General features: G+C 34.4%; 7 protein-coding genes, 2 non-coding genes and 6 pseudogenes across 9 annotated transcripts; 5 read left to right on the forward strand and 10 right to left on the reverse strand.

The window, feature by feature from the left end:
- Positions 1-3239: 3239 nt before the first annotated feature.
- Positions 3240-7611, reverse strand: LOC120134639 (tricalbin-3-like). The gene is made up of 8 exons (XM_039151081.1): positions 7103-7611; positions 6618-6859; positions 6112-6130; positions 5276-5484; positions 4919-5028; positions 4687-4785; positions 3704-4154; positions 3240-3615 (listed from the first exon to the last, which is right to left on the reverse strand). Exons 1-8 carry the CDS (start codon positions 7603-7605, stop codon positions 3527-3529), a joined length of 1722 nt encoding a protein of 573 aa, XP_039007012.1. The 5' UTR covers positions 7606-7611; the 3' UTR covers positions 3240-3526.
- Positions 7612-9762: 2151 nt separating this feature from the next.
- LOC120134640 lies at positions 9763-11565 on the forward strand. The gene is made up of 3 exons (XM_039151082.1): positions 9763-10082; positions 10404-10446; positions 11324-11565. The coding sequence occupies exons 1-3, from the start codon at positions 9810-9812 to the stop codon at positions 11476-11478; spliced, it is 471 nt and encodes a 156-aa protein (XP_039007013.1). The 5' UTR covers positions 9763-9809; the 3' UTR covers positions 11479-11565.
- A 6143-nt stretch (positions 11566-17708) lies between these two features.
- Positions 17709-68235, forward strand: LOC120134529 (gibberellin 2-beta-dioxygenase 6-like). The gene is made up of 9 exons (XM_039150955.1): positions 17709-17714; positions 24117-24121; positions 39799-40261; positions 40397-40721; positions 40823-41122; positions 51304-51308; positions 61117-61126; positions 63377-63381; positions 68222-68235. Exons 3-5 carry the CDS (start codon positions 39810-39812, stop codon positions 41105-41107), a joined length of 1062 nt encoding a protein of 353 aa, XP_039006886.1. The 5' UTR covers positions 17709-17714; positions 24117-24121; positions 39799-39809; the 3' UTR covers positions 41108-41122; positions 51304-51308; positions 61117-61126; positions 63377-63381; positions 68222-68235.
- Positions 22470-29597, reverse strand: LOC120134531. The gene is made up of 9 exons (XM_039150956.1): positions 29461-29597; positions 28747-29336; positions 28353-28452; positions 28039-28095; positions 27516-27633; positions 26835-26917; positions 23569-23630; positions 23334-23442; positions 22470-22768 (listed from the first exon to the last, which is right to left on the reverse strand). Exons 2-9 carry the CDS (start codon positions 29010-29012, stop codon positions 22712-22714), a joined length of 852 nt encoding a protein of 283 aa, XP_039006887.1. The 5' UTR covers positions 29013-29336; positions 29461-29597; the 3' UTR covers positions 22470-22711.
- On the reverse strand, positions 41771-43233 carry LOC120134527 (pentatricopeptide repeat-containing protein At1g61870, mitochondrial-like). The gene has a single exon (XM_039150953.1). It carries the CDS (start codon positions 43147-43149, stop codon positions 41962-41964), a length of 1188 nt encoding a protein of 395 aa, XP_039006884.1. The 5' UTR covers positions 43150-43233; the 3' UTR covers positions 41771-41961.
- LOC120134528 (aspartate-semialdehyde dehydrogenase-like) lies at positions 45328-48318 on the forward strand. The gene is made up of 7 exons (XM_039150954.1): positions 45328-46011; positions 46476-46562; positions 46667-46711; positions 46804-46899; positions 47031-47132; positions 47529-47683; positions 47750-48318. The coding sequence occupies exons 1-7, from the start codon at positions 45454-45456 to the stop codon at positions 47829-47831; spliced, it is 1125 nt and encodes a 374-aa protein (XP_039006885.1). The 5' UTR covers positions 45328-45453; the 3' UTR covers positions 47832-48318.
- Positions 49671-54978, forward strand: LOC120134525 (annotated as a pseudogene).
- LOC120134322 lies at positions 56658-76804 on the forward strand (annotated as a pseudogene).
- Positions 76805-83562: 6758 nt separating this feature from the next.
- Positions 83563-87932, reverse strand: LOC120134526 (MACPF domain-containing protein At1g14780-like). The gene is given in 10 exon segments (XM_039150952.1): positions 83563-84263; positions 84365-84429; positions 84594-84763; positions 84851-84901; positions 84904-85033; positions 85283-85357; positions 85465-85544; positions 85547-85656; positions 87155-87396; positions 87480-87932. Coding segments are annotated over 10 exon segments (1788 nt in total). The 5' UTR covers positions 87720-87932; the 3' UTR covers positions 83563-83638.
- Positions 87933-90495: 2563 nt separating this feature from the next.
- LOC120134532 lies at positions 90496-98531 on the reverse strand (annotated as a pseudogene).
- Positions 98532-100588: 2057 nt separating this feature from the next.
- Positions 100589-101823, reverse strand: LOC120134324 (annotated as a pseudogene).
- Positions 101824-104807: 2984 nt separating this feature from the next.
- On the reverse strand, positions 104808-106837 carry LOC120134129 (annotated as a pseudogene).
- Positions 106247-106333, reverse strand: LOC120134791. The gene has a single exon (XR_005517194.1). It is a non-coding gene; the product is annotated as a small nucleolar RNA Z159/U59 (small nucleolar RNA).
- LOC120134789 lies at positions 106461-106546 on the reverse strand. Its single transcript, XR_005517193.1, has one exon. It is a non-coding gene; the product is annotated as a small nucleolar RNA Z159/U59 (small nucleolar RNA).
- LOC120134790 lies at positions 106616-106706 on the reverse strand (annotated as a pseudogene).
- Positions 106838-127836: the final 20999 nt, after the last annotated feature.

Below are 127836 nucleotides of genomic sequence, written 5' to 3' on the forward strand. Positions count from 1 at the left end.
GGCTTTTAGAGAGTTTTTTTACAATTGAAATTTCGAGAGAACATATTGAGAAAATCTTTTGATATGCTCATTTGATTTATTAGAGTCTAAAATCTATTTTCATGTGATAATATTTACGTAGTCTATCAATTTACGAGTAACTATTATGATTTTATGTTTGACATCAATACTATAATAATTATTATAAAATATATTGATCAAAACCGAAAGAACGGATGAAATCATCCATCTCTCATTCATTTATCTTCTTATGAAGATAAAATAATTTAACATATATCAACGATCGTCTTTTCATCGATTACGATTCTTCATCAAAACTAAAAAAATGAATTGTAACTAATGTTTTTATACAAAAAAAATGAATTGTAACTAATGTTTTTATATATTTTTATGCCTCATGTGACTTGATTAATAAGTACAATTTTGTTGACGGAGTTTCTTATGTTACTTTTTATTTTAACTTAAAGTATAGTTATTTAAAAAAAGTAAATATTAGAAGATGAAAGATTGAAATGCACGAGCGGGAAGCCGGGAGTGAGAGATAAAGCAGTTCCATCGCGCAATCGTTATGGGCGAATCTGCGCAAAAAAGTTCACTTGGAATTTAGCGCACGCGTCATTATCTTATTTGGCACTACATACAACTCACCAGTAACACTATCTGCCTTATCTAACCATTTCGATTTTATTTCTCAATTCAAAATATTTAATATAAATGTATACTTTATTAAACTTATTTTTGAACGGTAAATTTGGGATTTTAGGATTCTATTAAATCTCATTATAAATTATAGTCGTGAATCAATGATTCTTCATCCACGTCAAAAGAGTAAACCACTTAACATGCATTGTTTTGTGTAAGGAAATAGAGTTCAGTGGCACTAATGAGTGCTACCAAGTTGTAAAGCAAGTTGGGTTAGTATTTTGTGATAAAAATGGAAGCATTTTTGCCACATGTAATTTATTTAGTTCCTAATTCCTATTATGAACCCACATTGTTTGTTTTGTACTTATTTAATCAAACAAATAAAAATAGATCTTATTGCTGAAAAAACATCTGCAATGTGGACCCTTTGTTATAAAAATTCCAAGTAAGATCGGGTGAATAATGAAGGAAATAATCTATGAATGTGGACCCTTTTTACATTTCCGTGCATAATGTTGGACCAAATACAGGCAAGGTTTATACGAATTTTTTTAGCCACTTTCAAATAAATTCGTATCCTACGAATATGAGAGGACCTAAACTAACCAGCATGACTAGAGATGGCTCGAGCCACTCGGTTCGAGTTGGTAGAGTTTGTTGTTTAAGTCATTTATTGGCATGGATTCCTATGCTACGAGGGGCCAACTAAGTGTACTAGCGAATTTGGAGGTATTTTAAGATGAATAGATATATTAATTATAAAAAGTTTTTATATAGAGGGAACATAAATAAAAATTTAAAACAAATATCATTAATAGAATGAATAATTGAAATAAAATAAATAAATTATATGGTGAACAAGTATCTATCTTGAAACATGCTTACATTCGCAGTTGAGGATGATTAAGTCCTTAACAAACAATACATATATAATTATACTTTACCAGTTAAATATATTTAGAAAATTAAAATTACATATAATTAACATATCTATTATGACAATAATTATGTTCTCGTATAGTTACACGATAATACTCAAAAAACCCTATTTTTTCAAAAATTATTTATTATTTTAAACGAATTTAAAAACTTAGATTATATATTAATTTTCAAAAACATATGCTAAAAACATTATGCTAATAAAATAGAATGAAATAAATAATTATACATGGCAAAGTTTATTCGTACCAAATTACCCGAATCGATTTATCCAATCAGAGACTCAATATAGACCCAAATATAATGATCCAAAATTGATCCGAAACCTGAAATAAACTAAACGAACCAAAACCGACCCAAATTTTAGTTGAACTAAAAAAAAACCCGAACTGAAAGCAACCCAAACTGAAAACAATCCGAATTTAATTTACCTATATCCGATCCGAATTAAACTTCGACCCCAATTTTAACCAAATAATCGAATCTAAGTAAGTGGATAATTTAATTTAATTATTATTATTATTATTATTATTATCTATTTTTAATAATTTTATAAATAGTAAAATGATGCATATTTTATTCTCATTTTGTATTTTACTTCTAGTTAACCATTAGTCTATCACCTTTAGTAATAGTTGAATGATTCAACATAATATTTACTTATTTAAAAAAATTATTTGTATCTAATCCAATAACTTTTAAATTATTTAAAAATTATATCAATATTCATTCAAATATAATTATTATATTATTTTCTAAAATTCAATAAATATTATATTTATAATTAAATATCAAACATATAATTAAAAATATTAATTGAGAATAAAATTTATAATTTAAAATTTAATTATTCATCAAATAGGTTACACCACAAACTTTTTAGGTTATATATGAAATTTAAGTTACAAAATCTAATGTCTTATAGGTTAGGGTCAAATTGTCATCCATATGATAGTGTCATTTGAAACATTAAATGCTAAAAGTTGAACTTGAACCTAAATGATAAGATTGACAAATAAAAATATATATTTTATTATAAGAATATATCAATAATTTTATATATACTTGATTGAACTCATACTTAACCCAAATTGACCCGAAAACCTAAATATTGTCCGACAAAAAAATTGACCGATTCAATATTAACTTGACTCAAAATCAATCAATCTCGTATTGACCTGACCCAAAAATTAACCGATTCGATGTGGATTTGACCCGAAAAACAACCGATCTGATATTGACTCGACCCAACTCATAATTGACATGAATTAAAATCAAACCCGAAATGACCCGACCCGACCCTAACCCGAATCAAGTCTCAAACCGAAATAACCCAACCTGAACCCAATCTGAATGACCCGTTTGTCACCTCTAGAAATAATTTACAAATTCCAATAATTCAAATATTATTTATATACTTAAATTCAACGCTTAATTTAAATAATATAAAGTCGACATTAATTTTTCATCTTAAACATCTAAATGTCCATAAGAGAGCTAGCAACCAAAGCCTAGCTTATACCATATAGCCCATGGAAGCGACGAGCTCTAAATTATCAATATAAATGCATATTTATTTAAGGTGATATGAGCAATTAACAGATATCAAAGGTAAAATAACATCCATTATGAACTGTATAAAATAAAACCAAAAATTTTCCTCCCCCATCTTGGAACACTTCTCTACTAAAAATCAATTTTGAGTGTAACAAAATAATATATATATATATATATATATATATATAGTCATGTGACTGGTTGAACTAATCCAACCGATTGGACTAGTTGAATTAGCAACAAGAAGCCTCGACTCTCACCGGTTTGACCTTTGGGGTTGAACGATGCCTCGTACGAATACGTTTCGAACATGGTTGTTTTAAGAAAAATGAAAATTTTGAGTAACTTGAGTGAGAGAAAAAAAAAAGCATGCAGGCCACTATAATCAAGGATTGAAGAAACTTGAGCCACCCATATTGAGTGCAATTAGCACTAATGTACTTGTAATCACAGCAAACCATAATAAGGTTGTCCCTGCAGAAGGCAAAATATTGAATGCAATCAATTAACACATACATATATTAGAAACAAACTGTTAGATACAAATACTTTTATCTCATACCTCCAGATGGTTCAGATCCTTTATCGGAATCGGATGGTGCAGATTCCGTGTTAACACCATTTATTCTTGTTTTCGAAGATCCTGATCTTGATAAGTCATCGAAATTTTTGCTACCTGGTTCAGAAGACACTATCCCCTGAAATTCCTCACTTACAATTAAAGCTGCTAGAACATCCATAAATGATTCTTTGCTGGTTTCATCTATATCTTGCTTTACACCCTGCTCATATGCCACATTTGGTTCATCGAAATCAGACAACTCGTCATCTGAAAAATCAGCACCAACGGATCCTGGGGCAGTTGTGTCATCTTCTTCATCCTCCACATAAGCTTTATATGTCAATCTAAGCAATATTTCTCCTCGAGATCTCTTTCCAAACAGCCCCCACCCCCCTTGCAAGGTCACAATCTTATCTGTTGGAACAGTGTCCTGGAGAGTCCCCAGATCAACCTGAAAGATTCAACGCGTCAGATAACCACATTCAAACAAGTAGCAGTAGCAACAGCACAATATTGACAATCTAATCCGTAGACTATCTTGGGATGGACCAAGTCTTCATCGCCATATTCATAAAATCTAAAGCTCTATCTAGAATATCATGTAAATTATACAGCACATCAACCCCAAATTGCAAACTATTGCTTCATCACCGCAAGAAATGGATATAGACTGCTACATAAAAGATGGATCATTATGCCAGCCTATCGGTTAATAAGTGACCTGAACAACTCGCTAGCCTTGCCTTATATCACACATACCTGCTCTCAACTCTCTCCTCTCCACCAATTCTTATTTCAGCATGCGTGTGTACATACGTGTGTGGTGTATCTGTGTACTTTCTAATCCTTAAAAACTAAAATGTAAATATTGTAAGCATCAAATCACAAAGTTAAATAAGCATGACCATGCCCGAAGACGATCTCAGCATACGTAAGGAATATTCTACAATGATGTACAATGTTTCACAGGTAAACAAGTTTACCTCTCCTGTACCGATTGTCCAATCAGTGAACCCAAGGGAGTCTTTCACTTGGATGCGTAGTTTTTCTTTTCCAGGGTTCGCCACAAGTAAATAAAAATCCTGGAGAAATGACAAAATTTATCATTTAAATAAACTTTACAGCTTTTTATATAAGAGTTACATACCATTTGGAAAGTTTCATTAGAGATGATAGACTTTAGTATGGGAAGAAACCAATGTTAAGAAGTTGCACCTGATTCCAAATGGGTTCACCCGGTGGTCCAATCACAGTAGTTTGACTGTTCTTTTTACTGCGAATAACTTGATCCCCCAAGGTTAGAACAACATATGGATCAGTTTTGCCTGAAAAAAAAAGGCATTACTGAACATGGTCAATAGATGTGAAGCGAATGCATGCATGCAAAAGACTCTTCTAAGCTATAACCACTAGAAGAACAATTTATTATATCCAAGTTCCAAAAATATAAACAGTAGGCAACATTGATAAGTAATTTACATCTCTGTTACTCTGACTCATCTCTTTGTTCTGCGACACTCATGCTGATAGAGTTCAAGATTGGGACATTGCTTTTGTTGTAAGCGCTCTTACCATAAAATACATAAGAAAGTTTCCTGGCATCTACAAGAGTCACCGATAGTTCTCCAACAAAATCCTTGTTTTTCTCTTCTTGAATTTCCTCGGGTTTCAAATCATTTGGAACAGGGCCAACTGCTTTCCCTTTTTGAAAATCCAAAACAATCTTTTTTGGTCGTACAAATAGTCGAGGCAAGTCCTCAGTGAGAAGTTTTGTCAAAAACCTGAAAACAAATGTATTCGGCACCATATGAGTAAAGAAGAAAAAGGAGTTACAAAGAAGGGAGTTGAATCCAAAAGATAACAAATAACACCTGAAATAAAATGAAAATTTTAATAGAAAGGAGCTAAAAAAAGCTCCTATGATCCACCACTGGTAAAACCTTTACAGAAGCAGAATGATGCATACAAAATTACAGCAACTGTGGCAGCAGCAGCATTAATAACTGGAAGTATTAGTTAATGGTTGCCAAATTCGGCACCCGTTTTAATATCTAGGAAGCAAAGATTATGATAACTTCATAACAGAAAGGTTCTCAAGCATTGACAATGTTGAGGTACAAGTACAACTACACCAAGCGTATGTAAAACTTGAACTGAAAGCAAACAAGGAGGTTCAAATACAAAACAAATCTCTTCCATTTGCCTGTATAAATCTGGTTCTGATGTGTTCTAAAAACCTACATAAAGAAATCTGTAATTTGATGCATCCAATGCTTACTGCTTTGACTTGTAAACATTTTGAACATCTTAACCTTCAGACTGGTATGGAAAAAAATTAGAAAAATGTTTAAAAACCAAATAAGTAAGCTTGCATAGATTACAAGAGCTGGGAAACAAATTGCACTTACATGGAAAGAACTGGAATTGCTAGTATTGCCCAGTACATGCAAAAAAGGAAAAAATAAACATGTATCAGCATCTTCAATGTTAGTTGGCATGTAAATGGTCAACTCCTAATAATCTTTTATTTAAAACTTTCTTGACAAGGGAACTCTCAGCAAGCTCCAAAGAAAATAAGACTACAATGAACAAAGTCACGTAAATGGGTTTGTTTCTCTTGATTCCATAGTTATATAATTAAAATCCAAAAACTGTATACTCTCTACTAGAGATTAGCATGCACTGTTTTCTTCTGGTTTGATCCAGTAATTGTTTCTTCTAACCTTTTAAATCAACGGAAAATGCACAGATTAATAGGTAATGAACAAAGACAAGTCATCGAAGAATAATAAGTAAATCAAGCTATACTAAAATTTTCAAAAATTCTTCCTAGTTTCACTTGATATTTGACCAAACCTTATCTGTTAGCTTAAAGACAAATATGTTTGAGAAGAGGGCTATCACCATTACATACTCATTAAGTTAAACAATCGAAATGGTGATAACTCAAACTTGATCTTTGGAAGAGAAACAAAAGCCCATGAAACAGCTCCAATGAAAGGTTCCGTTGGTATCAATCGCAACTTAACCCAAAGTTCTCCATCAATATCAAAATCTCGAACACCGACTGGCACAACAAATGGTATAATGCCAAATTTTAAAGACAACATCAACAACATGCGAGCGCCACCGGTATATCGAATTCCTATCTGATACCTACACCAAAGTAAATGGAAGTTAGTTAAAATGCACTCTCAGGTTTGCAAATGGAACTTCCAACAATAAGCCTCAAATCATAGCCCATTAAGCACCAAATTTAACATCATACTATAAACTTGGCAACTAGAATATCCATGCATAAATAAACATATGAATCAACAATCATAGACAGTCCGATTGCTATAAAAGAGCAGAGTAACAAGAAATGTTCTAATAGTGTTTAAGTGGTGAAAAACGCACTGCAAATCGTTGTCTCGCCGGGAAGTCTTGCGCTCGACATTCCTAACAGATAAAGGCTCATCCCCTAAAGAAAACTGCTTAATTTCCACTCTCTGGACATAACCAGGCTTCTTAAGATCGTCAATAACAGGCTGCAATAACCCAATGATCCAATTCTCAATCCCACCTCTATAAACTTTCCACAACTTCCCCAACACCATATTAACCCACTCAACCGACTCTTTCCTCTGCAAATCCTTTTCCAAGAACAATGAGAAACTCGTTGGGACTTGTGGCCAAACTCCACTTCCTCCCATTCTAACACCATCCCCATCCGATTTGCCCCTCCTTTTCCTCGCAGTCCAGATTTTATCAAAAGCAACCCCAACAAAAAAGAAGAACACAAACAACCCAACAATGTTTCGGTTAATTGGAGGGGAAGGGATTGGGTGGATAACACCCAGCTGAGTCCTTAACTTGTCAACAATGGGGTCTTGTTGGAAATTAGAGAAATTCAAGCCCATTTTGACAGAAGATTCTTGACTTTCCCCATTAGCAAACTCATCTTTAAACCCTTCGGCTACGAGGTTTTTAGCTACCTTTACATTAAGCTTGTTTGGCTTCGAAGTGGGGATTGCACAAGCAAGGAGACAAAGTTTCCGGTGTGGAATGAAAAGAGTGATGAGCCGAACTTTGGGTGGCGGAGACTTGTTGGTTTTACGAGACCAGAGTGGAGGAAGAAAAGGATAGCTGAAACAGGAAGTAGAAGATTGTGGAAATATCATTTATCAGAGTTAATGATAAGAAGAATTTCAGTGCCCCAGTTGAAAAGTGGGGATAACAGAAACCATAGCTGTTGTTGTTGGTGATTATAAACATGAATAAACCGCAGAATTACATGGAGAAAATAAGCAAAAACAAATCAAAACGAGAGCTTGGTTTTCTTATCTTTTTTGTTGGTTTAAATTGAGCTTCCAAGGTAAGAGAAAATGGGGGGAAATCAGGAAATGGTGTCGAAATGGAAGAAAGGGATGGAACGAGTGGGAATCGAGAAGATGTGATGGACAGCAAAAGAAGCGAACAGACCTGGAAATTGTGTGTGGCGCTGCGATGGCAAACTGGTCACGCAACGTCTATTTCCCCCCCCCCCCCCCCGATATATTTAGTTTAAGATTTTATTTTATAACATTTTTAAAAGCATATAAATATTATATAACTAAAATTATTATATTACAAATATATAAAAATTACTATTATCATATATTTATATATGATGAAATTAAAATTTAAGTACTACTGTTATATGTAATTTATATAGATTACTAAAAGTTCAATGTATGTTTTTCTAAAACCAATATATTAACTTATATAGATATATTATAATTATAATTAATATTAATAATAAATTATGAATTTTTATCATTTAAATTTGATCTCATTTCTATTTAGGTCAATAAAATTTGACCGAATTTTAGATCATAAATGAAAATGTGATAAGGTAATCATATATGTAGATATGAATTGCTTTTGTTAACATGTCATCGCATTATTTTGTATTGTATTTTTTTCCAAATATGAAAATTTTATATTTTCATCATTGTGTCACATAGACATTGAAATCACCATTCTACCACTTGATACATTAATGAAATCGTCTCATCGTCTCTTCTCAAATCAATTTTTATATTAGTGAATTTCAATAAAAAATTTATAAGTTTTGAAATCTCAAACTACTTTAATCTATAATATCTATCGTTCGATCAATATGTAATCAAAATATATAATTTATTCCTTACTTCGTTACCTTATCGACGTTGAGATTTAAAAGAAGATATTTTATTATCGAGAAATTAAAGAGAATTTTAAATCAATGTTTCTCATAGAAAAAGTAAAAAAAAAATTGATACATATTCATAATTTTTAAAAGATAAATTCCAATTATAATGAGTTAATTGTATCACATGTCCTTTAAGTATGATCCTCATTTTAAAGTAGTCCCTGAACTTGTAAATATTTCAATATCATCCCTAAACTATATTATCATTCTAAATTAGTCCTTAAACTTTTGAGTATTTCAACTTCATCCCCAAATTATGACCTTTATTGTAAATTAGCCCCCAAACTTTTAGAACATTCTAATTTTACCCCAAACTATACGCATATATTAATAACATCCTTTGTTAATAAAATCGGTAGGCCAAATTATATTATTATATGTTTGAAAAAACCAAAATTTAGGTTAAACAATGGTAGGAACTAATTACATATTTGGATGAATTTGAGGATGAAATTGGAAGATTCAAAATTTTGGGGAACAATTTAGAAAGAGAGTCATAGTTTAGGGGGTGAAATTAGAATGTTAAAAAGTTTAAGGACTAATTTTGAATGAGTCATAGTTTGGGATGAAATTGGAATATTCAAAAGTTTAAGGACTAATTTGAAATGAAGGTTATAGTTTAGGGACATATGATGAAATTAACCCTTATAATATCATAAAACATTTAACGTTAAAATGATTAAAATCAAAATAAATTGAAATTTTAATGATTAAATTGAAAATTTTAATTTTAATAATCGAAATAACTTTGAGAAAAAGTTGATGAAATTTGTAATTTAACAAATATTAAAAGAGAATTATTATTATATATTAATTTTCCCCCATTCCCCAGTCGCCTTATATAGTTATATTCCATAGTATAGAAGAAGAGTAACCAAAGCAAAACCTAAAATGGCGACAACACTCGCAAATAGAGCTGCCCAAAATCAAAGTGCTGGTCTATTGAGGCTCTCATTCAACTTCTTGAGGGATCTCTCAACTTCCACTTCGACTCAAAAACCCAGCGCTTCCTCCTCCTCAACTTCCAAGAAGCCGAAAAGGAAAAAGAAGAAGAACCTTTTCGAGGTAGCTCAGTTCTTACCCGACTGGGGGCTTGGTTACCACATGGCTAAAACTCATTGGACCGATGTTTCCTATGAAATCACCAAGATCAATCTTTATAAGGTCCTCTTCTACTCACTCTTTTACTCCTCCAATAAAAGAAAAAAAGAAATTTCTGGGTTGGGTTTCTTACGTTCGTGTTCATTTTTAACGGAAAGGAATGATTTTTGAATCATGGGTGTTTTGCTTTAACTGATATATGTGAAGCGCTGATGGAGTTAAATGGTTCTATCCTGTCTTGTTTGCACAGTGTATTGTTTTTTATTATTATTAAATACATTTAGTTTATTTGTTGATGACATAATTTGGGAATTTAGTGGATTATGCAATCCTTATTATTGTTGGTCTGTTGTTAGGGTTTATTTGGTTTGTGTTTGTTTGCAGGATGGAAAGCATGGCAAGGCATGGGGACTGGTTCACAAAGACGGTTAGTAGCACATGGAAATAGTTCATTTTGCTACATGGAGTAGGATATTGGTTAGAATTGTAGGGTTTAAGTTGTTGTTTTGTTATGGTCATTGTTGTCTGTCACTTAATGTTGGTGATATTTGCCATTTCAATCAAATGATGCTTGGCATTTTCTTCCCTATCTCAGTGCTCAAATCTCAATGCATCCTCAACTGTAGTAGTGCATGAGCTTATGATTTTATTTTCTAGTCTTGTTTGTGCTTTATTTTGGCCTTCGCTTATGTAGTACTTTATAATGTTTAGTCCCTTGACACTCTTGTTTTCTTGCTAATTTTGCGCTGAGATTTGCCTGGCGTAGAGAGAAAGAGTGATGAGCAAAATAGTGTTTAGCACATAAAAAATGATTCAAGATTGTTGTAGAAAGTGATAAAAGATTTAATAGGTTGGAAGACAAAGTTGCATTTGTTTCAGTCAGAAAACAAGAAGTTATTGAAACTTAAATGTTGTGCCTCATATTGGCTAGGATCAGAAGAAATCAATGAAGAAAGTGAGAAATGGTATAGTTTGTATAGAAAAGAGTTAAGAGGAGATTAGATACCTAATTGCTGCTTCTGGATTATGGTTAGAAAAGCACACCGATGTTATTTGTACAAATGTGGATTAGGAGATTGAATGGACTATCATATGGTACATTGCTATACTTGATGAGCATTTGCAATGTCCTAGACCCATGTTAGAAAAATGGTAATTCCTGAATTGATGTAACTACTGCAAATATAATTCGGGAAGAGTAGATTTTATTTCTGCATTTAACAGTATTTGCTATTTGATTAGATTTCTCTATCTGCAATTACTGTTACATGTGGTTTAGTTGATATTAGTGATGCCTACTGCAGGTGTTCCGGCTGCAGATGCTCCCAAGAAAATAAGTGGAGTTCACAAGCGCTGTTGGAGATACATTCCACATTTGTCCAAACCCGGAGATACTGCTCCAACCTCGATGAAACCTGCAGAAAATGCTGCCCCAAAGCCTGAAGCTCAACTAGCTTGATGCATTGCCTTGAATTATAGATGCTGGTAACATGCTATTGTATTGTTGACCCATCCTTTGCATTCGGTAGGCATTTAGTTATTTCTGGATCCACTGGAGCTTTCATGCATCAACAACTCTGCTTTAAAACGACCCAACATTTTACTGGCACAATGATAAACCTGTAATCGGACCTAAAAGTTTTTAAAATTTTCCTTTGTTTGACGCAGCATTCTGCTTCGTTTTCTGTTTTAGTTTTTGTGCCTGAAATTGAAGGTAGTAGTATCGTATCGAAAATTTTAGATTAACCAGTTGATTTAGGTTATTACCACAAAATAAGACAGCCTGCTAGTTGAAAGTGAATCGTGCTCGATTACATCACAATTATCTTTAATCAATCTGTATATGCATGGACGATTTTTATATAATTGATATACAGATCTCCTTGAAATGGAGCCCAACAAAGAAAATATCACACTAATAGTTACTCGTTGTCTATAAAGATTGGGTCGAACATCAAATACAAATTATCATTGATCTCAAAAGTTTTATCTTATTTATAGTTTCGATCTCTTGAACCTAACGTCGATTTTCATTTTTTGATCTTCTCCATTTAATATTTAATACTTATATAAATTTAGATTTTTCCCTGATGAATAACAAGTTCTCTATTGAAATTTAATTTTAAATAAAATAATGTTACTAATAAATAATATTTGACCTTTTCAAGTTTTTCTATTTTTTAAAAGAAAAAACTCAAATATCAATTTTGTGGTACTTTCCAAAATTTTCTCGTTATCTATATTTTCTCTCCCATTAAATCTCGTCGTTTTGATCGCTATGGTTCACTTCGTTAAAATCTCATTCCTTCCTTTATACATATATAATAAAGTTATGTCTTCATTTTTCAAACTCCTTCCAGAAAAATGAATCCAATAGATATCCACTCAGAGCAATATAGAGCCGATGACGGTGATCAAGAAACTATACCTGTCGGCGGATACAACGGCGGGGTGTTTCCATCCCGCCGTGGCATACGGTTAACATGGCGTGAAAGAATATTCAAATTCTGAAGTTAATAAATTCCTAGATTCCGACGTAGCTAAGGAGGTTAATGATCAAACAAATGACAATGGAAGTGGCCATAATCAATACATACCACCATCAAAACTCAAACTCATTTCCCGAGACTGGAGCCACCGAAGCCGAAAGTGCAGCGATCGAAGTCGTTATCGATCGTCGAAAGCATGCCTTCGATAGGGAAATTCATTAGGGAACGGAGCACCAGTTTTTCGGCGGCGATCGTGAACAATTTGTCGTCTTTGAAAGAAGACACTGGCGATATCGCGGTGAAAAACAATTCGGTAAACTTGGAGATAACATAGTTCAAAATCCCCAGCGTGAAAGTCGTAGTGCAGCTGAAAAGCGAAGAAGATCAACTCAAAGATCGAATAACGTTGTTCACGAAGTCGAACTGTGAAAACTGCATCGTCGCTCGTAAATTCTTCAAAGAGACAAGGCATCGGTACGTCGAAATAAACATCGACATGTTCACCAAAAAGATCGAGGAGCTGATCGAGAGAACATGAGACGCCGAAGTGTCGAAAATATTCTTTAACGATTGCTTGATAGGCGGATTGGGGACTGTTAGGTATGGCTCATAAATATACCGGTAAAGAGGACAGGGGATGAAGTGGAGTGAGCGAAGTGAACATCAATTGTCCTTACAAAGAAAGTCTCGTAGTAGGGGTTACGATTATGTGGGTTGGGGTGCGGGGGCGCAGCCTCGCGGTACGGTACAGAGTTATATTTGTAAATATGTACCAGGGTTTATTTATTATAAATAGAGATGTAACCTAAACCTATGAGACATTGAATAAAACTTCTAGCGCCGTCTAGGCACCGAGGACGTAATCATATTGTTGAACCTCGTTAAAATTCTTGTGTTCTTTCGTTTTTCTTTACTCGATTCTTCAATAATTGGTATCAGATGTCATAAGCAAAATTCGAAGTTGCGAAATTCAATGGTCAGGGTAACTTCGGATTATGGCAAACAAGGGTGAAGGATTTGTTGGCGCAGCAAGGGATCTTGAAGGCTTTGCGACCTACAAAGCCGACGTCGATGGAGGAGGAAGATTGGGAAGAATTGCAACAGCGAGTGGCAGGAACCATACGATTATGCTTGGCGGACGAGGTCATGTATCACGTCATGCATCTGTCGTCTCCAGATGAAATTTGGAGGAAGTTGGAAAGTCAGTTTATGTCCAAATCCTTAACGACTAAACTGTATCTAAAGCAGCGACTGTATGGGCTGAAGGTGCAGGACGATCAAGATTTGGCGCAACACTTGAATGTCTTCAATCAAATCATTTCTGATTTGTCTCGACTTGATGTGAAAATTGAGGATGAAGACAAAGAGATGATTTTGTTGTGTTCGTTGCCTCCCTCTTATGAACACATGGTGACTACTCTTACATATGGGAAAGAGACTATCAAAGTTGAGGAGATTACTGCAGCCTTGTTGGCTCACAACCAGTGGAAGCAGAATACATGGGAAATCTCTCAAACTGATAGCTTATATGTAAAGGGTAATCGAGACCGTAGATGGAAGCCAGAGAAAGCATGGTCTGGAAAGCAGAATTTCAGATCCAAATCTAGGGATAAGAAGACAATTCATTGTTACAAGTGCAAGAAGGCGGGACATATGAAGCGAGACTGTCCGAAGTTGAAAAAGCAGACTGATGAGAAGCGTGATGACTCATCTAAGTCTGTGAATGTGGTCGAGGATGACAATTTTGATTGCAGTGAGGGTGATATGCTCTCTATTTCAACGACTCAATTAACGGATGTTTGGATTCTCGATTATGGATGTTCTTATCACATCACGCCAAATAGGGAATGGTTTTCGACATACAGATCGGTTAATTCTGGTTTTGTTTATTTGGGTGATGATCGATGTTGCAATATTGTTGGTATTGGTGAGGTCAGAATTAAGATATATGATGGCTCTATTCGGACGTTGAGTGGTGTTCGGTATATCCCATATTTGAAGAAGAATTTGATTTCTTTGGGCACTTTGCACAAGAATGATTTTATCCCTAAGGCTGATGAGGATAGGGAAACCATTCGGATTGTTAAAGGAGCTTTGACTGTGATGAAAGGAAAGATGACTGCAGGGAATATTTACAGATTGTTAGGGAGTGCCGTTGTAGGTAGAGTTTATTCGGTTGAGTCATGTGATGATACTACCAAACTGTGTTATATGCGTCTTGCTCATCTTAGTGAACGTGGTATGGCTTAATTACATAAAAGAAATCTGTTGCATGGTGTTAAAAGTTGTAAGCTCGATTTTTGCAAGTATTGTGTTCTTGGTAAACAGACTAAAGTTCATTTCAAGACTGCGAAGCACACAACTGAAGGGATTCTTGATTATGTGCATTCTGATGTATGGGGGCCTTCCACGACATCATCTTTGGGTGGATATAGGTATTATCTTACTTTTATTGATGATTTTTCACAGAAAGTTTGGGTGTACTTTTTGAAACAGAAGTCTGACGTTTTTGAGAAGTTCAAGCTGTGGAAAGATGAGGTCGAAAACCAAACAGGACAAAAAATCAAGTGTTTGCGGTCTGACAATGGTACGGAGTACACAGATTCACAGTTTCTAAACTTCTGTAAAGAGCATGGTATTAAGAGGCATTTTACAGTGCGCAAGACACCACAACAGAATGGTGTTGCAGAAAGGATGAACAGATCGTTGAATGAAAGAGTAGATGTTTGCGGTTGAATGCGGGGCTTCCCAAACACTTCTGGACTAAGGCTGTTAATATGGCGTGTTATCTTATTAATAGATCGCCAAAGGCATCATTGGCTGGGAAAGTTGTAGAAGAGGTATGGAATGGTCATGATGTTACTTTTGATCACTTACAGATTTTTGGTTGTCCTACTTATGTACATGTACCTGCTGATGAGAGATCTAAACTAGATGCAAAATCGAATGAGTGTATTTTTCTGGGTTACAAGAAAGGTGTCAAAGGATTCAAGTTCTGGGATCTAGTTGCGAAGAAAATTGTGATCAATAGAGATGTTGTTTTTTATGAACATCACATTTGTCAGCAAAAGAAAGACACGACAATGGTGGATTTTGAGCAGTTTCTAGTTGAGAAAACATAAACATCTCAACGGACTTCTGGTGGTTCCGCCAGGGATGATTTACAGGATTATAGTCTCGCCAGAGACAGGGAGAGACGGACGAATATAAAGCCTTCGAACATATTGGGTTTTGAAGACTTGGTCTCTTTTGCACTTACTATTAGCAGTGATGATCTGGTTACTTTTCATGATGCAGTTACTAGTCAGGAAAACGACTAGTGGATGGCTGCCATGGTTGAGGAGATGGAGTCTTTGAATCACAATCGTACATGGGAGTTAGTTCGCCTTCCTGAGGGTAAGAAGCCGTTTGGTTGCAAATGGGTGTATAAGAAGAAACCAACAGTAACAGAAAAAGATGAGGAGAAGTTCAAGTCTCGTTTGGTAGTAAAGGGTTTTTCACAGTAGAAAGGAGTTGATTATGATGAAATTTTTTCTCCTGTGGTCAGGCACACTTCAATCTGAGCAGTACTTGCATTGGTGGCTAGTTGGGATTTGCATTTAGAACAGATGGATGTGAAAACTACTTTTTTGCATGGTGATTTAGAGGAGCAGATCTACATATGGCAGCCTGAAGGTTTCACTCAACCTGGAAACGAGCATTTAGTTTGCAGATTGAAGAAATCTTTGTATGGGTTAAAACAGTCTCCGAGACAATGGTACAAAAGGTTTGACTCCTATATGATCAAGATTGGCTATAAGCAATGTGAGTATGATTGTTGTGTCTATGTTAAGAGCCTTGATGATGATCCTTTTATTTTTCTATTACTGTATGTTGATGATATGTTAATTGCTGCGAAGAACATGGTTGATGTTATCGATTTGAAAACTTTATTGAGTCAGGAATTTGATATGAAAGATTTAGGTGCTGCAAAGAAAATTCTTGGAATGGAAATTTGCAGGGACAGAGACTCAATGAAACTGTGGCTATCTCAACGAGGTTATGTTGAGAAAATGCTAGAAAGGTTTGCGATGAGCAGCGCAAAACCAGTTAGCACTCCATTGGCGAATCACTTTAAGCTCTCATCAGAACAGTGCCCTAAGACAAAGATATGTCAAAGGTTCCGTATTCTAATGATGTTGGTTGCTTGATGTATGCAATGGTATATACTCGTCCTGATTTAGCTCATACTATTAGTCAAGTTTGTAAGTATATGTATAAACCTGGTAAGCAACATTGAGAAGCAGTCAAGTGGATCTTTCGGTACTTAAAGGGTATTGTGGGACATGGAATTGTTTTTGGTGGTCAGCAGGATAATCCTTTGGTTGTAGGATATGTGGATTCAGACTATGTAGGTGACTTGGATAATATAATATCTACGACAGGGTATGTCTTTACTCTTGGTGGAGGGTCTATTTGTTGGAAGTCTACTGTTCAATCTATTGTGGCACTATCTACAACTGAAGATGAATACATGGCAGCGATTGAAGCTGCAAAAGAAGCTTTATAGCTTACTGGTTTAGTGAAGGAGTTGGGTGTTCAACAAGGTGGAATTCAGTTGCTTTGCGACAATCAAAGTACTATTCATTTGGCTAAGAATCAGGTATATCGTGCTAGAACTAAGCATTTTGATGTAAGATTTCACAAGATCAGAGAGTTGGTTGCATCTGGAGAGATTTTGTTTCAGAAGGTACATACTGATGAGAATGTCGTTGATATGTTCACCAAGCTAGTTACGACAAACAAGTTCAAGCATTGCTTGAACTTGTTGAATGTTTCGAGTTATTAAAGAAGTAAGGTAACCTAACCCACATTGAATGTTTCCTAAGGGGCAGTATATTCGCCAAGGTGGAGATTTGTTAGGTATGACTCATAAATATACCGGTAAAGAGGATAGAGGATGGAGTGGAGTGAGTGGAGTGGACATCAACTGTCCTTACAAAGAAAGTCTCGTAGTGGGAGTTACGATTATGTGGGTTGGGGGTACGGGGTCTGCGTCCCCGCGGTATGGTATAGGGTTATATTTGTAAATATGTACCAGGGTTTATTTATTATAAATAGAGATGTAACCTAAACCTATGAGACATTGAATAAAATTTCTAGCGCCGCTTAGCTACCGATGACGTAAGCACATTGCTGAACCTCGTTAAAATTCTTGTGTTCTTTCGTTTTTCTTTACCCGATTCTTCAACAAGGACATTGAAATCATGGAGAGAGAACGGGGAATTGGAAGAGAAAATGATCGAACTGTTGGGTCCGAGATGTCCCGAAGAAGCACCAAAAGCACCAGATTACGGAATCAACTACGAGGAAGACGAAGAAGATGAATTGCTTGAAGTAGTGAATTATCTCAGACGGTGTTTGCAGATTCAGGACCGTTTGATTAAGATGAAAATGGTTAAGAGTTGCTTTGTTGGTGCTGATGTGGTGGAAGCCATTATTAACCACCTTGACTGCGACAGAAGAAAGGTAAATCGAACTCTGAATCTCAGTTCAGTTGATTTCTAAAATAACTAATGTTAATATCAATTAAATCAAAAATCGATAATCTATCGAGATGTTGTAGGGCATTGCAACTGCGAAGATGATGGCTCAGAAGCACTTCATCCACCATGTCTTCGGGTTGGGAACATTCTATTCTAGAGTTTATATATTCTTATATATTTTAACGTTTATAATTCTAAACTTTACAATAATTCTAACTTTTAAATTCTGGGTTTATATCTTATATTCTAAATCTTAAATATTACAAACAATATTAAAATAGATAGAGTTGTACAATTTATGTTTTATACAATTTGTATAGGGATAGACGTGTGTCGGGTCAGGTAGAATTATTGTTCTATCTGAATCTGACTCAAATTTTACATCTCTCACCCTTCATCCAACTCGACTTAAAATATTGACTTGATATAAATAAATATATAATTATTATTTTTTCCGATAAAATAAGGATTTAATTAAAAAAACATAGATAGAGATATTATCTTATATATATATATATATAATGACAATCATATTATTATTCTGAGTCGGTTTGAGTTGAATTTTTTCACTCGTACCCTAAATCTGACCCAACCTTATCTTTTTTTTAATAAAAAAAACAACTCGACAAAAAACTTAATCTTATAATATTATGTTGTGTCATGTTAGAACTTGTTGGGTCTGAACCCTATGCCCATCTTTATATGGATATCAAATAATTTTTCTAATAAATTATAATAATATAATGTTGATTTCCTAACACTCAAAATGAATTAACTAATTTAATTATTTTAATTTTTGTGTAGGGAAAATGATTTCGAAAAAGGGAATCATTATTATCGTTTCCTTGAACATGAGCCATTTATTATGGGATGTTTCAATTTTCGAACACTAACAAATGATAATGAACCAAAGCAAGCATCGTTTATAGCTGATAGACTTTCCAAGCTAATGTTGGCCATTGTGGAAATGGATGGTTATGTATCCAATAACAGACTCCATGTCGATTATCTTGCCATCAGCAAAAGTGAAGAATTCCGCAGGTTTTTTTTTTAATTCATATTGTAGAAATGAACATTTTAACTATACTTATGAAAAGTTAACATTTTGATCTAAAATGTTAAAGTTATTGTTTGTTAATTTAAATATTTTTATGTACGTTTATATTTGAGAGTTAAAAATAATTTGGATCGAGATTCTTAAATTATCTTTCAATAGTAACTGAATAAATCAAATGAATTGAATATGAAATCTCATTGTTGTTATTGTTGAAGCATGTACATTAAGTTGGTTCCTGATGTACAAAAGATCAATCTTTAATTATTCACTCCAAATAAGAGTTTAACCTTCTTCTTGAACTTATACAATGCAATAGTGATCCATGTTGTAATTAGCATCGGACACCCTGAAGGAATACTCGATAATAAAGCCTTTTTCTTAGATTTTCAATATGTAATAGGAGGATACCCTTATTCCCCTGCACCATAGAGAATGGAATATTGAGAAACAATTGGAAGCCTCCTTATTCTCTAACCAAACCCTTTTACAAAGAAGACCGACGTCTACATGTAAATTCTAATTCTACCGATTCAATTGTCTTTCCTAAAAGTTTAGGTCAAATTACTATTTTCGTATCAATATCACACTCAAAATTCCTTGTCATTTAAAGGAGAAAATAGGTTGGGTCAAGCGGTAAGGAATTCTTGATATCACCTAGGGATAGAGTCAGGATCGAACATTAAAAGGGGTCATATTTCTGGATTTTAAAAATATAAAGGTTTATTAAGTATTTAAACTCAAATTTTAGAGGACAAAGCTTAATTTATCTAATACTAAAACTTAAAGGACTTAAATTGCGATTAGATCAAAATATTTGAGATGGGCACGACCCCCTCCCCTCCCCTCCTTTATTTTCATCCATGATGATCTAAAAGAAACAATTTTGAGAACCTAGACTATGTTTAGGGATATGATCTAATTCGATTTTAAATATAATCGGGATCTAATACAATTCTCATACATCAAAAGTCTAATTAAAAATTAGGTTAATTTTTCGTTTTTAAAATTTGCAGCAAGAATGCAAGATTCTTATGTGGCATAAAAGTTTGGTTCGATCCTTAACATCTAATGAGAAATTTTAACCATGTTTGTGATATAGACCGAAACATAACACTAATAAAGTAGAATGACCAAATTATATAACATTAAAATATAGGGACTAAATCAAATTAAATATAGTAGGGATGAAAAAATATAATTTAACCTAAAAATTTTACTTTATAAATCGTGGAAGCTCGACTTGTTTTAATTTCATTTTAAATTTGACAGCAAGTTCCGATGAAACTTAATCCATTGATTCATTTCGGATTATGCAAAGGAACAAGATCGAGCCCGAAGCTAAGGTTTTTCACAGCCCAGAATGTCCAAGAAGAGCTCAAAGCTGCAGCTATGGAGTACTTTCAGAACGAAGGGATAGAGATTGATTGGGAACTAAGAACTGTTTGCTTAACGCGAATAATCAGGTGGTGAGCTTTTTTTCCGTTAAATTGAATCCTTAAATACAATTCAGCGATGAGATTAAAATTGACATTGGCCTTTTGACGAACAGGTTCAGTGCAGATTTTGGAGAAAATTAAAGGGAAATCTTGGAGTGGGTGTTGAATTACCATCATCTATCAGGATTATGACTGGTCTGGTAATTTGTGACTGTCCCTTGTTATCACTTAAATCATCACATGTAATTAATTTTCTTTTAAAAAAAAATTCAATTCACATGCATAAATCCAAAACGGTTTCGTATCGATATGCATTGGTTGGAAGAATTCTTTGTGTATATGGTACCTCAAGGTCGAAGGTATTCAAGTAATTTCCGTACTTTTAGGGGATGTTTGGTTCAAGGATTGTGGGATTCTCATGTTTGGTTGGTTGGGAATCTCATTCCCGGTAATGTTTTATTACCAATAGTAGATTTTTTTGGGTATATTACCAGGAATGTCATTACCTCCCTTCCCTTAGGTATTGTAACATTACCGGCGTTTTGGACTAAAATGCCCTTAAATTTTTATTTTTTTACAAAAATATCCTTCTTCTGTCATTGAATAATAAAAATTCTACGAAGGTTAAATTACAAATTTATCCTTAAATTATTTTAGATTTACAAAAAAAAATCTATAATTAAAATTTTATATAAAGTTCAGGGGTTAAAAAATTTACCCTTTCATTAAACCTTTTTTATATTTTTAATGTTGTAAACAAATATATATAAATATTATGAATTTAATTTTTTAAAGAAAATATATAAATATTTTACAATTTGTAATATTATACAAATATATAATAAGGACAATTTGGTCAAATATACATTCCAATAATCTTTTATTCCTTTAACCAAACACGGTAATCTTACATTTATGCTAAACCAACCAAACACAAAATACAACATTCCCAATAATCATATTCCCTAGTAATCTTTTATTCACACTGTTAATCTTACATTCCGTGAACCAAACGCATCCTTAATGTAAAATGTAAGTTCCATAAGACGAATCGAAAAGTCTAAAATTTAATTTAATGGATCCAGCTCAGTTGGTAGAGCACAAGGTTCTTAACCTTGAGGTCGTGGGATCGAGTCCCACGGAGGGCATTTCATAATTCGGAGGTCTCTTACGGAAGCTGCTCTTAACCTGGTGTTGGGGGTAGCCTACTATCTTACCTCCCCTTACTCCATATATATGGGAAAAAGGGACCGCCATTATATGATTAATTTGTATAATTGATGTTCGATAATTGACATTTAATACATCGACTTTGAGTTTAACCATTTGCAACTAGAAATGACTAAAATATTTACATTTTACGAGTTTAATCTGTTTTTATCATATCAAGTTACTTTTTTCTAATTTAACAAGATTAAATTTATGAAGTAGAGAGTTGAGATCAAAATAAAGTTGAAAAGCGAATAATTATAAAATAATTGCACATATATTTAAAAATAATCATTATAATATCATTCTCTAATATTTTCAATTATTTTTTTCTTTCGAATAAAAAAATGTTTATATCAAGAGTGAAATTTTAGATTATAATTTGATACAAACTAAGATCAAATGAAATTATGAAAGTCTTTAATTTTAGGTCAAGATCCAACCCCTCGTATCCATCCCTATTTGCAACGTTCAATTAATCAAAACGTTAACAATCTACATCATACAGATAAAATTCAAATTTCGACGGTTTTCATCTCCTTTATACAAAAAGAAAAATGTTACAAAAAAGAGAAAATCATCCTAACTCAGTGAGTTGACATTGTTGACCTGATCAAAGTGTTTCAAATTGGTCTAAATACCGAAACAAGAAGATAACAAAATACAAGTAATTACATCAATAAAAAGCACCTTTACAAGATGATAACTAAACCTGTTAGAGATTTTTTCTTCTTCTTATTTTCTGTTTTCCCCCCTCCATGGATCAAGGAGATGATAAGTGGTCTGCAATTCTTATTAGCTGGTGCTTGGATTTTGATATCTTGTGGGTAACCATTTTCAAGCTCCAAAAATGGGGGATCTCTACAAGTTTATCCATGGTGGAATCGTACCAGCTCCCGAAGGCATTTACAGTCAAATTTTCTTTTTCTAATTACACGAACCAGATATATCCAAACTCGATCTTGACAGTTCCATATCAGCACCTTGGTTCCTGCTTGAGATGGATCCCGCTTGACGAGCCAAAAACCATCGTCTGGGTACACAAGGAAAAGCAAAACAAGGTAACACATGTATGCACCATAGCGATTATGTTGATCAAAATAAGAAAACATTGATAAATCCAATCTATTGCCTTGTGGTACTTATTTCCTGCCGTTAAATCGACATTAGAGTATATGGGGTTGACCTCGAGATGTATATTCAATCCTAGCCACAACCCTCTCCATCTCAAGAGCAGCAGGATTCCATGATAAAGTTCATTACTCGGTCTATGTGACCTAACAACATGCAAAGATGACTACATGCAGAGCTGGAATTCATCAACGGTGCAATACAAGAATACTGGAGTCAACAAGTTCTCAAGCAGCTTGTGGTTCCATGATGAAATTTGAAATCTAAATGCACGTTAATGAAGATGGAAAACATGAACAGAGTGTAAGACCAAAAGAGATTGATACTCGGATCAACCCAATTAAATAAATTTAATGACAGGCGCCGTTAATTGGATATATTCTGACTTCTGGTGTTTTATATGTGATTCCACCTTTTGTGCATCAATCTCAGCACATGCAACTAAATCAATTTAAATGCAAACCTACCTGAGGCAAGGCATTAGTAGCTCCAGGCAAGATGATATTTGCTAAATCCTCATTAATAGATATGGGCAATGGTGGCCTATGGCTCATTAAACCTGGTCTACCTCTCATGCTGCAAGAAGTCACAGCTGAAAATTAATAATCCAACACATGGGAGACAGCAAACACAATGAATAATCAAAATGCTTGCCAAAGGGCATTAATCACCACTTGGCAATTATAAAGAAAATCAACGCACTTGTTTAGCATTGCGGTAATATTGTTCCTCGCGTGACAAAAGAGATCGATGTTATCCTGTAACTGTTTATAAAAGCTTTATTCAATAAACCAACCTCGAAATACTGTTAACAAAAATCACACATGATGAGGCAATCACATACAAGATTTAAAGAGCACTTTGGAAAGAATAATAAATAGAATCCATGACACCTCCTTCGAAAGACGAGTCCACTTGTAACAATATGCAATGGCCAGGGTGGATGCAGGAATACATTTCTTATTTCTTGTCAAATAGGGTTAGTACCCATACGAGTGAAGGAGCACGAAATAGTAAAAGTAAAACTAGAGACATACAGGCCAGATTGTTGCTATGTACTACAATGAAAAACCAGATTGGCTGAAATCACTGACATGTTATATGCCACCTTAAATCGGTTATGTATAATTTTCCCACTCCCAATCTAAAGCCATCAACACTAATCAATTAATAAAGGAATCATTATCACCTTAGTTAACCTCTTAAACTTTACAGCAAACACTAACGTAACTTGCAGATTAAAAAAGTAGCATAAACCAAAAGGCATAGAACTCACCGCATTAACAACTATTATTTAATGCATGATTGCATATTTTTTTGATAGAAGTTGGAGGTCTCATTAAAAACTTCCTTCGTATTCGTTCACATACTTAGAAGTAAGTTAACGAACATTGAAAGGAAGAAAAGAGTACCTCATATTTTATTAATGATAATACCCAATACAAAAGACAACACGGAAAATCCTCCTATGGTGATATACACCATTACAACAAACACCTTAAACTCTTAAATCCTCATCCAAAGCCAAAATCGAATCACCTTAAATCTAAATACACCTCCATCAATGGATCAAAAACAACACAAAAGAAATTAGTTGACCCTTATTTCCATATGTAATGGGATAAGGGGGAGGTATGATAGTAGGTTGCCCCAACACCAGGTTGAGAGCAGCTTCCGTAGGAGATCTCCGAATTATGAAATGCCCTTCGTGGGACTCGATCTCACGACCCCAAGGTTAAGCTAAATCAAAGCCAATATAAACTAAATCAAAGCCACAAATGGAGAGACGAGATCTAATGAGATTCGTCTTCTTTAGGAGCCCAAGAGTTTGGTTTGAATGAAGGCTCTATCTCATGCACCATAATCTTGAAGGAGTTGTCACCAACCTTCAATTCCATCGTCGCATCAATTCTCGCCTCAGCATTTGTGAGGACTTGAATTTTTGCACGATGAAAGGATGATGGTGATTGACAACTTTCGTCGATTGCTAGTAAATGACCCCACTTATCAGCAATGTTCTTGAAAGTATCCCAATTCCATGTGTGAAAAGAAACACCCTCGCAAACTAACCATACTCGACGACACTCCATTACCAAACTCTCTGACCAAGCTTTGACTATGGAGAACCACTTTGCGAGAGTCTCTGATTTATCGATCTTCACACTTCTCAATGAAGCAAAATCTTCGAAAACCATTAATACCGCATTTCCAGCAGCTCTCATTAAGAAGAAGCCAGTGAGGCCCTTCGCATGCATTTGTCTAGCGAGATGACCGATTTTGATAAACTCTTTGCACCACCCAACTATACAATTGCTCAACACGTGAAGTTTTTCTTTATCTATAACGCCTTCAACTTCATAAAGATCCTTCCTCGAATCACCTTCCATCTCGGACTTGCGATGAACAACTGTCGATGACTTTCTCCAATAGGAGTGTCGAGGTTTGAATTTAGCAAAATAAACACTAATTTTGCTTCCATCGATATGAGAACCATTCATTTTTGAGATTGTTCTCTTTGCTTCATCGATTATTGCGAAGCGAATGAAATCAAAGCGAACTCCTTTTGAATTTCTTTTATTTGGAATAAAAGCATCAAGAACCCGACTGTGGGAGCGAAATAAAGATCCAAACCTCTTCCAGTGGATGTTCTCTGGTAAATTATCAATAAATAACGTGTAGCATCCAATCTTATCATTACTGCACCCCTTTGAGGTGGACTCCAACAGCATCCTCTCATATTTTTCCCCCGCCGCAGTCCTACACTACTTCTCTTTAGCCTTCTCCACTATCTTCAAAGTCGGCGCTTGCTGCTCCACTCTCTGTTTATGAAGCTCCGATTCCGTAACCTTCGGCACCAAAATCTCCACTCGATTCACCTTCTTATCCGGAATTTTCAAACTTTTTCCAACCTCTTTATCCCCACTATTGGACTGACGGCCAGCCTTAGCCCCGAGAGCTGCGGCTTCAACCCTCATCTCATCTTCTTCCTCGCGTTTCTTGGTCACCTTTTCCTCCAACACATGGACATCAGAACTTGATGGACGAACTTCTTTAGGAACGAAAGTTGAATCTGCTGTCTCCCTCCCAGTTGCAAGCTTGTAATCGACAGATTTCTTTAAGGTTTCTGCATCTTGCACAGCTTCTCTTGCTTCCCTTAGTTTAGCTGAAGACTCTTTAATGAGCTACTCAATATCAAGCCTTGTCTTATGCAATTTGTAAGTGAACCGAGGGAATTAACAAGGCGATCAAATGCCACAATAGCAGTTCGTATCTTGGAAAACCCCGCCTCCACAGACTGCGAAACCGAAGCATGTTCTGCAACTAGCATAGGCTTTTGCCGAGAGGACTTGTAATGGTGAGGGGTAGCAAGACCCACTTCAAGTTTCCGGGAACTCATTTCTTTTGTTTTGCTTTATCGTTGAAGAATAGCAAAGGAAGAAAGGGTGATGAACAGAACTAAAACTGCAGCTAAAGATCATCGGCGAACGTGGCTGACTTGATTGCTTTGTGGAGAGACGACAGACGCAAGGAGATGGAGAAAGTAAAGATAATGACTATACTGCTGTTGTAGTTCGCGCCGTCGTCGGAGAAAAAGAAAGAAGCGTCGCCAACAACTAATAGTCAAAGGGCCATGTCCAAGATCCACTGAGTTGTAGGCTCTCCCTGGTGAAACGAAGCATAGATCCTTGATGCTGGCGTCGAGTCGAAAAAACCTGGAAGTTTTGGTGATCAAAAGCCACCGGACGTGACGGCCGGTGCGTCGTCTGTCGGCGGCGGCGGGTGGCTGATGACGGTGGCAGACAACGGGTGAATGTCGGAGGAGAGAAAAAATTTCAAAAACGCCTGGGGGAATTTGAAATTTGAAAACGCGGGTTAGAGAGAAGCTGGAGCTTCTCTCACTAACACGTGAAGCTTTGCATGATTGCATATTGACGGCCAAAGAAATGTTTGAAGCTAGGGAACGATACCTTGTATGCAGAAAGATTGGACGCGATTTGGCTAAGAGTTTGAGCATTTTGCTTCAAAAGATGCATAGTTGTACCACAGATCCCTAAGAACATACAACAAACAAGCAGATTGAACATTAAAACAATACATTTAACCGCAAGCCAGAACAGTGAAATCAAAATCCTACTGCTTACATTATAGCACAAGCAGGCATAATTTGCTTATTAAACACTAAAACTTCACCACAAACTAAAAAGGGAAGGGAAGAATAACATATAAACAGAAGGAAATAAATAAACAGAATTTGTTAGATAATTTCAAGGAAAATGGACACTAAAGCCCAATTTAGAACAAAATTACTTTAATGATGCAAATTGCAATAGACAAAGTTGGACGTACTTAAGCATCATAATAGAATTTATATACGCAAACTAAAATTGAATAAACTCCTTAGCTTTATAGTTAAATGCCACAGGTGTTTAGGCTGTGCCATTATTTTGCTGATATTCAGAGTATGATCAGCTACTTCTCTGAAGCAAGCTGCTATATCCATTCTTTGACCTCATAAAAGAAAGATCAATCTCTATTCTAGTTATACAAATGGGAGATTCGGATAAATACTGATAGAAAGACACTAAATAAAGTTATCACAACCGAAAGAAGGATATCAATACTGCTATGTGTTAATATAGAATACAAACCTTCAGAAGGCATTCTTTCATTCTGGTCCAGATGGTGCATCATCAGAGGATATGCAGCCATGGTTTGTGGCAGAGATGAAGGCATATTCATCTTAGAAGATGATTCCACCAGCTTATCCTGAAGAAGTATGATCTTTATGGGTTCTTCAATCACATTATATCATAAAAACATTGGCTGTTTTCAGGAAACTAAAACAGGAAACCCTGTCATGGCATTCAACTTAGCAAATTGAGATACATTGAATTTACTTCCTGTTAAATTTTAGCTATCATTAACAACTTTGTTTGTGAAATGACTTGAAAGAAAGAAAGAAAGAACATAGGCAATCAAGAAAAACCTAATTCAACTTGAAAAATGAAAAGTAGGAAATTGCTGTTCCTTGTCAAATTCAAGCCTTAAATTTTATATTCCACCATCCATATTCTATGTGCTTCAAGAAGTTTAAGTATGTTTAAAATCATTTAGAGGGTAAAAGAATCTAAGAAATCAATAACTATTTCACAAAAAAGTTCATCAGCATACCTTTCTATTGTTCGCCTTTTTTCCCAAATTATGTTCTTCAGGCTTCCTTCGCTTTCTCTGTCAATTTCCGAGAAGTATAAGATAATTGGTTAAGCTGACACATTTTGGTCCAAGTTCTCTAGTATAGCTAATCCTGAACATGTTTCATTAATTGCACATTTCCAGTTTCCACCGCCATATAAAAACTAATAGTCTTATAAACCAATTTTCCATATGCAGACTTAGAATGAGAGCATATATCACTTGATACAAGACAATAAAAGTTAATACAAAAGATGTGAGGAAATCATCATTTAAAAAAGAAGGGAGCTTACTTGCATCCACCTACACCTCAAAGCAACATCACGAACGGTTTTATCACGCAAAGTAGCTGCAATCTTTATGTACTTCAAAATATTCGGCTCCTCTTTATATCTATATACATGTACAGTGAAATATTAAAATCAGCACTTAAATCTTAAGCTCAAAAACAAGTTATGCCTGATAAGTACCTCTTTGGAGCAGTTCTATCATAAAAATCAATTGCAAAAACACACAGAAATCCTACTAACACAACAAGGGGATCTGTTATTTTATATTAACTATGAAAAATTCAACTACCTACTTATATTAATGGTTCAGGCTTCTAACACTATCATATACAATAAGCAACCGAATACACCTCTAAAAGCTCTGAATAAAAAAAGCAAGAAGAAATTATAAACATACTTTTCAAGGCCATCCTCCAATATATATTGTTCGTCAGCAGACCACTCGGCGGCCAACCCTGTATCATGCTTGAGCCCTGCAACAGAATCTAGAAGGAAGGAAGATCCGGAAGAGTTTACCGGTTGGATTAAGGCAGGAGGGGTGCTAATGAAACTGGAATTCCCCGGAAAGAACATGGGTGGTGTTGCAAAGTAACCGTCCATCGGAATCATGTCGGAACTACTGCTAAAAGCAGCTGATTGGAACTGTAAAGCATACCGGTTCATAATGGATGCTAAATCTTCTTCATGATGGAGCACATAACTCGATCATCATGTCAATTTTTTCCTAACTTTCCACACAACTCAATAATCCACTTTACCCAGAAATTCAAACTAATTATAATGTGAAAAAAGGAACAAAATGATAGAAAAACTTATTTCCTTTTCCTCATCATCATACACTGTCAACTTCCTTCAAAAGGGTATCAAACTGTTTCTTGTTAATTTCAGCTAAACAGAACCCTACAATTGAAGCACTCGCATAAAAGGACAAATTACCAAAAAGAAAAATGTCATGTCAATCTCGGAAACTCAACCCCAAACCGAATCCTAAAAACAAAAGAAACCCCATCAATTTGAATTGGATACAGAAGAATCTAAGGTCAAAAACGACACGAAGAAAAAAACAATAAAGGACAGATACAGAGAGAGGATGGAGAGGGAGGGAAGTTACCTTTTCGTGGGCAACTTTCCGACGAAACCCTTATTGGTTGTGCCTTTTTCCTTCTCGCTTCAAAATTCAGGGAATGGGGTTCTTTGCTTTAGAGTAGTATCTCCATTTTCGTTGATGGAGTGACAATAGATTAGCTTTAGACACCTCTACCCATAGAAAGTGAAGCTCAAGGCAAAACGATGTAAATTAAGAAAACTAAAAAAAAAAAGTTTGGGCTTTTCTTGGTTTAATTCCACCAAATATCCTCGAGATGTAATATATAGTATTATAAATTAATCATCAAATTTTAAAACATTCTAATCAGATCATCAAAAGTATTATCAGCGTATTAATTAGGTCTTTCAGGTAAATCTAAAAATAAATTTAAACATTATATATAAGACCATATATGATATTAAACATGTTGATTAAAATAATATTTTATTATTTTTTGTGTTGATTTTAAGTTTTTATTTTCTCTTATGACGAACTCCATATCAAGTGTTCTGAGTCTCATTCTGTTTTTACTTATTGACAAGTTAGTTATATCCTAATATTTAATGTCCATTTTTTATATAATGTCTAAAAATTTAAAAAAATTGAGAGTTTAAATATATTCGATCTTACTTATTTATATGTAATATATAATAATCTCGATACACTTTAGTTTAATCGATAACATTTATTATCTTAAGTAATTATTAATCTGAAAGAAATATTTGGTGTGATATTAACAATTTAGTGACTCAATCATAACATCTTCAAATTGAAAGATTAAAAAGGCATAGTTTGAAGATATTGATAAAATTAACCCCTTCTTTTAAATTTTGATAAATATATAATATAAATATGGGGTGTATAATTGAAATTTGCAGATCTTATAAATCAACAACAGTGCGAATCCCCCATAAGAGCATTTGATGCCGATTATTATGGACTCTCCACCTTTCCTTTTTTATTGCCTTTATTATTATTTTTTATACGTTGTCTTCTTTTAACTGGGACTGTGCCTTTCTGTTTCTGTTTCCATGATTTGATTATCAGATTTTCCAGCAAAAAATCAAGCACCTTTCATTGATTTCAAGGGTCTACATGTATTAATAAATAAATAAAAAGGGTCTACTTCATGAAAAAAATATTTTTTGGTTATGAGGATCAATTAAGTTAAAACACATTTTTAATATACTTTATTATTTTAATAAATTTACACTATTTCTTATTTGTTATCATCTTCTTGCTTTCATCAACATCATATTTTTTTAATTTTTTTATAATAATTAAATATTAATTCAAATGGAGTTAATTCCCAGCTTCAAAAAATTTATTGAGGCATGACTTCAGTAATTTGAATGAATATTTGAAGATATATAATTTTAATATGAAATAATTTAATTAAGTTTAATTAAAAAAGCAAAATGTAACAAGTGTAAATTTAGTAAATTTCTATTTATAAAAATGGTTACCATTTTTCAAATAAAATCATTCATAATGGATTAATAATTGATTAAAGGACTTACAAATAATGCTATATTTGGTAAATTCATAAACATTGCTATATGCATATGGTAACAAGTTGTGCTGTGGAATTAGGAAACATAATAATGATTACATAAAAAAAAGTTTTATTGATTTCAATTTGAAACTTTATTTTTGTTTTTTCTTTAAAAAAATTAATTTAATTTTTTTAAAGATAAAAAGATGTTATATCTTTCAAGTAAGAACAAAGATTTAAATTATGAAATTATAAAAGGAACAAGTTGAATTAAGAGATTCATTTAATAATATACTTAACCTTGAGGTCGTGGGATCGAGTCTCACGGATGTCATTTCATAATTCGGAGGTCTTCTACGGAAGTTACTCTCAACCTGGTGTTGGGGGCAGCCTACTATCTTACCTCCCCTACCCCATTACATATGAGAATAAGGGATAACCATTTTTATAATATTTAATATCAAATGTTGATGGTTGTAAAAATACACCTATGGGCATGGATGGGCCTTTCAAAGGTCTAAAATTCATACATTTTAAGCCAACGCCTCGACATAATAATGAAATCATTATCAATGCATTGGGCCTTTTATGAGTTAGGTATAATATAACAACAAGAGTTAATTCATTATATGTCCCCAAACTATTGTTTTATTCTAAATTAATCTCTAAACTTTTGAATATTCTAACTTCATCAATAAATTTTGACCCTTATAAATTGATCCCAAACTTTTAAACATTTCAATCCATATTAAACTATCCATATGCGCTAATCATTCCACTTGTCATATAAACATTGATATGTATTATGTCCCTTGATCTCATTATTTATAATAAAATTAAAAGGTTCTTTAGTTTTTTTCCTTTTTGTTATCTTAATTTTTTTACAATACAATTAACATTTTTAAAGGTTTTATTATCATAGAAGATGTGATTAATATATGCTTATAATTTAAGGATGAAATTATAATGTTTAAAAGTTTAAGGATCAATTAAAATGAAAGATATAATTTAAAGATATTAGACACAATTTAACTTCAATTAAAAATAAAAATTGGATAAATATTAAATATAATTTATATTTAAACTATGATTTTCATTCTAAAATAGTCATCAAACTTTTGAGCATTCCAATTTCATTCTTGAATTATGATCATTTTTCTAAATTAATCATCAAACTTTTAAACCTTTTAATTTCTTATCAAACTATGGGATAATTACAATGTAATATATGTTCAGAATCTTTCTTCGTCATTAATAATGCATACACCTTTCAGATTCAATTGTTCGAACACGAATCCTCTAAAAAACAACATTCTATTTTACCATCGAGTTCACTTAATAGATTTATTTTAATTTCAAATTATTTAGACCAACCGTACAATTAAATATAATTATTTTTATTAAAATATAATTTTGGTTGCAACATGGCTGCCTTTGTCCCAAATGCATGCATGCACCTTGAGGCAAAGAATTGCTTTGTATGATACAAAATAAATATAATATGATTTATTTAGTATATAATATATATATAACACAATTAAATATATATTTAATAAATATTTGCATATAAATTCATTATCACCCTGTCCATAATCATTCGTTGTAAAGGATGACAAAAAATTAATATTTATATTTATATTTTTACATATTTAATAATTTATTATGTCTTCAATCAATGGAACCGACCGACCCCAGGCAAAGATGTATTAAAAAATATACAATACTAATATAATGAAATATGTTATAATATGAGTTTTTGTTAATAAAGGTCAAACATCCCTGCCTTGGGCTTCGATTTACTATAATATAAATTTGATAAATTCCTTTATTAATTATTTTTATGCTCTTCAAGAGCATCTGATACTCTGCTAACAATAATATGCCACCAGAATATTTTATTTTATTTATTAAAATAGAAAATCCTCACGAGTGCCCACAATTTCTTATAAATATATACTATGGTTCGTAATATAATATAACTAATTTTTAACTATTTATTAAAATTCATGTATGATGAATTTGAACAATGAAATATTTTATTATACGTATGATATATAAGTTTATACGCTTTTTTTAGAGTTTCACTTGAATTTTATTGCACTCTGATTTAAATATTTGTGGTATAATTTATTTAGTAAAAAATAATTATTTTTTGAATAGTTTGGGTTGATTATAAGGTAATATTTGTTCAAAATTTTCTTAATTAAATTGACAGTACGCACACACACTGCAAACGTAGTTATTCGAATCCAAAACCTCTAGAAATAACAACATATATTTTCACTACTGAGATCACTTGGTGGGTTCAAGAAATAATTTTTTTAAAAATAACACGATATAATTTAATTAAATTAAGATGTATATGTATATTCCTAGTTATATACCTTCTACGAAATTCTGTTATATTTTTTTTTGACAAAATAAAATTTTCTTTTATATTCATATTTAATATATCGTTCTTCTAATTGTTTATCATAACCAAAAAGTATATATCAATAAACTCTTAAAATTTTAATTAATTATATTTATCCAAAACATCTTGATGGGGAGCGGCTTGATTTCTCCATTATGTCGCATGACGAGCAAACAGAAGTTCGTTTCGATAAAAAAAATACTTAGAAGTTTTTATTATTAAACCAACTTTTAATTAAAAATTATATTTAAATTTAATTTATATAATTTATTATTATTATTAAACTGACAAGGTAGTTATATATCTTTTTGATATAATTATTAGTATTCAATATATTAATCAATTAATCTGAATCGAGTATTGTAAAAAAAATCGAAAGAAAAGTCTCAAAATAGATGAAATAAAACAAAAGTTTAATAAAAAATAAGTGCCTAAATAATGACTCGAAAAACGTTTTGGTGCTTAAATAACTTTTTTGCTAAAAAAAGATGTCTAACATTTTCTCAGTTATACTTTTAGGTGTCTAGCATTATATTTTTTATTTTTATTTTTAAATTTTTAATAATAAAAAATATTATTTTTAAAAAAAATTAAAAAAACTTAATTTATTTGTAAAAAACCCCAAACTTTTAATTTCATTATAAAAATCTAAAAAACTAAAATATATCATTTCAACCCCATTACAAATTGTCTTCAGTCATTTTCAGACACCATCGTCTCTGAACACTTAGGTTTCATTCGAAATTGCACGGTGGTTCGAATGGTGGTGACAATGTGGCTTATGGACGTCGGGATCGGTCGGGATCGAAGAAAAACAACGACAATCCGATGAATCTTTGAACGTTTCTCTACGGAAAACGGTGACACTTTACGACCATTATGTTGTACAGTACAAACACCTAAAAATCTCCAATGAAAACGTTAGACACCTATTTTTAATAAAAGTTTCTTTAACCACTAAAATGTTTCTCAAAAAAAAGTTTGTTAAAGATTAATACAAGAGCTGTGGAAAAATTAATCTTCATTTCTCAACTCACAAATTACAATCTGTTTACATATATATATATGAACCTTTTCAATCTAACTGCCTAACTAACTTAAAACTACTTGTAACAAACTATTAACAGAAAAACAGATTACAAACTCAACACTCCCCCTAAAGTTGGATGTTGAAAAACATTTTCAACTCCTAACTTGGATAGTAGATAACTATGTTGCTGACTTCCCAAGGCCTTGGTCATGATGTCTGCAAGCTGTTCATGTGTTGAAATATGTTCCGTTTGAATCATTCCTTCCTGTATCTTTTCTCTCACAAAATGACAATCAATTTCAATGTGCTTTGTCCTTTCATGATACACTGGATTAGCTGCTATTTGAAGTACAGCTCTATTGTCACAGTAAAGTTTTGCAGGCTTCAAACCCTTTATGCTAAGCTCTGTAAGCAAACCTTGCAACCAAACCAACTCAGAAGTGACCACTGCCATAGCTCTATATTCTGCTTCTGCCGAAGACCTTGCTACAACATTTTGTTTCTTTGATTTCCACGAAACCAATGAATCACCAATCTTAATGCAAAAACCTGTTACAGATTTTCTTGTCATCGGACATGATCCCCAATCTAAATCACAATAGGCTGAAAGTTGGCAAATCGAAGAGGATTTTAACAAGATTCCTTGTCCTGGTTCCTTCTTGACATATTTAACTACTCTTAAAGCTGCCTCCATATGAGACCTCTTAGGTTGCTGCATGAATTGACTAAGAAGATTCACTGCATATGTAATATCAGGTCTTGTATATGTCAAGTAAATCAGCCTCCCAATAAGTCTTTGATAAACTGACTTTTCAACAAGATTATGTTCATCTTCATTATCCTGCTGCACAATCTTATCATAGTCCAAAGTAGTCAACTTCATATTCTGCTCCAGAGGAGTAATAGCAGGCTTTGCTTCCTCCAAACCAGTATCTTTGATTAACTGTAGTGCATACTTTCTTTGATTCAAAAGTATGCCTTCTTTTGACCTCAATACCTCTATTCCTAAGAAATATTTTAACTCCCCCAAATCCTTCATCTTAAAACGACTATTCAACATTTGCTTCAATTCATCAATCAATTCACTATTATCACCTGTGATTACCAAATCATCAACATAGACTAATAACAAGGCCATTTTACCTTGTTGTCTCTTGATGAACAATGAGTAGTCATACTTTCTTTGAACATAACCAGTCGAGACCAATGCCTCTGTTAATTTCAGATTCCACTGCCTGGAAGCTTGCTTGAGACCATACAATGATTTTTGCAGTCTACACACAATCCTCTCCCCCTGACTGCAAAAACCCTCAGGTAGTTGCATATAAATTTCCTCATAAAGATCTCCTTGCAGAAAAGCATTGAATACATCCATTTGCAATAATGGCCAATGAAGAATAGAAGCAAGTGCTAAAATGGTTCGAATAGTTACCATCTTAACCACATGAGAAAATGTGTCAACAAAATCAATTCCCTCCTGTTGATTATAGCCTTTAGCAACCAAGCGAGCTTTATATCTCTCAACCTCACCTGATGCTTTGTACTTAACTCTATAAACCCACTTACATCCAATAGGAATTTTTCCTGGTGGTAATAGAACAATGGACCAAGTTCTATTAGACTCCAATGCATGTATTTCTTCTTTCATAGCTTGAACAGCCTCAGAATAAGATTGAGGCTCATAAATTTGAGATATGGAAGACAAGCATATTTGAGTGTGAATTGGTAAGTGAGAATAAGAAAGAGAACTGAAATTTGAAGAAGAGGATTGACAAGAGCAAACAAAGTTATTTAACCAAGTAGGAGGCTTAGATACTCTAGAGGATTTTTTAGAGGGAATAGGTGCACTTATTGAAGCAGAAGACTGAACTGAAGTCTGAGAGGTGTGTTCATCATTATCGGTACTCAATGCAGTAGGAGTAGTATGAAGAGAGCTAGAATGTTGAGGACTTGGAGTATTTAAAACTAGGAAATCATCATCATGAACAAGGGTAGAAGATGGGAAAAAGGTTGGATCAGAAGTATAAAAGGAAGAAGATTGATGAAATGGAAACTGATTTTCATGAAACTTTACGTCCCTACTGATGAATAGTTTTTTAGAGTCAAGATTAAACAGCAAATAACCTTTTTGGGTTGGAGAGTATCCCAAAAAGACATAAGCAAAGGCTCGAACATCAAACTTATCATGAGGAGCAAGATTTGTTGCAAAACAGAGACACCCAAAAACTCTAAAGTGTTTATAAGAAGGAGGTTTATGATACAATAATTCAAAAGGAGTTTTCCAACATAAGACTGAAGAAGGCAACCTATTGATAATATAGCAAGCAACTAACACACATTCTCCCCAGAATTTAAAAGGGACCCGAGATTGAAAACGAAGAGCCCGAGCAACTTCTAAAAGATGCCTATGTTTACGTTCTGCAACCCCATTCTGTTGAGGAGTGCGCACACAAGTACTTTGATGGATAATTCCCAAAGATACAAACAAGGGAGAACACTCAGAATTGAAAAATTCACGACCATTATCACTACGAACAATTTTAACTGAGAGAGAAAACTGATTCTTAACCATTAAGATAAAGGTTCGAAGATAGGAAACAACATCATTCTTAAGCTTCAATAAGTACACCCAAGACATCCTAGTATAGTCATCTACAATAGTTAAGAAAAACCGTTGACCAGCATGAGTAGAGATTCGATAAGGCCCCCACAAATCAATATGAATCAATGTAAATGGAGTGGTGGTCCTGGAATTGCTAACTGGGAATGGAAGTCTAGATTGTCTAGCTAAAGGACAGATAGAACAATATTGAACCGATTCATGATGCAAATTCTCATTATGAAACATAGGCAATTTTCTTAATTGAGAAGCTGGAACATGTCCTAAACGAGCATGCCAAAGACTTGTTTTATTTGCATCAACAGATTTACAAGTATTGAGAAAAGTTTCAGAAGGTGTACATGCATCAACAAAATGTTATAAGGTAGAAATAGAAAAAACAGAATTTGATGGAAACCTGAGCATGTATAGACCTCTATATTCTTTACCAATCACCCTCATCATGCCATTGCAAAGATCCTGCAATATGCAAAGGTCAGGATAGAACAAAACAACACAGTTTAACTCATGAGCCAGTCTTGAAACAGAAATGAGATTATGAGTAAAGTGAGGCACATGAAGAACATTAGATAATTGAAGACCATTTGGGAGCCTAACAGAACCTATATGTGTGACAACAAAGGATTTGCCAGTAGGCAGCTGAACAAATTTAGGCGTGGATGTACAGGGCACAAGATTGAGCATGCATTTTAAGTCTGACAAAATATGGTCAGTTGCTCCAGAATCCAGAATCCATTCAATTGAATTATAAGTAAGAGAACAGAAGGTACCTGTCAGATTCACAGAGGAATCTGGACTGGAACTTTGAGCTGAATATCGATTTAGAAGCCCCAGAAGCTGTTGATACTGTGCAGTTGTAAAAACTAATGGAGCTGGAGTAGACACCTCACGATCAGAAGGAGTCACCATAGCAGCTTGGGAACCCTTCTTCTTGTTGAATTTAAAATCAGGAGGAAAGCCAATAAGGCGATAGCAATTCTCTTTTTTATGGCCCTTCACCTTACAATGATCACAGATGCCAGTAAAACGTCGACGGTTGCCAGAAGCATTGGAATACAGTGTTGTAGAGTCCAAGAGGGGGACAACGCCAGATAACTGAAGGCGATGAGATTCCTCCTGACTAATCATGGAATAGGCGCTATTGACCGAAGGTAAGGGCTGCATCAACAGGACTTGACTTCGAATGGCAGTGTACGAGTCATTCAGCCCCATGAGAAACTGGAACAATCTCTGTTGAGAAACATGGCGTGAACTGGACTGAGCATTTTCACATGTACAGCTCGAGTAAGGTACCAGTGTATCATACTTGTCCCACAGAAGCTTCAACCGTGAGAAATACGCAGAAATAGAAAGCTCGCCTTGGACCATCGTGGTAATCTCACGATGAAGAAAAAATATGCGGGAACCGTCGACCTTGTCAAAGCGCTCCTTGAGATCGGCCCAAACGAACTCTGCACTGGAGGCAAAAACAATTCCAGCAGACAAATCCTTGCTCACCAAATTGATGAGCCATGACAGCACAAGGGCGTTGCATCTGTCCCACTGTGCTTGAAGAGAGGGATGAAAATCATTACGACAGTAACCTCCATCGATGAACCCTAATTTGTTCTTGGCGAGAAGTGCGATTCGCATTGAGCGACTCCAGACGGTGTAGTTATCTGGTCCAGACAACTGATGCGAGATCAAGATCGTACCCGGAGTGTCCGAGGGATGGAGATATAGCGGGTGATTAAAGTCAAGAAGCGTTGATTCGTTCATCGGGGCTATGGTGTGTGGCATCGTGACAGATGCGGCGATGAAGAAAGAGCAGAAAGGTAACCTACTTCAAGAATGAGGAAAAAGAAATGAAGCAATAGCAGACCCGAGAAGGAGAAAAGGCCCAGTGAAATTGGGCTAGCCTGATACCATGTTAAAGATTAATACAAGAGCTATGAAAAAATTAATCTTCATTTCTCAACTCACAAATTACAATTTGTTTACATATATATATATATATATGAACCTTTTCAATCTAACTGCCTAACTAACTTAAAACTATTTGTAACAAACTATTAACAGAAAAACTGATTACAAACTCAACAAAGTTTATGTATTTAATTTTGTATTAAGACTAAATCAAAAGAAAAAAAATCCAAACTTTTTGTGTGTGTGTGGAAATTGTTATATATCAGCGGTTGGCTTTTGGAAATACCATTATCATATAATATTTCAGTTAAAAATGGTGATTTTACGGAATTAATAATTTTAGATTATATAAGAAGACATTATGGAAACATCAATTTACTTTGAAAAAAATTATTCGATGAAATTCTTACATTATGTGATCCGGTGATAAAGATGAACAACTATCTTGTCATCCGATAAATAGAATATATTACATTGAGGATGAACTTGAATTACCTGTTTGTCGAGAATTATAAAAGACAAATAAATTTGTTCTCTAAAAAGAGTATATTCTTTCACTCACATTCTACTCTTTTAACCTCTTGAGAATATCTTAAATTTATTTTCTTCACAATTATATCTAATGAATTTACATGTTAAAAATGGGGCTTTGCCTATTCAATCAAAGCTTTCAAAAAAGTCGAATTTGAAGGTAGGTTTGCATCTTTTCTTCTTATCATTTTCCCACCTTCCTGCACCAAAGCTCCATGCTTCTTGTCCCAGACAATATAAGAGTGAAACCCTCTCCTTTCGGCATATGTCGACATTTGGTGGCTTCTCGCCTGTCGCCGAACCATATATAAACAGAGTTAACCCTTCAAGTTTCCACCCTGCAATTCACATACAAGAACTTGTGTTTGGTCCATTAGCAATGGTTCATTCAGATTCAGACCCACCTCTGCTCGACCATTATGGAATACTTTTATCATGCCACTCGACTCAATGCGATGAACCCCAAAGCAGAGTCACCATGGAAGAATGCCAGCTTCCATTGATCGACTTGTGTGCTCTAACAAGTGATGACGAAACAGTTTGCCGAGCTTCTGCCGCCGCAATTTGTAAAGCGTCGTCGGAATGGGGTTTTTTCCAAGTGGTGAATCATGGCATTAGCCCTCAACTAGTCAAGAAGATGAGGAGCGAGCAAGTGAAATTGTTCCAAACACCCTTTGAAACGAAAGCTAAAAGTGGACTTTTGAATGATTCTTACAGGTGGGGAAATCCTAGGGCTACTTGTCCTAATCAATTCTCCTGGTCGGAAGCCTTTCATGTCCCTCTCACTAAGGTCTCGGATGAAGCTTGTTATGGAGACTTCACGTCTTTAAGGTAAAAAAAAAAAACTAACAAAATACCATTTGTTTTTTTAATTCCCATGTCAATAATATCGTTCTTAAGTTTCGAACTTAATTTCTCTACTAGGAAAATTGACTTGTTACCATAATCCTCTGTTTTTTTTTACAGGGAAGTAATGACATGTTTCGCAGCAGCCATGTCGGAGCTGTCGAGGGTTCTAGCAAGGATCCTGACAGAGAACTTAGGCCACGGAAAACAAGCTCGGATCGACACTATATGCAACGAAACGACATGTTTCCTTCGCCTGAATCACTACCCAGCATGTCCGATAACTCCGGAGATTACCGGTCTAGTGCCCCACACCGATAGCGATTTCCTAACGATTCTTTGTCAAGACCAAGTCGGAGGGCTTCAACTCATGAAAGACTCCAAATGGGTGACTGTCAAACCTAACAAAGATGCTCTCATCGTCAACATCGGCGACCTTTTCCAGGTTCATCAAACAAAATAAAACAAATCCAAATTTGTTCTTTCACAGGCACAATTTATCAATTTGTCAGAAAATCTAAATCTTCAAAGTGAAAAATTTTACAGGCATGGAGCAATGATGTTTACAAAAGCGTGGAACATAAGGTGGTGACCAATGCAACAATGGAGAGATACTCCATTGCTTATTTCCTTTGCCCTTACTATGATTCTTGGATCGAGAGCATCGTGAAACCTTCCATTTATAGAGGGTTTACTTTCGGAGAATATAGAGACCAAGTTCAAGAAGATGTGAGAAAAACAGGGTACAAGGTTGGCCTTCCGAGGTTTCTACTTAAGGGTTCAGATGATAACACCGGATTATACACACCGAGCATCACGGCCAACAGTTAAATGAGCCTTTTTACATAGAATATTTGGTATCGGATCTAAACCCTACACAATCCTACATTTTCTTCTCTTTAGAAAAATATGTGTTCATTGTATTCTTCATTTGATTAAAAGAAGGGAGATATTGCATTTTTGTGGTTTAATAATGTATATGAAATTATGGCTATACAACACAGCATGACACCATTAGACATGACCAACATAACACGTTCTTTCATGTGTTTTCATGTTATTTTGTAAATGCCTAATATAAAGAAATATGAGTCTAAAATACAATCATTTAATATAAGAATAAAAAATATCATAAATCGATTGTAACCGAAAAACTTTCTTAGAACATAACTCTTTAGAGTAATATGGATAAAATTTAAGTTGAAACTGAAAATATTACATTCTCCATAATAAAACATTTTCGGTTGCACCCGAAATTATTACTAATCGAATAACTTTTTAGTGTATACATGTAATATTTTAGGTTAAAACCCGTCGCATTATCGGTTGTAATCAAAATTATTATCAATTTTATATTTTTTTATGTTGGACATGATAACATTTTAGAGCCGCACAACAAAACTAGCACAACAAAACTAGCGGGGGAAAAAACAACTATAATAAGAAGATTCCAATAATTATTACTACTAAACAATAATTCTTTTCCAAAATATCTTCAATGCAAAAAATCAAGATTAATATGACGCAATAAAATTGTTAAATTCAGAAGCTTAATATCCATTTCACCATATAAAAATGACCATATCTTGTGATAACTCAATGGATGAAGTCCAACTTGCATGGCTTCTGTGGAGGACGACAACCCTTCAAAGCTTTGACCAGACCTCACCAAAGCTTCAGTAGTTTTATAGAGGAAGAGCAGCTTCAACTTTTCCCCATGATTCTAAAGCATCCCCTTTAAGCTTCTTTTTCATTTTCTCGACAACTTGCTTAGCTTCCTCCGACCTCGACCTTTCTACCAACCCTTTAACCAGACCCTCCATGGCCTCAAATGGTGGCACCCATTTCCTCTTTATGATTTCCTTACTCATTTCCAAAGCCGAATCCAGCTCCCCTTCATTCACCATACTCCGAATCAAACTATAATAAGTAAACGAACAAGGCAAAACATACCCATCACTCAACATCTTACCCAAAACCTTCTTAGCCGATTCCGAATCTCCTATCCTACAAAACCCATCAATGATAGTATTATAGCTAGCAGCATTTGGCTTCAACTCTTTTGAAACCATCTCATCTAACAACTTCTTAGCCCTAGCACATTCTTTGCTCTTGCATAGCCTTGAAATTCTATGGTTATAAGTAGTCAAATTGCCTTCAATCCCTTTCTTTAAAACCTCTTTCATAACTCCATCAAATCCATTTTGATCCCCATTCTTCAAGTAAGCTCCTAGCAATATGTTAAAAGTATCAATATTTGGACTCACACCCATTTTCTCAACCCATTCCCGTGCTGATTCTATCTTATTTTCTTTCACAAACGCTTTCAGCACCAAGTTATGTGATACTACCGTTGGCTTAACGCCGATCTTTGCGGGAAGAGTGTTGAAACAATCGTGTAATTGCTCAAACATCCCATTGTTAAGATAAACCGTAAGAATAGCACAAAGAGATTTTTCAGTTACATTGGAATACCTTTTCTGAGACAATTCGTCGAGCATTTGGAGTGCTTGTTCGACCATCCCTGCATTTGAGTAAAGCATAATGAGACGAATCCAAAAGCCTTCGGATTTGAGGGCGGGGGTGTTCTGCGAATTGAGCTTTTGGGTCTCGAGGAGGCGGTCGACGAGGTCGAGGCGGTTGGCTCGAGCTAGCTTGCGGATGGAGAGGTGGTAGATGGGGCGGTGTCGAAGGAAAGTCGGCAAATGGGAACATTGTTGGAAGATTTCTGCTAATTTTTCAGGGTTCTTTTCGGATATAATGGCAGATTTTGCAGCTTTGAAAGAAGGAAATGGTTGGTTTTGTTTAACAGTATGAGTAGAGAAGAAAGATTTGGGGATTGCTAGTTTTGAGTTCCTGAAGATGGAAGCCATGGCTGATGTTAAAAAATGAAGCTTGAAAAAAATGGGAGAGGGATTAGGGTTTTAGTATCTCTCCTAGAAAAGGTCAGAAATTTCTAATATGAGCATTTAACTCAAAGTAATACAAAAACTACACTCTTTTTGGGGCGTATTTTAAGTTTGGCCCATTGGAAGTTTGCATGATTGGGTCGAAATCCGTATAAACACATTAAAATGTAAAAATAAAAATAAGTTAAATACCATTTTGTCACTCATCTATACTTTATCAAATAATATGATCATCTAAAAAAATTATTATCAATTTGATCATTTAACTACACCCTCTCATAGTATCATACAATATGGCAATTTAAGAATTTGTACTACCAATGTGACTATCCAACTTTCTTATTGTCCCTCACATCACTCATTATCATCATAGAATGATGATGAGGCATGAACTAAACAATAGATGTGTAACACATGTTATTTTCAAAAGAAAATAAAAAATAACAATAAAAAGTAAAAAAAAGTTAGGATAATAGATTAATTAAATTAGGCTTAATTATAAAATAATTGCGTAAATTATATTGCTTTTCATGAATAAGTGTCTACATTATTTTTTGAATGATTATGATATTTAACGTTATAAACGTTACCACTTTAGGTGTCTGAGCCGTAAAAACTGTTAATTTTCTCTGTTAAGTGACACATGTCACATTCTAATAATTAAAAAAAATTAATTAAAAATATATTTGAAAAATACACAAAAATTTCAAAATAGCCTCAAAACTTTGAAAACCTTCATTTCAACCTCTAAACCTACGTCGTCCGCCACCCTTGCCATCAACAAAGCTCTACCCGACCTCACCTACTCTCGGCGATCAATACCCATATGAAATCGCGACCTATCAACGATCGATCAACGTTTTGTACCCTGCGAACCCTAGGATGAAAATCGCAATCTCACGCGATTTCGACGATCAATCGATAACAACTATGACTGTATATGACTAGGAGGATGGCAGGGATTACATCAGCGACGGCGGTCGTGGCCGGAAATAGCGGCGAGTTAGGATTTAGGATTTCTATGAATTTGTTTTTTTAAAGAAAGATAAATTAGGTTTTTTAAAAATGTAATAATATTTTTAAATTAAAAAATTTAAAATTATCAAAATATGACACGTGTCACTTAACAGAAATCATTTTAAAAAAAATACTATAGACACCTATTCATGAAAAACGATACGATAGTAACATTGGATCAACTAGATATGATTAGATGCTCAAGCCACCGTCGTATAAGAATGAAGGTTATAAAAGTTTATTGTACGCGCTTTAACATGTCAATGTGTAATGAAAGGTGTATGAGTTATTGGCTACACGTGAGAACCATTCACCCATCTTTTAATCTTTAGAATTGATAGATAGATCCAACATGGGACGATGATCCATCCAAAATGACTGTCAGATTAAATGATACCAAACTAGGAATTTAGAAATAAAAAAGTCGAATATCTATTAAAAGCTCTCAGTTTATATTTTTTTCTTCTATAAATTGTTAATTCAATATTTATTAGGAGTAAAAATTTTCTTCTCTTCTCCTAAATAATAATTGTTAAAAAATATAATAAAACTAAAAAATCACATATATATATATATTTAAATTGACACATTACACGTATATTGATCTATTTATATTACTTTATCATTCAATGACGATAATGGGCAATGGATTTAACTATCACCTTGGATGGATCATCAAACTCTATATTATATATAAGTTATATCTTTAGTCTTTATATTCTAAATTGATCAATTTTGTTAAATATTTTTGAATTTCAAAATTTTAGCCTCAATTTAAAATAATATATAATGTAATTAAACTATATGAATTTAAAATGATAAAATTAAAAAATAAGAAATAAATCTAAAATTTATATATAATTATTTTAATGATTATTATTTATATTAGGATTAAAATTTAAAAAATTTAAAAATATAAGACCAAAATGACTAAATCTGAGTATAAAGACCAAACTACAACTTAGACATCGTATAGGGACTAGTACAAGCGTTTAACCAAAATCCCCGGCCTGCGTGCATACCTACCTACGCCCCTGGTTTTTACACAGTGACAAAAATGAAAAAAAAAATCGTAACTTTCCAAAGTCTTAAAGGCTAACTTTCCCACACTCTTCTAAATCAGCATTTGAATATACGATATGAGCAGTACAGATACCATTCCCGCCGCCGCCTCCACCACCACCACCACCACTTCAATACTATTTTCCCCCCTTTTCTCTGTCTCACCTGAATTCTTCCTTGAACTCGATAATGGCTTCCCTCAGCCACCTCCTCAAACCCCATTTCCTTTCTACCCCAAAACCCAAACTCCAACAAAACAAACTGCCCACCATGGTCCGCATGTCTTTCCAAGAATCGGGCCCATCCGTCGCCGTCGTCGGAGTCACTGGCGCCGTGGGTCAAGAATTCCTCTCCGTCCTCTCCGACCGTGACTTCCCTTACCGTTCCCTCAAGCTCCTCGCTTCCAAACGCTCCGCTGGCAAGTCTATTTCGTTCCAAGACCGTACCTTCACCGTCCAAGAACTCACTTCCGACAGCTTTGACGACGTTGACATCGCTCTCTTCAGTGCTGGTGGGTCGATAAGCAAAGAGTTCGGTCCCATTGCTGTCCAAAAAGGTGCCATCGTGGTCGATAACAGCTCGGCGTTTCGAATGGTCAATGGGGTGCCATTAGTTATTCCTGAAGTGAATCCGGAAGCAATGGGTGGGATTAAAGTTGGGATGAAAAAGGGTGCTTTGATAGCAAACCCGAATTGTTCTACGATTATCTGCTTAATGGCTGCTACCCCACTTCATCGCCATGCTAAGGTATCGTATAAAGTTTCCATTTTTGTTCTACAATCTTTTGCTTAGTGGTTCATAGATATTTATACACTTTGATTGATATAGAATTTGGTTTTGCATTGTTTGATTGTTGCTGCCTTTTGGATTTTTGTTAAATTAGATGGATGATTATTGTGTTTGTAAAAGGACAATATAAGGTACACTAGGCAAGAAATTGAAGGCATATTGAGTTTGAATGAAGTAAGATGACAAAGTGATTGCTTGAAGCTACTAGGTAATGGATAGTTGTAGTTTAAGTTAGTGTGATTTAATGATTTGAGTGGTTTTAATTTTATAGTGGATTGATTTTCATGAGATGTCGAGAAAAAACTTTAGTCTAGGATATCGATTGTTCTTGTTAAGCTTTTGTTGGTTTTCAATGGTTAAATTGTAACTATACTGCATTAAGCAGCTTAAGACATTTGATTCTTGCCTGTGGTGTGTTGCAGGTGACACGAATGGTGGTTAGTACATATCAGGCGGCTAGTGGTGCTGGTGCTGCTGCCATGCACGAGCTCGAGCTACAAGCCCGTGAGGTGGTTTGATTAAGCTTCGTTTTTACCTTTTTTTTTTGGTATTATTGTTTACTTTTTACATGGGATTTCCTTCTAAATCGATTCCTTGCTGTATTTTACTTTAGGTCTTGGAAGGGAAACCACCAACTTGTAATATCTTTAAGCAACAAGTATGTATATTTTTGTTCGACAGTCTCGAGTAGTTTGTGAATATCTTTACATTTCACCAGGTTTCTTTTGATTACTTATTTTACTTTTGCAGTATGCTTTTAATTTGTTCTCACATAATGCCCCTGTTCTCGAGAATGGATATAATGAAGAGGAAATGAAAATGGTGAAAGAGACCAGGAAAATCTGGGTAAGTAATTAAAGTGTTGGATATATAAAGTTATATAATGCCTTTTTCATTTGAATTTTCTATTGAGAAGGAAAAGCCATCTAATATAATCATGTTTTTTCTTGTATGTTCGCCCCTCCCGTTTTTCTCAGAATGACAAAAATGTTAATGTCACTGCTACATGCATACGAGTCCCTGTGATGCGTGCACATGCTGAGAGCGTGAACCTTCAGTTTGAGAAGCCTCTTGATGAGGTAATATTTTATTTATATATAAAGATACGATTTTATCTTCGACATATGAAATAAAAGTGAAGAAAGTTACAAGCATTTGTCGTTTTTTTTATCATTATAGCTATCCGGTGCATTTACATATGCTGCATTTATCGTTAAGTTTATGAGCATTTTTTACGAAAAGTAGCCTAGGACTCTGATTCATAACATCCCTAAATTGCTAATCATAGTGGTCTATGCTGGAGATTAAAAAGCACGCTGCAACACTAATAAGAGCATCAATATTTGAGATCAGAAACCAAAAATGTGAATTTTCGGGGTTTGAGAACAATGCCAATGCTCTAGTTGATATGTTGATAACTTGACATACCTTTTCCAGTCTTGAACTCTTTATTTGGTAAATTCTTTGTTGATCAGGATACAGCAAGAGAAATTTTGAAAAATTCTCCCGGGGTCTTAGTTATTGATGACCGGAGTGCTAACCACTTCCCTACACCGTTGGAAGTATCAAACAAAGACAATGTTGCAGTTGGCAGAATTCGCAAAGATTTGTCTCAAGAAGGAAATCATGGGTAAATCTCCTACTTTTCTTTTGTCATCGTAGAGAATTTTCACGCTAATACAAAGTCCTAAAACAGGTTGGACATCTTTGTTTGCGGTGACCAAGTACGTAAGGGAGCTGCACTAAACGCTGTTCAGATCGCCGAGTTGCTGTTATGATTTTCTTATGGCCTTACATGGGTACATTCGTTCAGGCAATTTGTTTTGAACTTTCTTCAAATGCGGGGTATTTATTATCTTTGTGAGTTGAACAAAATTCCTCTCGGAAGGAAATTTGTTTAAATAATCTTGTTCCTTAGAACTTTATCGATAAAACCGACCGATGCTTGGCTCGGAATGCCTGATTCACATGTCCCAAGCTCGAGAGCCGGTAAGACTAGACGAGAGAAAAAACCCGAACAACTTCATAGATATAGACTATTGATGTGCCTTGTTCTGAGCAGTCTTACCTAATGCAGTAATATAGATCGTCATTAGTGAAATCTGAAAAACAAAATGAGCTATTCTATGGCTGTACTCCATAAATCATTTTTAGGGCTATCTTCTGTGTGATTTGTTTGAATAAAGGAATTGAAACTTGAACTTAGTTTCAAGAATATTTTGGATCCAATGAACTTGTTGTCAAACATGCTCGATTTCGGACGATTCAGCAAGGAAGCTAAATTCGAGCCTTTCTGATCAGGAAACCCCCCCCCCCCCCCCCGAGGCACTTTTAAATATTTCATGGAGATTGTCCTTATGTATGCCACTATGATTCTTTATTTTTCTTGGTATCCATGTCCGATATTCGGCGGAAGTTAAGAATTTTATGTTAGCGGATTCGTCGGCATTGTAAAAGAAAATAAAATATATTCGTATCGAACAAATTCCTTGGTTGACATTTACACTAGGCTTGAGTAAACATAGGTCCCTAGCAAGTTATACTTGTCTTAAAGTTTTCAGCAAGTTATAATGCCTTTGATAACAAATACTATTAAAAATCAATTTTAATGGAAATTTTTAATGAAAGAGATACCGGTTGTTTATTATTTGATAATAGCATATATTTAATTAATAATTAATAAATTGTTATCTTGGCCTTATGCTATCCTTTAAATAACAAATAAAATCACCTTAAAAATCAAATCATAATAATTTGATTTAGCAACAATCATTTTCAAATTATTTTTCGGTTTTCTTTTACGTGTTTAAAAAATGAGATAACGAGAATACTTTTTAGAAGTTCAAGGATAAATTTTCTCAAAAAAATTAGAAAACAACTTGATAAATAAAATATACTTTTAAAGGATAAATATTATTCCTTTAAGCCTTGTTATTGTCATCTTCTTCACCATCATTGGAGATAATACCGGAAATAATTACATGTGACAATTTTAATATACGGTTAAAAAAAGTGTTATTGATTTTATTATTATTTAAATAATAAAATCGGTAAAAAATTACTGAAAATATTATTATTTTTATCAGTTTTATTATTATTAGGCGTTTTAGTTATTTTTTACTGATTTTATTATTATTGAGCACTTTATCGAAAATATTAAAAACTATTAATATTTTAAGTAAAAATAATAATATTTCAGATAATTTTTTATCGATTTTATTATTTAAATAATATAAAAACCGATAACGTCTTTTATTACTCTTATATTAAATTTGACGTACTATAAAATTTCCCCTAAAATGGTGATAGTTATCTTTTAGTAAGATTGAGCACAGCGAATCCCACAAACTACTTCGTCAGCAAGTTTCAGAAAAGCTAGGCCGTAATGGGGATACCAAAATGGTGATAGGTATCTTTTAGTAAGATTGAGCACAGCGAATCCCACAAACTACTTCGTTACCAAGTTTCAGAAAAGCTACGCCGTACTGGCAACGCAAAATCCGCGAAATTATTTCGTGTCGAAGACCCATTGGCTGTTAGCTCCGAGAAAAGCAAAGGAAAATTACAAATATATGACATAATGTTGAAAAATCACGGCTGTCTTCGTCACTTGGTCTTTCTTCCATGGCTGTTTATCACTATACATATATTGACTAAAAGTGTTGACGATCAAAGATTCCAAGTAGGCAAGCAAAGTGAAGTTGGAGTCTTTATTTACTCTCCCAATTATCAACGGAGTTTGGGTTTATTTATGTTGTGATCTATCTTCTTCTTCTCTCTGGTAACGGTTCTTTTTTTGTTTTCTTAATAATTATGTGAAATTGAATGTGGTTAAAAAATGTGAAGTTTGGATAACATAGGCCATTACCAGTAACAAACATAGAATTTTTGTTGCTTCTCTTGCTTTTTCTTATGAAAGTGTGATTGTTTCATTGAACGGCTAGTTAATTTGTCTCCTATGTTAGTGCATTATACAGTCTTTATTTATGTATTGGTATCTGGTTGTTGCAGTTAATTGTATGTTTTGAAGTGGTAAGAACATAGAGTGAATTGAGACTATGGGTAAGAGCAAGACAATTCAAGTTTCTGGGTTTCTTTCAGACGTTTCACTAGAAGAAGTAAGGAAATTTTTAGAGAGATATACAGGCAAAAAAACTGTTTATGCCCTTAAGATAAGGCAGCAAAAGAAGGGTGGAAGAGCTTATGCTATTGTGCAATTTACCAAAAGAGCTGATGCAAAGCTGATCGTAAGGTTGGCTAATCCAAGGCTATACTACGGGCCTTCATATCTTAAGGCTAGGGAAATGGAGACCGATATCGTGCCAAAGCCGAGAACATTTTTGCACTCGATGGAACATGTCAAAGTTCAGTTTGGCTGTCAGGTCTCGAAAGAAAAAAATTATGTTCTCTGGAAAGCGGATGATGTTACCGTGAATTTTGGTCTAGGAATGGGGAAATTGCAATTTCTGCTGTCACATGGTTGCTTACCTTACAAGCTTGAGCTTTTCTATGAGAACATCTGGCAAATTGAGCTTCGTCGCGCGTGCAATCAAAACTCTATTTATCTTTTGATCCAGGTTGCTACTAAACTTTGAATACGAATTCATCATTTGTTTCTATCGTATTATCCTAGCTTCCAAGAGATAGGAGTCATTGCTTGCATATAATAGGTGTCCTCATCTGCATATATCATGATTCTTTTGCTGATTTTAGTCTACTATGAAACCATTGTCATTTCCATTGAAATTTTAGAGTTTTCATTACTGTTGATCTGGGGCAGTAGAACTTTTTGGCAATTGTAAACTTATAAATGGTGCAAATCAATTTATATATGCTTAGAAGAGCTACAGATCAGTTTAGATTATACTTTTAAGTCTGTAACAGGAAGCTCAAAATGAGGATTGATGGATGGATTACTGTTGTCTACTTGCTTATGAAACTTGGCTCATGCAAGGTCCTTGATGGACTATTTAGAGCCAAACCTTTCATTGCAAGAAATTCGAGCTGTTTTATTGATGCTAGAAAATACAATTTCTTAAAGATTTATCTCTTATATATGAAAAAAAGGTTATGATGCTTCGTGGGTTCCTTTTAATTTTCAGTTATTTGGTGCTCCACGGATATATGAGAAAGAAGTGCGCTATTCTGGACGTGTATTTGATGATACCTTCCTTAACTACTTTACGGATGTGCCTGATGATCAATGGGTAAGGACAACTGATTTCACGCCATGGTGCCATATCGGGCAGTCATCTGTATTATGTTTGGAGCTTCCTCGCAACCTCCAACTTCCAAATTTTGAGGAGAACTTCGCTTACTAAAAAGAAAACGAAGGCAGATTGGTTTTCGAAAGTGGTTTTCCTTATTCCTGTTACGGTACTCTAGTCCCAATTGTATGGCCTTTGCAGGGAGTTGAATTGCCATTTGAAATATTGTTCAAGGTTAATTTGTTGGTGCAAAATGGATGCATACCAGGACCAGCTCTTGATGATAATTTTTAACGACTGGTTGATGCTTCTAGAATTGACAAAGTCTACATAGACCATGCACTGGAGAAACTTTATCATCTAAAAGAATGCTGCTATGAACCTTCGAGGTGGCTCTTTAAGGAGTACAAAGTTTACACCAGGTCTAAGAAACATCCAGTCTCACCTGCTATATCCTTAGATGCTGGCTTGGTATATGTAAGAAGGGTTCAGATAACACCTTCTAGAGTCTACTTTTGTGGTCCTGAGATTAATGTTTCTAACCGCGTGCTACGCCAATTCCGTAATGATATTGATAATTTTCTTCGCGTCACTTTCGTTGATGAAGAGTTGGAGACGATCCATTCAACAAATGTGCAAGCAAAGGATAGGAGAACTGATATTTATGAAAGGATTCTTTCTACCCTGCAAAGTGGGATAGTTATTGGGGACAAGATATTTGAATTTCTTGCCTTCTCATCAAGTCAATTACGCGAAAATTCAGCCTGGATGTTTGCTTCGAGAAAGGGGCTCACTGCTGCTGATATAAGGTCATGGATGGGAGATTTTAGTAAAATAAGAAATGTGGCAATATATGCTGCTAGACTGGACCAATCTTTCAGTTCATCAACCGAAACCCTTAGTGTTGCGAAAGATGAAATCAACCGTATTCCAGATATAGAAATCGTGAAGGGTGGAAATAAATATGTCTTTTCTGAAGGAATTGGAAAAATATCAGCTAAATTTGCTAAGAAGGTGGCCACTAAATGCCACTTGAATGGTCACACTCCATCGGCCTTTCAGATTCGGATTGGCGGATTCAAAGGTGTTGTGGCTGTTGACCCCACCTAACACAAAACTCGATGTTTTGGCTTGGAGTAAGTATCAGCCATGTTTTCTGAACCGCCAGTTGATTTCTCTGTTGTCTACTCTTGGAGTTCCAGATCGTGCTTTTGAGAAAAAACAAAGAGAAGTAGTAGATCAACTTAATGCTCTCCTGACAGATCCCTTAAAGGCTCAGGAGGCTTTGGAGTTGATGTCTCCAGGAGAAAATACCGACATTCTCAAGGAAATGCTCCTGTGTGGTTATAAGCCCGATGAAGAACCATTCCTTTCCATGATGTTGCAAACATTTCGGGCGTCAAAGTTATTGGAGTTGCGGACTAAAGCCAGGATATTCCTTCAAAATGGAAGGTCCATGATGGGATGTCTAGACGAAACTAGAACATTGAATTATGGCCAAGTGTTTGTGCAGTTTTCTGGCTCTAGATCCAATAGTAGGCGTTCTATTGTTAAGGGTAAGGTAGTTGTTGCAAGAAACCCCTGTTTGCACCCTGGGGATGTGCTTGTCTTAAGGGATATTGACGTGCCAGATTTGCACCATATGGTAGATTGTGTTGTTTTTCCACAGAAAGGAAGCAGGTATATCAAGGGCATACTCTACGTTCTCGTATACTGTGATAAAGTGGTCTTTCTTTATTATAGTTTGCAGAAACTCTAATTCTAGATGAACTTGTTTTATGTACACCGTAGCCTTGTTTGTCATCAGGTTTTGGCCAAATAACTACATTTTTCTTACATTCAGGATGCTTGTGTGCATTAGGATCTACTGCTGAGTATAGTGTTGGCGGGTCAGAAGGTTAAGTATGGATTTGACCTCAGTTTGGTTCTGAAGCATGCAACTGGGTTATGCTATCAATTTTTTTTAATTCTCAAATCATTATGTTTATCTCCTCTTTAGCAAGCATTATTATGGACTCGAATATTGTCATACGCTAACCGGAAAATGACTTCTATTACAATTACAATTTTGTTCAAATCATTCAGATTTGCTATACCTGTATTCTTTTGTATGTTTTTGTTAAATCCTGCACGATTTATGGAAGCTCTCTGTATTTTTCAATGTATTTGCACATAATAACAAGATGGTTATAGCGATTTACTGACTGAGAATTGAATAAAATTTTTAGACCTCATCCGAATGAAAGCTCTGGAGGTGATCTGGATGGTGATATCTACTTTGTCTGTTGGGACCCGGATTTGATTCCATCTAAGCAAATCTAGCCGATGGATTACTCACCAGCTCCAAGTGCTACATTGGATCATGAAGTAACCATTGAGGTATTATTCTTCTAGGTATTCAAGTATTCAGTTCATGCTGTTAATCATTCTTCAAAATCTTACAAGTTCATGCTGTCAATCGTTTAACTGTTCTATACATGGCACCCGGTATAACAGCTAATGACATTTTCATTAAACGTTGTATGTTGGTTGTGCATAAAAGTTTGACTTTTGCTTACCGAAAGTAAATTCGCATTAGACAATCGGAATCTGAAGTAACAAATTGTTCCAAGGTCCTAAATCTGATAAGTTTGTCGTTTGGTGCAAGTTTCTGTTTTTGTGCCATGTAATCTGTTCTTGTCGGTTGCTTCTGTTTTTGAACTTATACCAATATTTTGGTTTCTTTGTTTGGTTTTGGAGATTTAATTTTGAGATTATTGATAATTGCCGTATAATGTTTCGGTGCAGGAAATCGAAGAATATTTCACAAACTACATAGTCAATGACAGTTTAGGAATCATTTCTCATGCTCATACGGTTTTCGCCGATAGAGAACCTGGCAAAGCAATGAGCCACCCGTGTCTGGATCTTGCAAAGCTGTTCTCGATTGCAGTTGACTTTGCAAAAACGGGTGTACCAGCTGAGATACCACAAGAACTGAGGGTCAAAGAATATCCGGATTTCATGGAGAAGCCCGACAAACCAAGTTATCAATCACACGTGTTATTGGAAAACTTTTCCGAGAGGTGAAAAGCCTTGCACCTAATGAATGTTTGATCAATTCCTTAACTCGGGAGAAAATGGAGAGGTTTTATGATTCCGACATGGAAGTCGATGGCTTCGAGGATTACATTGATGATGCTTTCTTCCACAAAAGTAATTACGATTACAAATTGGGGAATTTGATGGACTATTATGGAATCAAAACTGAGGCCGAAATACTCAGTGGGGGTATCATGAAAATGTCTCGGTCTTTCAAGAAGAAGATAGATGCGGAAGCCATCGGTATGGCCGTGAGGTCATTGAGGAAGGAAGCTAGGTCATGGTTTAACGAAAAGCGAACCGGATCGGATGATGAAATAGATGATGCGTATGCAAAAGCCTCAGCTTGGTACCATGTCACGTATCATCCAAGTTATTGGGGTCAGTATAATGAGGGAATGAATAGGGATCATTTTCTGAGCTTTGCTTGGTGTGTTTATGACAAGCTGATCCAAACCAAGCGAGAAAAAGCGACTAATCGGAGAGCTTTCGAGTCGTCATCTCTGGAACACCGGTTTCGACGCCAATTGCATTTGCATTGAGGTTATTCGGCGAATGTTTCCCGTTTTCTTAAGTATGTAAATCTAGGTAGACCATGTTCCCTAATGAATCTGCATGTTATGCTTTGTAAATATCCAGTAGTAATGATTGAGGTTATTTGGCGAATGTTTCCCGTTTTCTTAAGAATGAAATCTAAGAACATTGCATAATATGTTCCCTAATGAATCTACATGTTCCCTGTAAATAGCTGAAGTCCTTCCCTGTAACATGATTCTAATTCCCGAGAAATCTCTGATAATTTTACGACAAGTTGATCGAACAATTCACCGATGACCTCGCCGGAAAAACGTGTGCTCAACATTCCCTCCATTACAGCCCTTAAATGTTTCACTAATACGGGAATGCCAATGGGACCTTTTAGCCATGGTGCAGGGTTCAATAATTCTATCACTTCAACAGTGAAATATCATACGTGCATGCAAATGTATTGATCATTACTTGAATTATTTTTAAATGTCATGTTAGTTAAATCAACAAAATTAAATGTCATTTAAATCACGGGTGTGACTCTTAAGAGAAGGGACATGATCAGGGACATGTTAATTTAATGCCATTTACGTAAGCTTAACCTTACGTAACGTCCCAACAATAAAACTATAAGCAAACAGTACGAAATAGATTAAAAGTTCACGGGGTTAGATTTCTGAAAATATTTTAAATTCGTACCGACTTAAATTATTACTCAATAAAAAATGCTTTTGTATTTTTATTTATTTATGAAAGTGTATAAAATATTAATATGAATCTTGAAGTAAGGACCACGATATCTATTGATTGAGACATTTTTAACTATGTTTCTACCAAAAATCACTTTATGAAAATTCTTATCCAGATACTTTCAAGAATTACTTTTGATACGTATCATATCGAATTTGAGAATAAAAACAAAATAAAGTATTAAACTTAAAAAAAAGTTAAGCACCTAAAATAATAAAAATAAATATAATTTATATACTTATTTACCATAAAGCCTTCATACTAAGATATAACCTACAGCACTGAAAAATGAATTTTTTATTAATTAGTGCATTACTGGTCCAGCACCATTATATCTAAGGTAGTTCTTCTCTGGGTCCATAATATTCTAGATAGATAAGCTGATATACCTCTCATGTTGGGCAATATGTATTGTAAATCACGATATAATATATTTGAGATTAAAATAAACAAAAAAAATATTTGATGTTCGAGATTTTTCCTTTGAAATAAATTTATCACTACAAGAAAATATATATTTAATGACACACACTAATTTATGACTTGTAAAAAATGTATGTCATAAAAAAATGTCATATTTCTTAAAATCTGAACGATTTATGACTTACAATAATGTGTGTCATATTTAATAGTCATAATCTAAAAAATTTAGCAAAAACACGGAGTACACTTTTCATTGTGTGTCATCTATAAAAGTCGTCTTTTAATTTCCCCCATAATTTAACTTAAGCATGCTTTCCCGCTTCTCCTTTTTCTCAACGCCCCCTCCCCTCTTCCCAAAAAAACCTTAATCCCCAAAACCAACAACAGGGGATAAACAATGGGAATCAAAGGTCTGTTTAGATTCATGAAACCTCTCATAGAACCCGTTCACATAAAGAAATACGCTGGCAAGCGGGTATTTTATTTTCTCCTTTTTTCTTCTCTTTTATTTCCATTTTTTCCTCCCCCAACATATATGCTATTATGCAAGTTTTGCATGTGGGTATTGATGCTTATTCATGGTTACATAAAAGGAGGTATTTTTGTTTCAGTTGTATGTGTATCTTCTCTCCTGAAGGTCGACTTTTCCATGTCGGTATGTGTATTTTAACTTTATTATTCTGGAATCAGGAAGAACATTATTATTGTTATTATTTGTTTTTAAATTTTTATTTTGGAATAAACTGAGCAGAGTATGCGTTTAAGGCAGTGAAAGCATCTGGGATCACATCCTTTAGTGTTCGAGGAAAAGATTTTGTCTGTGTTGTTACCCAGAAGAAATTTCCCGTCCATACTCTCCCATTTACATTTCCTTTACTTCTTTATTTTTGGGATTAAAGTGATTTTAAGGTTTTCTTCGATTTGGGTATTTAATTTTGAATAATGCTATGCAGGACAAGCTATTGGATCAGACTAGTATCACTCATCTTTTCCCTATTACCAAGTTCCTTGGATTATTGGCTACTGGCATGACAGGTTTATTTTTATTTTTTTGCTAAATACCATTTTTTATTTTAGTAAATATTTTTCTTAGATATTATTTGTTCGAATTTCCAAGATCTTTTTTTGTTGACTAGTGAATCAGGGTTTTGGGGATGTAGGGATTCTGGGCTATAATGATATATCTCTTTTCACACTGATGATAATTGGCATTTCCACTTTTCAGCTGATGCAAGGACCTTGGTCCAACAAGCAAGGAATGAAGCAGCTGAGTTTCGGTTCAGATATGGATATGAGATGCATGTGGATGTATTATCCAAATGGTACAATTACTTGTATTATATTCTCTTGAACTTGACAATATTTAGTTGTTTTCGAAAATTTGGATTTTGTATTTTATGTATATCTCATCTGGATAATGTTTGATCAAGCTTAATGACTTGAAGAGATCAGTCATTTGGATACACACTGGATATAAATTTATGCGCTTTTACTTCTGCTAGTAGATATTTCAAAAATATTAAGATCATGCTTATTTTTACATCAAAGTTGAAGCGGCTTTATCATCCTTATTTACTGGTTCATGGGTATAGTCTTGGTTCTAAAATTAATACACACGACCAACCACATTTTAACTGTTATTTTGAATTCCTTATTGAAAATTGATCTATCTTTGATGTTTATGGTTCTCGTCCATTTTGATGATCATACATTTAATTTAGCCTTTCATGCTTTATTGGTATAGGATTGCAGACAAATCACAGGTTTATACTCAGCATGCTTATAAGAGGCCTCTTGGAGTTGGTAAACCTATGATTTCTTCAACATCCTACAACTATAATTTTGTTTTAAAAGTTTTTCTATCTTTATTTTTTCCATGGGAGATTTGCAACTTTTGAGTTGTTAATACACATGCAAGCATATATATGCTTATGTGTAATTGTGTATTCTAGGTAACTTACTCTACTATGTTATGTTTCCTTTTATGTGAAGTTGCCATGGTTTTGGGTATTGATGAAGAAAATGGACCCCAACTCTATAAGTGTGATCCAACAAGTCATTTTTTATGGTCACAAGGTAGTTTGCAAGTTGATTTTATAGCTCATCATGTTTGGATTCTTGATTTTGGTTCTAAATGCCTGGTTCCAGAAGCCATTTATTATTACTATGGTTATGATTCATAATTGTTTCTCTCAACTAGGTATCTTTGACTATATTCTATATGGAAGTTTTGTTTTTGTTGAGAGTGTAGTACAAGATACGACCACAATAATTTGGTTAAATTTAAGTTGATTTAGGGTTTGCATTATGCATCTAGATTGAATTTTTTACTGATGTTCTTGTTGAAAACATTTTGATGTTTCGATATAACAAATTAAATTAAAAGAATTTTAATTTTGAAAATGATTTTTCTAAGCATATTTGATATATTAATCGAATATCAAAATATTACTCAAAGTATTTTAAAGAGTCATTTTTAATCCTTACTCAAGTGTAAAATTAAGTTTTAATCTTAAAACAATTTCAAAATAATTTTACAAAGTATTTCGAACCGTTTCAAAGCCAAAAATTACAGTTTGTTCAGAGGGAACCGATTCCCCCCTTAATTGCTTGGCTCCGAGAATTCCAGTATTCTCGGAGTGTGAAATATTTGAATTTTACACTTAGGGAATCGATTCCCCATAAGGGGTACCGATTCCCCCACGCTCCAAGCTGTTTTATTAATTGATTTCACACTAAAACGGCTATATTATCTTCACTAATCATCCCCAACGTTCAGAAGTGATTCAAGGTGTATTTAAGCAAGCTTAGAAGCCATTGATCAAAAACAAGAAACATCAAGCAACTAGAATCAAGTGAGAATCAAAGAGAAAGCATCAAACCTCAAGTTTGAGCATTTCAAGCCTATTTTTCATTCAATATTCATTTTGATTTCAAGAACACTTCTTGTACTCAATTGTATTCATTTTTTAGTGTTCTTTTCTTTGTTCTAAAATTGTGCAAACAATCTACCTTGTGAGGATTTCCTTGTAAAGTTTGCAAATTTGTATTGTTCTCTTTGGGAGAGAGTGTTCTCAAGAATTTGGGATATAATTCTTGAGGGTTTGTAAGGTTAGTCTTTGTCCTCAAAAGAAAGACAAATTAGTGAATTTTTGGAAAATCCTTAGTGTGGATAGCTAAGGTAGTGGACGTAGACTTTGGTTGATAAAGTCGAACCACTCTAAATCGCTGTGCAATTACTTTCAATTTTCTGCAAAAGCTTCCACCAAAATTTTAATTGCCAATTCACCCCCTCTTGACCGATTCCGTCAATCGATTAACTCAACAATTGGTATCAGAGCCTCACTCATTTGAAGGTTTAACCACCTCTTGAGTCAATTCGGGAAGAGTTAAATCGATAAAGATAGCGTCCACTTCCGGTTCATTCTCTATGGAAGAATCCAGACCAATTGGCGTGCCTCCTTACTTCAATGGAACAAATTATCGTCGTTGGAAGAGGTTCATGATGATATTTATCCAAGCACATGATATGGAAGCTTGGATGATAATCGAGAAAGGATATTCCTCTCTTATGAAGAAGGCAAAGAAGTGGAGTGATCAAGAACGGAATAAAGCTCAACAAAACACAAAGGTCATGCACATGTTGTGTTGTGCAATTGATCCTAATGTATATAAAGGAGTTTCTTCTTGTTCAAATGCCAAGAAAATGTGGGATAAGCTTGAGGAGATCTATGGAGACAAGGAAGAAGAAAAACCAATAAAGGTGATGTCTCTATTAGCTCTCACAAAGCCAAAGGTATCTTCTAACTCAAATAAATTAAATTCAAAATCTTTTAATGAGTTACAAGATGCTTATGATGAATTATTTTCAGAGTTTGAGACCATGAACTCCAAATATAGGAATTTGATTTCTAAATTTATAGCTAAAAATGATCTTCTTTTGAAAGCTAAAACAGACTTGGAAATCAAAATGAAATGTTGAAAAAGTAGTTAGAGGTTTTAAAACTAAAATCTGAAAACTTTGAAAAAGAAATTTTCAAATTAAACAAACTTCTTCTAGAAACAAAAATGGATTTTGAAAATCAAAATGAAATCTTGAAGAAGGATTTAGAGGTTTCAAAAATGAAATTTGAAAGTATTGAAAAAGAAAATTTTGATTTAAAAGTTAAGCTTGAATGTTTAACAAAAGAAAAAGAAATCATTTTAAATAATTCATCTAGTTCAATAATGACAATATGTTCACATTGTCATTATCATGGTCATAAGGAACATACTTGTCCTTTAAAGAAAGGAAAACGATTTAAAATTAGACAAGTATGAGTTCCAAAAGGAACAAGAGACATTGAAACTAATGTTCAAGGATCCAAAGCAATTTGGATACCAAAATCTACTTAAAAGTCTCTTGTAGGTGTGTGGGAGCAATGGTGATGAAGATGATGATATTCAAGATGCTCTAGCCACACATGAAAAAGGAATGGGTAACCTTTAAACTTAATATTTTTATTTTATTTGGTTGCTCATTTAGTTTATGCATGCATGAGGTTTTAAATGTTGAATAAATGATTATGTTTTATCTCATGTATGTTGAAAAATATTGTATGATGAACATAGAAATTTTTGGTAATGTTTTATAAACTCTAGTTCATCAAATTAATTTTTGGTCAAAATTGTTTTTAAAATGTAATTGATATCTCTTTAACAATTGATATCGATTTTTCAAGAACTTTGGTTTTGCAAAATTTTGACCTTAAATTTTTCTTAATGATTATGCATATTTTTTTTATAAAAAAATATATTTTAAAGTTTTAATGCATAACATTTTCAAAAACTTTATGCATGTGCTCTTAATCTCGATAATCAACATTGCATAATGTTTTGTATGTGAATGGATTAAAGCATAATCTGATTAGATGAATTTGACAAAAGATACAATGTCTTATTTTTAAATTAAGTGTTTGCAAAATTGATTGACATTGCATCTACTTTGATTATGCTTGTTGGTCATAGAATAGGAAACATTTACATGGTGCATTTAGACTCTATAGAAATGACTAATTTATGCCTAGTTGCTAAGAATGAGCATGGTAGTTGGTTATGGCATAGGAGACTAGGACATGCTAGTATGAGTGTTTTGCAACGGCTAATTCAAGGTGATTTAGTTTGAGGGTTGCCTAAGCTTAAATTTGATAATGATAAAATCTGTGATGCTTGTGCTAAAGGAAAACAAAAGCGAGTTTCTTTTAAATCCATTAATGACGTATCAACTAGTAGAGTATTACAATTGATCCATATAGATCTTTTTGGGCCAACTAGGACTACTAGCTTGGGTGGAAAACAATATGCATTTGTCTTGGTAGATGACTATTCTAGATATACTTGGGTTCTATTCTTAAGTACTAAAGATGAAGCATTAGAAAAATTCATCACATTTTCAAAAGTAATCCAAAACGATAAAGGTTACTCTATAACTAGTGTTAGGAGTGATCATGGCACTGAATTTGAAAATCTTGGATTTACTGAGTTTTGTAATTCTAATGGTATTAGCCACAATTTTTCAGCACCTAGAACCCCTCAACAAAATGGAGTTGTTGAGAGGAAAAATCGAACTTTAGAAGAAATGGCTAGAACCATTATTTGTGAAAATAATTTGCCAAAATATTTTTGGGTGGAAGCCACAAATACCGCTTGTTATGTTGTAAATCGAGTAATGATTAGGCCAATTTTAAAGAAAACTCCATATGAAATTTTCAAAAATAAAAAGCCTAACATTAGCTATTTTCATCCTTTTGGATGTAAATGTTTTGTTTTAAACAACGGTAAAGAAAACCTTGGCAAATTTGATGCTAAAAGTGATGAAGGAATTTTTTGGTTTATTCCTTAAATTCTAAAGCTTATCGAATATTTAATAAAAGAACTTTAGTTGTAGAAGAATCTATACATGTTGTTTTCGATGATAATCCCCTTCCGAGGAAGGATTCTTGTGTGAATGATGATGTAGGTGTTATAAATACAAATGACGTTAGACATAACGTTGGAGAACCATCATCAAAGGAAGAAACGAAAAATAAGGAAACTCATGATCCTCTTGAGAATCCAACCATTGAAGAAAGGGAAGTATCTTATCCAAGAGAGTACAACTATGTCAAGGATGGTGAGATTATAGGTGATCCATCCAAAGGGGTAACAACTCGATCTTCTCTTAGAAATATTTGTAATTATGTTGCATTTATCTCATGCATAGAGCCTAAGAATATTAAAGAAGCATTAAATGATGAACATTGAATTATGGCTATGCAAGAAGAGTTAACTCAATTTGAGAGAAGTAAAGTATGGACATTAGTTGAAAGGCCTAGTAATAAATCTACTGTAGGTACTAGATGGGTATTTAGGAATAAGCTTGATAAGAGTGGTAATATAGTGAGAAACAAGGCTAGACTTGTTGCTCAAGGGTATACTCAAGAAGAGGGCATAGACTATGATGAAACATACGCTCCCGTAGCTAGGATGGAAGTGATTAGAATGTTATTAGCATTTGCATGTTTTCATGAATTTAAATTATATCAAATGGATGTTAAAAGTGCATTTTTAAATGGTTTTATAAAGGAAGAAATGTATGTGGAACAACCTCCAGGTTTTGAAGATTCAAAATTTTTGGATTATGTTCTTAAATTGACAAAAGCTCTTTATGGTTTAAAACAAGCTCCTAGAGCTTGGTATGAAAGATTGTCAAATTTTTTAATTGAAAAAAGTTTTTCAAAAGGGAAGGTTGATGATATAATATTTGGTTCTACTAATGATGTTCTTTGCCAAGAATTTTCTAAGCTAATGCAAAGTGAGTTTGAGATGAGCATGATGGGGGAGCTCTCATTTTTCTTGGGACTCTAAATCAAGCAAAGAAAATATGGCATCTTCATCAATTAAGCTAAGTACGTCAAAGATATGCTCAAGAAGTTTGGACAGGAAAATGGCAAACCTCATGATACTCCAATGAGCTCTTCAACAAATCTTGACTTAGATGAAGGAGGTAAATGTGTAGATGTTAAATTATATAGGTCAATGATTGACTCTTTGCTTTATCTTACTGCAAGTAGACCGGACATTATGCTTAGTGTTTGCTTATGTGCTAGATTTCAATCATGTCCTAAGAAATCACATTTACTAGCCGTTAAGAGAATCTTTAGCACTTTTTTATTATGGAATTGAAGTAGGTACTATTCCTATCAAGTGTAACAATACTAGTGCTATTTGTATCACTAAAAATCCCATCCAACACTCTAGAACTAAGCACATTGAAATAAGACATCACTTCATTAGAGACCATGTCACTAAGGAAGATGTAGTTCTAGAATTTGTTGATACTTTGCACCAATTAGCGGATATTTTTACAAAACCTTTAGACAAGGAAATATTTTGGACACTTAGGAGAGAATTAGGTTTGACCAACCTATCTTCACTTAGTGTTTAAAATAATTTTAGCACTTTTAAGACTAAATGAAAAATGCTTAGAATAGTAATTTTTGATTGCATTCATTGCTATTAGTTAGGGGGAGTTTATGATTTTTGATGAAAATTAACTTTATGTTCAAATATAGTTTAAAGATTATTTGATTGATTGAACATGATTAATTTTCAATATATGAGTTGCCAATACCACTAGAGAAAGTTATTTTAGCATTTTGTGTGTTTAAAATCAGATTTTAGCATTTTGGTGCAGAGGGAATCTGTAACATCCCAAGATACGGGTTAGTGACTAAATTGTAAAACTTCAAAATATGTTGATTAAAGTAGGATATTTGTATAGTCCAATGATTTGTTTGGAAATATTTCTTGAAAGTTATTAGTAATTATCAAAGGAATTAAAGGGCAAAATTGTCATTTAGCATGAAAGATATTTTTTCCCAATATTATGAATGAATCACGTGGGGGTGGGGGAAAGAGGTATCTGAAAACTCCTTCTTCTTCCTTCCTTCTTCTCCTAACCGTGGAAGCTAGGCAAAGGTAAGGGTTTTCTGATTTGTTGGTTATTTGTTAAATTAAAGGTTAGGTTTTGATCATTAGATGATAACTAAGCTTAAGGAAAGCTTAAGTTGTCTTATAATCAAAAGATGAAGAAGTTATAAGAGATTTAAGAAAATGAGTTTTTATATGAAATCATGGAAAATAGTTGATAAGTTGAATTTGAAGTTAAATTTGACTTGTCATCATGCTAATTAAGGAATATGAAGTGTTAGAATTATATTTAGAACATATTGAAATTTGAGTATGATTCTTGAATTACATATGAAGGATGAGATTTTGAAGTTATAGATGATTTTCATGGATATAAGTTGGTTTAAGTAATGGTAGTTGAGTTTAATGACATGATAGGGGTTCAAAATAGAAGAATTAAGTGAAGAATTGATGATTTTCAGGGTTAAAATATAATTTCTGGGTAGAGGGAACCGATACCCTATGAATGGGAATCGATTCCCCCTCTTGGACGAAAATTACAGTATGTGCAGGGGGAACAGATTCCCCCTGGGGGGTATCGATTCCCCAGGAACAGATTCCCCCTAGGGGGTATCGATTCCCCCCTAGTGGTCCTACGGGACATATATAGCTGTCCTTCGGGACGAATACTGAACAAATGTTCGGTGCCCCATGAGGGAATTTATACGAGCTGTGGTGACAGCATTGGTGCACAACCTCAATGTACTCACATACCTCTATTCTCAATAATATACATGGGCAACAACAACAGCAATTGAAATATAAATTAAAGTGAAAGTGATGCAAAAAGGTAAGTTTCATGTGTGCATGACTTGGTTATATATATGTCATAGGAAATATATCCATGCATATTGAAATATCATGATCAAATGGTAAGAATGCATATTCATGAATCTACTGTTACATGTTTCTTTATTGCCTCACTAAGTCTATGACTTAGTGTGTAAGTGATTTACACGTAGGTACTAAGAAACGTGAAGAGCAAGAATAGAAGTGGCAAGGACAATATTATTACTAGAAGATCAGATCAGAAGTAATCAACAAAGTATGTATTTTGTTGTGTATAGGGTGTTGGCATGTAATAAGTCGTTAATTACGAGCACTCTGATCGATTTTGTAGTCTCTTTTATGTAAATTAAAGTATTTTGTTTAAAATAAAGTTTTAAATTTCCCGGGGTTTTTCTTTAAATGTCAAGGTTTGAAAAGTCAATGTGACACATCAGACTCGTATTCGGGTTGGGTACGAGTTGGGGTGTTACAGTTAATGGCATCAGAGCTAAGGTTTAGTCGATTCTCAGCATAAACCGGAGTCTAGAGTATTTTATAAGGTATACATGCCAACAAAATAGTGAAAACTTCTGATTTGATGGAATAGTAAGTATACTGTTGTGCTAATAGAACTATATGATTGTATTTTTATAGATGTCCGGACAAGGTAGTTCTAGAAATGAAGTGGGAGATGATATACCCGCTGAAAGCAATAATTCACCTTCCCTGGCCAGGCAGAGTGAAGAACAGACACCCTCTGGAGTGCCTGTGAATGATCAAGATGTATTCTTTAGAACTTTAGACGCGGTATTGACGCGTTTTCAACCTACTGTTACTTTAACTCCAAAAATGAATGTTGCAAAAGAGTTGAAGGGTTTAGGAGCCCCAAAGTTTAGAGGTAAAGCTGATGAAGGTCCTGTTACTGCAGACCTTTGGTTTAATGACGTGAAAGTCATGCTTGGGGGACTTCATTGTTCTGATGCTGACAAGCTGGATGGAGTCGTCTCCTTGCTTCGAGGGCAAGCGAGAATTTGGTGGACCAATGTTACATTGAGAATGTCTGATGATCAAGTAACTTGGTCCTTGTTTTTAGAAGAATTCAAACATAAGTACATCGGAGATCAATTTGTTCGACAAATGAAGCAAGAGTTCATGAATCTGAAGCAATGGAATCGCACTGTATATGAGTACGAGTGTGAATTCAATAAGTTGAGCCGCTTTGCTGCCGAGCTTGTTCCTACTGAGAATGATGCTTGTGAGTGGTTCGTAGAGGGGTTACGTCCTCGGTTGAAGGAGATGTTGATTGTATTGAATCTATCCTCATTTCAAGAGGTAGTAAATCATGCCAAAGCTTTGGAAAGAGCTCAGAATGAGAGATTTGAAAATTCAAGGACTCAAACAGCCAAGAGAACGGGTGCTTCTTCGAGTTCCGCACTGTCAAAAAGAGGCAGAGATGCTGGTTCTCGACCTCAAGCTAGATCGGAGTCAGTGGTATCCTCGGCTAGAGGATCAAATCCGATGAGAGGAAGACAAACTCAGTCAACATGATCTGGAAATGAGAGATTTAACCAGAGTCAAGACAGACAATGCCCACATTGTGGAAAGAATCATTCTGGGATATGTAGAAGGATTTCTGGAGCTTGCTTTAGATGTGGGGAGACCAGACATTTTGTTCGGGATTGTCCTAGAGTAGTCGATGAATCTGCACAGCCAGAGAGGTCTATTTCTACAGGCCAAAGGGGAAGAGGTAGAGGCAGAGGAATAAATCAGTCAGAGTCCTCTGCTCAACAAGAGATACGTTCCACTGCTCGAGTGTATAATCTCAGGACCAATGAAGATTTGGATGATCCGGAGATTATAACAGATACCTTTCTGCTGTTTGATAAACATGTTATGGTATTGATTGATACGGGGTCTACATATTCATACATTACTAGTAAGTTAGTGAGAGAATTGAACATTTAATTAGAAGCTACTAACAATGAGGTGATAGTGACAAATCCGTTAGGGCACAGTGCTCATGTAAATATGGTGAGTCGAGGGTGTCCCATACGAATTCAGGGAATTGAATTCCCTGCTAATTTGATGGAATTACCTTTTAAGAATTTGAAGTGATACTGAGAATGGATTGGTTATATCGTTATTATGCTAATGTCGATTGTAGACTGAAAAGAGTAACGTTGAGAAGTCCAAAAGAGGTAGAAATCGTGGTGTTTAGTGAAGGGTGAAATCCATTGGCAAATGTGATCTCAGTGATGACGGTAAAGAAGTTACTGTTACAAGGATGTCAAGGGTTCATTGCTAGTGTGTTGGATGTAAGAGCCAAAGACAAAGAGATTGAAGAAATTCCTATCGTTAGAGAGTTCTCTGATATATTTCCTGCAGAATTACCAGGTTTACCTCCGGACAGAGAGGTAGAATTTCAGATTGAGATAATGCCGGGAACAGTGCCCATTGCAATGACACCATACAGAATGGCTCCAAAAGAGTTGCAAGAGTTAAAGATTCAATTACAAGAATTGTTGGACAAAGGTTTTATTAGACCAAGTGTATCACCTTGGGGAGCTCCAGTTTTGTTTGTTAAGAAGAATGACGGTTCAATGCGTCTCTGCATTGACTATAGACAACTCAATAAAGTGACTATCAAGAATAAATATCTATTTCCTTGAATCGATGACTTATTTGATCAATTAAATGGAGCTTCAGTGTTCTCAAAAATCGATCTACGTTCAGGTTATCATCAATTAAAGATTCAAGAGAAATATGTTCCAAAGACGGCGTTTAGAACAAGATATGGTCACTATGAGTTTATTGTAATGCCGTTTGGAGTTACGAATGCACCAACTACTTTCATGGATTTAATGAACAGAATTTTTCAACCCTATTTGGATCAGTTCGTGGTAGTTTTCATTGATGATATTTTAATATATTCAAAGTCAGAGGAAGAGCATAGTTCTCATTTGAGGATTATCTTGTAGAATTTATGAGACAAGAAGCTTTATGCTAAATTCTCTAAATGTGAATTCTGGTTGAATGAAGTGGCATTTCTTGGACATGTAATTTCTGTAGAAGGAGTTCGAGTAGATCCTCAAAAGATTAAAGCTATTATGGAGTGGGAAGTTCCAAAAAAATGTGTCAGAAGTCTGAAGTTTTCTAGGGTTAGCTGGTTATTATCGAAGGTTCGTTAAAAACTTTTCAATAATAGCATTACCCCTAACTAAGCTGTTGAGAAAGAAAGTAAAATTTATTTGGACTCAAGAATGCCAAGAGAGTTTTGAAAAGTTAAAGAAGATTTTGACAGAAGCTCCAGTGTTAGTTCAACCTGAGTGTGGCAAGGATTTTGTAGTATATAGTGATGCGTCTCATAATGGCTTGGGATGTGTGTTAATGCAAGAAGACAAGGTGGTGGCTTATGCTTCAAGACAATTAAAGCCGCATGAGAAGAATTATCCGACACACGATCTGGAGATGGATGCAGTAGTGTTTGCTCTTAAGATCTGACGTCACTACTTGTATGGTGAAAAATACTACTTGTATGCGGATCATAAAAGTTTAAAGTACTTGATGACTCAGAAAGAGTTAAATTTAAGACAGAGAAGATGGGTGGAATTTCTCAAGGATTATGATGTTGTGATTGATTTCCATCCCGGAAAGACAAATGTGGTAGCGGATGCCTTAAGCCTAAAGACGTTTGCAGCCTTACGAGCTATGGATGCTAAACTATCATTAGGTGGAGATGGTGCAATTTGTGCTGAATTGACTATCAAACCATCATGGTTAGATCGAATTAAAGAATTGCAAGCTAAAGATGAAAATTGTTCAAAGAAGTTGCAGCAAATAAAGAATGGATAATGTACAGATTATGAGATGAAAACTAATGGGAACCTATATTATCAAGGGAGGCTAGTGATTCCAGATGTTAATGAATTAAAGAATGATTTATTAATGGAAGCTCACTGTAGTCCATTGACGATTCATCCAGGAGGAAACAAAATGTATATGGACCTCAAGAGTCGATATTGGTGGCTGGGAATGAAGAAAGACATTACAGAATTTGTATCAAAATGTTTGATTTGTCAGCAAGTTAAGGCTGAGCATCAGGTTCTGTTGGGACTGTTACAATCAATTTCAATTCCTCAATGAAAATGGGAGAATGTAACAATGGATTTTGTGACGGGGTTGCCTTTAACTCCGAATAAAAGAGATTCAATATGGGTGATTGTAGACAGGTTGACTAAGTCAGCTCATTTTATTCCGGTACGAACTGATTTCTCTATGGATAAATATGCTAAGTTGTATATCAGAGAGATTATACGGTTATATGGTGTACCTGTTTCCATAGTTTCTGATCGGGATCCTAGATTCCCGTCACGATTTTGGAAGTCTTTACATGGATCATTGGGCACAAGACTGAATTTTAGCACAGCGTTTCATCCTTAGACAGATGGCCAGTCTGAGTGAACCATCCAAATTCTGGAAGATATGTTAAGAGCTTGTGTTATTGAATTTAAAGGATCGTGGGAAAAATATTTGCCACTTGTTGAATTTGCATACAACAATAGTTACCAGTCAAGCATCAAAATGGCTCCCTATGAAGCTTTATATGGGAGAAGATGTCGTACACCCTTGAATTGGTATGAACTTAAGGATAGAGAAGTTATTAGTCCTGAGTTGATTCAGGAAATGGAAGAGAAAGTCCAAGTATTTCATAATAATCTGAAAGCTGCAGCTGATAGATAGAAATCATATGCTGATTTAAAAAGGAAAGAAATTGAGTTTCAAATCGGAGATAAAGTGTTCTTGAAAGAGTCTCCATGGAAGAAAGTATTGAGATTTGGACGTAAAGGAAAATTGAGTCCCCGGTTTATTGGACCATATGAAATCGTTAAGAGAGTAGGATCAGTGACATATCAATTAGCTTTGCCACCTGAAATGGAGAAAATTCACAACATCTTTCATGTCTTCATGCTTAGGAAATATCGATCCGATCCATCTCATATTGTGACTACCGAAGAGATCGAGGTTCAATCATATTTGATTTATGAGGAAGAACCTGTTCAAATATTGGCTCAAGAAGTCAAGCAATTAAGGAACAAGACCATTCCATTAGTGAAAGTGTTGTGGAGAAATCACAAGGTGGAAGAAGCGACGTGGGAACGTGAAGAGGACATGAAGATTCAATATCCCCATCTCTTTGTATAATGAAAATTCGAGGATGAATTTTCTTAAGGGGGAGAGATTTGTAACATCCCAAGATACGGGTTAGTGACGAAATTGTAAACCTTCAGAATGTGTTGATTAAAGTAGGATATTTGTATAGTCCAATGATTTGTTCGGAAATATTTCCTGAAAGTTATTAGTAATTATCAAAGGAATTAAAGGGCAAAATGGTCATTTAGCATGAAATATATTTTTCCCAATATTATGAATGAATCACGTGGGGGTGGGGGAAAGAGGTATCTGAAAACTCTTTCTTCTTCATTCCTTCTTCTCCTAACCGTGGAAGCTAGGCAAAGGTAAGGGTTTTCTGATTTGTTGGTTATTTGTTAAATTAAAGGTTAGGTTTTGATCATTAGATGATAACTAAGCTTAAGGAAAGCTTAAGTTGTCTTATAATCAAAAGATGAAGAAGTTATAAGAGATTTAAGAAAACGAGTTTTTATATGAAATCATGGAAAATAGTTGATAAGTTGAATTTGAAGTTAAATTTGACTTGTCATCATGCTAATTAAGGAATGTGAAGTGTTAGAATTGTATTTAGAACATATTGAAATTTGAGTATGATTCTTGAATTACATATGAAGGATGGGATTTTGAAGTTATAGATGATTTTCATGGATATAAGTTGGTTTAAGTAATGGTAGTTGAGTTTAATGACATGATAGGGGTTCAAAATAGAAGAATTAAGTGAAGAATTGATGATTTTCGGGGTTAAAATACAATTTCTGGGTAGAGGGAACCGATACCCTATGAATGGGAATCGATTCCCCCTTTTGGACGAAAATTCCAGTATGTGCAGGGGGAACAGATTCCCCCTTGGGGGGGTATCGATTCCCCGGGAATAGATTCCCCCTAAGGGGGTATCGATTCCCCCCTAGTGGTCCTACGGGACATATATAGCTGTCCTTCGGGACGAATACTGAACAAATGTTCGGTGCCCCATGAGGGAATTTATACGAGCTGTGGTGACAGCATTGGTGCACAACCTCAATGTACTCACATACCTCTATTCTCAATAATATACATGGGCAACAACAACAGCAATTGAAATATAAATTAAAGTGAAAGTGATGCAAAAAGGTAAGTTTCATGTGTGCATGACTTGGTTATATATATGTCATAGGAAATATATCCATGCATATTGAAATATCATGATCAAATGGTAAGAATGCATATTCATGAATCTACTGTTCTGGGTAGAGGGAACCGATACATATCCATGCATATTGAAATATATCATTATTCTGGGTAGAGGGAACCGATACCCTATGAATGGGAATCGGTTCCCCCTCTTGGACGAAAATTCCAGTATGTGCAGGGGGAACAGATTCCCCCTAGGGGGTATCGATTCCCCCCTAAATGAAAAAAAATGAAATTTGACTCATTAAACCGGTTTAAGTTATTAACATCAAGTTTAAAGTTTAGGCTTCTGATAATTGTTTTGAAATAATATATTTATGTAGATATTGAGCCTAAACAAGTTCCGGAATAATCAAAGGATTATAATCGAATCAAAGCAAGGCTAAAGTGAGTGCAATTTTAATTGTACTTATATTATTGAACATTGGCTTGCGATGAGCTAGTGATGGAGTTACTATGGTAAGAAGTGACTCTTAAAATGTTATTTGATTTGTGATTCTTATATGTGCATGAATACATGAAATGGGTATAGGTTATTATATATGTTATATGAATATGTGATATATGCTATGAGACATGATCAATGTGAAATGAGATAAGTTATGTGAATAAATTAAATGATATATGAATATGCAATATGTGATACATGTGATATGATATGAAATACATGGTTACACATACATGTAGTATGTGACAGAAAAGAAAGAACAAGTGATGAGAAAAGTATTCATCGTAAATGCCCATAGTATATGATACAAGAGCTATAGGTATAGTTGGCATGCCAAGAGTTGAGGGTATTGTAGTCTTTCGGGATGTAGTCCTTCGGGACGTAGTGGTCTTACGGGACATATATAGCAGTCCTTCGGGACGAATACTGAACAAATGTTCGGTGCCCCATGAGGGAATTTATACGAGCTGTGGTGACAATATTGGTGCACAACCTCAATGTACTCACATACCTCTATTCTCAATAATATACATGGGCAACAATAACAACAATTGAAATATAAATTAAAGTGAAAGTGATGCAAAAAGGTAAGTTTCATGTGTGCATGACTTGGTTATATATATGTCATAGGAAATATATCCATGCATATTGAAATATCATGATCAAATGGTAAGAATGCATATTCATGAATCTACTGTTACATGTTTATTTATTGCCTCACTAAGTCTATGACTTAGCGTGTAAGTGATTTACACGTAGGTACCAAGAAACGTGAAGAGCAAGAATAGAAGTGGCAAGGACATTATTATTACTAGAAGATCAGATCAGAAGTAATCGACAAAGTATGTATTTTGTTGTGTATAGGGTGTTAGCATGTAATAAGTCGTTAATTACGAGCACTCTAATCGAGTTTGTAGTCTCTTTTATGTAAATTAAAGTATTTTTTTTAAACAAAGTTTTAAATTTCCTGGGGTTTTTCTTTAAATGTCAAGGTTTGAAAAGTCAATGTGACACCTCAGACTCGTATTCGGGTCGGGTACGAGTTGGGGTGTTACAGAATCGATACCCTCATGAGGGAACCGATTCCCCCTTTGAAGGGGAACCGATTCCCCCTAGGGGAATCGATACCCCCCTGGGGTACTAGTTTTATCCGGCAGAACCTTTGGTTTTGGCTCAAATTCTCTTCTCTCCTTCTTCACGCCGTTCCCCTCTCCACTATCACCCTATATCTCTATTTTGCCTCAAATCAACAATTTTAATCGAAATTCTCTTCAAATATCATCTTCTAAACCTGATAGCATCATTAAAATCGTGCAAACAACATCAAAATCCACTCAATCTCATCTTTCAAGGTAAATTTTTCTAAACTCTCTATTTCATTGATTTTGAACATATGACTAGTTTTAATTAGTTCTGGATAGAAATAGTGATCGTGCATTGATTGTTTAGTGATTAGAAACTAGATAGTACAACTAATTTCATCAAAAACACAAGAATTTTCTAATTTTTTTTAAAATTTTCGAAATAATTTTTTTTTCAAATTATTGTGTTTTGATTGAATTATATTGTTGTTATGAAAACTATACATATATTGTTTTTCAAAATCTTATTTTTCAATAGTTTTCAAAAACTTTGCCCATTAGGATTGGTTTAGAGAAACTTGAAATATTGAGGACTCAATTGAGTTTTGGGATTGATTGAATTGCAAACATGTGTTTTCTAAATTGCAGGTTATCCATTCTATTTCGATTTCCTAAATCATGTCCAATCCTAAACGTGCTAGGTCATCTTCTAGTCGCTCAAACCGTCAATCCAACCCACATCCAAATCCTCCTCCTATTCCTGAAATTCCAATTCATAATCCTAATCCCATTGATCCTAATATGACTATCCAAAACTCGTGCTTCAATCATCCTGGTCCTAGAAATCATCGTTTTTGGTATTATCAATATTTTGACTCTTACAAAATTAGAGAAGAACGTATCCCTTTTCTTCAAGCTATGTTAGATATCAATTTTAAATATCTTCCTCTTTTACAAGAGTGGAAATTTGATAAACTTTTTGACCTTGAACCTATAGTTTACCATCAACTTGTTCGCATATTCTATTCTAATGTCGTTTGTATTAAAAACCAAGCTCAAACAAAAACCATAGGAGTTCATTCCTACCTTCTAGGACAATTATTACATATTGACTCGGCTTACATAGCCAATGCATTAGGATTAGATAATGATGGTATATCAAATGAAAAATAGGTTTTAGGATCTCGTTATAAAAGAAGGGATAGTACGAGTGTCTTAGACCTTCATGATCGTTTTCTTCATCTAATGATTTCTTGGTGGTTTCGACCATCCGGAAGTCGTTACTCTACTCTTCGTGCTTTAGATCTTTGGTGGTTACATTGTTTCCAAAACAGTATTAAAATAAATCTTCCTGAGATTATTTTTGCTGAAATCGTTGAAACCGTAAACTTAGTGCCAAATAAGAAACTTTGTTCCTCTCTAGTTTATGGTTACATTCTAAGTAATCTATTTTCTAAAGACGGGCTTAGAGTAGGTCTAGATGTCGTCTTTCCTCTAAAGAAACAAATTAATCTTCTTTCTTTAACGAGAGTGGGATGGATAAAGGATAAGGAAACCGGTGAATGGGTTCGTTCTTCTGAAAATACTCTGGGAGCTAGTTCTTCACAAGCTCCACCAGAAGCTGACGACGATCCCGAGCTTGAACAATTAATGCGAGATATCGATGAAGTCGAAGATGAGCTTGAGCAGCCCGAGGAGCAAGCACAACAAACGAATCAAATGCCTCCATATTTTCAATCTTTTATGGAGACATTCGATTTCCGATATACTACCATAGATTCGCGCTTTTCTTCTATAGAGTCCCATTTATCCGCAATGGGAGCTCAACAATTGAAAATTCTCCGGGAGATGCGCACAAACAACGCTTCTATAAATGAACGTATTGATGCACTCTCACATGATATGGCCGCTATGCGTGCTCGTTTTTCTCCTCCCGATCCTCCTACGGATGCGTGATTCTGTGTTTTGCTTTAGTGCTTTGAACTTAAAACTTATTGTTTAAACATTTTGAATGTTTTTGGATTGTTTTCCTTTTGTTGTTGGATATTTGAACTTATTTATTGGATTATGGATGTTTGAACTTATATATTTGGTGTGGTTATATTTATTCATTATTGCATCATTTACATCATGATAGATTTATGACCAATATTACCATGTCACATTGTTTATGAATATTGATTATGAAACTAATGGCTAGCGTTTCTCTTGATTGTGATCTTAGCAGCTTAACCTATATATAATCAATTGGCTAAATGATTTCAAAACCTTGTTTTAAAATCTTTTACGAGTCTTTTTAATTTAACAAAAAGGGGGAGAAATGTTAAAAGCGTTAAATGTTAAAAAGCATTTTTGAAGAGAAGTAGTGTTAGAGTAAGGGGAAGTAGTATTTTTCAAAATCAAAATTCTTTTTCAAATTAGAAAAATCTTAAAATGTTTTGTTATATCAAAAAGGGGGAGATTGTTGAAAACATTTTGATGTTTCGATATAACAAATTAAATTAAAACAATTTTAATTTTGAAAATGATTTTTCTAAGCATATTCGATATATTAATCGAATATCAAAATATTACTCAAAGTATTTTAAAGAGTCATTTGTAATCCTTACTCAAGTGTAAAATTAAGTTTTAATATTAAAACAATTTCAAAATAATTTTACAAAGTATTTCGAACCGTTTCAAAGCAAAAAATTATAGTTTGTTCAGAGGGAACCGATTCCCCCCAAGGGGGTACCGATTCCCCCCTTAATGGCTTGGCTCCGAGAATTCTAGTATTCTCGGAGGGAACCGATTCCCCCCCAGGGGTATCGATTCCCCCCCCTTTGTAACGGTCGAAATATTTGAATTTTACACTTAAGGAACCGATTCCCCCCACGCTCCAAGCTGTTTTATTAATTGATTTCACACTAAAATGGCTATATTATCTTCACTAATCATCCCCAACGTTCAGAAGTGATTCAAGGTGTATTTAAGCAAGCTTAGAAGCCATTGATCAAAAACAAGAAACATCAAGCAACTAGAATCAAGAGAGAATCAAAGAGAAAGCATCAAACCTCAAGTTTGAGCATTTCAAGCATATTTTTCATTCAATATTCATTTTGCTTTCAATAACACTTCTTGTACTCAATTGTATTCATTTTTTTAGTGTTCTTTTCTTTGTTCTAGAATTGTGCAAACAATCTACCTTGTGAGGATTTCCTTGTAAAGTTTGCAAATTTGTATTGTTCTCTTTGGGAGAGAGTGTTCTCAAGAATTTAGGGTATAATTCTTGAGGGTTTGTAAGGTTACTCTTTGTCCTCAAAAGAAAGACAAATTAGTGAATTTGTGGAAATCCTTAGTGTGGATAGCTAAGGTAGTGGACGTAGACTTTGGTTGATAAAGTCGAACCACTCTAAATCGATGTGCAATTACTTTCAATTTTCTGCAAAAGCTTCCACCAAAATTTTAATTACCAATTCACCCCCCTTTTGGCCGATTCCGTCAATCGATTAACTCAACATTTCTGCAGGCAACCAGTGCTGGATCGAAAGAACAAGAGGCAATTAATTTCTTGGAAAAGAATATGAAGAATGACCCTGCTTTTACTTATAAGGAAACAATGCATGTATGCTATTTTATCCTTTATGTATGTTAAAGGAAGTTGTTAAATGTCACAAGTTTAACATTTGCTAACACTATCGTATTTGTCTAATGTTTTATATTCCTATTATTGTACAAACTGCTTTTTCGGCTCTGCAATCTGTTCTTCAAGAGGATTTCAAGGCTACCGAGATAGAGGTATAACGAGTCAGCCTATCATCTTTGTTTGTAGCGATTTTATTGCTATATTGAGTCTGCAACCATATAAATGTGTGAATGGATTATATCTTTCGTGTATTCTCACTCTAATCCAAATGTCGTTGCTTCTCTAATATAATTACATACGTAATTACGTATAACCGTAGTCATTGTGTAAACTAAAATTATTCTTGTTTACCATCTTTTTGAATTATGGTTGACAAGAATCCTTTGATTCTTGGCAGGTGGGAGTGGTGAAAGCTGATAATCCAGTTTTCCAAGTATTGTCAACCGAGGAAATCGATGAACGTTTGACATCAATTAGTGAGCGCGACTAGTAGGCATGGACCATATCGTGCTTTAGTTATTTCTGAAAGGCATTGATAATAAGCTTATTTTTATTAATTTACATATGTTTAATTATTTCTGAAAGGCCTTATATTTTTCTTTTACTGCAGCATGATATCTTTCAGCTCGTAGGAGCGCCTCTTATTGAAAATTGTCTTGTTGTAACAGCTCTGTGTTTACTTATGGCCAGGTACTTATACTATTTGGGTGAGGACTTCGATCTAGCTGGATAAATTTCGTTGATCAGGCTGGCTCAGAGCGACAAAAGTTAACTGGATCTAACAAAAGGGTTAGCCTCAATTGGATCAATGTTTTGGTGAGGAATTCGATCGATCATTCCTTGTTTAAATTATAACTTTTATTTTGACTAATTGTTTATTGTAAACTGTTTGTAGAGTCCCCGTCAGTCGGGAGGTACCAAGTGTGGATATTATGTTTGTAAGTTCATGAAAGAGATAGTCGAGAATGGACGTACTGGTCAATAAGAATGTAAGCAAACTTTTCTGATACACATCTGTCATATCATACATACACATTAGTCATACAACTATCATATGGACTTGAAGTAGGATGCTATTCTAAACAAATTAATGCAAGTACTTGTTAGCAAGACTGAAAACTGTGAATTCGTGTCGTGATAATGTATATAATTTATATGAGAAGTTTTACTAATTAAATGTGTAAAATTTATTTTTACATATGCTTCAAAGAATGCATATGTAAAATTAGTCATTTTAGTACTCTTTGATAGTTATATACTTCACTTTAAATAAGTATAAATTATATATTTATTTCATATTTTTTACTTAGGTTGGCGATGGGAAGGAAGAATACACGGATGATGACATTGATGATATTCGCAAAGAATGAATATCTTATGTGGCAAACTTTATTATGTCGTGATATTTGTATCGACATATAATTACAATATTTTTGATAACTTAATGTTATATATTGTATGCAAATGGATTGCTTATATATAATATGATATATATATTTAGTATTATGAGGCATTAAATGTGATTTAGTTTGATTATTTGTCAATCTACAATATATATATATATAATTTACGACATACAATCACGACACACGAATGTGTGTCATCTTTTTTAATGATGTGTGATTCAATGACACGTAATGTAATTCATAAATGCGTGTCATAAATTTATGACACACAAATGTGTGTCGTCTTTATTTATGACGGGAGCTTCAATGACGCGCAATGAACGTCATAAATGCGCGTCATAAATACGTGTCATAAATGCACGTCATAGATTTATGACACACAATTGCGTGTCATATGAGATTATGTCAGTGGCTTCAATGACGCGCATTTGTGTCATATGCACCCATAGATGACGCGTAATGCGCGTCATTAAAGGGTTTTTTCTAGTAGTGTATAGATTCTCTTTTTATAAGTATATTGTATTTATAGTTTTGATGGACTTCAAATGAATAATTTGACTAGTGAATAAGGTTATTTTAAAATAATTTGATTCATGAATAAGATTATTTTAATATAATTTAATATATATATATATATATATTGCTTTTTGATTCGTTTGTTCTTTGTACTTTCATATAAGATGAAATGCAACCGGAAAAAGGGAAAAGGAAGTAATTAAAGAAGAATTTATACCGTAAAAACCAAGGAATAAATAGCCTTAAAAAGAATAGGAGAAATGGTACATGTCATAACGTCTTCCTCGGGATCCATTAGACTTAAAAAAATTAATTCGTGGAAGGAAATAAAATATAATTTAGAAAATAATTTGATTTTGGAGTCACCACCAACCTTTAAGTTATGTAGGTCGGAAACCAAAAAAATGATATGCGTTTTACCAAAAAATCATTTTTAAAAGTTCGGGAATCAATTACGTGTGGGGAAAGGTGAGCACCCCAGTAAGCCCAAATTTTGGTACCTAAACGATTATATGTTGTTTAAAGATTGAGAATTACAAACTTGAAAACATATTTAAATTATGATCCTTCTATTTATTCAAATTTATTTAAAAAGTGTAATTTCAAAAACAACTAAAATAATAAATGAAGCAAGTCAAAAGATTAAAAAGACCAAAACATATTTTTATAGAATTTTATTATTAAAAAATTATAATTATTTTTATAAGAGAAAATACACCATTTTATACGAACAATCCTTGAAAATGCACTTCTTTTATAGTTAGGGGACTTTTTCATGGATTCACCTCACAAAATAATGTTTCTTTAATTTCATAGTTTTAAATTTTATATATAATATTATATCAAATTATAGAAATATTCGGATAAAGAATGCCTTTTTGTGTGAACAATCCTCGGGAATGCATTTCCTTTGTAGTTAGGAGACTTTTCCATGGATTCCCCTCACAAAAAGACATTATATCACATTTTTCACAAAATTATAAACTAAACTAAAACAAAATGAAAATGAAAATGAAAAGGGGTGTAAATAATCAAAATAAATAAACGTAAAGGTAAAAAAACTATTAAATAAAAATATTTGTGCGAAAAATCCTCGAAAAGATACCTTCCCTTGTAGTTGGGAGATGTCTTCACAGATTTCCCTCACAAAATTTTTCCTATTTTTGTATATTAAAAACAATGGTGATTAAAAAACAAGGTGGAATTAATAATATTAATGTGCACATAAATAAGTGACCAAAATAGCACTAATAATAACTTGACAGGCTAAACAATAATTACCAATAAACCAGAGCCAATATCACATAAATTAAATAATATAGGTGCTAGAAACTAAAATACCCATAAATAACATTTAGGACTGAAATGAAACACACCAGAAACATAAAAGGGCAAATAATAATTATACCTAAATGTATTTATATTAAATGGTGACTAAAACAAAAGAATTAAAAAACACATGGCCAAATTTGAATTAACAAACATTGCATAATAAATATACTAGTGACTTAAATGTAAATGTAAGAAATTAAATGCTTGAAAAATAATAATACAAAACTATGATTAATGGCCAATATAGAGTGATATAAACATCCAGGAGCCTAAAATGCTATTAGCCCATGCGCGAAAATATGTTGAAACCCCCTCCCCCGACGTCGTTTTAGCCCCTACATATATATATCAAAAACACGGCCAAAATGGCCCAACACTCTCATTTGATATGCTTCTCTTAAGCCCAAAGAGAGAGGGAAAAAATTATTCTCTCAACTCTCCTCCCTTTTCTCAATCCTCCGCCGCGAGGAAACCCATAAATAACCACGCCCATCGTGAGGCGACGACGATGGCCTTGAAAACAGACTCGAAACCATCCTTGACCTCACCTCTCTCATTCATTTTCTGAAAACCAACCCCTACCCAAAAACATGAATCACCCTAAAACCCACAAACCTAAGAACGAGAGGGTTTTACCTTCGGTGGCAAACTCTCCTTACTCTGGTGGGCCTTCGATTTGATGAAGGGTAAAATTTCTGGTTTCTTTCTTTTATATGGTTTTTTTGTTCGATCTCTTTTTTTCTTCTCTGGATTTTTCTCACCGAATGCTATTATCTTGAAAATGGTTGCCTTTGGTTTCTTTATTCTTCGTTTAGGTGAGATGGTGATTACCTCTAGGATAGGGAACCATCATATTTTGACTGGGTTGTTAGAAAATCCCAATTTTCGAGATTTAATACCATTTAAAAATGGGTTTTATTTTTTTACTGATTTTTCTGATTTGGTGTTTGATTTGGGTACTGTTCGGAGTACGTTGAAGACGATGACGGCGGTTCACGCGGCTAAGGAGGCTAATGATGGGGTGCACACGCGTCTAGGAGTTGAAACGATGGGCGTGTGCACCACACGTGCCGACGATGGACGGTACACCTTCTGGTCGGTGGCAGCTGGTGATACTTTTAGGGTTTAAAACCCTAAAATAGGATGATCTAGGTCGTTGATCTTTCTCCAGATCTGACGACTAGTGTTGGAGGCGGCTGGGAGATAGGATGAAACCCTAGCTGTGTTGGGTCAGTTGTTTGGGCCTGGTACTGGGTCGGGTTAACCTGAACTTGAGATTATGGGTCATCTGGGTTGGCTTGTAATGTAATATGGGTTCTGTTGTAGTGAGCTTGGGAATTGGGCCTGCAACATATGTAATATGTAAATTAAATAAAAAATAATAATAATAATAATATAATTAATAATAATTTTTAAATCCGGACAAAAACATGTGTCTACAGTACAAAAGATTCTAAATGAAAGCATCCACTTGACAAAAAATAAATAAATCTATAAATTTAGCGTTCAAACTTTTGATGAGGCATGCATTAGTGAAGTCAATTAATTAACATCTTTTGCAATAATTTATGTGGTGACCAATCTCATTAAACTACTGCCATGTTCTTCTAGAATATGGCCAACTGTTCACCAACATTTTAATAAACGATCCTATATATCAACCCTAGCTAGCCACCTCTAAGCTACGTACATAGCTATATATATATATATATTAGGGTCATAACTTTCACAAATATTGATTCTTACTGGTTGCTAAAATCATTTATCAACCCTCGTGGTTATAGATTTATGTTAAGGGAGTTTAAATGATGGTTTTATTAACCACTAATGACTAGTGTTATGAAGGAAGAGGCGAGATGCTTATCTCTCTCTAGTGCCACCCCTTATTGTAGTGGAAAACCCATTTAATAAGGGTATAGGTAATAAACTTTACTATTTTTATTATTTTATCTTATCTCATCTAATACAAAATAATTAAATTCGATTATTTTTTATCTAAAATCATGTGAGGTTCATTAATTACAAAAGTTTTGATTAAGTTTTGAGTTAAATTAGATTGAACTCTATTTCAAAAAACCAATTTCAACTCTTACTATTTTTTCATTTATATTACTCAATTTTGAAATCTTGTTCAAGGAACAATAAGATCCTCGGGATCCTCGTCACTTAACTGAGGAATAAATAGATAGATACGATTAGTAATGATACAGAGACTCTCGATCTGAATATATAATACATAACTATTTCTATTAATTTCTTATTGAAAGTATGAGTTCATATTGAAGAATGCTCTGTCTACATTTTATTTATTTAATTATATTTCATATTTTTATCAATTTAAAATTAAATAAATCAAATCATAATTATCGTTATTCTATTCAAATAAGGTTCAAATCTTTATTAATATTGAAGTTAAACACTTTAGCCTCGGGAGTCATTCTAGTTTCGTCTTTGCATAAGGTTGAACAAATCAATGGCAATGCAACAGTGCAGAGTGCAGAATATCTCTTGAAACATGTTAACATCGTATAAACAAAATATTATTGGTAACAAGAAAAACACAGGCTATATGCCTATAGCCATATGGCCTGTGATAGGAGAAAATGGAGTTGGAGATAATGAGTAGAATATAGAGTAGATGTTGCAGGTATACCCTAACAGCTACATATATATAGACGAGGATAATCAAAAGAAAAAGAATTGCCGACGAAACTGAAATATTAGTGTTAAAAAAGGTGGGAAAGAATGGCGAAAAACGAGGCAACTCAACTGAGCTGGAAACCCTGGGTGGGAAACCATTAGGGTTAGTATTGGAGATCGGGAAATATCCTTCTTTTTGTCTGCTAAAAGTCCCGCTTGATTTCTTAAAGGGAGACACGACAAGGACAGCAATTACCATTAATTAATTGTTTTTAATTTTCTAAATTCTCTCGGGCTTTGTGTTTGAAGGCTATATAGGTACAGTCTTTTAATAAAATCACGTAGGGTTGACCTGGACAACATGCACAACGTGATTCACAGTGTTGATCCGTCTCCGACCCTTCGGGGTTTATTTTGGTCAAATTGTAATATTATCTGCTTTCAAAATCGGGTTTTGGGTTAAGTTTTTAACATGTTCGAGGATCGGATCCAGATTTTGATAGAACATGCATAACATGATATATCTGGCAAAAGCTTTGAATTGTGCCTATATTTGAAATAAAATTGTATTTTAAAAATACATTTTTATGAATTAGATATTATAAAAATTCTATATTAAACAAAAAGATATTGTAGAAAAGAGGATAGACTGTATTTGAAGATTAAGATGACTCGTAAATTTAAAATGCAAGAATTAAGAGCTAGCACACATGTTATAAGGATGATTGTGTGGTCTAAGTCGAAACATGGATGAATGATGAGACAAGAAATACGAGGAAGGGGTTAGCTTCTCCAAGGACAATTCTTCTTGACTCTAATAGTAATTAATTGTTTAGATATGAATGCATGATCGTGTATTGTTCAGGCAGAATTGTGGGATATTTTTTATGGACCGAATAAAGCTAGAGATATGTAGTTTCGTAAGATATATAATTTTGGAGCTTGATAATCTTGTTGTAGTTCGTGCACTTAAAAGGCACAATTTTAAACCAAATTCATTTGAGAGTCCTACGTCTGTTAAAATCATGAATTATCCCTGTACAACATATTTACCAGGAAGGGAATGCGATTGTTGATTGATTAACAGTGTTAAATGTTATTTTTTTTTTGATGAAAACATTAATTTTCAAAATTCTCAACCGATAATTTTTATGTAACTTGTGATAATATAAAGGGATTAGAATCTTCACTTATAAAGATGTAATTCTATTGTGTATATTCTATTTTAAGAAATATACATATATAATTAATAAGTTCAATTAAAATTATTTATACAATTTCATATGTTACATTTTACAAGAAATTACACAAAAACTTTCACGTTTAAACAAAGTGAGGCTTTCCCCCAAAAAAATATAAATGAAAAATAATAAAACTGAAATACAAATTTCTGTATCAAATTTAATCGCCAGTTACTAATTCTATTTTCTTCAACAAATATTAACCAAAGAAAACTTTACATGTAGACTTATTTTTCCTTTCTCCAATTGCAGCCTAGCACCCGTAACCAACCAATACCCCGGACTATCTTGAGGTCCCTTGCACAACTGCGAAGTTTCCACAAACTTCAACAGCTTTGGTGTTTGAACAGGCACCGGCGGTCCGGTCGGGTACACGGCGGAATCCACCACAACAGCCGCCACCTCCTTTTCTTTAACGGGGTTTCCCGTTAAGGACTGACTGATAGCTGAAAGCAAACCAGACGACCTCTGTGAATACCCAGAGGCAGCATGTGCCCATCTTGATTGAACTACGAAACAATCAGAGACCTTAGAAAACAACAGTCTAAGATGAAGAACACTCTTGGAATCGTGCTTTTTAACTTGAAGTTGAGCGCCGGTGACGATGAAGGCAGCATCTTTGCCGTCGGTGCTCCATTGTGGGTTATATTTGATCGGAGCCGTGCATACGTGAGAGAACTTTTTGCGGTGGATGGCTTCGAAGAATCGAATGTTGTTGGATGTATCTTCAGATGCTTGCCAGTATTGTGTGTTGTCCTCCATGTGTTCAAACGATTTCGGTTGAGTCGATAGGTGTTGAAGATGAATAGCCAGCCTGGGATTAAGTTGAAAGTTTTAAAGAAAAACCCAGAATTTTACTAGAAAAAATGAAGTTATTTAATCACTCACCAAAGTAAGTTTCATAAATAGATATACCTATTGCATTTCATGCCTTCAAGAAATAAGCGCATTCCAGTGACTGGTCTCATCCCTACTGTGACCTGATATATCATATGAGCTAACACTTTGTTAGCACTATTATCTAGGGTTTGAAACATGAAAAAAATTTAGATTGAGATTTGTTAGCACACTGGCATATTTGGCATTAATCATCAGCACCAATTAGTGGACTTTGTGAAGTAAGAAAGGTAGAGATTTGATGTACCTGAGAAGTATTTACATAAAGCTTAGGACCCATTAAGTTGAAGTGAAGAGCTGGTGAAGAAGAAGCCCTATTTGTTGAAGGACCTAAAGGGAGGTCATTGTGAATGGGAGCCCAAATCTTTTGTCCTTGGAAGTCAAGAAAGTACGGCAGATCGGCTATAGGAGGCTTGTCTGCAATTATATTAGTTTTGGGTTATATATAGCCATGTTTATGAGTGTTTTCATATGCTTAGATATATATTGCATATTAAAACTTACATCGAAGGTATAAATTGATGGCATGTGACAGGAAACCTTTGCCTGGAACATTTTTAGGAGAGAAGTGATTGGAATGAAGCTAAAATGAATGGCATCTGGCTTTCCTGCAACTGTTGGAAGCCACTCACAATGGCTGTTAGCTTCTGGATCCCCTCCTTTCTTTGAACATATAACAGTGATTCCCTGCAAAAATCCAAAACCTTTAATTCGAAACCTTACTGTAATGCCTTTTTGTAGCATTTAGCAAACCTAATATTAGTATTCAAGCACTCTAATAGCCTACATGATTCTCTACCCTTCATTTCCGGAACAAGTGAAAAGTTTGAGGGGAAAAAAAACCTAAACATGCATGTATCAAACATATACTCTGACACATATTCGATGATAATAACAGGAAAAAAAATTCAAAATAGAAATTCCAAAGAGACCTACATTTTTGGCATTGATGAAGAGGTAGCCATTGAAAGTAACAGGTTGTTGATCAAAGATGCTGAATGCTTCTGGTACCTGAATACAGAGCATAAATAGAAAGGGAACAAACACAGAGAATTGAGAAACCTTTATGTAATTATTATAACATTTATCTAAAGGAATGAATGTATATATATGATAACCTTTTGCTTTTGATCTTTGGTTTTTGGGGTAAAACTGCAGTAGCCTGTAAAGACTTGGTCACCAAGATCGTAGAGATGTTTTTGAGCAATGAGGATTCCAGATTGGAAGATTTGTCTTGCCTGACCAAAATCACATCGTGGCCACCAATGCTTAACCCCAAAATGACGTGAGTCCCGTATTTCTCAATGAATCTGCCAAAAAGTTTACCAGTTTTTGGATTTACATGCATGAGCATTGATCAAGTAATATATTATTGGTCATAGTCTTTCTATACCAACTACCTCCACCAAGAAAACTACTATTATTCAATGCAAGAAACGGTCGAAACATGAAAAATATTGCTGGAAAATTTACTAACGTTATTTAAACCAAATTTTAATAAGTTTAATCAATTTCTTTGACGGTTTCATGATTGAGTTTTTTAATTAATAAAAATATCTGTTGACATTTCTGCCCTTTTGCTAACCTAAATTAAATGGTCTAACTTTCAATTGTGAGCCAAATGCTATCCAATGTATAATTGCAAAGAAAGAAAGGTACTTAACCAGACATCTATGAATTCTTTAGCTTTATCAATGGAAAATGATTAATTTATTTTTGTAATTTGAAATGGCAGAAGATTTTGACATTTTTTCATATTTGTATATGAACGGTTTAATATGATGGGACTTGAATACTGCTGGTTTTGCTGACCATACACAAAAAGCCAACTGTTTTTCTTGCCAGACAAGAAGCTAAAATGCCATCTTTTAACACAAATTCCAATTTGACCGTACAAATAATGGAAATGAACATGAAAGAAAAGGTCAAAAAGACAATAAATCGAAAGAAAAAAAAAAAGAAGAAGCAACACTTCTACTATTTTTTGGGTTGATTGCATATCTCTAAATTATGACTTTCATATTAAATTGATTCTTAATTTTTTGAATATTTTAATTTTATCTTCAAATTATGACTCTCATTCTAAATTGGTCTCCAAATTTTTGAATATTTTGGTGATGCTATTAGAAAGTTCATAAATTTGGGGATGAAATTGAAACATTCAAAAGTTTGTGGACCAATATAAAATGATGATCATAATTTGGGGATGAATTTTGAACGCTTAAAAGTTTAATGACTAATTAAATTGTGAGTCATAGTTTGGGGATGTGTAGCAAATTAACTCTTTATTATGATTGATGTTAACCAATGGAATTCGAGATTAGTGTTAACAAAAAAATTTAATAAGAATTTTTAGGTTAAAGTACACAAAAGGTCATTGAACTATGTTGAAATGATCATTTTAGTCATTACACTTTCAAAAGTTACAAAATGGTCTTTAAATTTATCAAAGTGATACAGAATGATCACTACAATATTATAAAGCCTTTAAAAAGTTAGATAAATTTAATGATAATTTTTAACAGTTCGATGGAATGTACCGATCATTTTGTAATAGTTTGGTAAAATTTAATGATTATTTTACAAGTTCAATAAATTTAATGATCATTATATAACTTCTAAAATTCAATTACCAAAACAATTACATAATCATTATTCAGTGACCTCTAATATAGTAAAATCCTTTTTATTACTCCACTATTCAGTCGACAAAATAAACAGTAATTTGACTACAAATTAACCAATGAGTGACACAGTCAAGAGAATTTTGTTTTAAAATATTTTAATGAAAGAGGAATAAGTACGTACCTTGCTAGGGCATAAGGATCCCAAGTAGAAGGAACATCGTTGAGAACTTCATCAGATAGGAGGAGAGGAGAACGATGAATATGAAGATTGAACAACGTGATATAATATCCATCAAGTCCCAAGCATTTGGTATTCGCCGCATCTTTCGCCCATGAACCGCTTTGAAAACCAAACATCGAATTGAATCGCCCCGACGGAATTTTCCCAGTGATGTTACATTTCTGGTTGAAAATCTCCACCATCTTACATACACACACCCCAATCATATGAATTTTATCGATTTTTGTTCATAAATCAAGATAAAATGGAAATGGGATATTGTTACCTGATTGAAATCGAGAATATCGGATTGGTAACGAGTACGATCGCCTTTATCGCATTTGATATCGATCGGGACGTCTTTGATTGAATCGAATCCGGGTATGGACATCTCTCGTTTCTCGGTTTCATCTAGTAAAATCAACCGTTCCTTTCCCTTGCAGTACTTGAGTCGGAAATTCATTGTTAAATCGAATCCTTTCCCCAAGCTGCTAAGAGCCTTCTCCACTATTCCATGGCTGTTCATCTCGCTTCGTTTCCCACTCTATTTTCTTTCTGAGAAATTTGAAAGGAAAGAAATTTTGGGTTATTTAATAGGATTGCTTAGTAATACTGGGTATAAATTTTTGGGTGAGAAAGGTTTGAAAATCGTATGATTCTAATTGGTGACTAAACGAAGTTTCGTCTTCTTTCTTACGTTTCAATTTCTGGTTTCTGAGCTCAACTTTGACCATATTTTATTATTATTTATTATTATTCTTTTACTTCTCCTTTTCGTAATCTGTTTTTGGATTTTCTTCCTTAAACAATATTGATGTTTTAATATATTATTACCTTTTCACACTAATTACATTTAATATAAAACAATTCTAAAGTATTTGTTATTTTTTTAACCAATAATAACAGTTAATTTTATTAATTAAATAAAAGCTAGCCTAAACTGTAGCTAAAAGATAATTTTAAGTGCTAAAAGAATTTTTTGTTAAAAATATGTGTCTAACGTTTCTATGTTATATTTTTAGTTGTATGCCATTAAATTCGGCCGTTAAGTGACACGTACAAGTTTATAAAAATTTAAAAATTCTATTTAAATTTTTTGAAATTTTATATACCTAATATATGTCACTTAACGGTCGAATTTAACGGTGTTAACGATCTAGGCACCTAAAAGTGCAACATTAGAAATGTAGACACCTCTTTTTAACAAAAAAAATCTTTAGACACCTAAAGTTAACTTTAGATATAGTTTGGGCACTAATTTTCATATTAAGTCTTAAATAAAAATAGAGTAAAGTACATCAACGGTCCCCGACTATAGGATAATACTTTATTGAGTCATTTGTCTATTAAAAGTTATAAAATGATCCTCCGACTATAAGGTGTTACTTTGTTGAGTCCCTCGACTATTAAAAGTTACAAATGATCACTCAACTATTCATTATGTTCCAAACTCGTCCTTTTCTGTTAAAAAACAATGATTGTCTAAGTTGTATATTAACCTATTGACTGAGACATGATAGTCGTTTGAGATTATGAGATAATATTTTATCACATCTCAATCATTAGGTTAACGTCCAACTCAGATAATCGTTAATTTTTTTATGGAAAAGGACGAGTTTGAAACATATGAATAGTGAGATGACCATTTTATAACTTTTAATAATTGAGGGACTCAACAAAGTAACACCTTATATATAGTCAGTCTCAGAGGTTCATTTTATAACTTTTAATTGTTGATGAACTCAACAAGATAACGCTCTATAATCAGGGAATCATTTGTGTACTCTTCCCATAAAGATATAATATAATAAAAATTAAAATAGAATAAACTATTTACTTTAAAACTATCAAAGAGCACAAATTAATAAATAATTAAAATAATACCATATAAAGTAGTTAAAAAAATAAGTAAACAGTTCATAAAAAATAATAGAGACAATAAACGAAGGATAAATATCATCCATATGAGCGAACTAATTAAAATGTCCAAACTAAAGATAGTTCAATAAGATAATTAAATAAATACCAATTAAATAACTATGTCAGATTCAATCTGAAAAAAAAAAAACAAAGATGTATTATAAGAACATACAAAGAATGTCGTACAATAATATATAAAAAAGTAATTATTTTTTGCGAAAAGGTGGACTAAATAAACAAAAAAATATATAAATCAAATATGAATAAAAACACAAAAAATATATATGGTAAAATCTAGGGAAAGAACGAATGAAAAATGATAAGAGCAAAGTTAAGATCAAATATTAAAAGGGTAAATTATCTTAACTCAAAATAATATATTTATTAAGTATTTAATTTTAAATTATGGAGGATAAAATTTTAATTTGATTTTAATTTAAATTGATAAAGACATAAGATATCATTAAAGTACGGAATTTAAATTATATGAAAAATTAATAATCACAATATATTTAAGTTTAAATTAAAATAATTTTAAAAAATTAAATTAAAATAAATACTAAATGAGAACACATATAACAGTCGTGCCTATTACAACCCAAACCTAATATTCAAGACAAACGAAAAAAATACAAATTTTTACATTTATTATTTTAAAAAGTATTTATTCATTTTAATCATATCCAAAGTATTTAACAAATGTTTATATAAAAAAATGTATTTCAAATGTAAAATTTTTAGTATACCTACCGTATCAATCTTTTAAAATCTTGTGATTAATTTTAAAATAATATTAAATGTTAATTTATTAATTTAAATCTCATTTATTCTTTATATCACTAGAGTGAATGAATTAGAATGTGCACGCCTTGTATAAATTATATAAATTCACACTACCTAACCAATCCTCGAGTATGAAAACTATATTTATTAGATTTTAAAATACCAACTTCGTATATATATATTATAAATATTTTTATTGAAATTAATAAATCTTTGATTGGAAATTAATATAATATATAAAATATTTTGTGATGTTCACATTGGAACTGTTTGATGTGACTTTTCAGACACGTTCTGAACGGTGAATTTCAACGACTCAGTTGCCGACGTCCTTTATGAAAACCCCTCCACATGCATGGGAAGAACAATCAATGGCGGCTCCACATGTAATAATTCCAACAAAAACACGTTTACGCTACGCACTAAATATTGTCAAACCGATGGGAAATAGACTTCAGTTCAGAACTACAATAACGTTAGGGAACAACGGCAAAAAAATAGCGGCGACAGCTTAACGGAGCTTTCTCTGGAATCAACAATGGTGTTCGATATCCTAAACGCACAAAAAAACACTAAGATCGGCTCAGTAGGACGTGGTGCACATTCATTTGCATTTGCTAAGCCAACGGCGAAAGCAGCATTTGATCGGAAACGGAAGCCAGACCTTGCATCAACCTAACAATTTCAACTGTGTCATCGAGGTAGTACTTCGCCTTGCTGGGTTTTTTATCGACGGTACATGCAAAAACTTCGGCTCTGGGATCGATCGTTGGGCTTGCTATCGAACTGGTTATTACCTCAAACATGTCTTCATCGGATCGGTCATCTCCGATGCACAAAACAAAATCCGGTACCATTCCCTTCTCTTGCATGGTTGAAAGTAGGCGCTTAGCTACCAAACCCTTGCTTACACCCTGCATATAGAGATTGCAAAGAATACAAAAACCGACATCATCGACACGGGATGTTGAATTCGAAACCGGCTTACATGTCTCGATTTAGGATAAGAATATAAAACAGTATTGTACACTTTCATTAGGGAGAAATGATCGAACCTGCGGTTTAACCTCCACAGCATTCTGTCCGCTCTTTACTGTAACAGGTTCATTGGCCAGCACACTTTCGAGATGATTGAGAATTTCTTTAACTTGGCATGATCCGAAATCTGAATCTGCATCCTCGTAACACCAGACAAGGGCGGTTTCCCGATCTTCAATGTTTGACCCGTCCGTAGTCTCCGTGTATTGCTGCATCACAGGTTCTGCAATCTGCTTCCAAGTAGAGTCTATGGCTGGCACACGTCTTCCACTCAGCATCACGCTTAACCCTGAAACAATGAACTTTAACTCTCAAATGGAAACCACAAACTTACGTCAAGGATAAAAGGAGAAATAAGGATAGACGGCGGTCTACTTCACCTAAAAAAGTACCCATGCTCGGCGGCAATTCCTAGTTTCTCACACGCAGAAAACCATTGGGTGAGCGTCTTTCGGCTTCTGGCACTGACGATAAAAACCACGTTGTTTGTATCTCTGCATAAGCTATTTAGGATGTCAATGGATTTAGATGATGGACTCTTGTCGATAGAAGGCTGTGGCATTAAAGTGCCATCATAATCGAGAATGATGGCCCGAGTAGTAGTCCTCTTGTAAGCCGATACTATGTGCTCCGTGGAGAGCTTTTTGAAGTTTGGATCAAGTGCCACAACTCTAAAACTTAGCCCAAAACCAATACCCCAACATCCCCGTCTCGCATGTTCTCGACATGTCCACTCGAGATCTTGAACGAAACTACGAGCCCAGTATCCAACATGATGTGTACTCACATATCTGTAATGCTTTTCATATCTCCCCTGTTTTTCGGCCTCTGCCATAGCAAGGGCACCGTCCATTGCATCCGCCACGGAACCAATGTTCCACGGATTTACTCGAATTGCTCCACTAAGTGATGGGGAGCAGCCAATGAACTCAGACACAACTAACATGCTTTTCTTTGGTGTAGAAGGATCCAACCCTAGAACCATATCCAACCTTTCATTACCCTGCCGACTGATTATATATTCATACGGTATGAGATTCATTCCATCCCTTACCGCCGTTACCAAACAACACTCTGCAACGGTATAATAGGCAATCCTCTCGTAGAACTTAAGAGGTTCATCAATCAATACGACTGGATCATAACCAGGCTTCCCGAAAGTTTTGTTAATTCTCTTCACAGTTGAATATGTCTCCTCTTGCACTTCTTTCACGTCTTTTCCTCGGCCTCTTGCCGGAAGAGCTATTTGAACCAACACCACCTTCCCTTGGCACTCAGGATGCTGCGAAAGAAATTGTTCCATTGCTAGCAGCTTCAAACTAATACCCTTGAAAATGTCCATATCATCCACCCCAAGCAACATTATCCTGCCCTGATCACAATACTGCATACGGAAGCTCTGCAACCTTCGCTTCGGTCTCGGGGAGGCTCAAAACCGACTGCAACTGACCCATGTGTATCCCTACAGGGAGAATTTTGATAGTAACCGTTCTTCCATAATACTCCAGACCTATATACCCTCTCTTGGATTCATAGCTAAGGCCAAGCATTCGACTACAGCACGACAAAAAATGCCTCGCGTAATCGAAAGTATGAAAGCCGATTAAATCCGAGTTTAAAAAGGCACGTAAAAGTTCCTCTCTGATCGGCAATGTTTTATATATCTCGGAGGAAGGGAAGGGGCTGTGAAGAAAGAACCCCAGTTTAACCCTGTTGAACCTCTTCCGCAAGAAAGTTGGTAACAACATGAGGTGATAATCATGAACCCAAACAAAATCATCCTCCGGATTAATCACCTCCATAATCCGATCGGCGAAAATCTTATTGACCGACACATAAGCTTGCCACAAAGACCGGTTAAACCGACCGCCGCGGTCCAGCGACAAAGGCAACATATAATGAAACAAAGGTCATAGTTGCTGCTTACAGAATCCATGATAATAGCGACTATAAATATCAGCCGGCAAAAACGTCGGCACACACTTAAAGGTCTCGAAAAGATCCTGCGAGACTTCGTCTTATTGAGTTACTATCCAATTGAATACAAGTATATTCATCAATACAATCGTGCCTTGAGCTGCACATTATGCAGACTCTTTATACAGCAAGTATAGGCGGTTACAATCACACTAACAGCATAACCAACTCCTAACAGACTCCTAACAACTAACTGTTCTTTACACAGTTTACATCACTCATGTATACATGCATGCTCATACGCACATGCATATACTCCTAATATTCCCCTACATCTTCTCCTTCCTTTCTTCATCGCTGCACAACACATACCTTCTCACGAAACTCTTCAAATGCTTCTTTTGACAAGGGTTTGGTGAACCCATCAGCTACTTGATGTGCAGCTGGTACATAATTGACACAGATATGCCCAGCAGCCACCTTTTCTCTTACAAAATGCACATCCAACTCTACATGCTTGGATTGTGCATGATATATTGGATTGGCACTCATAGCCACTGCACTAGTGTTGTCACACCAAACCACAGATTTTCCTTCTTGTTGTATGCCTAGATCAGTTAACAACGTGCTGATCCATGCGACTTCAGCTGTGGCATCAGCCACACTTTTGTATTCTGCTTCCATGGTGCTCCTTGACACTGAGCGTTGCTTCTTCGAATTCCACGCGACAAGACATTTGTTGATGAACACTCCATAACCTGACACCGATCTTCGATCATCCAGATTAGCACCCCAGTCAGCATCTGCAAAGGCTGAGATTACTCTACTGTCAACTGGAGAAAACTGTAACCCATAGTTTACAGTGCCTGCTAGGTACCGAATTCTTTTCACCGCAGCAAGGTGTGTCACTCGGGGAGCATGCATAAACTGGGCTACTTTACCCACACTCAAGGATAAATCAGGCCGAGTATGAGAAAGGTAAAGAAGTGAGCCCACTATGCTCCTATATTCGCTTGCATCCTCTAACAAATCCCCTTCTTCATGAGATAATTTACACGCCAATGTCATAGGCGTAGAACATGCAGCAGCTGTCTTCATGCCAGCTTTTTCCAGTAACTCTAAAGCGAACTTTCTTTGGCTAAGAACAAGCGAGTTGCTAGTCCTTAGTACTTCAATACCAAGGAAGTAGCTTAACGCACCCAAGTCCTTAAGGGAAAATCTGTTTTGCAACATATCAACAACTGTTTCGATCTCATTTGACGACCCTCCCGTGATCAGTATGTCATACATACACTAACAAATATATTCGATCACTGTTGCTGCCCTTAAAGAACAATGATGAGTCTGCCCGTGACACACGAAACCCTATTTCTAGTAATGCTTCTTAACTTGGAGTGCCAATTGCGAGGTGCCTGCTTCAAACCATACAGCGCCTTCTGCAGTTTGCACACCATGATAGAACCATCATCAGACTCCTGCTCAAAACCAGGTGGCTGTTGCATAAACACGTCCTCCTTAAGATCTCCGTTGAGAAAAGCATTGTTTATATCTATAGTCTCAGCTCCCACGCGTTGGATACTGCCCATAGTGAGAATTACATTCACTGTACTGAATTTAACCACTGGACTGAAGGTATCGTAGAAATCATGCTCAGGAACCTGTGTGAATCCTTAGCCACTAACCGAGCTTTGTATCGAAGAATTGAGCCATCAGGATTATGTTTGAGCTTAAACAACCACTTGCAGCCAATGGCAGTTCGTCCGGGCGGAAGCTTGACCAAGTCCACGTCTCATTCTTTTGTAATGCATCGACTTCAGCTTGAACAGCATTCTTCCATTATGAAGATTCCATTGCTTCCTTTATACTCGTAGGTACTGCATTGTCAAAGTGACTTGAGATGCCTTTGGTTTAAAACACCGCATTTGCTCCTTGTCAACATTGAATGAACATTCTGTAGTTGACGTGTTTCAGATTGTGCACTAGATTCTTGCACTGCTTCTTGACCACTGCTACTTGCATCACCAACCTCTTCGAGGTTCAGCAGTATGTTCTTCATCAGTATGGCCAACCTCATTATTAGATGCCCCGAGTGCTGTTCAACGTGACCACTACTACTGCCCTGTAAGCCAGCATTGTCCTCCATGTGTAGACCAGGCTCCATGCGTATTAGCATTCTCCCCATATGATGATGATGAATTTTCCAGAAATTCATTAACATTTTGATTATTGTCACCTTGCACATTCTGAAGCAATCTGATATTTGAGACAATTTCAAGTTCCTGGGGGCAGTACACATTTTCATCAGTATTGATTGAGGGGCTGCATTTTCCTTTAAAAGGGAATGTCCATTCATCAAACACCACATGCCTCGATATATGTACGACCATCTTGAGCTAAACATTGATACCCTTTATGTTGAGGACTCCCACCTAGGTATGTGCAGGGTTGCGATCGAAAGTCCAGCTTGTGCCTCTGAAATGGTCGAATGTGGGGAAAACATAAGCAACCAAAGACTTTAAGCATGCTGTAATCTGGTTGCTTATCATACAACTTCTCAAAGGGAGAAACTCCTTGAAGAACTTTTGTTGGGTAGCTTATTGATAACACTTACTGCAGTAGTCATAGCATATGACCAAAATTTAATGGGCATGGAGGCTTGAGACAGCAGTACAAGTGCCAGCTCAACTATGTGTCGATGTCTCCTTTCGACCTTGCCATTTGTTCAGACGTATGCGGTCATGTTAACCTGTGAACAACGCCAGACTTGGCTAAAATATCAGTAAAAGATCTAAATTCCCCTCCCCAATCACTTTGGACTGCTTTGATGGACACTCCAAATTGTGTATGTACCATTTTATGAAACAACTGAAATGCTATAACAGCTTGAGATTTTGTGCGAAGTAGGTAGCCATGTATACCGAGTATAAGCATCACAAATGATATGTAGTAGCGAAAACCATTTGAAGAAATATGAGGAGGCCCCCACAAATCAGTATGTACAAGTTGAAAAGGAGAGTTGTATTCAGTAACAAATTGCACAAATGGCAGTTTGTGACTTTTGCCTACATGACAGGCAGCACAAGTTTTATTTACATCAAAAGAGATCTTAACATCAAGAACCTTTGCTATTTTGTTGAGAGTGTCAAACGAGGGATGACCAAGCCTCTTGTGCCACAATTCAGCTACTGGCAGGGACTTTGCAACTACATTGACATTACCTTTGATTGTTGTACATGCTTTCTCAAAGGAGTATAACCCATCTGCCTCTTCACCACTCAACAAAACTTGTCCAGTTTCTTCATCACGAACATAGCATTTCGTTGCATGGAATTCAAGGAAGACTCTATTATCCCTAGCAAGCTTAGAGACCGAGAGAAGATTTTTGGTTATGTGGGACATGTAAGAGTTCATTTAGCATCAATACACGTGAAGTAGAAGATAAAACAGCTTTGCCAACGCTATCAATACCAAGCGCTACTCCATTACCAACAGTAGCTTACCTGGCCCAAGAAATTCAGATTGGCTTATCATATTAGACGCATCCGGAGTAACATGGTGTCGCTCCCGAGTCCACTACCCATCGATCAGCTGCTCCAGTAACCACATTCGCCTGTGGTTGTGTGCTAGAAGATGAGCCATCCACACATCCTTTAGAACAGTGTTCACAGCCTGAACTAGTTTTCCCAGAATTATAGCTCGAACTCGCTGGGCCTTCTTTCATCGAACTATAACCATCGGTTGCTACACACGTGAATTCCTCGTCATATCGATGCCAGCACCGATCGACTAAGTGTCCAAGCTTGCCACAGAGTTGGCATTGTAATCGGGTTCGCCCACGCCCCCTGCCTTGGTTTCTCATACCAGATCCATGAGTAGAGTGATTTGGCCTGTAGTCTTGGATGTTGGAACCGTTGGAATGTCCTCGACTTGTATTGCCTTGTGCTAGATTTGCACTGATTGGCAGTAAATCAGTTTGTTCATCAAAACCTGCTAGTTGTGACTCAGCATCCATTAGCATTGTAAATGCTATCTAAAGACAGCGTTTCTTTCATGGTTGTTATAATGGCCATGAATGGTTGATATTCACGAGGCAGCCCTTTCAAGATTGTAACAATATTTTCAACATGGGAGATAGCATTCCCACAAGAGGCAAGTGCATCGCACTCTTTACGTGTAAGGTAAACACGCATGCTATCCCCGCCCTTCTTCAAGGAGTGAAGCTTGTAATGCAGGTTCATTAAAGCTGTAGTCGACCTATTCGCAAAGAATTGCAGCACTGTTCGCCAAACTGCTGCAGCGGTCTCTGTTCCCACGAACTGAGGAAGGAGGTGAGGGCTGATAGTCGAAAGTAGCCATGAAGCTACAGCACTGTCTTGTGCAATAAACTCTTCATAGTTGTCATGACACGTTCCACACCATCATCATCTACCACAGTTTCTGGTGGAGGCACCATAGCTCCGGTTAGAAGCCGTTCAAGTCGATGACTCTGGATCGTTAACAAAATCTGCTGCTTCCATAACAAGAAGTTGGTCTCATCCAAGACGATACTAACCTTCTTGTTTGAGAAACTCCTCGCACCTCCAATTGCAAGATCCATACTAGGAAGAACTGTGCTAGCAGCGGAGAAACGCTTCAGGAATTACCCAGAACTACCGGCGACTGATACCATATTGAGTTACTATCCAATTGAATACAAGTATATTCATCAATACAATCGTGCCTTGAGCTGCACATTATGCAGACTCTTTATACAGCAAGTATAGGCGGTTACAATCACACTAACAGCATAACCAACTCCTAACAGACTCCTAACAACTAACTGTTCTTTACACAGTTTACATCACTCATATGTATACATGCATGCTCATACGCACATGCATATACTCCTAATACGTCTTGTTCGTTCGGTTGAATTTCTTCCTTTAAACAACCAACATAAATAACCTCAACATCATCTCCTAATCCATCTTTCATTTGGAGGAGAAGAGAATTCTCATCCCAACTGAAAATCCAACCCTTGCTACTCCTAGTATTGCTAATTGCACCGTTCGTATCCGATTTTCGGTGTGCCCTTATAGGCAACTGATAGCTACCATTATAATTCGATCTTTCGAGATCGAAGATGTCAATTCATCGAGCATACACTCTCCCATGAATCATCATCGGAAATTATCCCCGGGACAGTCATAACCCGGGGTATCCTACGGCTTATTCGACCTAAAGACGCCGGACATGACTCACCGGAGGCAAGCTCCAAGAGATTCGAATATGATCTTGATGCCATTTTCTTGAAGCTAATCAAAACCGTTGCTTTTTATTACGCACACATACAAGTAAGAAGCACAGAAATCAAAGAAAATTCAACGAAGAAGATGACGATGGTGAACTTCAGGGTGAAATGCATGCACTTGGATTTAATGCAATCGAATGGGGGAAAATAGTCAAAAGTTCTTATTCCAGACAAAGAACAAAGAAAATGAAATGGAATAGATTCGAACTTACACAGCCAATAAACTATACTTCACTCAAAAGGGACTTCCACTAGAGAGTAAAATACACAACAGCTATTGAAAAAATCTAAAGTTCAAAGAAAAACTGTAGAAAATTAATTTAATCAAGAACAGTCGCAGAAATTACCAGCATTGTTTGTAGATGAAAATTGAAGAAACTAATTCTCTCTCTCTTTTGGGTAAAGAAAATGGGAAATGCATCAAAAATCTTAGAGATTTAACTGAAAGAGTACAACAAAAAATTGAAATAGAGAACTTATTAGCTTTCTTTGAAGTTAGAGCATTGATTGGACTGAGGGAAAACACGCTTACAATATAGTGAGTTTTCTCGGGAAAATTTATTTTGTTTTCGTTGTCCTTTTTTTTCTGGGTTAAATGATTTACGTAATCACTGACACTTGTACGAGATTATGGATTATCCAACGGTACAGGGGAGAAGAAATGTGTACAAGGATGTTCTTATCCTTTGTCCTTTGGATAATCCGATACGAGGCATAAGTTGAGATGGAACCCACAACCTAAGGTCATGTCCGAAAAAGCTGTGAACATGTCTCGGAAATTGCCACGCGGCGTATGACAATATGCTTCGTTGGTCAACATAGGACACGTGGTGATTTTCCATACTTCTTTGACAACGGAAAAATATATTCGAGATTCGTGCTCTGAAATACAAAAATTAATCTACCTTAAAATATCGTGTCCGGTTATATTTAATATCGAACCAAAAATTGGTTTAAAATTTTATTTAAGAAGCATATTATACATCGTAAGCTTAATTTACAGGTTATGATTAAGTAAATAATTACATTGTTTAATTATGAGCGAGAGTTAAATGTAAGAGTATGCATATTATATTCTAATTTTAATCATCGATGATGGTTTAAAATCAATCATCAATTATTCTTTTTTTATTTTTTTTATACTTCTTCATCTCTTCTCAATTATTATTATTTTTAAATAACATTATTAAAAAACTAAACCCCTAAAAGATTAACCTTCTTGCGATATTAGATGTATTAAAAAGAACCCAATTAATTTAAAAGAAAAAACCCCAATTAAAGTGGATAAGTAAATGATAGATTAGTAGTTACGTGGGCTCTCGTACTCTCCACGTGTCCCTCACATTTTCGGTTTTGGTTGAATTTGAAAAGCAACAACTGCGAAACGACAAAACCTTAAGGGTGTTTTGGTTCACTGAATGTAAGTTATTAGTGAGAATAAAAAATTATCAGTAGGAATAAAAAATTATCAGTAGGAATAAAAGATTATCAGAGAATATTATATTTTGTGTTTTGTTAGTTTAAAGAATAAAAGATTATTAGAATATATATTTGACCAAATTATCCTTATTAAATATTTGTTTTTTTAACAAGTTAGAAAATATTTATATATTCTTTAAAAAAATTAAATTTATAATATATATATATATATATTTACAAAATTGAAAATATAAAAAGTTTAATGAAAGGGTAAAATTTTATTTTAACCCCTTAATTTCATATAAATTTTAATTATAGATTTTTTTGTAAATCTAAAATAGTTAAGGATAAATTTGTATTTAACATTCGTAGAATTTTTTTATTATTCAATGATAGAATAAAGATATTTTTTAAAGAAATTTTTTTAAGGGCATTTTAGTCCAAACGTCGGTAATCCAACAATACCTAAAAAAGGAAGGTAATGACATTCCCGGTAATCCCAAAAATTCTACTATTAGTAATAAGATTACTGGGAATGACATTTCCGGCCAACCAACGGGAGAATGTGAATTACATTCTCATGTGAATCACATTCTCCAAACCAAACACACTCCTAATCGCAAACGGATGAAAGATCAGGTGCATGACCCTGATGGCGTGCTTACGTGGAACGGTATTGTCCTTTGATTACTAGAGTACAATTCTAGTGTGTACGGTTACTATAAGTTAAATATCGAAATTATGACGAATTAAAATTAGATTAAAATTAAATCTTAATATTATTAATGAAAAAATTAAATTAGAAGAATCCTATTATAATAAATTCAATAATATTTAATCTAAATAATTAATTAATAAATTCAACATCAATAATAAAATCAACTTAATTCAAAATATATAAAAACGGCAACATTACATGAATTTTTAGTTTCGATACCATAGTTTTTTTTTTCTTATCTCGAAATTAAGAACATGAGATACCATAAACATGGAGAAAATATGGGCTCTGATTAATTATACTAATAAAACTAAATAATCCTTCTACAGAGTGTAACACCATCTCCAATAGGAACGAGGGAAAACCTCCATGGACTTATCGGAGGCCAAGTTGGTATTCCAAAATGGCCTTTCGTGAATCCCTAGCACCCTCGGGCACTTCCTCCTCCTTTTGAGCTACGGAACCGAGCCATAACGTGTTATCGTATGCGATTAACCCGCCGATTCTCACCAGTTGTTTTTGCATGTTCGTGGTATTTCATATAACTGGTTTTGTCCGCGTCGATGAAGATGAGTCGAATTCTCCTTCATGCTTCTTCTGCAACAACAGCAACAACATGGATTTGAAAATCTATAACGAGAAGAATAATAAAAGATTTAAGCTAAGTTGCTACACTGTTAGACATTTCAGTTAGAACTTTGATGGCTTCTGACGGATGAAATTGATTTTGTGCTCCATGCCTGCTTTTTTTATGAAAGGCAATCCTACAAAGTACTCTCTTGTGGTGTCTATTGCTGTTATCTATACCGTTAAAAAAATTAATGAGATAAAAGCAACTTTTAATTACTAGTTTGATAATTGAGATTAAAACAATTTTTCTCAATTTGTCTAATTGAGATTCAGTTGTTAAGTTTTGAAATTAACAGAGACCTAAAAAGTATTTAAATATAAAGTACGGGTTAAAATTTATCAATAAATCGTATTTATCATGTATTAAAATATCGATCATAATTCTATTTATAGTGATCCAAGAACAGTGAAATTTGACACACCTTGCCATCTTCAGGCAATGCGAGGGCAGTTGCAAGGAGGGAGTAGCCAGTGAAAACGCCAATCTCCATTGTTTTCTTGGCATTCATCAGCTTCAAAAGCATAGATAGGAACAGTCCTTCGTCTACCGGTACACCCATCATGCTTCTGAAAACCCCAAAATGTTCATTTTCCTGAATTACTTGTTTGTTTGTTTCCCGAGAAAATTTATAAACGTAAAAGAACGTAAACCAATATCATATGTATTATATAAACTTACAGGCCAGGGAGCTTCTCTGCAGTGGCATCTCTTATTGCTTAAGCTGCTCATGCTCTCTGGGGTACGCAAATGTGTCGAAGATGTACTGCAAAACATGAATGGCATGAAATGTTAAATATCGTATTCGAATATGTTTGGGACACGAGTATCTGAAAAACGGAATAAGAAGATGAGGTGGTAACCTGTTGTAGGGCCTCGCTTTTGATTTCCTTAGGAGGAATGTTGTGTTTGCCATTGAAAAGGAATTAGTTTTGTGGATTTTTTTTAGTCGATCTGCCAACTCGTTTATTTCTTCTTTTAATAAATAGTGTATAGGTAGAAGCATAGTTCGTAAACATCAACCAACTCCTCGTACAATGCGGCTTCAACCAAGCGTATTACTCGCCGTATCAATTTGAATAATTCAACTCCATTTGTTTTAATTTATTAAGCGTGATAATAACTGCGTTTTTACTTATAAACAGATTGAATGAACTGTTGGGAAATTGTAACACTTCCGGTACTGATAACTAGTATAGTTACAGACATTACATTAATTAAAATAATATAATTTTTTAATGACTCTAATAGTTTTATACTGATACTCGATAGGTCATCTAGAATGTACTAATGTGAAACTGCTCATTTTATCACCTACGTGCGTAAGTTAAACACACACTAAATATATAATTTAGTGAGGTATAATTAGACATGTATTTAATCATCAATATAATTTATAACATCAATATACTATAAGCAATATAATTGCCTAAACAATAGGCTGTAAATAAATTGAACATTCAGCGAACCGTTCGTGAACAGTGCGGCGGGAAGTTCGTTTATTTATTAAATGAACGAATATAAACAAGATTCTGTGTTCGTTTAATTAAATGAACGAACATGAACATAGGTCCCGTTCGTTCATTTACGTTCGTGAACGTTCGGTTATGTTCGTTTATGTTCGTTCGGTTATGTTAGTTTATGTTCATTCATTTATGTTTAACTCAATCTTCTTATATCAATTTTCTTAAATCATTTTGGTGACCAATTTGTAAGTATCTTAAAATATTAATTAATCTGATATTCTGATGACCAACTCCATAATTAATCCAATTTTATTTAGAGATTAAATCCAATATGTTTAACCCGTGAGGCACCTCACACCTATATTCATTTCTCCTTTTTTTTCCCCCAAACCCTAGTTCACTGAGAGGAGACAATCGCTGAAAGCTTCAAAACAAGTTATATTATAGTGCAATCTGAAGTTTTAAGATTTGTTTCATCTCTTTCTCTGTTTTATTTGGCTTAATAGTTGATATGTAAAGTTATTGCGGGTATCTTCACATCTAAACTCAAGAAAATATCATACTTCTTTCTAGAAATAGATAGGAAGATAAAGGTAACAATCAGAAGTATATGCATCAGTAAAGAGAAAAATATAGAATTTGCCAGAAAACAAAATAAGGTTTATGCAATTTATGAAAATAGTGTAATAGCGGAAGTAATGAGTTTTCCAGGAAGAATCCATTATAAGTATAAAATACCACTTTGACAATGAATTTTTGTTTTCATAGTTTGTGTGATCTTTAGTTGTGGAGTAGACTTTAGGTACGTTAAAATTTAAATGGTGGTTTAGCAATAATCAGTTATGATATGTACATCGAAGGGATTTCGGATCTATGTTATTGCCTTGTAGTCTAATTGTATTCGAAATATTCATGTTGTTAAATTTTCTACTTGCCAACGGAAATGACCATTATAACAAACCTCACTAAAGTAGACATTGATGTCACAAAACTTTAGCTGATAAATTTATTAGAATAAAGTAGTAGAAAATGATTGTTCATATGTAATCATAGACACTAAGATAAATGTTAGCGTTAAATTAAGTCGTGTGAATCATTTAATATCTTTAAAAGATAGATCAAAATATTTGATATCTTCAAACATTTCATCACTGCTAATAAACGCTTACGCTATTTATCACTGTAGATTTGGTTGATTTGTATTGTCGACTATTTTTCATGAAAGAACAATGGAAGGTAGGGTCTCCATCGTTTATGTTCGTTTATATTTGTGTTCGTTTATGTTCGTGTTCGTTTATTTATTAAATGAACATGAACAAGTATATTCCTTAATAAACGAACATGACAAAAAAATTTATTCTTTATATTCGTTTATTTATTAAATGAACGAACATAAACATACATCCGTTCGTGTGCGTTCGGTTCGTTTACCGTCATACTAAACAACACTAACGGAGCTGGCATGTGTTAAGGGATGTCAATTGACACCCCCCAAAAGTTTGTAAACTTTTTTTTCGTACAAATTATATATATAATATAATATAAAAGAAAAAAATATCCTTTTTAAAAAGGTTCTGACACTCTTTAACAAATAAATGGATCTTATACTTAAAAAAATATTTAACAATAAAAATTTTAAAATTTAATTTTCCCACTTTTATTTCCATATAATTTTTAAATTAACGCCCCAATTTTTTTTTAGCTCTGCCCTACTAAACAACATAACCATAAAGGCCTATTTTTTCATTTCCTGAAACTATAAAATCTGTAACTTGTGAATAATATGTTTATTTCTTTAAATTCTCAAATTAATATAAAAGGAACAAGTTAAACGAATATAGGATGCAATCATCCAGATGAATGAAATACGATACATCACCCCGAAGGATGAAATAGTAATACTGTGCATTATCTCATATAGTAACAAATCCATAAAAATATTATTGGCTGGGCTAATATAAATATAATAAAAAATAATCTAATAGGAGTATAATTCACATATATAATCTTTCAATTTAAATTTAATAACTAAAATAGGTGTAATTAAATGTTCCAAAAAAACTTTAGAATTTATGTAGAAAAAATATATAGTCTGAAATAGAATATTTTCATCAATTAAGATGAATTCTCATTTTCATAGAACCAAATCTATCTATGATCGAGATAAAAAAAATATTTTATAATTATACATACTATATATTTTTTCATATTTTTCATATATAATTTACATATGCCATACAAAATCTTGAGATTAACTCAAACTTGAAAATCAATCTACTAGTTGCTAAAAATTTCAAATAATTCAAGTTGTATTTTACAACTCAAATTGAACTTGAAATTTTTTCAAATCGAGTTGAATTTATAAAATTACAACTAAAAATTAATTCAAGTCGAGTAAAAAAATAAATTTTTCGTATCGAGTTTTACTCCCCATGAACAAGTCAAAAATTATAGTACTTTGTAATTTACAAACCAAATAGCTACTCAAGTGCAGTGTCGTTGGTTCAAATAGCGGCGTTTTCTAGTTGAACACGCAAAACTACAAAAGCTCCATTACCGGAGCACCGAATATGGATAAATTTACTTGGGATTTCTTAGAACATAATGACAGAATCTCCCCTAAGGAACATCTTGCTGATGAATCTGTCCTTGTTAACCGGAAGAGCCTTCTTCTTGCCTTTCCATTTCGGTACCTATCGAATGGAGGAACGATTTAACCTTTTTAATTCAACTGTAATGGAGACTAATGTTATTATGAAGGCACACAAAAGAAGGAAACGAGAAAATACCTCTGTCCACATTTCCCTGACATTTTCCAAAACCATGTTGCAGTGGCGGTCGAATGCTCTCACCCGCCCTAGAAGTTTTTTGTTTCCGACAGTTGATGAGAACCTGGTTCCATATTAAATTGAATTCAGTTCTAATAAGCACGTTGTCATTAACATGTAGATAAGCATTGCTAGGGGTTCACAAGATTAGTTCATTACCTGAGTGTTATTTTAACACTCATCATCAGAACGGATAGTGGTCCGGTGTTAAATTCCTCTTCCTCATTTTCACCGTCTGCAGACAGGTTAGCGAGCAATAGGCAGATATCAGCGAACATATATATAAAAATACAATGAAAATAAGCATTCTTTTGGTTTCAATGAAGAGGAAATAGGTGTTTAAGTCAACTTACATCATCTTCCATTGGCCGACTGCAAAAAGCAAAGCAATCGAAAGGGAAAATTAGTATATGATAAATGAAATGCAACAAGCAAACCTTTTAATACAACTAAATGAACAAAGCAAATGAAGAAGAAAAGATTTAACAATTAGTACCTCATTTTCAACTACGAAAGCTTTCAGTGCTATCTCTCAACAACCCAACACAAAACCTGCAAAAAGAATGCAAACACCATTAAGACGCCAGAAATTCAAGAAACTCTCAGTACACTTGAGACCATATACCACATGATAGCTTATCAAAAGAGTTGTTGAATGTGAAAATGCATAACCAAACAAGCACTAAAAAAATTGCCCAAATGGAAATGACATTATTATGATTCGCTGCAAATTCACAATGAGCAAAAAATAACTAGTATTTGTTGAAACCTAAGCAGAACCAAGATTTCAAAGATTTAAACAATAAACTGAAAATTAAAACAAGGCCGGTTCAGTTTTCCTCTTAGTTTGTTTGCATATGTAAACTATCAAAGCTACTGAGCACAAGGGTGAACAACAGACATGGCTATGTTAAATCATATCTCCATACCCATGTCTGAATATGAATTAAACATGAACTTCAAACAAGGGTATTAATGGAAATGAAGAGTAGGACAACATATGAAACAAAGTCAACAAATACATAGTATATTGAAAAGTCTTCTGAAACTCTTCAGCTCAGGTCTCCAAGAATTTTCAGCAATTATTAGCTCAGGAGAACGAAAGTTTTTTCATAGTAAACATCATCAGAGTGACAGAAGAACTTCAGTGCCTAATAACAAAAGGACCAATTACAAGCGAAGGTAAAAAAAACCCTAAAAGCAAAGTAAATTACTTTTCCAAAACCCTAATTGAACAAAAAAAAGAGCTAATTTACTACAGCCTCTTCAGTTCAGGTCTCCAAAAATTTTCCGCATGGATTTTGTCGGAAGAACGAAAGTATTCATTTTCAGTCATCCTCAAAGGCATAAATGAAAAGAGAAGAAAATAATCAATAAAACACAGCACATAAAAAAAAGTGAAAAAAAACTACAATGTCTCTTCAGCTCAGGTCTCCATATAGAATTCCGCAAGGATTTTTCTCTCAGAAGAACGAAAGTTTTTCAAATTCAATCATCATTAGAGACGTTTTGAGAAATCATTACAAATTTGAAACCCTAACAGAAAAACTAGCTAAGGAGAACAGTGAAAAAGCAAAGTAAAGAGCGGAAATGGAAGAAGAGATTTACCTGATTAGCGCTTGGACGATGATCTGATTGAGAAAAGAAGCAGAGTGAAGAGCTGTTTTATAGAATCCTTTCGGTACTTGACGCAGCAAATAAAAACCAATGGACATTCCAAATTAGGTTTTTCGGTGTTGGGCTTCAAACTCCTATATAACCCCAGAATACGGATGATTTCGGCTTTTGGGCTATAATGTTTTATTTTATGGAGTTTAGATTTGTAAATAATTCGTAAGACAAAGATAAGTCAAATGTGTTTTTAAAAGAGAAATCGCAGTGACCAAAAAAAGTTATAATATACGATTTTAACCAACTTTTTTTGGATTTGCCAAAATGACCAACAAATCGCAACGCGAAATAAAAATCGCAACGCGATCCCCAGAATCGCAAATCAGTTTCCAGATCGCAAATCAGTTTCCAAAATCGCAACGCGATTCTTGAAAATCGCGATGCGATAGTACAAATTCGCATTGCGATTTCCAAAATCGCAACGCAATATGAAATCGCAACGCGAACACTAAATCGCAACGCGTCCGTAAATCGCAACGTGTATCCGTAAATCGCAACGCGTATGGGTAAATCGCAATGCGTATCCGTATATCGCAACGCGTATCCGTAAATCGCAACGATAATACATAAAAATCGCAACGCGTATCCGTAATCGCAACGCGATATTTAAAGCGCCATTTATAATCGCTACGCGTATTTTATTTCAAATTACAAAAAGAATATTAAGACAAAATCCCGTAATCGCAACTCATAACCTAAAACCTAAAATCACAACTCAGTCCCATCTCCATCTCACTCTCTACGGCGAAGAAATCCGTCCCCATCTCCGAAGATTTCCGTCCCCATCTCCGGCGAAATCCCTCACAACCATTCACGGTCAGAAATCCCTCACAATATCAGAAATGGAAATCAACCTCCGAGGGTTAGTTTTTTTAATTATTTTTATTTTGAAATGTTTGCATTATTGTAGGTTTCTCATATTGAAACTGATGATAAGTTACTGGTCATTTCAATATAGATTAACCATTTCACTTAGATTTCATTTCGCGTTACGATTCTGTCGTTGCGATTTTCATTTCGCGTTGCTATTCTCTCGTTGCGATTTTCAAGTTAGTATTTGTCTTTGTCTTTGTTCTGTCTTTTGGTTGAAGTAATGCAATCCATTCAAGTTTCAATTTGCAGAAGAGTCGCAACGAGATAAATGAAAATCGCAACGAGAGAATGACTGTCGCAACGAGAATCGCAACGCGAATGGAAATCGCAACGAGAGAATCGCAACGCGAAACCAAAATCGCATTGCGATTTTCATTTCGCGTTGCGATTCTCGTTGCGATTTTCATTCGCGTTGCGATTCTCTCGTTGCGATTGTCATCTCGCGTTGCGATTCTCTCGTTGCGATTTTCATTTCAACCAAAAGACAAACAGTGTTGCAAATTTTAGTTTCAAGAATAAACTACTACTTTTTATGTTTATGTTTTGGTATATCTTCACAGTGTAGTTTTTGGTATATCTAACTTGGTATGTTTATTGTTTTGTAGAAATTTTTTCGGCTCAATTGACCTTGAGAATAAGTCAGCCTGGCCACTACAATTGCCAAAGAAGCTTTCACCTGCTCAAAGACAATTGTTTGAGGAAACCTGCTTCGGGCCATGGCTGAGAGTACAGCATCCGGGTGGAGATGCTAATTTGACCCATTTGTGGCTTCAGACCATGACATCAATCTACCCGACAGTATACAACGTGGTGAGGAAGAGATATGGTTTCATTTTCCACCAGCGTATACTTGCTTTGGGCGGAAGGAGTTTGCTTAATCACTGGTCTACGATTCAGACACGATGATGTAGGCCGGTACACTCGTCATATCGCCCGCCCATCATGGTTTCCCGGTTTTTCCGGATGAGTCAATGGAGAAGCCGAACCTACATGTCGACGACCTGAAGAAATTATTTAATAAGAAAGCTGGTTTCACTCGGATGGAAGACGTCGATGTTGTCCGAGTATGCCTTCTACTACTTGTGTATGCCGGCTTTTAGGCAGAGAGGCCAGACAACCTATTCGGGAGCTATAATATGTAGAGGACCTGAATGCATGGAATCTGTTTCCGTGGGGTTCGTATATATGGAAAGCTACCTGGACTAAGTTGTCGTCTGCCTTTGATGACCGCAAAAGTTTGCGGGGCGATGGGTCCAAATACACTTTGTCAGGCTTTGTTGGGCCTTTAAGGTAGAATTTCTATATAATGTTTCTAAAAATTATAATTTTATTTAACAATTACTAATTTTGTTATTATATTGTTTGTAGATTTGGAATTCGAGGCTTTCCCCGCATGCGTACATATGCAATAAAAACGTCAAATGATATTCCCAGGCTATTTCCTGGAGGAAAACTCTGTTGGATTGGGAAGACTTAATACCATATGCCACAATAAATAATGTAAGTTAACACAATACTTTATATATAAACAAGTTATTAATAGTAGACGTTTAACTTTGTTTGAGTTTTTATATTTAGGAGGCCAACATTCCATTACAAAGACTGTCACCCACGGAGGAAGAGCTTGCCACTGATTGGTGGCAAGCTAGTCAGAGTTTTTTTGATGGCACGGATGATGAGCAGCATCCACTTCCTCCAATTCGAGAGCCATCACCTCACCTAGAGCCATCACCCGATCGTGACGACTATACACCTCTAGAACGAGAGCCATCACCTATCCCGTCACATCATCGAGCCTCTTCTCCACCATCACCTCATGATAGGCGACGGCAAAGATGCCACGACTCCTATCTCCATGTTCTCCACCTCCACCTCAACGGGATGAGTCAAGGGAGTTTACGTGATGAGGTCAATGCCTTGCGTGAGGAGATCGGTACTCTACGCGATAACGATGGTGCATGGCGTGTGGAGGTGTCAACTTTACGTGGTGAGGTGCCGCTCTACGTGAGATGATAGTATCGTTTGCAGAATGAGGTTCATACTCTACGCAACGAGGTAAGTTTAGATTTTCCATATTTAACTTAATGATAAATTTACTCGTAATTTCACTTAGATTAGCCATTTCACTTAGATTGCTTAGTAAATTTATTCGGTTGCTGCCAATTCTGCTAAACTGTGTATTCTTTAACACTGTGAAATAGTATTTGTCTTTGTTTGTCTTTTGGTTGAAGTAAATTTGTTCGGTTGCTGCCAATTCTGCTAAACTGTATTCTTTAACACTGTGAAATATATTGTCTTTGTTTTGTCTTTTGGTGAAAGTAATTTGTTCGGTTGCTGCCAATTCGCTAAACTGTGTATTCTTTAACACTGTGAAATAGTATTTGTCTTTGTTTTGTCTTTTGGTTGAAAGTAAATTTGTTCGGTTGCTGCCAATTCTGGCTAAACTGTGTATCTTTAACACTGTGAAATAGTATTTGTCTTGTTTTGTCTTTTGGTTGAAAGTAAATTTATCCATTCAAGTTTCAATTTGCAGAAGAATTTATAGTTTACTTTCGCAACACGAAATTAAAATCGCAACGCGAAACCAAATCGCAACGCGAAATGAAAATCGCAACGACAGAATCGCAACGCGAAACCAAAATCGCAACGACAAGATCGCAACGCGAAACCAAAATCGCATTGCGATTTTCATTTCGCGTTGCGATTCTTTCGTTGCGATTTTCATTTCGCGTTGCGATTCTGTCGTTGCGATTTTCATTTCGCGTTGCGATTTTGGTTTCGCGTTGCGATTTTAAGTTTCGTGTTGCGAAAGTAAACTATTTCTTCTTCTGCAAATTGAAACTTGAATGGATTGCATACTTCAACCAATAGACAAATCAAAGACAATACTAACTTCAGGGTATTAGTTTGAAACATATTTTTCTTTGTTATCTGATGCATTTGTGAACTATGATGAATAATGATTGGGTGAATACAATGCAAGTTTGAAACATATTTGTCTTTGTTTTCACTGTTTAAATATCATGTCTGTTTATTTACTGATTTTTGTATTTAATTATTTAGCGGCCCGATAGAGTGGATGCTTTACGTCGGGTTATGCTTGCACGACGGAGTTCACGCATCAGACAGCGTGCACGTGCTATTAAGTCTCCGTACACCCCAATAGTGCGAAGACACCGCAAGAAGAAGCCCGACTCGCCTGTCATCCCTCAAGAGTCCACCTATCGTTGAAGAGGCCCCCCATATCATTCCTCGAGAGTCCCCTCCCACCGTTCAAGAGGCAACTGTCATCGTTGAAGAGGTCCCTCCCACCATTCCAGAGCCCGATTCACATGGGGTAATATATCGAAGTATTGAGAAACCCCCACCGGTTCCGGACATGATGGATGAGAGTTGGCTCTCGTATGAGTTACCGGCCAGTACCATACCGGTATCTGAAGAGGAGAGGGAACAACTACGGACACAATTTTGGATAACACCCTTTGGGCTAAGACCGCAGTTGATTTTTATCTACATGAGCGGAGCAAGGGGTGTTTCACTGACATATGCAAGCTCACCGATGATATCTTTTTGTTGCTTGAACGGCCTTGGTGGGGCGTATATTAGGGGTCGAAGACAATGGCTATTTCGATGGGGGGTAAGTCTTATATTTTTCTTATATTTCAATTTGATTAATTTTTTTTTAAATTATGTAAGTCACTAATATATGTCTTTTTTTTGTAAAACAGCATATCGATGCGTGGGTGACACGTCTTCTAATAATAAGAAAACTTAAGAAAATAAAATATACGATATACAATAATGCCGACGTCTTTTCACGCCGTTCACTTGAAGAATGCACGAGATGAATCATTTGATTTGGGCAATGGACAAGCTAAACTTTATCCTGCATGGTGGGAGGTCGATAAGGTTAGTATTATTTAGATTGAGTTTAAAGGTTTATGAAATAAGTGCGCAAATGAATGAATTATTACTTATGATTGCAGGTGTTTATCCCTGTTTTGGAACGTAACATTGGATTCTCGTCGAGCTTCAGCTCCCATCCCTTAAGACAATAGTGTGACAGCATGATAAATTACATATCATTGGCTGATTTAAGAGATGTTATTAAGGGATGGAGCTCTCATTTGGCTAAATTCTTGGATGCGATCAATTATTGGACTCGTTCTGGAAACAAGAAGCCAAAGAAGCTCAATATTACAGTATTAGAGACGAGACCGCGCCCACAACAAACGAGCGGAGCCAGAGGAGATTGTGGTCCTCTCGTATGCTTGGCGTTGGAGCGTTTGACGACGGGAAGCATCAAGTATCTACCTCCCACCGATAGAGATAAAGCTGCAGTAGGCTTGTGGTTTCGGCATTATATGGCTAAATCGATATACGAGACGCTGCCTACCTGCATCCGCGTTATAAAATGTCCATAAACAATTGGTAAGTTTATATACTTATAAATGAAAATGTTTGGTTAAGTAATTAGAATTCAATAATTTGCGTAGAAAGTGTTGTTTGAACAAATGTTTGGTTTCTGCAGGTTAATCTCAGAAGTGAACTGCGTGAAAATGATGTCGAGCTGCAAAAGTTGATTCAATAGTTAATTGATTGTTTTTGATTGTTTAATTGATTTGTAAAAGTTGATTCAATTTTTGATTGTTTAATGATTTGTAAAAGATGATTTGTAAAAGTTGATTTGTGTAATTGATGCGAACATAATTCTTATTTGTGCTTGTTTAATTGATTGAAATGTAAGGTTGATTTGTTGATTTCAATCTGCATTATGTTGAAGGCAAAAATGACTATCGCAATGCGAAATGAAAATCGCAATGCGAAATGAAAATCGCAACGAGAGAATCGCAATGCGAAATGAAAATCGCAATGCGGAAATGAAAATCGCAATGCGTTTATAATTTCGCATTGCGATTATCTCGTTGCGATTTCATTTCGCATTGCGATTTTCATTTCGCATTGCGATTCTTTCGTTGCGATTTCATTTCGCATTGCGATTTTCATTTCGCATTGCGATTTCATTTCGTATTGCGATTTAATTTCGCATTGCGATTTTCATTTCGCATTGCGATTCTCTCGTTGCGATTTTCATTTCGCATTGCGATTTTCATTTCGCATTGCGATTCTCTCGTTGCGATTTCATTTCGCATTGCGATTTTCATTTCGCATTGCGATTCTCTCGTTGCGATTTTCATTTCCGCATTGCGATTTCATGGGATTTTCATTTCGCGTTGCGATTGTATTTTCCGTGTTGCGATAGTCAAATGCATGCCTAATAGTGATAACAACTGAATAACAGAGTTGGTTAAGTCAAAATGGTTGGCCTGAGTCATTAATTCAACTGAAAATGTTAAAAGTTCACACATAAAATCCACATAATACAACGTTTGCATATGAGCTTTTGATGGCAACGTTTACATAATACACAAAATGTTAAATGTTAAAACGTTTACATAATACAACTGAATAACAACGTTACATAATACAAAGTTCACACCATATGAGCTTTGGATTTGATGAGGATCCATATTTGGTAGAGGAAAAGATGATTTTGATGGCACTGGTGATCCACATGTCAACCTTGTATGACCACTTTCCTTGCACCGACTACATGTCGATCTCTTCTTCTCTTCACCCTTAGACGGTATACGATCGTGACTTTTGGTCGGCCAGGTAGCCTTCTGTCCATGGCTGGTGGCAAAACTGTTTGTAAGTCATCTGGTATGTCCCACTCAGAAGGATGTGGAATAGGGTAGACAATCTCGGCATAAGTCTGTCGATAAACTTCTGTAGTGTAGCAATCCATAGCGTATGCGCTTGAATCATCTTGGTTTAAATGAAGAGCAACTTTTATAACATGGCCACACGGATAACCAGATGTTTGCCATTTCATACAACTACTCTTTGCATTTAGATCGACTAGCCATTTAAGTATTATCCAGTACTTGAACAAAGTGTTTGAACATGGTTCAACTCTCCATGACGTTGACTTCACAACACGTTCGTTATTTTTTTCAGTCCATGGTGTAACACGATGTTCCAATGTTCCTGTAAATTTAAATAACAATACTTAGTAAAATATATAAATATGATAAGTTACGAATTCAAAGAAAAATACCTGCATGGTTCTTTCTTGTAGTACCACTGTTGAATAGAGGCTCGAAAAAACTCCATTAACTAGTAATGGCAACCCCTAAGATTGTCCTATCGGATATGATTGTCAGATTGCTAATAGGACCTATGCAATCCTAAGATGCCCCATAAACCATGTCCATGAATCAGAGGTTTCAGATTTGCCAACCCCGTAAGTATTGGCAATATCCCATTGTTAGCATCCATGGCTACTGCTAAGTTTACTCCAAGGTATCGACCTTTCAAATGTGCTCCGTCAACTATATAACTGGGCGCGCATGCAAGTAATAAACGAACGAATCTACAAAATAATATACACAAGAAATATAATCATTTAAATGTGAAATGCATGTAACTAACAAAATGAGTCAACAAAATTATATTGATTTACTAACCGTAGCACCAATGGCGATAAACAGCAACTCAAAGCGTCCATCTCTATCTGTTTTGATATGAGTTACCGACCCAGGATTTTTCAGCTTTAAATTGTGACAATAAGCCGGCAGTTGGGCAACGATGCTTCTGGCGACCCCCTCAACAATTCCAAGGCATAACATTTGGCTCCAAGCTTGAGAATATGATATACTAATCTTGAACCGAGCATTCATGTCAGTCATAATTTCATGTCCCCGATATACCCTGCCATTCAAAAACATTAACTCAGCCAGAAAACCACCCAACACCTTTTTGTTTGCCTGTCTATGGTGAGGAAAAACTTGGGTTCTTGAACATGTATGTTTATCAATAAAAGTCCTAACTTGAAACATTTTGCAATCTTTTATTCTCTTTGCAATCATACGCCACGTACAGTTTTGTCAATCATACACCTTGTTTCGAAACGATCTTTGCTTGATTTGTTAACTTTTAGTTGATAGCCATCTTCCACACATTTCGTATATAAAGCTATCTTCAAGTCTTCCTTTGTATCAAAACAATCATCTTTCTTGATACGAATAACTTTTGTGTAACAATCAACTGCTTTCTTTATCAACTCTTCTTCCGGTATCTGAAGTAATTCTGGCATATCCAGTTATACGCCCGTGGCATTTTTTTTCTTCGGGGACTTTTCTTCTTCTTTTCTTCTTCAGGATTATATGAATTACAGAATGGATGTTCAACATGTTCATTCACAGTCGTAACTTCTCCTCATTATCATCAACATTACATTCTTCGGCAACGGCTGTTTCATCATCAAAATTGGGTATTGACCAATATCAATATCATTACACGCATGGTCTGTTCTTCTTCTGAAACATCATCAAAATCGTGTATGACCAATATCAAAGTCCGGATATTGACCAAGACCAATTTCGAATACTGACTAGTACTCACAATTTTTTCTGTTGGCTCATCATCGTCTAACTGGTCAATACGAAAAACCGGAATTTGGTGCTGAAAGTTGATTGGGATTTGGATTAGAGAAAGGTTGTGGGTTTTGAGAAAAACTTAGTTGATTACTACCCGCTACTGACCCAACAATACTACTTCTAGGTTCAACAACATACAATGTAACATCATCTTGTGAAACACTAATGTAAGCAATGAATCGTTCAACATCTTCATTGTCGGTTAACAAATAAACTTTACCATTTCTCTGATAAGATAGCCTAAATCCACTTAGGGGCTCTAAATTCAATTTATTGAAACACGTAGCATTAGAGTTTCATAAGTTAACTTTTGTAAAGACAATTTTAGTTGAAGATTTATGGGTAAAGGCATATATTGTAAAACACCATTAACATTATCCCATGACCCTCCAAAACACAAATCTATCCAAACATGATCAACATTAGATGATTCATGGTTGTAACTAAACAAACGAGATGCGAAACTAAGACCTGTTGCCGGATGGGGAAGGATGTCGTTGGATATAGGAACGGATGTCGCCGAGAGAGTGATAGATGGAGATGGAATGAGTTGCGATTTAGGGATTTAGTTTATGATTTCAGTGTTATATACCCAAAATTTCAGTGTTGTGATTTACAGATTCTCGTTGCGATTTACGGATTATCGTTGCGATTTACAGATTCTCGTTGCGATTTACGGATTATCGTTGCGATTTACAGATTCTCGTTGCGATTTACGGATTATCGTTGCGATTTACGGATACGCGTTGCGATTTACGGATTATCGTTGCGATTTACGGATACGCGTTGCGATTTACGGATACGCATTGCGATTTACGGATACGCGTTGCGATTTACGGATACACGTTGCGGTTTACGGATACGCGTTGCGATTTACGGATACGCGTTGCGATATACGATACGCATTGCGATTTACCCATACGCGTTGCGATTTACGGATACACGTTGCGATTTACGGATACGCGTTGCGATTTATGTGTTCGCGTTGCGATTTTCATATTCGCGTTGCGATTATGGAAAATCGCAATGCGAATTTGTACTATCGCATCGCGATTTTCAAGAATCGCGTTGCGATTCTGGAAACTGATTTGCGATTCTGGGGATCGCGTTGCGATTTTTATTTCGCGTTGCGATTTTGTTGGTCATTTTGGCAAATCCAAAAAAAGTTGGTTAAAATCGTATATATAACTTTTTTTTGGTCACTGAGGCGATTTTCTCTTTACGGAAATTGAAGGGAAGAAAAAAAACAAATTAAAGTGCATTGGAACAAATTTGAAAACCACGAAAAAAAAGGGCAAGTTTCAAAAATTAATAAAATGAATGAAGAAACGTAAGAAATACACCAAAAATTAAAAGATTTTATAATAAATTAAACCAAATGGGGACTAAATCGTACAAAGAATAAAATTAGGTGAAATCGAGTGAAAAAAGGGCCAAAGTAAATTTTGAAGAAACCATATAGGGATGGAGAAGAGAATTACCCTACCCATTAAGAAAATGCGCGAATCCTAGGGGTTCCAAACGGGTCCTCGGGTCGAGTATAAAGCACAAAATTCATAAACAAATCTCATTTTTCACATTCCTACTAAAACATATCAAACCTTGCTCTCTATTTTCTCTGAAAATGTTCTTCATATTCTTCATTTTCGAAGAACATTCAACCGGAAATCAAAAGAAAACCAGATTCTGGCCATGCTCCGCCTCGTCGGCCGCCGTGTACTGGTGTCGGTAACTGTTCATAGGCGGTGAAATCGAACGTTTTTACACCGTTGGAAAGTCATTTTCTCCCTCTTTTAGAATCTCACCACTATTTTCATCAGAAAACCTCGAGGAAAGCAAGATCTAAGAAAGATCTTTCACAATTATCCTCTTCTGATCATTGGCTTCCTCTATCCCTGGTGGTTTTGGAGTCAAAGAAAAAAAAGACCAAACTGTTGAACATGCAAATACACAAGAACAAAATCAAGAAAGTTAGTAAAAGAATACCTCTTCTATGATGTTTCTTTCAAGATTACAAGTTTTTTGCTTCCAATCTAACCTAACCTTTCTTTTTTATTTTGCAAGGATTTATAGACTTAGGGATCCCATTTTGTTTAGAGTTTTATCTAGACTAAAACACTCTTTTTATTTTCCTTGTTTTTCTCGGAATCTCTTTCCCATTAAGAGATAACATCTGCGAAAATGCATCCACAAAAATGAGATTATGCAGCGATCTTTGACTGATAATGGTTGTGTGGATTGAAGTTAAGGTTTTCTTAAAACCCTAAATGATGACCCACTATGAGCTATTCGATCTTATTTTGATCCAACGGTGTAGATGATAACGGCTGAATGAAAAAATGAAACCCTAACTCTGTGGATCCCACACGGGCCTTATTTTCTATTGGGCTTCAACTAATGGGTTGTTGAGTTTGCATTTTGGATCTAGTCTTGAATTGATCACATTAGACCTACAAAATAAATAATAATAATTAGATAATAATACTATATAATAAAATAAAATCTAGTATATAATATATGATACCCAATAATAATAATATAAAATGATATAATATACATAAGTATAAATTAATTAAGTCCGGACGAAAACATATGTCTACAACTATATCAACTTTACCAGTGACTCAACGTATAATTATAAATTAGTTAAAATTTTAAAGATAAATTATTTAAAATAAAGGGTAAACTATACCAGTGACTACCTAACTATTGTCCCTTTTTATTTTGTCCAATATTTTTAAAATTTTGTCAATCAGGTCACTCAACTATTTAAATACATTCAATTAAGCCACTTCCCTTTAAAATTCAACGAAGAAACTGATGTGGCAGTTAAAATTTGGTATAATTACATTGGTCACTGACTTATATACCTATCAATTTTGTCTTAATTTTGATAAATTAAAATGAATCATCAAATCTTTAATTCTAAAAGATTTTAAAAGTAACAACATATTTATATTTTAACAAAATAAAATTTTTACTAGAAATTTCATTTATGGTTCTTAGAAGCATCCCGTCAATGAGACCATAACCCCTTTCAATTTTAAGGAAAATATAATTGATTAGCCTATGCATATAAAGTTCACTGGACAAAATTTTATCATACTACTATTTATGTAATATCCCAAATATTAGGTTAGGGAATATGTTGAAACATTTGAAATTTGAAGATTTATTGAATAAATGGTAAAAGATGAGGAAATGATTTGGAATAGTGTGTTGAACTAAATTGTATCAATAGATGAATTAAGAGGGCATTTTGGTCCTTTTAAGAGAAAATGAATTTAAAATTCAATTGTAATAAGATATTAAAGAAAAATGGGGGAAATTGAAAAAGAAATTACCAAAAGCCATCTCTCTCTTCTTCTTCTTCCCTAAGGAAAAAGTCTTCCCCATAGCAAATGTGAGATTTCAATTTGATGGCTTATTCTTGTATTTTTTGGTTAGTTAATGAAGCCTTGAGCATAATAGAAACTTAAGGAAGGATTAGATGAGATTAAAACTATGAGATAAGGGAAATAATGGAGATTATAGAAAATGGAGTTTGAAATGATATGTTAAGATATGAGTGTTTATTGATGTTTGTTAGTAGTTTTGACTTGTCAAAGAGGTAAATGAGAGATTAGAAGCAATGGATGAGTTTAAAAACAAGTTAGAAAATGTGGTTGATTCATAGAATCAAATGATATTGAAGGAAGGTTAGTTTACATAAGTAATGAAGAGTTTAGTAGCATTATGGGAGGTAATCCTAACAAAAATTTACCTCATTTGTGTAATAATCGAGGTAAAAACTAGAAAATCTAGGCAAGGGTATTGGTACTGATAGAACAGTACTGATACTATAGGTTAAAATGGGATGAAATTACTGAGTAGTATCGATACTGATTGAATCAGTATCGATATCATGGTAAGGGTATCGATACCAGGAAAACATCGAATCTAAAACTGGTATCGATACCGGAAGGGGTATCGGTACCGGAAGGGGTATCAGTACCATAGTATGGTAGTATCGATACCATGGTAAGGGTATCGATACTACGCAACATCGAAACTAAAATTGGTATTGATACCAAAAGGGGGTATCAGTACTATAGTATAGAAGTATCGGTACTATGGTAGTGGTATCGATACTATTGAGCTTGGCCAATTAGTTTGAAATTGTTATAGAAATTGAGATAATGATATTTGAATATTCTTAAAGTACAAGGTTAAGGAGTATACCAACATTTGTATGTTATGTGTACTTAATGGATACTTGTGTAGATCAGAACCAAGCTCCTGAATCTAGCAAGCAAAGGGAGAAAGATAAAGTTGCTAATTAGTCAGAAGTCTCTACACTTTATTAGCGGGGATTACCATGTGAGTATCTTGTTGTAAGTATATAAGAGGAAGAATATATATATAATATATATATATATATATATATATATATATATATATACATATATGTATATTATGTTTTATAATATTGATTACGTTATTTTATATGTATGGAAAGAATATTATGAATGAATTTTAGAGTATGAACTTGTAACACCCCCAACCCGTACCCGACCCGGATACGAGTCTGAGGTGTCACATTGACTTTTCCAAATCATTTGCTTTACAAAATACAAAATCCAGTTTGACATCTCCAATAAAACCAAATAAGTTCTATTATAAAACATATGGGTTTACAAATTTATCAGAGCGTATACAATTCAATCATCTATCTTACATGCCAACAACAATTTCAAATATCAAAACACATAATAAAAGACTTTTCTGATATGATAATCAGGAAGGAGAGGCTGACCTATTCTTGCCTTCCCTACTCTTGCTTTACTCCTCTTCTTGCTTCTCGAAACCTACGTGTGAAACACTCACACGCTAATTCGATGACTTAGTGAGGCATAAATAAATGTTTTATGACATATCATTATTAGTCTCTATGCACATTTCATAATCCTCATAAACTATAGAATGCATTATGCATCAAAACATAAACACATACATATACATATCATTTCATTATTCTTATTTCTTATCATTATGATTAACAATCAATTTCAAATATTAACTTAATACAATTATCATATAACCATTCATATGCCAACCATATTCATGCACATCATATATCACATATACCACTTAACACAAAACTCAACGCATTATCATATCTAGTTTATTATATTGTCTTTTATTTGCCCATGTACAATACTGAGAACTTAAGGTATGTGAGTACATAGAGGTTGTGCACTATGTTGTCACCACAGCTCGTATAATTCCCACTAGGGGCGCGTATAATTTGTCCCAAAGGACCACTATGTCCCGAAGGACCACATATAACACATATCACATATGTTCCGAAGGACTATATAGAACCCTCGACTCTTGGCATGCCAATTATACCCTAGCTCTCATAACACATAACATGGGCATTGTCAATTATGTCATTCACATATAAACATATTGTAACATCCCCAACCCCTACCCGATCTGGATATGAGTCTGAGATGTCACATTGACTTTTTAAAATAATATTCTTACAAAATAACAGAATATTTGGACTTATATTAAGAAAATACAATAATATACTATTGAATTATGTTTCATTATAACAAATTAAGGTAAAAAAAAATTTTCATGAATAGTAATATACTGTAATAGTATCATTATTGTGCAAATAGTACCGTAAACAGTACTGAACAATACTATGAACAGTGCTATAGTATACCCATGCATTGCTACAGTGTACTGATGCAAAAACATCGAATATAAATTGTGTATCGATGCACTACTACAGTGTACCGATGCACTGCTACAGTAACTTCAGCTCAACTTATACAAAACTCATAAAAATTTAAGCTTTCGTCACTATAAAGTTACCATTTACATAAATACGTTTAAAAATTACCAAACTCAATCAGAGCATGCATACTTAATTTAACGAATTTGTTTACATGTTAATCTATTTATCACATAATAATAGATACTATTTAAGTTTTCTTCTGATCTGGTAGTTGTAGAAGTAATGTTGTCCTAGCTGTCTAACCTTGCTTGTCTATCTTCTCTGATTCTACGTGTGAAACACTCACACGCTAAGTCATTGACTTAGTGAGACATAATATAATAACAATGAAATATAATGATGATACTATAATAAGATAAAGTGTAATGAAATCATATATGCAATCCATGTAAGATGCATAACAATGTATCTTACCAATAATCTCATCAAATTAACCATCATGAATTTTATTAATAACTTCACTAGCCCATGATATCATACTGAGAACCTGAGGTATGTGAGTATTGTGAGGTTGTGCACTATAATGTCACCATAGCTCGTATAAATTGCACCGAAGTGCCACGTAGAATTGCACCGAAGTGCCGCGTAGAATTGCATCGTAGTGCCATATAAATTTTGTCCATAAGGACCACATAGAAATTCCTTAAGAATCATACATATACCAAGGGTCAAGTAAGTGTCTCAAAAGACCTCATACATGTTCCAAAGAATACATATATGTCCCGAAGGACCGCGTAGACCCTCTACTCTTGGCATGCCAACTTTACCTATAGTTCTCATCTACATAACATGGGCTTTCACATTCACATAGTTTATATCTCGTAGACATACAAATTCTTACCTTTATCACGTAGCTCGTGTAACTTTTCAAACATATTCACTTAGAACATTGTCACATAATGCATATAATATGAATTCATGTCTGTATCATAAATGGAATGTAATCATGTATCAAGATATTACATCTAGACTTATCACAAGTCTAGAACTGAATATACTACTATATTGCTATGCATATGCACTCATCTAGATCTCTTTGCTTTTCCATCGATTGTTCTTACTTCCCAAATGTTCCGGAACTAATTTAGGCTCAGTATCTATATAAATATAAATTTAAGGAAATTATCAGATGCCTAAACCTTGTAATTTGATACTAATAGCTTAAACGATTTAATAAATTAATATTCAATTTTCCTTTAGGGGTATCGATGCACTATGGGTGCATCAATACCTAAAATAGATTCAAAATTTCTATGCATCGATGCCTGCCTGTGTGTATCGATACACCCCTAAATTTATCGATGCACCTTAAAGTTGTTCTTCAAAATTTGGTCTTAGTACATTGGTACCTATTCATAGTGTACCGATACACCTATTCATAATAGACTGATTTCACCCGAAAATCATCTACACTTCACCTAGATCATATATATAACCCTTATTATGCTACTAAACTCATCTATAATAACTTTAAACTAATTTCTATCATTCCACATGTTAAAATCTCCCATATTTCATTCAGATTCTTAAAACTAAGAATCTTACTAAATTTTCCATGTAATCCAAACTTACTTCTAACACTTATAACTTCTTATTCACACCTATGACAAGTCAAATTCCATCTCAAAGTTCCTTTATTAACTCTTTTTCAAAAATTCACTTTGAAACCCATTCTCTTTAATCTTTCATAACTTCTTCATCTTTGAGTTTCTATGACATTTTTCATCTCCATCATGTTTCCTAAGTCTTCCTTAATCAAAACCATACTTTAATCTTAAGGATTAACCAAAATAAATCAAACTCACCTTGGCTTGGGGTACTTCACGAAGGAGAAGAAGAGAGAAGAAGAGAATTGTCTGGAAACATTTGTTTCCCACAAATGTGTTCCACATGGGTTATAAGATAAACCCAAATAATATTTATTCTTTCATTTTTTCAATGACCCTTTTAGCCTTTTACTTCTCATTCATTGTTAATTCATCCTACACAATTCATTTAATTAAGTCCTTTACTTCTCAATTTATCTAATTTGATCAGTGAATTTTAAAATCTTACGCTTTAATCTAACCTGGTATTGAGGATGTTACACATCATGTAATGCTCTCATGGAGTCTCATATCACATCACATGTCACATAGGCACATCACATATATGTAATCACTTTTCATATGATCTCATATTTATGTCTCACATAGCTTATAATATTCTCATGTGTTCATATAAACATGTATGTCTTATCTTATTCACGTATAATTCTCATATATCACATAGTTTATATTTTATTCTCTTATGTTCACCTAGATCACAAAATTCATATCTCATTGAGTTCCTAACCTTCCTTGAGAAATCCCTTATACCATATCATATAGCTTACCATTTAATTATCTTATGTTCACCTAAATATATTACATAATTCTTATAGCTTATGTCATATGTTCCTATCATTCCTTATGTCCTTATTTTATCTCTTATTTCATATTCTTATATAATCACAAATCATTTATACTATTCGACCTAGCTTATCCCACTAACATATGTTTATATAAATCATGTAATATACAACAATATGTCAACACACATAAATCATAACAAACACATGCTTATATTTTTGAACTCATACATTCTACTATAGCAAATAGACTCATCGTAAGTCATATTTCCATTAACACCATATAACACTAGTATGCACTCACCTGGCCTCACTAGTCGAAATCGTTCTCTTAACTTTTCTCGATACCCAATACTTGTCGACTAATTTGGACTTGCTCTCGATTGATATCTACATAATCATACATTATACATATCAGTATTCTAAATAGCATACTCAGAAATATCTATTTCCATTTCCTTTGAAGTGTATCGGTACATAAATTACATTTGAAATTTTTGTTCCAAGGAGTGTATCGTACACTCCTTAATGTATTGATACACCTTGAAGAAGTTCTTCAAAATTGATTAGTGTATCGGTACCTGTTGAATGTGTATCGATACACACCAGCCCATAATTCACATTTAAGCTCGAAAGCACTCCAATTCTACTTAAACACTTCATTTCATCCCCTATCATATTCTTAACTCACATACGTATGCTTAAACTCATTAATATCCATTTACATCTTAAACTTCAAAATTCTATCCACCACATGAAATTCAAAAATCATACTAAATTTCCAACATGTTCTAAATCCATTCTAACACTGCATATCTCTTAATTCAACCATTGACAAGTCAAATTTAGTTTCAATTCCTTATCAACTCTATTCCAAGTTTTCATACAAAAACTCTTAATCTTTAATCTCGCCTAACTCCTTCATCTTATAGTTTTAAGGAAAATTAAGCTTTCCTTAAGCTTAATTATCATCTAATGATCATAACCCAACCTTAAATTCAACAAGAAATTAACTAACAAGAAACTCACATTTTCCTTAAGCTCTCACGCACAAAGAAGAAAGGAGAAGAAGAGAATTCTGGAAGCTTGAAGTTTTGCTTCATTTCCTTCACGTGGGTTAATATAAACCATAAAACAATTTAATTATTCCTTGCAAATGACCATTTTGTCCTTCACTTCCTTCTTCTTTGATATTTATCCTATACAAAATTCTCATATAAGTCCTTATACTATTCAATTATTCTACTTTAATCACCAAATTCTAAAATCTTTGAATTTAGTCACTAGCCCGGTATTGATGATGTTACAAATCTCCCATCTTTTAAGAAAATTCGTCTCGGATTTCACTGCATTAATAGATGAAAATATTGTTTAACATATAGTCATATTCTCATGTTACCTTCTCAATTTAATCTTTCGTATTATCATTAATAACTTAACTTCATCACTTCAATTCTTCAACTACATTTTTCCTTTATACATCCATATCATATTTATCATGTAAACAGTAGCATCAGTTCTTATCACTCAAAATCATAATTTAATCAAATTCCTTATCAGTCTTAATTACCTTGCAATAATAACCAGCCTTTATTCCATCATCCCTTGACTACTTCTTAAACTTCCTTAATACATATAAATCATTTATTTCTCTGACTAAGTCTGCTTAACCAATAAACATAACCTTTATCATATCTGATTCTTTAAACTTTATCCTTTCATTTCCTTATTCCATAAATCAAGATCTCCTTATAGTATAATTAACCATATCTTTCACCCGTGTTTTCATACTCTTTCATATCATTTATATTATCCCTAATTACCCCTCTTTATTACCTCTTCATAACTCTTATAATCCTATGAATTGCTCAAAATCTTGTCTCTATACAAAATCCTTATTCTATTTACAATACTTTACTACTATCTTAGCTTCTTTTGGATACACAAATCCCTATCTTCTTAACTATAGCACCTTTACATAATCAGAATACACCACCTTTTCCAAATCCACATCATACTTGATTAACTTAGTTTATATCTTTCCATAAATTACAACTCTATCACTTTACTATTACAACTAGTCGATAGCAAATATTCAATCTAGGGCACAAGCCCTAATCAACCAATCATATACATCCTTACTTATCAGAATTATCTCAACAATGGTTTACTTAACTTATCAAATCCACATCCATACACATACACCATGTAATTTTCGTTCAAACTCAACATTCTAACTTCCTTTGTCTTATAAACTGATCACTAAATGTACCAATTCTTAAACTCTTCTTATAAATCCTTAGTGTTACTCAAACATACGAATCCTCACCTCCTTTACTATGTCACATTACTATGATCAAGATATACAATTGTATCCAGATGCACTTCATATTTGGATATCATAACCTGAGAATATCTTAAAATCTTATAACTCCAATACCTTTTTCATAACCTAATCTTGTTAGCCAACGCTAACTCTTTCCATTAAATGCAAACACTTATCATCCACACTTTGCTTATACACATATTATCCATTCGTTTCAAATCATAAGCTCTAGCTTTATATCTTATACGCTTGTCACTGATACACTTATTCTTGAACTCTTCTACCAATTCTCACTGCATTATTTGATCTTTTAACATCCTTATGGTGACTTGTTCACCATTCTATCTTATCTACGTTATAACAAACTTCTCATATCACTTTTCTGATTCAAAACAGTGAAAACCTTTTATCACTATTGAATATGATTTCAATCTTCTGAAATCACATTTAATCTATGAGGCACTTCCTGAAGTGTATGCTTTTCATTCTTCTGGCCAGGGCAGGTGAATTACTACCACCATCAGGTATATTGCCTCTCGATTTACTTGACCATCTCTCATAACTATCTCGTACTAATCTTATTCTATTAGCAGATAGTATACTCCTTACACTATCATATCAAAAAAAAATTCACTGTGTTGGCATACACACAATTTAAAACTCTTTTACCTTCGGTTTAAGCCAAGAATCGATTAAACATTGGATCTGATACCAAAGGTAAACACCCCAACCCGTACCGACCCGAATACAAGTCTGAGGTGTCTTGACTTTTCCAAATCATTGCTTTACAAAATACAAAAATCCAGTTTGACATTTCCAATAAAACCAAATAAGTTCTATTATACAAACATATGGTTTACACAAGTATCAGAGCGTATACAATTCAAATCATCTATCTTACATGCCAACTAAATTTTCAGATATCAAAACACTATTAATAAAAGACTTTTTTGATCTGATAATCAGGAATGAGAGGCTGGCCTGTCTTACCTTACCTACTTTACTCCTCTTCTTGCTTCTCGAAACCTACGTGTGAAACACTCACACACTAAGTCGATGATTAGTGAGGTATAAATAAAGTTTTATGACATATCATTATTAGTCTCTACTATGCAAATTTCAATAATCCTCATAAGCTATAGAATGTATTATGCATCAAAACATAAACACATACATATACATATCAATTCATTATTCTTATTATTCTTATCATTATTCATATGATTAACAATCATATTTCAAATATTAACTTAATACAATTATCATATAATCATTCACAGCCAACCATATTCATGCACATCATATATATACATATACACTTCACACAAAACTCAACGCATATCATATCGAGTTTATTTATATTGTCTTTCATTTGCCCCATACAATACTGAGAACTTAAGGTATGTGAGTACATAGAGGTTGCACTATGTGTAACCGGGTACGGTTGGGGTGTCACTTGACTTTTCCAAATCATTTGCTTATACAAAATACAAAATCCAGTTTGACATTTCCAATAAAAAAAATAGTTCTATTATATAAACATATGGTTTACAAAATTTATCAGAGCGTATACAATTCAAATCATCTTCTTACATGCCAACTACAATTTTCAGATATCAAAACACATATTAATAAAATACTTTTCTAATGATAATCAGGAAGGAGAGTTGACATGTTGCCTACATACTCTTGCTGACTCTCTTCTTGCTCATCGAAACCTATGTGTGAAAACACACGCTAAGTCGATGACTTAGTGAGGCATAAATAAATGTTTTATGACATATCATTATTAGTCTCAATTATGCATTTCATATAATCCTCATAAGCTATAGAATGCATTATGCATCAAAACATAAACACATACATATCATTCATTATTCTTAGTATTATCTTCTCATTATTCTTATAATTATTCATATGATTAACAATCATATTTCAAATATTAACTTAATACAATTATCATATAACCATCATATGCCAATCATATTCATGCACATATATCACATATACCACTTCACACAAAACTCAACGCATTATCATATCAAGTTTATTATATTGTCTTCTATTTTCCCATGTACAATACT

This window comes from Hibiscus syriacus, unplaced genomic scaffold, assembly GCF_006381635.1.
Source record: "Hibiscus syriacus cultivar Baekdansim isolate YM2019G1 unplaced genomic scaffold, ASM638163v2 tig00110597_pilon, whole genome shotgun sequence".
Lineage (NCBI taxonomy): Eukaryota > Viridiplantae > Streptophyta > Magnoliopsida > Malvales > Malvaceae > Hibiscus > Hibiscus syriacus.

Coding starts and splice junctions, on each gene's coding strand:
- LOC120134528 (XM_039150954.1), top strand. CDS start 45,454: ATGGCTTCCCTCAGCCACCTCCTCAAACCCCATTTCCTTTCTACCCCA. Junction 46,012..46,475: donor CACTTCATCGCCATGCTAAG/GTATCGTATAAA, acceptor GGTGTGTTGCAG/GTGACACGAATGGTGGTTAG. Junction 47,133..47,528: donor TTGAGAAGCCTCTTGATGAG/GTAATATTTTAT, acceptor TTTGTTGATCAG/GATACAGCAAGAGAAATTTT.
- LOC120134529 (XM_039150955.1), top strand. CDS start 39,810: ATGGTTCATTCAGATTCAGACCCACCTCTGCTCGACCATTATGGAATA. Junction 40,262..40,396: donor GGAGACTTCACGTCTTTAAG/GTAAAAAAAAAA, acceptor TTTTTTTTACAG/GGAAGTAATGACATGTTTCG. Junction 40,722..40,822: donor ACATCGGCGACCTTTTCCAG/GTTCATCAAACA, acceptor AAAATTTTACAG/GCATGGAGCAATGATGTTTA.
- LOC120134531 (XM_039150956.1), bottom strand. CDS start 29,012: ATGAACCGGTATGCTTTACAGTTCCAATCAGCTGCTTTTAGCAGTAGT. Junction 28,453..28,746: donor TTGGAGGATGGCCTTGAAAA/GTATGTTTATAA, acceptor ACATGTATATAG/ATATAAAGAGGAGCCGAATA. Junction 23,443..23,568: donor ATTACCGCAATGCTAAACAA/GTGCGTTGATTT, acceptor GACTTCTTGCAG/CATGAGAGGTAGACCAGGTT.
- LOC120134640 (XM_039151082.1), top strand. CDS start 9,810: ATGGCGACAACACTCGCAAATAGAGCTGCCCAAAATCAAAGTGCTGGT. Junction 10,083..10,403: donor CCAAGATCAATCTTTATAAG/GTCCTCTTCTAC, acceptor GTTTGTTTGCAG/GATGGAAAGCATGGCAAGGC. Junction 10,447..11,323: donor GGGACTGGTTCACAAAGACG/GTTAGTAGCACA, acceptor TGCCTACTGCAG/GTGTTCCGGCTGCAGATGCT.
- LOC120134527 (XM_039150953.1), bottom strand. CDS start 43,149: ATGGCTTCCATCTTCAGGAACTCAAAACTAGCAATCCCCAAATCTTTC.
- LOC120134639 (XM_039151081.1), bottom strand. CDS start 7,605: ATGGGCTTGAATTTCTCTAATTTCCAACAAGACCCCATTGTTGACAAG. Junction 5,029..5,275: donor ACTTTCTTATGTATTTTATG/GTAAGAGCGCTT, acceptor TTTTTTTTTCAG/GCAAAACTGATCCATATGTT. Junction 4,155..4,686: donor GGACAATCGGTACAGGAGAG/GTAAACTTGTTT, acceptor TGAATCTTTCAG/GTTGATCTGGGGACTCTCCA.